The sequence below is a fragment of the Carcharodon carcharias genome, chromosome 1, assembly GCF_017639515.1.
Source record: "Carcharodon carcharias isolate sCarCar2 chromosome 1, sCarCar2.pri, whole genome shotgun sequence".
Classification (NCBI taxonomy): Eukaryota; Metazoa; Chordata; class Chondrichthyes; order Lamniformes; family Lamnidae; genus Carcharodon; species Carcharodon carcharias.
Window position 1 is genome coordinate 154,524,622 of NC_054467.1, and position 144,179 is coordinate 154,668,800.

Consider the following 144,179-nt stretch of genomic DNA (forward strand, 5'->3'; position numbering starts at 1 on the left):
CCTGCACTTCTTAAAGGCAGTCTGGCCCTCTTAAATGGCTCATGCAAAAGAAGCAACTGCAGTTGTTGTTGGAAGGTTTGCTGGCTGGAAAAGCACAGCAGTGGAGCACTAAGTGAGAGAGAAGCTCTCAGGTTTTCAGATGTGACACTGGAGGCCTTTGTGATAGAAATGGAAAAGGGGACAGATGTCATGTTTCTGCCTAGGCCAGGAAACCCTCAAAGCACGCTCTGAGAAGAGAATGGAAATGGATGACCAGGGAGGTTACCTGATGGAATTTGACTTAGGTGGCCTGACAGCAGTGCTGAAAGAAGTTCACTGAGCTCACATGGATAAGTTCAGTGAATGCATCTTCAAGTGACATCTCTTACCCACCACTATGCTCAATGCGCCATATCCCCATCAGCAATCTCTAGAAATCAGGAATCAGGCCCAACTTTCTGATACTCCATTTCATCCTCACACAACTGCCAATGGTGCCAGCTTCCCACTCACTCCTTGCTGTTTCAGCACACCTCCAGCTATTCAGCTTTGTCAGAAACATCACCCAAACACACTGCAACACACTCACTGACATTCTTCCCTCTGTCTTGCAGAACAAGGTGGCACATAGCCACATGGAGCAATAGAAACCAGATTTAGGGGGGTAGGGGTGAGTGGGGGGATGGGGAATAGGCACACTTACATATCCTGAATCCTTTGGCATGGCAAAGATGGTGCTCCACATCATCTTGCCTCTGGCACTGAGCCTGTTGCATCCTGCAGCAAGAGCTTCCAGGATGATGGTATGTTACTGCCTTATACCTCTTCTCAACTCCCACTTCACCCTCATCCTGTTATCTGGCATGAAGTATAAGCTGTAAGTGCTGTGACCATGGACTTCATGCTTTTCACCACACCTCTTCTTCCCTCACCTCAACACTGCCATTCCACATTCCTGCTTTTAGATATCCAAAAACTGAAGCCTGGCAAGCCATAGCAGCCTCATCATGAAGGACAAGAACTAAACCAGGCCACTGATGAAGAAGCTTCGTCACTTAATTTGACAATTGCCTGATTCTTTCCTGGATATGTTGAATTTGTATGAGGCCCAGTTCTGGACACCATACTGGAGGAAGGATGTGAAGGCATTAGAGAGAGTACAGAGGAGATTCACATGAATGATTCCAGGGATAAAGACCTTTGGGTATGAGGATAGATTGGAGAGGTTAGGACTCCTTTCCTTGGAGAAAAGTAGGCTGAGAGGAGACTTGATAGAGATATTCAAGATCCTGAAAGGTATAGCCAGGGTAAATAGTGAGAAACTGCTCCCACTCAAGAGTACATCAAGAACCAGAGGGCACAGATTCAAAATAATTGGCAAGAGGAGTAGAATGTGAGGAAAATTTTTTTCACCCAGAGAATGGCTGGAGCCTGGAACAGACTTCCTGAAAGGGTGGTGGAGGCAGGTTCGATCGAGGTATTCAAAGGGAATTGGATTGCTACCTGAAAAGAGAGATAAGGCAGGGGAGTGGGACTAGGTGGAATGCTCTTTCAGAGAGCCAGTGTAGACTCAATAGGCCAAATAGCCTCCTTCTGTACTGTAAAGATGCTGTGATACTGTGATACCAGTCTTTCCAGAGTGCAAGTTTTTAAAAAATTCTTTCATGGATGTGGATGTCGCTGGCTAGACCAGCATTTATTGCCCATCCCTAATTGCCCTTGAGAAGGTGCTAGAGAGCTGCCTTCTTGAATCATTGCAATCCATGTAGTGTAGGTACAGAAGGGAATTTCAGGATTTTGACCCAGAAACAGTGAAGGAACAGCGATATAGTTCCAAGTCAGGATGTTGCATGGCATGGAGGGGAACCTGCAAGTGATGGTAAAAGCAAAATACTGCGGATGCTAGAAACCTGAAACAAAAACAAAAATTGCTGGAAAAACTCAGCAGGTCTGACCGCATCTATGAATAGGAAGGCAGAGTTAACGTTACCAGTCCGAATGACTCTTTATCAGAAATTATCAGAAAGAGAAATAGAAATGTGATGAAATATAAGCAGTTTAAGGGGATGGGACAGGTGGAGCTGGATAGAGAGCCAGTGATAGGTGGAGGCAAAGGACAGATTGCCAAAGATGTCATAAACAAAAGGTCAAAGGGGTGTTGATGGTGGTGACATTAGTTAAAGGATGTGCTCATGGTGCTAACTTTAACTCTGTCTTCCTCTCCACAGATGCTGTCAGACCTGCTGAGTTTTTCCAGCAATTTTTGTTTTTGTTGCAAGTGGTGGTGTTCCCCTGCATCTGCTGCCCTTGTGCTTCTAGGTGGTAGAGGTCACAGGTTTAGAATGTGTTGTCAAAGGATCCTTGGTGAGTTGCTATAGGTGCATACAGGTACAGAAACAAATTAGCGAAGCTAATGGTGTGTTAGCTTTTATTAAAAAGGAGTTGAAGTATAAGAATGAAGAAGTCTTAATGCAATTTTATAGGGCTTCGGTGAGACCACACAGAGTATTGTGTGCAGTTCTGGTCTTCTTGCCTATGGAAGGATTTTTTGTCTTTGAGGTAGTGCAACAAAGATTCACTGGACTAATTCTTGGGATGAGGGAATTGCCCTATGAGGAGAGATTGAATAGATTTGGCCTACATTCCATAGAGTTTAGAAGAATAAAAGCCTCATGAAACATAAAACAGTCTTGTAGTTCCTTCGTTAGGAAATCTAGAACATTAGGTCACAAACTCAGAATGACGGGTCATTATTTAGGACTGAAATAAGGAGAAATTTCTTCCTGCAAAAGTTTGTGAATCTTTGAAATTCTCTACTCCAGAGAGGCCATGGATGCTCAGTCATTGAATATATCCAACACAGAGCACAATAGATTTTTGGATAAAAAGAGGATTACAGGATATGTGGATAGGCAAGTAAGAAGAGTTGAGGTAGAAGATGGCCTATGATGTTTTTGAGTGCCGGAGCAGCCTCAAAGGGCTCAATGGCCTACTCCTCCTATATTTTATGTTCTTATGCTCTTATGTTGTTTCTGAATGCTTTCACAAAGTTTCTGTGAAGAGTGATCTGAAGGAGTCTCACTCACTCCACCTGACCAATATAGTTAATGCTTTCTGAGGTCACAGGAGTTCCTTTTTCTCATATTTACAATGTCAGAGTCATAGCAGTGATGCATAGTGATATCTTTTATTTCCATTGGGACATTTCTAATTGGAAATACATCCTACACTGCCTTTGGAGGCATGTTAGTCACAACTAACAAATGAATTATGACCATATTTTTATTCAGCAGTAATTCACCAGGTTGGGGTTTGGAGGTGGTGCAGTGCACATTCCATTCATTCAGGATTTACTTGCATTTTAATCTTGTTATCATCCCTCAATAATTAAATATTTATAGAAGATAGTTTTTGCAGCTATTAACTGATAGAAATGGGTGCATTTTGAAAGTTATGAAGTACATTGAGTCTTCCAAAATGTAATTGAGCCAAATAAAAAGTAATTAAAATGTTATGTTAGGAGCTGACTCATATCCTGGCTGTAATTTAATCCAGCTATAATCTCAATGATATATTATGCTTTCCTTTAATTCCTGATGCCTCATATTCAAAGGATTTTCTTTGGTTGAGTATAGATCTGCAGTCTGCCACAAATTAGCTGAGAGGATTTTGTAAGGAACAAATGAAATATTGCTGCATAATGGAAAATGTTTTAAACATTGAAATTTTTTGGTATATCGATATAATAGAAAAAAGTGTTTCTCTGCAAGGCCTTGTAAACTATGGGAAGAATTTTCTCCCTGTCGGGTGGGCCGGTCAGGAGCAGGTGCAGGCGGGCGCAGAGCCGATCGCCACCCGCAATTGGCTGCGGGCCGCCATTTTATGTGGGCGGGCCAATTAAGGCCCGCCCAGCATGACGCGCACCTGGAAGCACTCAGCGCTACCTGTGCAGGCAGGGGGAGGGGGGAAAGTTGGGGCCTGCACTCTTTAAGAGCACAGAAATCTCCCTGAGGCACAGAGCTGTCTCAGGGAGATTAACTTAAGTTTTAAACGTGGAAAAAGAAAATTTTTAAAATTATTCAGACATGTCCCTTCATGTGACAGTGTCACGTGAGCTGGGACATGTTATGAATTTTCATAAAAATTTATATTTAATAAAATCTTCATGAAACCTCATCCCGCCCGTGGATGAGGTTTCATGATAATTGTGAAGGCCGCCTGGGCTCTTCACCTGCTCACCAAACTTAAGTTTGGGGTTTGTGGATTTGATCTGTTCCCAGCGTCTCCCCTTCAGGCGTAAACCTTACTGGGGTGCCCGGTTTTCTTGGGCAGCAGCACAGCCTGGATGTTGGGCAGGACCCCACCCTGGGCTATGGTGACCCCGCCCAGCAGCTTGATGAGCTCCTCGTCGTTGCGGATGGCGAGCTGCAGGTGGCGGGGGATGATGCGGGTCTTCTTGTTGTCCCGGGCCGCGTTGCCGGCCAGCTCGAGGATCTCAGCCATCAGGTACTCGAGGATGGCGGCCAGGTAGACGGGGGCCCCAGCCCCGATCCGCTCGGCATAGTGGCCCTTGAGCAGCAGCCGGTGGATACGGCCAACGGGGAACTGGAGCCCGGCTCTGGAGGAGCGAGTCTTGGTCTTGGCGCGCCCTTTGCCTCCGGTTTTACCGCGACCGGACATTCTGTTCTCGCCCTCGCTGAAGGTCTGGACCAATGTTGGAAAGTTCGGACGGGCAGCTTTCTCAATAGCCTTAATTAGTTCATTAATGGCCTTAATAGGCCTTTGACAGTTTGGCAGGTGTGCAGCCGACTCCAAATGAAATATCAAAATGATGCGCAGTGATGTCGGAACACGTGCCTGACATCACCACGCATCATTTTACACATTTGCGTGTGGGGGCAGGCCCTGCACACCGAACAGAAGATTCTGCCTAATGTGATAATACAACCTGATCACCCAACAGGTTCATATGAAATTCCTCCCTCTTTGAAAGGAATTTCATACAACTCATCAAGTATTTACACCCTACTAGCCCATACTGAGAATTTAACGTTCAAGTTTCTTATTTTCTTGTTAAAAAGAAGCAAATAGCAAATAGAGAGCACAAATAGAGACACATCTACTATCTTCATATGCCATCCCATATCTGTACCATCCTACATTATACTTGTGTAATTTAAGGTACATTGATGAATGATATCTTGTGTCCTGTTGCTGTTTACTGCCTTCCTCAGTGTTTTGCTGTTAGAATCTCGCCACATGGCAAATAAACTTGTTTAAATACAGAAAACAATCTACTTAAAGACACATGAGAGACAAATGTGAAATTTCCCAGGAAAATGGTAGGAAAAAGTAGATATGAAATAACAAGTGAGCAAATCCAGTAGGTAAGTAAAAAATTAACAAATACAACAAAACATCGGTTTCGAGAGTTGCTCTGTGTCTCATTGTTAAAGAGCTCTTCTTTCCTCCCATGTCATGAAGCTATTAATGTATATAATATTTTGGAAAATATTTTTCTTTTAAAATAGAGGTTTAGTTCACGGGTATGTATTAATTAGATTAAAACCAGCTAGTCTAGGTGCTTTGATATGTATTAGTTTTGATATGGAAGAGAGATAGCGTACATTTGCATTTTTTGAATAGAGCATTCAAGAAGTGGGGTGAAAACTTAATACTTTTCTAACAGATACCAAGCAATATGTTTATATTACTAATAAAATTGGTACAATGAAAGGTGTTTCGTTGTTAAAAGGTAAAGTTCTAAGAGGCTGTTGACACAATGAGAATTTGAATTCAATCAGTGGTGGTAGGTATAACTTCAGTAGTTTTCAGGCATGCAGGGCAGAGGCAATGGAAGATCAAAAGGCGGCAGTAAGCCTCCAACTGGTTCCACAGTGAAAAGAACCTCATTTTGAATTTGTAAGGTGAAAATGCTTTGCCTGGTGTTTGGTTGTTGTTACCTTAATGGAGATTAGTTTGGGAATTTGTTAAAAGTCATGATAGTAGTAATTTGTAGCCATGTGTATGTATATTTTAACCTGTGTAAATTAATAAAATGTTCCATTTATTTTGATATAAAACCTTGACAACTAGTAGTCTGCTTCCTGAGTTTAGAGTCGCAACTCAAACATAACACTTAAAATTAAGGCAAAATACTGCAGATGCTGGAAATCTGAAACAAAAACAAAAAATGCTGCAGGCCTGACAGCAACTGTGGAGAGAAAGACAGAGTTAACATAAGAGTCTGTATGACTCTTCAGAGCTAAAGAGAAGGAAAAATGTGATGAAGTATATACTGTTTAAGGGGGGTGGAACAGGAGAAGCTGGATAGAAGGCCAGTGATAGGTGGAGGCAAAGGAGAGATTGCAAAAGATGTCATAAACAAAAGGTCAAAGGGTTGTTAATAGTGGTGGTACTAGCTAAAGGAGGTGCTGATGATGACATTAAGAGTGGAAAGCAGAATGTGATAATGGCCAGACCCAGGTTAAGCACTCTGGAAAGTGACAGGTGGCCCTAGTGGGAGTGGGTTGGAGGGAGGGGATGGTGGTGGGAAAAAAGATCGAAAATAAGCTAGAAGCTGGGGATAAAACAATGAATAAAAATGGAAATAAGTTTAAAAAATAATAACAATGAAAATAAGTGAAAAAATAAATAAAAATTAAAAAAATAAAAATGAGCATAGAAAAAAGGGGGATCAAGAAGAGGTGGGGATGAAGGAGAGAGTTCATAGTCTGAAGTTGTTGAACTCAATGTTAAGTCCAGAAGGCTGTAAAGTGCTTAATTGAAAAATCAGTAATTTCAACATTTAAAATTTCCCTCTGGGTTTCATTAAAAATAACCCAGCTTTTTACCAATTGCATCGGTCATAGCATCCCTCCTATTTCCTGTTGGATCTCACATGCATAATTTCTATCATTTTGCCTTCATTAACCTATTTAATGAGCTGCATTGATAGTCTCAACATGGTTCCCTGGTACTTTTAGGTCTTGAACTCAAGTCTGCACTAAAAAAAACAGAAAATGCTGGAAAATCTCAGCAGGTCTGGCAGCACCTGTACAGAGAGAAACAGAGTTAACGTTTTGACTCCATATGACTCTTCTTCAGAGTTTTTTGGTGTTTTCCCTGGTTGAGACTACAGAGACCAAGATTTATCCTTGAACACTTGGAAATAAAGTTTAATTTACAATACCTGATAGTAATCAGACAGACTAGATCAGTGGACTTGTTCGACACATTTCTGCAGCTACTGAAGTGCTCAACCACATCATCACCTCCACCTTTAATTCCACAGTCATCATTAAAAAACATTTACTCTCTCCCTCACCCTGGCCATTCCCCTAGTACTGCCCTCTAATGGACGTAGACTTGAATAGATATGGTGGACAAATGTTTATCCATTCACTGCCAGATATAGCACTATCGGGTCCTGCACTCGTCTGCTAAAACAGCTCCCAGGATCATCCTGGGATGCAAAGATAACCCCTGGTCTCTTTTCTCTATTGTAATTTGTCTTCTTAAACCTCTTTTCCCTTTCTTCTCCACCCTCACCTCCAACAATGAGTGTGAAGAGATCATGGACTTCTTTCCACAAAGATCAAGACCATTCAATCAACTGCTTCAGCCACATCCTTCCCTTTCACTAGCCCATCTGGCCAAACTTCCTCTAAAGAGCCCACTGCCCCTGCGCTGAACTCACATATTTCTCTAGTCCCCCTCCTGTCTCTCCTCATGTCCTCTCTGAGCTCATCTTGTCCATGATATCCACCTCCAGTTCCCTCAATCCTATTTGTACTAAACTGCTGACCACCCAATTCTCTTCCTGATCCCCATGTTAGCCGATATTGTAAATAGTTCCCTCTCTTCAGGTCTTGCTCCTCTCTTTAAACCTTTAAGTCTTCTATCATCACCTCTCCCCTCAAAAAGCTAACCCTTAACCCCACCATTGTAGCTACCATCCCATCTCCAACCTCCCTTTTCCTCTCAAAAGTCCATGAAAGTGCTGTTGCCTCCAAAATCCATTCCTGTCTTTCCCAGAACTCTGAATTCCTCCATTCAGATCTCTGCCCTGCCACAGTTCTGAAATGACTCTTAGCAAAGTCACAAATGACATTCTAAATGAATGTGACAAAGGCAAACTTTCCCTCTCATCCTTCTCAACCTGTTTACAGCCTTTGACATGAATGACCACACCATCCTCCTCCAATGTCTTTCCACCGTTGTTCAGCTGGGTGGGACTGTAGTCAACTGGACCCATTCTTATTTATCTAATTGTAGCCAGAGAATCACTTGCAATGATTTCTCTTCCCACTCCCGCAGTTACCTCTGGTGTCCCACAAGGATCTATACTCAGACCCTTCCTATTTCTTATCTACATGCTGCCCTTCAGCAACATCACCCAAAAGCACAGTGCTATTTCAAATGTATGCTGATGACACCTAGCTCTATCTAATTATCAACTCTGTTAATTCCTCCAATGCTGTTAAATTTTCAGACTGTTTATTTGATATCAGAATTGGATGATCAGAAAATCTTCCAACTGAATATTGGGAAGATTGAAAACATTGTCCTAGGTCCCTGCTCTAAACTGCTTTCCCCAGTTATCAACTCCTTCCCTCTTTCTGGCAACTGCCTGACTGTTCGAAATCTTGGTGTTGTATTAGACCCTGACATAAGCTTCCGACTACATACCTGCGCCATCATTAAAACTGCTTATGTTGAATTTCATAACATTGCCCGATTTCACCCTGACTCACCTCATGCTCAAACTCTCATTTGTGTCTTTTTTACCTCCAGATTTGACTGCTTCAATTTGCTCCTGGCTGGTCAGCCACATTTTATCCTCCATAAACTTGAGGTCTAAAACTCTGTTGCCCGTTTCTTAACTTGCACCAAATCCGATCTTCCTGCATGATGCTTCTTTAAGCCTGCCTCTTGGACCAAGAGTTTTGCCATTTGCTATAATATCTCCTTATATGGCTTGGCTTCTAATTTTGATTTATCATGCAGTGAAGTGCCTTGAGATATTTTACTACATTAAAGACACCATATAAATGTAAGTTGATCTTGTCACACATTGTAGAAGCCAGGCAATTATCATCCATTAAATTCAATACATTGCAAATCTGGCAGGTTCTAGCATATGTAGGTAATCTGCTCTGCAAGATTACTATAAAGATGATGGAAACAAAAAAATTACCCCTTGCTGCTTTTCCCTTCTTAAACTGATTGTTATTCCTGTCTTTCTTTGATAAAGTCTTGTAAAATTCAATTTTCCTTCTGTACATCTGGAGATTCTTCTTTGTTGGGTCTTTACGGCGACCTGTGCATCCATAAATGTCAAAGCTGGAGAAGTAGAAGCCCCTAAGAAAATTAAAATATTTTATATTATTGGAATATAGAATAGTAAGTTACCAACAAAACCCCATGATAAAGGCAGGAATAACACCATAAGACCATAAGGTCATAAGATGTAGGAGCAGAAGTTGGCCATTCAGCCCATTGAGTATGCTCCATCATCCAATGAGATCATGGCTGATCTGATAATCCGCAACACCATTTCCTTTTTCCCCGTAACCCTTCATTCCATTACTAATTAACAATTTGTCTACCTCAGCCTTGAATATACTTAACAACCAAGCCTCTACAGCCCTCTGCGGTAAGGAATTCCACAGATTCATTGGGCAGAATTTTTCCGTCGGCGAGCTGGGGGCGGGACCTGCTCGCCTATGCGAAAATGAGGCGGGATGATGTCGGAAACCCCCGACGTCACCTCGCCCTATTTAAATATTGATAAATATTGAGGCCATTGACAGGGTAGTTAAACCAATTAAAGGCCCTGTCCATCCAGCCTTAAGGCTGGTGGGCAGGCCAGGAGCCCCGGCGGGCTTCTGAAAAAACATGAAACCTCATCCAATGGCGGGATGAGGTTTCATGTATGTTTTAAAAAGTTTAATAAAGTTTCTGTGATATTTATTAACATGTCCTATCTCATGTGACATTTTCACATGAGGGGGACATGTTAATAATTTGTTTTATTTTTCTATTTTTAAAGTTTCAAACACTGTCAGTGCTCTCCCTGAGGCAGCACTTAGTCTCAGGCAGATGTGCGCTCTTTCATGCACGAAAGAGTGCACTCTGACAGTTGGGGAATCCGGCCTCCCCTGCACAGGAAGCACATAGTGCTTCCCGCTGGGTGGCCCGCTAGGCCCACTTAAAATGGCGACGGGGCCCATTTCGGCGGCAGTGATCAGTTGCCCGCCCGCCGCCAAGCCGGTGGGACCCGCCCACCCGTCAAGGGCAAAATTCTGCCCATTACCCTCTGAGAGAAGAAATTCCTCCTCATCTCTGTCTTAAATGGGTGACCCCTTTCTCTGAGATTATGCCCTCTGGTCCTAGACTCTCCCACAAGGGGAAACAACCTCTCAGCATCCAGCTAATATAGTACCTCCAATACCATGGACTCTTATCTTATTAAACATCCTTATGTGCGGTACCTTATCAAACACCTTTTGGAAATCCAAATATATTACATCGACTGGTTACCCTTTATCTTTCCTACTTGTAACCTCCTCAAAGTATTCTAATAAATTTGTCAGGAATGGTTCCCCTTCATGAAGCCACACTGACTCTGCTTAATTATATTATGTATTTCTAAATGCTCTGCTATTGCATCCTATATAATAGACTTTTACTATTTTAACATTTTCCCAATGACTGATGTTAAGCTAAGTGGCCTATAGTTACCTGTTTTTGTCTCCCTCCCTTTTTGAATAAGGGTGTTACATTGGCGGTTTCCTAATCCTATGGGACTATTCCAGAATCTAGAGATTCTTGGAAGATTACTACCAGTGCATCCACTATTTCTGTAGCTACTTCCTTTAATATCCTAGGATGCAACCCATCAGGTCCAAGGGATTTATCAGCCTTTAGACCCATTAGTTTCCCTAGTAATTTTTGTCCAGTGATAGTTATTGTATTTATTTACTCCCCCGCTTTTGCCTCTTGATCTTTCAGTATTTTTGGAATGTTATTTGTGTCTTCTACCATGAAGACTGATGCAAAGCATTTATTCAACTCCTCTGCCATTTCCTGCTTCCTCATTATTATTTCCCTAGCCTTCATTCTCTAAGGGGCCTATGTTCACTTTGGCCTCTCTCTTCCTTTTTATATATTTAAAGGAGTTCTTACTGTCCATTTTATATTACTTGCTAGTTTACTCTTAAGGTTTATTTTCTCCCTCTTTATTATTTTTTGGTTTTCTTTTGTTAGTTTTTAAAACTTTCCCAATCCTCCGGCTCACCACTAATCTTTGCCACATGGTATGTTTTATCTTTCAATTTGACACTATCCTTAACTTCCTTGGTTAATCATGGTTGGTTTATCCCCTTCCTAGAATCATTTTTTCTCACTGGGATATATCTTTGTTGTGAGTCATGAACTATTTTCTTAAACATCTGTCATTGCAACCGTCTTTTCTGCTAGACTCCTTTCCCAGTCCACTCCAGCCAACTCTGCCCTCATTCCTTTGTAATTACCTTTATTTAAGTTTACCACAGTTGTTTCCTACACAAGTTTCTCACTCTCAAACTGAATGCTAAATTCCATCATGTTATGATCACTGTTTCCTAGGCGATCTTTTACGCTGAGATCATTTATTAAACCTCATTACACACTACCAGATCCAAGATAGCCTGATCATTGGTTGGATCTACAACATATTTTTCTAGGAAACTGTCCCAAATACACTCTAAGAATTCTTGCTCATGGCTACTTCAGCCAATTTGATTTTCCCATTCTACATGAAGATTAAAGTCATTCATTATTAATGTGCTGCCTTTTTTACATGCCGTCGTTATCTCCTGATTTATTCTTTGTCCTGCAGAATAGCTACTGTTAGGGAGCCTATAGACTACTCCCACCAGTATCTTTTTCCCCTTGTTATTTCTTACCTCCACCCATATGGATTCTACATCTTCCGATCCAAGATCCTTTCTTGCTATTGTACTTATTCCATCTCATACTAACAAAGTTACCTCACTGCCCTTTCCTTCCTGCCTGTCCTTTTGAAAAGTCACATACCCTTGAATATTTAGTTCCCAGCTTTGATTTCATATTAACTGCATTTCTGTTAAGACCATATCATCGTACCCATCAAATCCTATTTATGGTCTTAATTCAGTTATTTTGTCGCGAATACTATATGCATTTAAGTAAAGAGCCATTAATTTTGCCTTTTTTTACCATATTTCCCCCTTTGACCCTATTTGCTCCATTTTTTTTATGTTTATATATTCTGTCTCTTCCTGTCAGCCTCTGGGTATGAATACCTAAATAACTGCCCTGCAATATTGCCATAAAAAGAGGACATTCAGTCCATCACAATGGAACTTTTATTTTTTTATTATTCATTCATGGGACATGGTGTCATTGGCAAGGCCAGTATTTATTGCGCATGCCAATGGCCCTAGAGAAGGTGGTGGTGAGCTGCCTTCTTCACCTGCTGCAGTGCATGTGGTGTAGGTACACCCACAGTGCTGTTAGGGAGGGAGTTCCAGGATTTTGACCCAGCGACAATGAAGGAACAATGATCTACTTCCAAGTCAGGATGGTGTATGGCTTAGAGGGGAACTTCCAGGTGGTGGTGTTCCCATGTGACTGTGGCCCTTGTCCTTCTAGATGGTAGTGGTTGTGGGTTTGAAAGGCGCTGTTTAAGGAGCCTTGGTGAGTTCCTGCAGCACATCTTGTAGATGTACACACTGATGCTACTATATGTTGCTGGTGGGGGAAATGAATGTTTGTGGATGGGGTGCCAATAAAGTGGGTTGCTTTGTCCTGGATGGTGTCAAGCTTCTTGAGTGTTGTTGGAACTTCACTCATCCAGGCAAGTGGAGAGTATTGAATCTCACTCCTGACTTATTCCTTGTAGATTTTGGACAGGATTTGGGGAGTCAGGAGGTGAGTTACTCATTGCAAGATTCCTAGCCTCTGACCTGTTCTTGTAGCCACAATATTTATATGGCTAGTCCAGTTCAGTTTCTGGTCAATGGTCACCCCCAGGATGTTGATAGTTGGGGATTCAGCGATGGTAATACCTTTGAATGTCAAGAGGTGAAAGTTAGATTCTCTCTTGTTGGAGATGGTCATAGCCTGACACTTATGTGGCACACATGTTACTTGCCATTTGTCAGTCTAAGCCTAGATATTGACCAGGCCTTGCTGCATTTGGACTTGGACTGCTTCAGTGGCTGAGGAGTCGCAAATGGTGCTGGATATTGTGCAATCATCAGTGAATATCTCCATTTCTGACCTTGTGATGGAAGGAAGGCCATTGATAAAGCAGCTGAAGATGGTTGGGCCGAGGACACTACCCTGAGGAACTCCTGCAGTGATGTCCTCTAACTGAGATGATTGACCTCCAACAACCACAACCATCTTCCTTTGTGCTAGGTATGACTCCAACCAGTGGAGAGTTTTCTCCCTGATTCCCATTGACTCCAGTTTTACTAGGGGTCCTTAATGCCACACTCAGTCAAATGCTGCCTTGATTTCAAGGGCAGTCACTCTCACCTCACTAATGGAGTTCAGCCCTTTTGTCCATGTTTGAACCAAGGCTGAGTGATCCTGGCAGAACCCAAACTGAGCATCAGTGAGCAACAGAATTGTACTCAACCACAATTTGTAACCTCATGGCCCGGCATATCCCCCACTCTACCATTACCACCAAGCCAGGGGATTAATGCTGGTTCAATGAAGAGTGCAGGAAGGCATGCCAGGAGCAACACCAGGCAGACCTAAAAAGAGGTGTCAGCCTGGTGAAGTTACAATTCAGGACTACTTCCATGCCAAAAAGTGCCAAGCCAGTGCCACTTGATAGCACTGTTGATGACCCCCTTCCATCCCTTTACTGATGGTCAAGAGTAGACTGATGGGGCAGTAACTGGCCAGATTGGATTTGTCCTGTTCTTTGTGTACAGGGCATACCTAGGCAATTTTCCACATAGCCAGGTAGATGCCATTGCTGTAGCTGTACTGGAACAGCTTGGCCAGGGCATGGCAAGTCCTGGAGCACAAGTCTTCAGTACTATTGGCGGAATATTATCAGGCCCCATAGCCTTTGCAGCATCCAGTGCCTTCAGCCATTTCTTGATATCACGTGGAGTGAATTGAATTGGCTGAAGACTGGCATCTGTGATGCAGGGGACCACAGGAGGAGGCCGAGATGGATCACCCACTCGACATTTCTGGTTGAAGATTTGTTGCAAATGCTTCAGCCTTATCTTTTGCATTGATGTGCTGGGGTCCCCCATCATTGAGGATGGAGATATTTGTGGAGTCTTCTCCTCTAGTTAGTCCTTTAATTGTCCACTACCATTCACAACCAGATGTGGCAGGAATGCACAGCTTAGATCTGATCCGTTGGTTGTGGGGTCACTTAGCTCTGTGTATTGCATGCTGCTTACACTGTTTGGCATGGAAGTAGTCCTGAATTGTAACTTCACCAGGCTGACACCTCTTTTTAGGTCTGCCTGGTGTTGCTTCTGGCATGCCTTCCTGCACTCTTCATTGAACCAGCATTGATCCCCTGGCTTGGTGGTAATGGTAGAGTGGGGGATATGCCGAGCCATGAGGTTATAAGTTGTGGTTGAGTACAATTCTGTTGCTCTTGATGGCTCACAGAGCCTTATGGATGCCCAGTCTTGAGTTGCTCGATCTGTTCGAAATTTATCCCATTTAGCACAGTGATGGTGCTACATAACATAATGGAGGGTATCCTCAGTGTGAAGACAGGTCTTCATCTCCAGAACGGCTGTGTGGGTGGTCACTCCTACCAATACTGTCATGGTCAGATGCATCTGCAGCAGGCAGATTGGCGAGGATAAGGTCAAGTATGTTTTTCCTTTTTGTTGGTTTCCTCACCACCTGCTGCGAACCCAGTCTAGCAGCTATGATCTTTAGTGCTCAGCCAGCTTGGTCAATGGTGGTGCTTCCAAGCCACTCTTGGTGATGGACATTGAAGTCCCTTAACCAGAGTACATTGTGTGCCCTTGCCACCCTTAGCGCTTCCTCCAACTGGTGTTCAACATGGAGAAGTACTGATTTATCAGCTGACGGTTGGGTGGTATGTGGTAATCAGCAGGAGGCTTCCCTGCCCATGTTTGACCTGATGTCATGAGACTTCATCGGATCTGGATTTCATGTTGAGGACTCCCCAGGCAACTTCCTCCTGACTGTATACCACTGTGCGCCACCTCTGTTGAGTCCATCCTGCCAGTGAGATAGGACATACCCGGGATGGTGACAGTGGTGTCTGGACATTATCTGTAAGGTATGATTTTGTGAGCATGACTATGTCACGCTTGACTAGTCTGTGAAACAGCTCTCCTAATTTTGGCACAATCCCCCAAATGTTAGTAGGGAGGTTTGGATAGGGGCAACAGGGCTGAGTTTGCCATTATCGTTTCTGGTGCCTAAGTTTGTGCCAAATGATCCATCCAGTTTCATTCCTTATTGACCTTATCTTCGACTTCTGAAGAAAATTGTCTGTCTATGATCTTGTTAATGATTTAACAGTGGAAATAATCTTTTGTTATTAATCTCCTCAAAACCTCTCAATTTTGTAAAGAACTATTAAGTCCACCTTCTCCTTCTTTGTTGGTATGGAGAAAGTCCAACATTTTCATGCCTTTCTTCATTACTGTAACCTTTCATTTTTCATATCATTCTTGTGAACTTTCACTGTGCTTTTTCCATTCTACTTTCTATAAGAGAATAAAATATATGTGTATGCAATATATACAATAATTAAAATATTCCAACTGTAGCTTCACAAATGTCTTAACAAATCTTAACAAACATCAGTTGCTCTCTTTTATGTTCAGTGTACCTATTTAAACCCAGGACCCGATTTTCACAGAATCAGAGTCAATTTGTGTTGTTCCAAGGACCTAACGAATAATGTGGGGGTCACAAATTTATGGAGGAGGTGTAAACATTCTTAAAGGTCAGATAAACTTTGTTTAAGTGTCATGATCTATTTAAATCCCCAGGCCTTTGATAATGAAAAACAACCAAGCTGTAGCTTTCAGCTGGAGTAAAAAAGAAGACAACTACTGCTGGATGCATTGATTGACAGGTCACCTGGTGTAGTTTAGAAAAAAACCATTAGCCTGCAATTTCAACAGACTTCACTGTTGAAATTTTCCAAGGGTTGTTATTACAGCTGAGCCCATTATGAATGCTTAGCTGAGGTTAGTAAGCTCCAAAACCACTTATCTCAGTGGGGGCCTGAGTTCACATTTTGAGTATTGAAGTATTAGCAATCTTTGACATGGTTAGTGAATAGAAAATTGCGTTTACAACAGATTGACAACCTGAGGGGTTTTAAAGTCTTTGAATGTGTTTTATCAATGAGATTATTGTTTATTAGCTTCAAGTATGTATGAGTGAGAGCTCAATTAGATTGTCAGAAGTTTATTTTGTTTCATTTCCACATGGCCCCTGAACTCTGCCTCTAATGCATACTATGTGAGTGGCTGTGGAAGTAGTATGGGGGCATTTGAGCTATGAGGGGGCATGGAGGTGACATGGGGTATGGAGTCATGGGGATATGATGGGACATGGAAGTGGCATGGGGTTATGAGGGGTGAGGTCTAGAGGGCTATACAGTCTTTTATACAATTGAAACAAAGTCTCAGAAAACTATGGTGGGCCTTCTATCCCCCTTCAATACTCTCCTACCTCCATGGCTGCCTCAGAACTGCCTCTAGGTTTGACTCCAACCTGCACCCACATCCCCAGAACAAAAAAAAGAAGGTGAGGGCATTTTTAAAGGAGATGTGTCTGCCAAATCAGGAAATTTCCTGACTCAAGCTTCCCGTATCAAGCGCATTGGAGCAAAAGGCAACGAAATCAGGGAAAAGCATGCCAATCATCATCTTGAAATGCTCTCAGCATGGCAGGAAAACCCTGCACAAGAAGGAAGAATGCCCAGAAGGCGATGCAGAGTGCCGCAACTGTGGAAAGTTATGACATTTTAAAATCATCTGCCAATCTAAAATATGCAGGAAATACGCAGTTTGCAGGAAGAAAGAGAAAATAACATGGCCAAGTCAAATCTAAAAAGTGCAAGAGCCTGGAAAAACAAATAACTTTCCTAGAAGAAGTTAACAAAACAAAAAATAATTATTGGAGCATTAAATTAGAAGTTGATGGTCACCCCACTGAATTTAAGCTGGATGCTGGTGCAGATGTTTCATGATTATCTGATGAAGTAAAGTGGCTTAAAAATATCAAGTTACAGCCATCCTCTATTCAGTCGCAAGATCCAGGAGGGACTACACTGAAAGTAATAGACCAACACTTAGCGAGATTAAGATACAAGGATAAAGAGATTATTGAACACCTGTATAATAGACAAAAGCGGGAGTCATCGTTATTGAGCAGAAAAGCCTGTTTGCAGTTTGATGGAATTGCTGATGAGCAGTCCTGAAATGTATTTAGAAATGAATTTCCATCCCTATTTTCAGGCTTAGGAAAACTGAAGACAGAATATCATGTGACGCTAAGGGCAAATGCTAAGTCTATATGTCTCTTCACAGTGTGGATGGTCCCTTACCCACTCTTAGACAAAGTCAAGAGCGAGATTGAATACATTTTACAACAAGAGTCATCTGTCTAGTAACCATTCAAACTAAGTGATGCTCTGGAATGGTCACAGTACCAAAGCCTAATGTTTTAATTGGAATCTGCATGGACCTGACTCAATTAAGCAAGTCAGTAGAGCATATGAGATCCACCCAGTAGCATCAGTGGATGAAAGTTTGCCAAATTTTCAAAAACAGCCCTCTTCACAAAATTGTATGCAAACAAAGGCTTTTGGCAGTTCCCTCTGGACAAAGAATTCAGATTGCTAACTACATTTATCGCCACATTTGGTCATTATTGTTTAAACAGGTTACCATTTGGAATTGCTTCTGCACCTAATATATTCAAAAGAACGATGTCTCAGATCCTGGGAGGCATGGAAGGAGTAATATGCCATACGGATGACATTCTCACATGTGATTCATCGAGTCAAGAATATGACCATTGAGTGGGAGCAGTCCTCAAGGTTCTACAAGAAGCAGGCTTGACATTGAATGACAAATGTGAATTTGCTAAGCCTATGATAAAATTCTTGGGGCAGAATGTGTAAACTTCAGGAATTACTGCCAACCCGCAGAAAACCAAGGTAATTTGAGAGTTCCCATGGCCTAGGACCATCACAGAATTACAAAGATTCTTTGGGATGGTCAGCCAGGTAGGCAAGTTCCTACTAAAGCTGGCAATAATCAATGAGCCATTATGACAGCACTTTTGGTAAAATCAAAAATCTCCTACTTCACCAGAAATTCTAGTGCACTACGATCCAGAATTGCCAACAACTGTAGCAGCGGACACATCATCTACAGGCTTGGGTGCAGTGCTGTTTCAGGTTCAAAAAGATGGACAAAGAAGGTAGTTTATTATGCCTCAATATCTCTCAAGGACACAGAGAAAAAAACATTAGCAGTCATATGGCTTGCGAGAAGCTCTCTAATTACAGATTGAGGTCTAAAATTGAAACCGACCACAAACCTTTGGTTACTAACCTTAACCTAAAGGACATTGCAAAATGCCACCTAGAATTCATGGTTTTGGACTGAGAATCATGCGATACGACTCAGTTACTGAGTATGTTCAAGGGAAGCACCAGACGACAGCAGGTGCACTATCAAAATATCAGTGGAAGGAGTCAAACTGGAAGACTTAAATTTTGTTGAGGAAGTGGATATATAAATGTCATTTATTACTAAACACTTGCCAGCTACAGAAAAGAAATTATAAGAGATTAGACAAGCACAACAACAAGATGACAAATGCATCAAAATAAAAGAGTATTGCGAGAACAAATGACCAGATTACATTCGTAACAACGTAGTCCTTCACCCATACTTTGAACAGAGAAAGCATTTCATAATCATTGATGATTTCTTAGTTTTTAATGACATGCTATTCATCCCTAAAACACTTCAACTCGAAATTCTCCAGAAAATCCACCATGGTCAGTTGGGAATAGTGAAATGCCAAGTTAGAGCTCAGCAGTCAGTCTGGTGGCAAGGCACCAGTCACTCCATTGAAGAGTTAACCACAAATTGCTTTACGTGTGTGGCAAATGGACTGCAGCAGTTCAAGAAAGCATCTTCTCAAGGGCCACTAAGGATGGGCAATAAATGCTGGCCTAGCCAGCGAAGCTCACATTTTGTGAATGAATAAAAAAAATAGCCAACAGCAGAGCAAACCACTGGCACCCTCTACTTTTCCTTCAAGGCCATGGCAACGCCTGAGAAATGGACTTATTTGAGTTTAACGGCAAAGTTTTCATTATCATCATTGATTACGGCGCCAGATGGTTTGAAGTGAGCAGGCTGCACAGCAGCAAGGCGGAGGCATCATTACATCACTAAAACGAGTCTTCATGACACATGGCATCCCGGACATTGTGGTGTCAGATATTGGTCCTCAGTTTGTGAATGAGCTGTTCCATAATTTTGCACAGGAACATGGTTTCATGCATGTGACTAGTTTACCTAGATATCCTCAGTCGAATGGAGAAACAGAAAGATGAGTTCGAACAATCAATGAATTGATTAAAAAGAATTAAGATATTAACTTAGTCCTTCTTAACAATAGAACATCACCACTAAAAAAATGGGTTCCCGCCATCAGAACTATTGATGGGATGATGGGTACAACACAAATACCAGCTCTACAACAAACAGAACAACCTCACGTGACCTCAGAAGATCATGAGGAAGTTAGGCAGCATGAAGGGTAACAAAGAAACAGTTAAGCTCATAATTTCAACTTCAGGCACAGAGTACGAGATTTGAAAGTGCTACAACCTGGATAGTGTGTGTGGATACGAGACCAACAGAAAGAAGGCACTGTTATGGAGAAAGCTCCACAACCGTGAACTAACAGAATTGAGATGGACCAGGGAAATATCAGAAGGAACCGAATAGCCTTGATATCATTGGGAGGAAAACAAATACAACGTTGGACATACTATTTAGATCTGGATGGAGAGAGGGAACCAGAAACAAGCAGAAGCTCTACAACCACCCAGGTGGAAAATACTCCTATCGCATGATGACAGAGTCATCCTCAGTTCATCCTCAACCTCAAAATGAAATCAGGACCAGAGCAGGGAGATTGATCAAGGTACCTCAAAGACTAACCCTGTGAAGTCTGAGACTTTGTGGGGAGATGTGGGAGGATGTATGTGGTTGGGAAAAAGATTTTGGGGGAGATGTAGAATAAAGTGTTAACATCAGGAATACCTCATACTGATGTAACTGCTGATATATGTATGATGCAATGTCACAAGATTAAGTAACTGTGATCTGGTGGGAAGCTCGTGTAGGGTGCTGAGATGTACATAGATCTGTAAATAAACAAAATTGCTTTTTTACAAATAACAGTCTATAATAGCATTTTTAGGGTAACAAGCAAACCCTAAAGAAACTCCACCTAGACCCTGAACCCAAGAAAAACAATTACAGTTTCAAATAGTGTATTTAGGATGCAATGCTCACTCACGTTCTCGCTTAGCTTCCAATCAGCCACAACTTAGCTTTGTTCCCACACATCACTGCAAATTCTGACCTTGCAGATCCCTCAGGCCTCTCATTTTATATCCTGCAAGCCATTCACCATCCTTTAATCACAAAGGTTAAACAGACACATCCTGTTTTGTTATTCTCTTAAGTGCTGGCTGATTTTTCTTTGCTTTGAAAAAGGGTAACCAATTCAAATCAACTGAACAAGAAGATACTGAAGGATGCAAAATTCCATTCTTTCTGATACTACTGTCATGTATACTCCACTGTTGGATCATCCAAGAGCATGTTATTTAAATACTTATTTATTTTGCTCTCCCCTCCTGTAACTTTTAATTTCTTGCTGGAATATGTTTTAATAGGTGTTGATTACCCAAATGGCCATTATTCACATCTACTGTTGAACAATAAGCATTGTCAAGCTATTCCACAAAAGGATGCAACACAGTTGAGCTAGAACACTTTCTTACTTGGCATTTACATGTAATTACAGTGAGGATCATTGAACAAGAATAAGGCTTGGAAACCATGGTTAATTGTCTCCTATCTAACCCAGTTGCTCAAAAGGCAATTGTACTACTGTTGTCATGGTTTGGATCAGACCAATTCATCACAGACCAAGGATCAGTGTTAGCGCTTTCCTGGCATATACAACTTAGTTGCTCAATGGGTTAACCATGGGTTAACTAGTTAGTGGGAGAATGCTCTAAAATAATCTTACCAACCATTGCCCAGAAACTGAATTGGACTAGCCATATAAATACTGTGGCTACAAGAGCAGGTCAGAGGCTGTGAATTATTTGGCGAGTAACTCACCTCCTGGCTCCCCAAAGCCTGTCCACCATCGACAAGGCACAAGTCAGGAGTGTGATGAAATACTTTCCACTTGCCTGGATGAGTGCAGCTCCAACTACGTTCAAGAAGCTTGACACTATCCAAGATAAAGCAGACCACTTGATTGGTACGCATCCACCACAATAAACATTCACTACCTCCACCATCGATGTGTAGTGGCAGTAGTATGTACCAAATTCAAGATGCACTGTAGCAACTCACAAAGGCTCCTTCAACAGCACCTTCCAAACCCACGACCTCTACCACCTAGAAGGACAAGGGCAGCAGATGCATGGGAACATCATGTGGAAGTTCCCTTCCAAGTCACACACCATCCTGACTTGGAAATATATCACCGTTCCTTCACTGTCACTGGGTCAAAATCCTGGAACTCCCTCCCTAGCAGCACTGTGGGTGTACTTACACCACATGTACTGCAGTGGTTGAAGTACTCACCACCACTTTCTCAACGGCAATTTGGGATGGGCAATAAATGCTGGCCTAGCCAAAGTTATCCACATCCTGTGAAAGAACTTAAAAAATCATACAAAGAACCTCTTACTCTGTGGTGATTTTTCTGAGCGCTTTGTTTTTCCTTCCAACAAGCTTTGTATGGATAAGTCCTTCTGGATCATGGTGCATTTCTTTTGCTGTAAACTCTGGGACAAAGCAGTTCCATGTCGATCCATTCTGAAATTTGTCACCACATCACATCGGCCCTGATAAAATATAAACAGCAAATTGATGAACGATGGAAATGTTAAATGTTATAGGAGCATTACGGTGAAAGCTATTGGTGGAAAATTCCTCATGATTTATAGGTACCAGAGGAACTGGTTTGTTAATTAAATCATTCTCATTATAAAAATTGGAGTTGTTTAAACTTTGTATGTCCAATTATTTTTGTGCACTGCTGATCAAGTTCACACTGATTTCCTGTTTTAAGACAAACTCATTAACCAGTTCTAAAATAACACACAGAGGAAATTAAACTGCTTGATTGTCTGGCCCTATGTTAGCCATGTAAGTCAAGTATGGACTGAAAATCTGTATTCCGGGCCCAACCGGGTGTGTGTCTACCAGAAAGGCCTTAAAGTAAGCCAGGATCTGGTTATGTTGGATCTTGACCTTTGTTGAACTTTCTGAACTTTTGGTGGTGTAGCTGTTGTCAATCATAGAGGATGAGGAGCATGGTCAGAGCACTGCATGTACTGAGACCTCTGAGGCCTCGGTCTAGGAGATGGTTGCTGGAAGTCAACCACAGCATCCCTACCCTCTGAGAGGTAGATGTGAGGCCCACCTGGGGTCCAGATTGGAGTTGGAGCTTGGATCCTGACACTCTTCAGCCAAGCTTTCAGTCAGCAAGTCATTTCATTAAAAAGATGTGTAGTAACTGAAAGTATAGCCTCTCCTACTGTCTGTCAGGGGTCTCGTGATTGTTCTTGGAGGCTCCTAAGCGCGGGTAATCCAGGGGGGCGGGGGTTCCTGCCGAGGATCCTGTTCAAGCACATAGCATCTGAAAAGTTCTCTGTAATAAAGTTTACCTGTTTCTTGCTGAGATTTGTCCGATACGTTAAGTCATTACATGTAACAACAAGGGTAAAATATCTCTGACTCTGCACCTCACCTTGTTAACATGAGTAAATCAAATCTTAAGAAAAAAGAAAAGACTACTCACCCAGTCATGCCACTCTTCGGCAGAATCAATCCTTATGATGCAACTATAGAAGACTGGAGCCAGTATGCAAAGCTCCTTGGTTTTTACTTTGTAGCGAACAAAATTACCGCGGAGGAAAAGCAAAAAGCAATCTTTTTGAGAGCAAGACATACAATCTCATCCACAGCCTGACGACCCCAAACGTGCCCAATTCTAAGTCCTTTAATGAATTAGTGGATCTCGTGAAAATGCATTACCAGCTGAAGATATTGGTAATACTACAGAGGTTTAAGTTTAATTCCAGGGTTAGGGCCCCGGGAGAGTTCATCGCAACAATATAGCGAAGTTGAAGCAGTTGACAGAACACTCTGACTTCGGAGGCACACTCAATGATATGCTGTGGGACCGATTAGTTTGTGGAGCTCACGATGACGCCATTCAGTGCCGTTTATTTGCAGAAGTTGACAGCGATTTGAGGCACGCCCTGGAAATAGCACTACCCATGGAAAGTGCTGCGAGAGACTCTCTGGCTTTACAACATGGCGCTTCATGTGGGGCAGGAACTGACCGCCGGGCATGGTATGAAAACCAGAGATAGATGATTTATAGGCAAAGCTAGCTGGAGGCAAATCCTATGCAAAACTGGATATGGGCAATGCTTACCAATAATTAGAGCTGGACAACACGTCTAGAGGATATGTAACCATCAACACACACGAGGGTCTTTATCAATACTTGCCCACCCTTGGAGTACCGTCTGCATGTGCAATCTTCAAAGGACAAGGGAGAGTCTTTTGCAAGGACTTCCCCAAGTGGTAGTGTACCTGGATAATGTTCTGATCACAGGGTCAACTGAAGCTGAACACTTGGCCAACCTGCTAAGAAGAATTTTGGAAGCCAGCATACGATTAAAGAAAGAGAAATGCCTATTCGAAGAGCCAGAAGTTACTTACCTGAGTCACAGGGTGGATGCCATGGGTTTGCATCCAGTAGAAGAAAAAGTTAGGGCAATCAAAGATGCACCCTCTCCGTCCAGTGTAACTGAAGTCAAGTCTTTCCTGGATATGATCAGCTACTATAGCTGCTTCTTGCCAAACTTATCAACTGTGTTAGCCATTACACTTGCTGTTAAAAAAGAATCATCGTTGGTCATGGAGTTCACAACAGGAAGAAGCCTTTGTGAATATAAAACTAATGTATTTGTTGTGTTTATTGTAAGATAACGACCCATCGAAAGAATTGGTATTAACATGTGATGGTTCTCCTTTTGGTGTGGGAGCTATGTTATCATATAGAATGGAAAATTGATCAGAAAGGCCCATTGGCTATGTCTCTAGAGCACTCTCCACATCCGAGAAGGATTATTCCCAGCTAGAAAAGGAAGTGGTATTCAGTGGTATTCAGAGTGAAGAAATTTCACCAGTACCTTCATGGATAACATTTCACCATTTTGTCCGACCATAAACCATTAATGGGTTTATTCAGTGAGGGTAAGGCCATTCCTCCAATAGCAACAGCAAGAATTGAACAGTGGCCTTTGATATTACCTGTACCTTTACACACCGTTCTGGCTTACATGTTGCAAATGTGGAGGCACTCAGTCGTCTCCCGTTACCAGTAGTATGTCCAATGTTCCAGTGCCACAAGAAGTTGTGCTTGTACTGAATTTCTTGTATTCTTTGCCTGTGTGTATGAAACAAATTAGAAATTGGACGAACAGAGATCCAATTTTGTTGAAAGTCAGAGATCTTGTTTTTACAAAGGTGGTCAAATTCACCAGTGTCTGAAGAGATTAAACCATTCCATGCCTGAAAAACAGAGTTAAGCTGTCAAGATGGAATCTTGTTGTGGGGATCAAGTTTCCAGGGAGTATCCACAACTCTTGCATTCTCAGTCAGTCCATAGAGGCTGCAGGATGGCTCCTTGGGGACTGGGGCTACCCACAGAGGCTGTGGCTATTTACAGCTGTGCGGCAGCCTCAGACTGCGACAGAGCAAAGGTATAATGAGGCTAATGCTGCAGCTTGCAACTTAGTGGAGCAGATCATTGGAATGTTGAAGATAAGGTTCCAGTGACTGGACTGGTCTGATGGAGCCCTGCATACAGTCCACAGAGGGCGTTGCACATTGTCGTCATCTGCTGTGCCCTTTACAACCTGACGCTGCAGTGGGGAGATGAGCTGGCTGAGGAGGAGATGGAGGAGCTGGTGGTCTCCTCCAATGAGGAGGATGCCGATGGCAATGAAGGTGAGGAGGTCCTCGAAGGCGATGATGATGGAGATGAGATCCTCGCACTGGCTAGATGAGGCGGACGCATTCCGGAGGCCCTCACAGCTGCTAGATTTGTGGAGGATGATGACAACATGCAGTGAGGTGACCCCATAGATCTTCACATTGCATCTGTGAACGTTTGTCTCCCATCTGGCTTATGGCAGTGCACATACCCTCTGTGATAATGCTCCTGTCATGGAGATGTAGTGGAGGCCCTAATAGCCGTTCGATTGCAGGAGGATGATGCAGTGAGGACACTCCATAGATCTTCACATAGCCTTTGAGAATGTCTCATTCCTGTCTTGCCGAGGGCAGCTCTCTTGCGCTCTGTGATTAGGGTCATGCCATAGAGACTCAGCCATGAAACTTTAAAAGCCCCTGATTCTTTGTCCGCCTTCAGTGCCTGAGCCCTTGAGGAACACAGCATCACTGGTCACAGGTGCTGAAGAGATGGAGACCAGCCCCACCTTAAAGGTGCTGAGAGCACACAGAGAGAATGATGGAACTCTGTGATGCCTGCCCACAACATTCTGGCAGCAATGACAAGCACCATCGAGATGCAGGCATCAGTAAAGTGTCCAGGAAGTGTGAGGCTGGACCATCACTTTGGCCTGAAGGTTGCACAAATCACAGGGAAGAGGCCATGGACTGAAACACCTGCCCTTATCCTGTGCAGAAAGGTTTCACATCTGAGTGACAAGAACACTGCTCATTGGAACAAGGAGCCACAGGCAGGGAGACAGTCATGGGAGTTTATTGACAATAATATATATAATGGTAGTACAAATGATTAACACCCGTGCTCAGGCTATGCAACTAATTCTTCTTAACGTTCCTAACCCTGACACCACACCTTGTTGGTCCCCGGACATCCACAGTGAGGTGGAGGCAGCCTGCTGACTGTGACGCCCTGTCTGTGATGACCTTGGCAGGAATCGTCTGGAGGGCCGAGACATGGAGGGCGCTGGTCTGCTTTTGGGGTCCTGCTGTGTGGCAGTGGCACCCTCCTCAGCCTGTGAAGCTGGAGCTGCTGAGGTCACAGAATAGGGGATTCGGATGGGCTGGACACTCCCGGAGTCACCAGAGTGGATGGTCCCGGGGTGCGTACCTGCTGATCCTCCTCCCTATGGGTGCCCGAGGGCCCCTGGCTGACTCCTTGAGGAGAAGGGGTAGCTGGAGTGAGATCGAGCTGATGGCACCCATCTCAGGTACACAATGTCCTCTTTTGAAGGGCATTGATGGTAACCACGCTGTCACCGCCTCCCAAGCCTGGCGGGTCAGGTCGCTGCCCATCCTACAGCCAAAGAGGGGGTCCAGGACATCCCTGCGGGCCTCCACTGCATTCAAAAGGCATTCCAATGACGCTTGGCTGAACCTGGGGGTTCCTTTCTTTTTGCCTTTTATGGACATCTTCCCTGCGGCAGTCCTGGTTGGAAGTGCGCACGCAGCTGGACTTTTAATACGGCGCTTACGCGATGAAGTGGCGAGATGATGGTGGGTAGGTGAATGAGACCCCGCCCGCCATCAAAACGGTGCTTTTCCTGGGAATGCATAAATAATGTGGCAGGTTTGGGACAATACGACTTGAAAACCCACCATCGACTCCGGCAGGCAAAGCGTCGTTTTTCCAGCCCACTTTCGCACTTAGTGCAAATCTGGGATGATTCCATCCTTAATCTTTAATCACCTGAGCTGTATATGTGTTGTTGGGAATTCAAATGCTCTCTGTAAATACAAACTGTAAAAAAACCAAAGTGGGAGGAAACGTAGTAACTGAAGGTATCACCTCTCCAGCTGCCTAAGCTGTCAAGTGATCATTCTTGGAAGCACTGACCAATGAGCCCTAAGCACGGGTAATCCGGTGGGGGGGGGTAAGGGGGTGGGGCTTCCTGTCGAGGATCCTGTTCAAATATGTAGCATCTAAAATAATCTCTAATAATAATTTCTTGTTGAAACCTGTCCAGTATGTTGAGTAATTACAGTAAAGGTTAGCTTATTTCATACTATTGTTCTGGGAGTTACCTAAGATAGTTACTAACACATAAACACAAAGATTAGTTTCAGAGGAAGATAAAAACAATACTCCTAAAAATTGGAACAATTCAGTCTGTATTCAGTGCAGGCCTGGTATGTTTTGAAGCTGAGGTGTTGTGTTGTCTGAATTGAAGATCTTGAAGTTGTAGAGTTGCTCCTGCTAGAAGTGTACGAGAGTACGCTTCTGGCCAGCAGCATGTCAGAATCCATGAGGAAAGGCATCATCACCCTCATCTACAGGGGGAAAGGGAGGAAATTAGAAATTGGCGACCTATTTCATTGTTGAATGTGGACTATAAGATTCTGTCCAAGGTCATCGCCAATCGGGTCAAGTCCACTCTGGAATTGGTGATCCACCCTGACCAGACCTGCACTGTGCTGGGCAGGAAGATCTCTGACAGCCTCGTGCTGCTCAGGGATACGATTGCCTACATGCAGGACAGGGGTGTGGACACCTGCCTCATCAGCCTGGATCAGGAGAAGGCCTTTGACAGAATATCGCACACCTACATGGTGGATGTGCTCTCCAAAATGGGGTTTGGGGAGGGAATTTGCAATTGGATCCAACTGCTCTACACTAACATCAGTAGCACAGTCTCAATCAATGGGTGGGAATCAGATAGCTTTCCTATTAAATCTGGAGTCAGGCAGGGCTGCCCTCTCTCCCCTGTCCTGTTTGTGTGTTGCATAGAACCCTTTGCTGAGTCCATCAGGAAGGATCCGGGCATAGGAGGAGTGACGATCCCAGGCAGTGAGGGCACTCAGGTCAAAGCCTCCCTGTACATAGATGATGTTGCCATCTTCTGCTCGGATCCGCTGTTATGTGCAGACTGATCCACATCAGTGACCAGTTCGAACTGGCCTCAGGAGCCAAGGTAAATCGTGGGAAAAGCAAGGCCATGTTCTTTGGGAACTGGGCTGACCGATCCTTTGTTGCCTTCACCATCAGGGCTGATGGCCTGAAGGTGCTGGGGATATGATTCGGAGGGACCGGGGCATGCGTTAGAAACTGGAAGGAGCGAGTGTCTATGGTGAAAAGGAAACTGGGTATGTGAGAGCGACGCTCCCTCTCCATTGCAGGTAAGAACCTGGTCATCAGGTGTGAGGCACTCTCACTGTTGCTATACGTGGCACAGGTCTGGCCTATTCCAGACTCCTGCGCGATGGTGATCACCCGAGCCATCTTTCGCTTTATCTGGAGGTCGAAAATGGATTGTGTTCGCAGGGATGTGATGGACAAATCTCTAGATAAAGGGGGAAAAAACGTGCCCAACATCGACCTCATACTGATGGCCACCTTTGTGTGCGGCTGCATCAAGCTGTGCATAGACCCTCAGTACGCAAACACCAAGTGTCACTACATGCTGAGGTTCTACCTGTCCCCAGTGTTGCGAAGGATGGGTCTGGCCACGCTGCCGCAGAACACTCCAAGTAGTTGAACCGTGCCGTACCACCTGTCCCTCGTGGAAAAATTTATGCAGTGAAACACCTTTGACCACATGTCCATCAGGCAGTGGTTGGCACCTAACGTCTTAGAGGCCCTGAGGGAAAAGGAGAGGATGGATCCTGTGGGATGGTCAAAGTCAATTGGCAGAATGCCTCATCGCCAGAACTTTCCAACAAGCACCAAAATGTAGCTTGGCTGGTGGTGAGAAAGGCCCTCCCCGTCAGATCCTTCCTACACGCCAGTAGCCTCACCCCCTCTGCACGTTGCCCTTGAGGCGACTGTGGTGAGGACGAGACCGTTGTTCATCTCCTTGTGGACTGTGCCTTTGCAAAGAAGGTCTGGAGAGAGATGCAGTGGTTTCTGTCGAGGTTCATTCCAAGCAGTTCTGTGACACAGGACTCTGTGCTCTATGGGCTGTTCCCAGGGACACACACCGAGACAAACATCAGCTGCAGCTGGAGGATCATCAACTCAGTCAAAGATGCTCTTTGGTGTGCCCAAAACTTGTTGGCCTTCCAGTGCAAAAAGTTTTCCCCGATCGAGTGTTGCAGATTGGCACATTCCAAAGTCTAGGACTATGTGCTGAGGGACGCACTAAAGCTTGGGGCAGCCACCACAAAGGCACAATGGGGAAGGCTCACTGTCTATGACCTTTCTGCCACAGTGCACCGAGGGGCTGGGAACTGTTGAGAGCCCCTCGGGCTGTACAGCTCAAAATGAATGTATGCAGTGAATACTAATTGTATTATAATTGTATTGAAGCACCTCAGAGTGCAACATGATGTCTGGTGATAACTCCAATACCATTGTCTGATTGTCTGTAATGACCATATTGAAAGGATTGTAATATTCATTGATTGTATTGATGCACCTGTGATCCATGTGTAAAAGTTGAATCTGATTGTACTTTTGTGATGGTGATTTTGAAATGTTTTGGAACGTTCTTCCAGATATTTTATAAATAAAGTATATTTTTCAAAAAAAAATTCACTCTGACTGTCTGTAGTGACCATATTGAAGTGACTGTAATATTCATTGTATTGATGCACCTCATGATCCATGTGTAAAAGTTGAATCTGATTGTACTTTTGTGAGGGCGATTTAGAAATGTTTTGTAATGTTCTTCCAGATATTTTATGAATAAAGTATTTTTTCAACCAAAAAAAAATCACTCCTGCTTAGGTAAAACTTGGAACAAGGAGCTCTTGGAAAGGAGCTTCCTCAGTGCACCATATTATTCAAAGGAACATTAGGTGAATAACAGTTTGGAGCTGTCCTCGATGCAACTTTTGCTGTTGCTCTCTGCCCCCCAATGAGGAGTCCCAACAGCCGATAACTGCCTCAGTCTGAACCTGCCACCATTTGCTGCTCCTCACCTGCCCAATTCCACCTTAAAGAAAAATGTATCATCCGGCTCAAGCAGAATGAATGAGTATGCAAAGGGGACAATAATTGTTGTAAATTGTATCTCCCAGTTTGTGTATTTCCAAACTAGGGGCGGACTCAACCAGATTTGCATGAAGTATAGTAGCAGACAGGAAAAGAACGTTTTACCCGCTGCCTGCAATGGCAGCCTTTCACACCTCATTAATTATGCATTCCCAGGAAATGTGCCATTTCGATGGTGGGCAGGGTCTCCTTCACCTGACACGCCATCATCTTGCTGCTTCATCATGTTAGGTGCCATAGTTAAAGTGCAGCTGCGCGCACACCTCTCAGTGCTTTCAGACAATGACTGCTGCAAAGAAGCCATGGCCCCCAAAGGCAAGAAGACTGCAGCCCTCTGATTTAATGACACATCCCTCCAGTGCCTTTTGGATGATGCGGTGGCCTGCATGATGTCCTGTATCCACGCTCTGGCTGCTGGATGGACAGCAACATCACCAACCTGGCATGGGAGGTGGTGGCAGCGGGGGCCAACATCAATGACCTACAAAAGAGGACAGCCACCCAGTGCCAATAAAGGATGAATGATCTCCTCCATTCCACCAGAATAAGTCACTCTTCTCGTCACTCTCAACGTACACTCTCACAAACCCATCACACATCCACAGGGATCTCACTCACTGCCAGTTCAAGGGACATCATCATTCACTCTCTCACACACACCTTCATTGCCCTCATCCCATCTGTAGGACCACTCAACACACAGACATGCCAGGCATACTTATCATCTGGCCTGCTTATACTTTCTCCACCTCTATTCATGCAGGACAAGCTGGCACGCACAAGAGGGAGAGGCTGCAGACTGGTGGAGGAATGCTGGAAATCAAGGTCCTTAAGGACTTTGAAAACAGAGCCATCCAGCTGGCCAGTGAGGATCTGGACCATTCCTGTGCTGATGGTGAGGTTGGCACTGCTCTATCAAGTGAAGATCCAGCAGTGCAAAATCCATCAGTCAACCAGGCTGTGAGTGATTTCACAGGCCACTGTCATCCAGTAATTATCTCTCCTTGCTTTTGCAGGCACATCTGGGAAACTGCCAAGGGAGTTCATGACCCAGGGCCACCAATCAAACCCTGAACTAAGCTCAGAAGAGGAATCCGCTGAAACGCTCCCTGAAGTCCCATCACAGCGCTCAGCCACACCCTCCACCAGCACAGAGACACACTCCTTGGTGGGACCTAGCTTTAGAGTAGCCTCAGAATCACAATCTGGTGAGTCAACCAAATAAACTAACAGAATCAGGTACAAAGCAAAAGGCTGCCTCTTAAAGGGGAACTGCAAAAGCAAAAGACAAAAGGTGAAGGAAACTTACCAACATTAAACCAAAATGTGATTAAAGCGCTTGATAAAACTCCCCAGTCCCTGTGATGCCCACCGAGCACAGAAGGCTTCGACGGTGCCTGCGGACACCCCACGCACCCTCTCCAGGTACACCCAATTGTGAACATAGCCACAGCAAAATAGAAGGCAGTCATGTTGGACAATCCCCTCGATCACCCGCTGCCTGGACTTTTGAGTCAACCAAGTATACTAAATTAACAAAATTAGGGACAAATTTAAAAAGCAGCCCCTTAAAGGGAAACTGCAAAAACAAAAATGTAAAGGAAATTTACAAACATTAAACCAAAATGTGCTTAAGAGGGTCAATAAAACATCCCAGACCCCGCATTGCCCAGTGAGCATGGAAGGCCTCGACAGTGTCGGCAGACACCACATGCTCCCTCTCTAGAGACACTCAGCCGCGAACAGAGCTGCGGAAAAGAGGCAGACAGTCGGGTTGGATAACCCCCTCGATTACCCGCTGCCTGGACCTTAAGAAGATGTAACTCTTTCAGAGTCAAACAATTAAACTAAATTAACAAAATGAGGGATAAAGTAAACATAGCCCCTAAGTTTGGTTAGCTGTAAAACCAAAGACAAAGTTTAAAGAAAACTTACAAACATCAAATCAAAACGTGATTAAGAGGGTCGATAAAGCACCCCAGCCCCCACAGTGCCCACCGAGCACGGAAGGCCTCGATGGTACCGGCAGACACCATGTGCTCCCTCTCCAGGGACACCCGGCTGCGAACGTAGCCGCGGAAGAGGGCCAAACAGTTGGGTGGGACGACCCCCTCGATCGCCCGCTGCCTGGACCTTAAGAAGATGTAACTCTTTCTTGAGTCAAACAATCCAACTAAATTAACAAAATTGGGATAAATCAAGCACAGCCCCTAATTCAGGTCAGCTGTAAAACCAAGAACAAAGTTTAAAGGAAACTTACAAACTTTAAACCAAAATGTGATTAAAGGGGTCAATAAAACACCCCAGTCCCCGCGGTGCCCACTGAGCATGGAAGGCCTCGAGAGTGCCGGCAGACACCGCGTGCTCCCTCTCCAGAGACACCCGGCTGCGACATAGCCACGGAAGAGGGCCAAACAGTCGGGTGGGACGACCCCCACGATCGCCCGCTGCCTGGACCTTAAGAAGATGTAGTTGCACAGCCTGGGCACAGTTGTTAATTGCTTGTACATACTGTTCACTATTGTCAATAAACTCCCAAAAATGTCTCCCTGCCAATGGCTCCTTGTTCTGATGAGCAGTGTTCTTGTCACTCAGATATGAAACCTTTCTGCACAAGATAAAGGCAAGTGTCTCAGTCCAAGGCCTCTTCCCCGTGCTTTTTCAGCCTTCAGACCAAAGTGCTGATCTGGCCTCCCACTTCTTGGACACAATTGTGATGCCTCAATGGTGCTTGCCAATGCTGCCAGAATGTTGTGGGCAAGCGTCACCGAGTTCCATCATTCTCTCTGTGTGCTCTCAGCACCTTTGAGATGGGGTTGGCCCCATCTCTTTAGCATCTGTGACCAGTGACGCTGTGCTCCTGAAGGGGACAGGTGCTGAAGGTGGACAAAGGATCAGGTGCTTTTAAAGTTTCATGGCTGCGTCTCCATGATATGATCCTGATCACAGAGCGCAAGCGAGCTCCCCTCAGCCAGACAGAAGTCAGACATTCTCAGAGACAATATAAAGATCTATGGAGTGTCCTCTCTGCATGTCATCATCATCCTCCAGGAATCTAGTGATAGGGTCTCCACTACATCTCCATGACAAGGACATTATCACAGAGGTTATGTGTGCTGCCATAAGCCAGACTGGAGTCAAACATTCATAGATGCAATGTGAGGTACTTTTGGCATTTTCTCACTGTATGTCGCCATCATCCTCCATCCATCCAGCAGCTATGAGGGCCACGCAAGCGCCCACCTCATCAGGCTAGAGCAAGGGCCTCATCACTGTCTTCGTCACCTTCGGGCACCTCACGGAGGAGACTTCCAACTCCTGCATCTCTTCCTCAGCCAACCCCTCTCCCCATTGCAGCAGAAGGTTATAAAGGGTACATCAGGCAACAACTATGCGTGGCACCCTCTGGGTACTGTATTGCAGGGCTCCACCAGACTGGTCCAGACACTGGAACCTCATTTTCAGCATCCCGATGGTTTGCTCCACCAAGTTGCAAGTTGCAGCATGAGCCTCATTATATCTTCGCTCTGCTGCAGTCTGAGGCTGCCCCATGGGTGTCATCACCCAAGGCCTCTGTGAGGAACCATCCCTGCAGCTTCTGTGGATCCAGGAAGATGTCAGGGATCTGTGACTGACTGAGAATGTAGGAATCACGCACAGTCCCTGGAAATCGTGCGCACACCTGCAGGTTGTGTTTGTGGTGTTCACACACCAGCTGCACATTCAGCGAATAGGACCCCTTGTGGTTGATGTAGATGGAGATCTGAGCGCCACAGGAGTGTAGCCGATGGCACCCTGCACCTGTGAGAAACCCAAGATCTGGCAAATCCAATTGCTCTCCTTTCCTGGCTCTCTTTGCCCCAGGCGAATTACACAAAGCTGTGTGCCCTTGCAAAGATGGCATCCATGACCTCATGGATGCATTTGTGGGTTGATGCTTGTGATATCCCACAGAGGTCACCTGTAGGGCCCTGAAAGGAGCCACTGGTGTAGAAATTGAGTGCCTTGGTCACTTTCACAGCCACTGGCAGTGGATGCCCTCCATGTCCCCGCGGCGCCAAATCCTGCAGCAGGTGGCAGATGTGACCAACCAGTTCCCTAGACATGCGCAGTCTTCAGCGACACTGGTTCTTGTTCATCTGCAGGAATGAAAGGTGGCATCTATAGACCCTGGGTCTAGCTATATGCCAACCAGCAATGGCTCGCTGTGACTCTTCAGCAGCTTATGTTGGAGCCCCAGCCGCCCCTTCTTCCAGAGGACGCTGTTCCTCCCTCTGCGCAGCCAGGCACCTCAGTCGCTCTCTTCTCCGTCATCTTCACCACGAGGCATACAGCTAGTTCACCAGGTTCCATGATCCTGATGATTCCTGCAGAATGAAAGAGAGAGACATGTGGGCTAGCATGGGTGTACTAAGAACCTGTCTTGTTTAAGTCCGAAGGCCTCTTAACACATCTTGGCGAATGCTGGCCACCAGTTGGATGGCCAGAGTTTTGTACGCTGCATTGCTGACTGAAACTCCACCCACCTCTGCCCTGCTCCGCCCAACCAATTGGCAGTGGCTTTGCCCACTGGACTTCATACTGTGCTCCCAGTTCAGGTGCAGGCATTCCCCTAACCTGCACTGCAAGGCTGCACTGTTAGCTTGAATCATGGGTGAGACTGGTCCAAACCTGAATGATGACATTTCAAGGGGCTGTGAGCGCCTCCACCAGTGACTGCTCCATGGCCAGGTTTAGCAAGGAGATTATAACAGCATGCCTGGTTGTCCAACTGTTTTGCAGTACACTAAGACGCTCATTAGTTCACAGTCTGTGCCCAAAGGGTGAAAAGCTCTGGAACACTTGGTGGCACTTTCAGGTCTCTGCGTTGCTTGAGTGGGCAGATAAGCTAGAGGCCCAACTCCAATTATATCAATGTGGCTGTGCATGGACTGTCTCAACTGCAGAGGAATGGTCACTTTATGCAGCATTTCCTTAATGTATGGCTGCTTCCCTCCCCATTGACCCCACATGTGCTTGTGCACCACCATCAGCCACAGTGTAGCCCTTGCCGCCAACCCCCAACCCCCAAGCTTGCCTCAACCGCAGGGCAGCCTCTGCCTCCCCACCTCAACTTTGAAGTCCAACAGGTGACCCTCGCAAGTGCTGCACAATGTTATTGTGTACTCACCTCCAAGTTCTCCTCGAAGTGCAGCCTGCCAAGTGCAGGCCTTTAATATGATGTTCTGAAACACGTGGGCATGCAATCACGCCGCCATTCTTGGGTGATCCAGTGTGGGGAATGATTTTGGTGGGTTGGGCTTATAATGATGTGTAGGTGTATTACAATGAGGTTCCCAGCATCTAATGGTGGGAAGTGTGTGCCGCCATTGACGGGCTGAGCGGATGATCGCAAACTGGTTTCACGACGTTGTGAAACCAATTTTTGGCCTTCTCACCATATGGTCTGCTCATACCAGCCAACATGCCTGATGCCATCGGGCACAGAAAATTCTGCCTTAGGTTTGTGCCACAGTCGGCAATCCCTAGAAGAAATATATACAGAGCAGCAAAGTATATTTACCATCCCCCTGCTCCTATTCCCTATTACAGGCAGATATGAGCTGACTGATTGACTGTATTGACTCAGTGACATTCCTTCATTCAGCTGGCACAAGGTCTTTTTCTGGAGGGTAGGCTTAAGCCACAATTTGAGCCATTCTTCCTTGAGGCAAACCCTGCAGGACCTACAAACCATCAGCAGAAAAGGGAGCAGTGTTGTCATTGTGATCAATTAGCAAACTTTTCTGCCACCCCCAGAATAGCACCTTCAAGACTGGTTACCTCACTGGATCTGAGTTCCCCAGCCAATTGTTCCATAGGCCAAGCTCTCAGGGCAATGTTTCCTCATGCAAGAAACCTACCTATTAGGAGGAGGGGGTTTATTACAAAATTCAGTTAAGTCCGCTCCATGAGCTGCCAACACAGATGAACCTGTACCACAGGATAACCCCTTTTATCCCTGATTCAAAAAGTTGGGGTCACAAAATCAGGCATCACAACATCAATGCTCACATGTCTCCCCAAATGTGCAATGTGGCCTCTATTAAGAAATGTAATTAAGTCAAAGGTGTTTTTTTCTTGGTGAAAGGGTAACATCGGATCGACATTCATTGTCAGTTTTTGTGATCCATCTTTGTCCCTGCACATTGAGGTAGAGCATTGATCCAGCTTACAGTTGCATCACTTCAAACTTTTAATGCAAAACTTTAATTTAATGGATATAAACAAACTTGAGCCCTGATCAGAAAGTGTCATACAGTAAAATACAACTGTCATTAAAAAGGCAAAGCCATATTTTATTTTCTGGATAAAACAATACATATCAAACAATTTTGGTTATCTTCAAAACCTAATAATTTTGCCTGATGTGATATCATCGATTATATAACATATAATGCTAAAAGATTGTAAAAAATAACATACTCACTGATTTGACAACCACTATAAAAGAAGAGCTGTAACTTTCTGGAATGACTGCTGCTCCTGACCTGTGACAAAAACCAGAAATGTCATTGCATGAGCTGTGCAGAAAATAGAGACTTAATTATCAAATATCCTACAAGCAAAATTGTTGCTAGGGACCATTGCTTCTCTATTATCAGCTCTGCGAAAGATGAGTCCCCCAGATAAATTGATTAGTCCACTCCCTCCCTGCAGCGTCATTGCAGCCCAGCCAATTCCACCTGAGGAGCATCTCACAGGGCTCAGCCAATTCATGTCCTTGGAGCCACAAGGCACTCAGTCCAAGCAGCCAGAGTTCACCCCCTGGGCCAGTCCCTCCCTCATTGACATTTGGCACACACACTCCTCTGAGGTCCATGGGGGATGGGAAGCTCTTAACTGTTCTGCAGATCGCAATATCGCATCACAATCTCAAATCCCACTCTGTTTTATGGGGCAGACTTTTACCCTTGGCGTGCGGGATCGGTGGGGGCAGGCTGGGGTGGTCAGGAATCCAATCAGCAGCACTCCGCGATTTTATGTGGGCGGGCCAATTAAGGCCCACCCAACTTGATATATGGCTTTGGATGTGCGCGAGGTGGCGGGCGGGTGCAGGGGCATGTTGTCTGCCAAGTCCAATAGCAACCCGGCAGCCGATTCAAATGCAGCCCCTGGAAGGCTGCCACCGAGGGACGTGGGAGTGCTGCCAATGGAGACCGTAGCAGGTGGACACCACAGGTGGGAGGGCAGGTCAGCGGGGTAGTCGGCCCCGTGTATTTTGGATGGGTGCCTGGCAGCCCTCCTGGAGAAAGTGGCAGCGAGGGCAGGAACCCTTGTCCCCAGGGACGGGAGGAAGAGGCCACTCCACCTCACCAAAAAGGCCTGAAAGAAGGTGGCATCCAGGTCAGCAGCCACAACATGGTGAGGCATACATGGATCCAGTGCCATAAGCGCTTCAACAATCTGCTGTGATTGCGAAGGGTGAGTACCGTGTTGGCATAGGTCACTCTGCAGAACAGTTAAGAACTTCCCATCCCCCATGGACCTCAGAGGTTTTAGAGTATGTGTGCCAAATGTCAATGAGGGAGGGACTGGCCCAGGGGGTGAGCTCTGGCTGCTTGGACTGAGTGCCTTGTGGCTCCAGGGTCATGAATTGGCTGAGCCCTGTGAGATGCTCCTCAGGTGGAATTGGCTGGGCTGCAATGATGCTGCAGGGAGAGAGTGGACTAATCAATGTTCCTCCATCCTTCCAGGAGAAAACATCCCATAACAATGCAGAGGTCGCGGACTGGCGGGGGACCCCCACACCTCAAAATCATCTTCTGATACGAGCAGGAGGCCCTGGAGCTGGAAAGGCTCCATGCACCTCGGTCAAGTGGCTGCAGTGAGGCTGGGGTGCCAGAGGGAGGGTAAAGGTGCAGTGCACTGAGGTGAGAATGTTGGTTATTGCTACCATTCCAATGTTGTCTCTATATCGATGTGAGCCTGGAGCCCCCATTGATAATCGAAAGACGAGGGCACCGTGATGCATATCTCTGTCTCATCAAGGTGCCAGGCATGCAGTGACAGTTTCATGACTTAAACTAATGACATGTCCTCCTTCTCCCTTTTAGGCTCACCAGCAGTTTGTTATGAGGAGCCTGAAGGCCCATTCCTGATCCCTGAGGACCGCCATGCTCACCATTCACCTGCGTCACACCCTCTCTGTCAAGCTGGCACCAGCACAGATACCAGCACCTCGGTGGGCATAACATCACCGTGTAGTCAATCGGTGCACATTGGTGAGGGCACTTCACACTTACTCAAGGTGCAGGTGAAGGCAGAGAGACCCCAGGGTGCCGGCAGTCAGAGGACTGTTGGGGACAAGGAACATTCTCAGTCAGTGGCTGATGATGGGCCTCTGGACTCGTCACTGAGGCAGCAGATGCTGGAAGTGCAGCAGGATGTGCAGGAGGATATGTCGGAGATACATAAGGGAATGTGTGCCATGGTGTCCGTTGTGGAGGAGTCCCTGCAGAGCATGCCCACTGTGTTGACCCACATGGCTGAGCACACTGCCTCCTCCATGGAGAAAGTGGCAACTCTGATGGAGAGGCTGCTCCAGGGACTCAATCAGGGGTTCCTGCGGATGCACTCGGACCTGTAGCCCTTACACCGGCAATGACCTCAACTGGTCCGTGTCAGTGTGGGAGGTGGAGTATCCCAGCTAGGTGCCCATCCATCAATGGTGAGCCAGGAGGCTCAAAGCGACCTCACGTTGGCGCACAAGCTCCCTGTCATCTCTGTGGGCTCCTCTCTGATGATGACAGCAGCTCTTCTGCCTCTCTCCCAGTGACCGTCATATCTGATGAGGCTGCGGCGACTGGGGAGATGCCAGCCGTGGCATTGGCCACTCTCTCTCAGGCGGGGCCAGCACAGGCTCCACAGGCCAGAGGATGCCCACCAAGGTCATCAAGGCCAACAGGACAGCAGAGTGGGCAGGCTGCCTCCAATGCTGGTGCCAGCGAGAGGGGAGTACCTAGACGTAGCACTCGCAAGCGTAAACGTAAAGCACCTTCAGCACAACATGGGCTTATCACGGGTGATAGTTGGTTCCCCTATTTTTCTTCATTTTTTAATGGTGCGATGGAAAACACTGGTTCATGTTCATTTCTGCTACTTTTAACATTCACAAGTAAATTTGTTAATTTGTGCAACATTTGCTTCTTTTGTTCTGTTGGTGTAGGGTAGGCCATGATGTTATGATGGGCACGTGTCTCCTGAAACTTTATTGCAAAGGCACATAATTTATGTTGTTGACCAAGGAACAGGTCATGGCAGGATCGAGTATGGAGCCTGCAGCCCTGGCATGTGGTGGTGGTTCTTATTTGGCAGGCTAGCTAAAGGAGCATTGGATCAAAGTGTCCAGGGTGTCCCTGCCTCCCTGTAGGTTACTCAGGTCTGCGTCTCTGCCCTCAGTGTTCTCCTCACCGTGCTCGTCCTCAGACTCTACTGGACTCATCATCTGTTGCCTGTGCAGCTGCATCAAGATTTTCTTCCTCCACGGCGTCCCCCCTCTTTCCAGTGCCAGATTGTGGAGAGCGCAGCATGCAACCACAACACATGATCGGGGAGTACTGGAGATCGCCCCCTGAACGGTCCAAGCATCGGAAGCATTTCTTGAGAAGTCTTAAGGTTCTCTCTACCACAGCCCTTGTGGCGCCGTGGCTCCTATTGTACCGCTGCTCGACCTTTGTTCTTGGGTGGCGGAGAGGCGTTATGAGCCACCTTTTGAGGGGCTAGCCCTTATATCCCAGCAGCCATCCATCCAGTGGGGCTGGAGCACTGAAGAGTCCCGGCATCTGGGATTGTCTCAGGATGTAGGCTTCATGGGAGCTGCCTGGGTACCTTGCACAGACTTGTAGAATCAGCATCCTGTGATCACACACTATCTGCACGTTCATGGAGTGGAAGCCCTTCCTGTTGACAAAGGTACCCGGCTGACCCGCTGGTGCCTTGATGGCCACATGTGGGCAGTCTATTACACCCTGGATGTGGGGGAACCCAGCGATTGCTGCAAAGCCTCTGCCTCGCTCTGCCTGGCTGGCCTCATCTGTATAGTAATGAAGGAAAGTCAATGCACGCCTGAACAGAGCGTCTATCACCAGTTTGATGCAACAATGGACAGCTGATTGGGAGACTCCACAAAGATCACCCACCAACCTCTGGAAAGAGCCGGAGGAATAGAAGTTGAGGCTAACCGTGACCTTCAGCACCACTGGTATGGGGTGTCCACCCACACAGTTGGAGCTGATCTCAGGGCCAATCCTCTGACAAATGGAGGTCAATGTCTGCCATGAGAGGCGGACCCTCCTTCGTCATTACATCTCAGACATATTGAGTAACTGCATCGCCACCTGTAAACCCTGGCAGCAGGATAATGGCATCTTCTGTGGCCCCTTCTGCCTTGGACTTCTTGTTGGCCCTGTGGCCCTTGTGAGTGCGCCTCTCCTCCCACAAGTCGCTCCCCTTGTGACTGATCAGGGACACCTGGCCTCCCCCCGCCCCCCAGCCCTCTCTTCCTTCTCAAAGGAGGTGCCTCCAGCGGAGATCACAATCCCCATTCCCAGGTTAAGGGAAGGCTCCCTGATACCTGGAAGGCCCCATGCGATGTGAACTCTCCGGGGGCCTGGAAAACAAAAGCTGAGTCCGGAACTTAAGCCCCTAAGATATCTGAATGAAGCTCTGAAGCAAAATGAAGCTGTCCTGTTTACAGAAGCAACCAACAGCAAGTGGTATCCTGAGCTCCTCACTAATTACTTTGATAAGGCCACCGACCCCTCTTATCCCGCCCGTGGAAGAGGTTTTGCAAATTGTGGCCTGCCCTCCTGCCCGTTTTGCCCATGCGATGGACTAACAATTGGGCTGCATAAAGTAAAGACAATTGGGGTCTCAAGGGCCTTAACTGGCCACTTAATTAATGGTTGGTGCACCTCTGTCTCCATCGCACGCTCGCCTAGCGAAATATCGCGAGAGTGCGCATTGACATCGGCATGCTCAGTCGACATCAACGCGCTTTATTTAACGCTTGAGTAGTCCAGGCATGCGCTGTCCACCAAGCTAAAATTTCCGCCCATGCTCCTTCACTTATATGAGGTACTCACTCAAAACAAAATGTCTTATTTTCTCCACTTAGATTGAGTGTTAGATACTATAAGAGGATTCTCCTTAGTCGCCACAAATAATTTTGGTAAAAAAAGAGAATTGTTCAAAAAAATGCTTGTTTTGCCCTGATATACCCTCCATATTGAGAATGTTATGGTATTTCTCATTACCAGGCCAAGGATTTTTACCAACTTAAAAATTGAAGTCTGTTGATCACAAACTGACACCAGCAGATCCTAAGGCAAAGTAAGAAAATAAAATCAACAGACTTGCAATTAAAAAACATGTTTCATAGCCTGAGGTTGGCCCAAAGCAATTTAGAGCCAATATAGTATTTTTGAAGTGTAGTCACTCTTGTAATATAGCAAACACAGCAGCCAATTTCAGCACAAAAACATCCCACAAACAGCAATTTTTAATGACCAGCTCATTGTTTCAGAGATGTTGGTTGAGGGATAAATATTGTCCAGGAGACTCACTGTTTGGATTCACAGATGAAGGAGAGCAACTTGGGTGATGTGCCAGAGACTTGGTGCTGCCAGTGGTCTTATCTCAGCATCCCAATGTCATAAAGAAAAATGGTGATAACATTTGAAAGAAAAGCGTCATTCACTTCGCCTTATAGTCATGACTATTGATCACCTGAGAATTTACATGCTTTTTTTAAACCAAAATTTACTTTGATTGTCTTTCATGCAGAAATTACCTAGCAATTAATTATTTCACTCATCGGAGTCAATTTTGACTCTTGCAGTGATGTAAAACAGGTGATACCAGTTCAACTTCCTTTACACAGATCTCCTAAATTTAATTTCCATTTAAGTCATGCAACTTCAAAATTAACCCCATAACATTGAAGAATTGCAATTATGTGCTGTTCAGTAATCCCTGTTGGAACTTGTGTGTGCCTGGTGAGGGTAGGTTCCGGCCTTGCTGAGTTCACTATGGTGGAACAGCATATCAATGCCCACTGTCCAAGGTCACATATCAGGAGTAAGCAGGTTGGTGAAATATTGAAGGGTTAACAATGCCTGTCAAGACTCACAACAGCAGGTGACACTACCCTCAGAAAGGAGGGGGCAAACAGGAAGAAGGTAAAAATAAAAGAATTTTATTTTGACCAGCATATTTTGCAGGAAAACCAAGAAGGAAATAATATTGTCCTCAATAAAGAAAACAGAGGGATGGATAACCAAGGAATTCCATTTAATTACTCATTTATCCAAAAATGGCATTGCTGTGAAACTGTTTATGAAGTTAGCAATCTATCGATACACATGTTTTCCAATAAATTACAAAGTAACATTCATGCTGATTTTAAAAGGGGCTTTTGTATTTTTTTTCACAACAAAGCAGCAAAACACATTTCCAACCTGGAATATCGTAGCAGGGAACTGTGGGAAAGCAGTGTCAGCTTTTCAGGTGTCCAAGATGTGAATATTGGAAGTGACCTACCAAAAATATAAACAGTAACAAGACATAACTAAATACTGATATTTACACAAAGGCAATCTTTTAGATGCTGAGAATATATTTTGCAGGATATATGATTTTTAGTTCCATTGATTATCCAGCAATTATCTCTGCCTGCCTAGTCATCTTTGTATTCGTGTACACAAGTGACAGAAATTATTCTGATTACAGTAGGATCCACTTTTTAAGGGACAAAATCATGATCTACACTAAAGTCTGAATAGTTAGAGCTATTACATAACTACTGCATCAAAGAGTCAACCCAAATTGCAGAAAATTCCAGTTAAAATACATTGAATGTGTTCAAAGTAAACAGCTTTGCTTTTAATTATTTGAGGTTTTGCAGTAAGGTTCTGTTTTGGCTACAGAATAAGATTCCAGGACTTTTCAGCTTGTCTCTTTCCTAAACATTTCCTTTTTCTTGGACACTAAACTGAGCCCTGCTATAATAGGGACCACACTCCCAGCACAGTCGTCACAGGGCACAATTTGAATTCTGGGGTACACCTTTGATCATGGCTCTGAGGTGCTGAATGCTGCACAGTTTCACCTTACTGCAACATCTCCTTATGAAGGCCACAGAAGTGAAAGCCACCCAGGATAGCTGGATTTGCCAAAAGAAATTTCAAAGGACAGCCTGTCACCAGTTGCATTCATGCCAATCTGATGCAAGAATTCAGCACATGCAATGTCTTGGCTATATCTTCCTACTTCTTGCCACAAAGATGCCATCATCTCGCCAGTCACCTGTGCATCAATTCACACAGTTCTTGTGATTGCCATCACATCAAAACCAGCGTCAGCATGCACAATATCTTAGGTGCAATGAAGTACATTGCAGGAAGTCTCAGATGTAGAAGATTGATATGCTGTCCGTTAAAAATTAATCGATCAAAAATCCTAGGTTGCACACCCACCATTTCTTGCCATTTACTTCTTGTGAATATTGTTACCCACTGGTTATGAAGGAGCGTGGAATCAACTCTCTAAAGTTTCCTTCCTCCTAGCCTGCCAATGATGAAAGTGTATGATGTTTGACTTCTTAAAGCTAATCAAGTGCTCCTTGTTAACTGTTACCTAAGTGGCTGGAGCTACGTAGCTTACATTCCTTACTGAGATCTTTAGACTTGCTTCAACTCCGAAGTGCAATTTGTGTTATTGTGCATTTGGTATTGACTTCCCTGGATTACCTTCTTCAACTGTGCCTGGTCAATACGTTTTAAAGGAGTTCTCAATTCAGTTACAAATAATGGCTCCTTCCTCTGATATATTTTGACAGCTGCATTTCCACTGCAACCTGTAAAAACATGGGGGCTGGGATTTTCAATTTGGAGTTTGGAACCAGCCGTTGGTTTACTTCTGGGTCTTGATCCCTCACAGCGTGCTCCAGAGATACCCATCCGATTTTTAAAGGGCCAAGAAAATTAATGCCAATTAAGGATGGTGGGTGGGCTCCTGAGGTTTGATGGTGAATAGGAGGCCATCCAGCACTGACACATTGGCAACTCCACTGGCTCAGGTGGGAGCTATGGATTCCAAATGGAGAGAGAGAGAATGCCTCAACATAGAGGCACTCTCTGAAGAAGATGTTAGTTTTTTTTTGTAATTTAATGTAGCCATTGCTGTCTGGCATTGATATCGGAGGGCCAACCCCTCCACAGTATGGCCAGTGGCCACTATCATGTTTTTATAATGATATAAAGGCACCAATCATTCGTAAAGGATCAGGTAAACATCTTGTTGGCTCATTTATTGAGATTAGGCAGATGAGAACAGATATATACATGGACAGAAAGCTTGAAGACACCAGCATCAGAGCTGTCTGTCTTGTGCTTTGCTCAAAAGCAAAACTGAAACTACAATTGGTTCACATGACACACTTCCCTTCTAGTGATGTCATGCTGCAATTCATTAAAGGCATATTCCAAAATTGTAGTGCTGGCCCAGCAGCCGTTGTGGTTCAGGAGGTGTCCCTCACATGATCCATCATCATGCAGAATCCCCCCAACCCCTTGCCCTGAGTCCACTATGTTGGCCAGGTGCAGTTCAACGTGGGCCACACACTGCCAACTGAAAATCTCAGTTAGCATGGGAACGGGGACTTAATAAGTCCAGTGATTAACATTGATTGGCCTGAATTAACTGCCTGCTAGGAATCAGCGAGCAGCCAATTCGATTCCATGCTGTCCTTATTGAAAAGGGCTCAGGGTCAGGATGGTGGCAGGGAGTCAACATGGAGGCTGGTGGTCCAAATTTGTGCACCTGCCCACTTCCGATCTGTCCTGACCCATTTGGAAATCAGGCCCGGAGATCTGAAGTCCAGCAGGCCTCTCAGGCATTCTGCAATGACTTGCAATGCTGCTTTTAATTCAGTAATGATGTTCAATCCTTTAAGGCGCACAAATGTTTAAATCGGTTAACCATTTCCCACCTCCAAATGGGTAATGTATGAATCACTGAATTTACAAAGCCACAAGCCTGCCCTGACTCTTCAAAATTGGCTGACTTCAGAAAAAGTGGCAGGGTCAGCATTAGGTCAATTAGGCACAAATGTCATACACCCTCCCCTTCCCCCCACATGCTGATTAAAGCACAAAGAAAAATTCTCTATGTTTGATTGCAAGATAATCACCAGAAGTAAATTGCAATTGATTTTATTTTGCAGATAATTGACAGGTGCACCTTTTTGAACAAACTCCAAACAGCTCTTTTTTATTTATTCGTTCATGGAATGTGGGCGTCTCTAACTAGGCCAGCATTTATCCCTAATTATCCTTGAGGAGGTGGTGGTGAGCCATCTTCTTGAATCCTGCAGTCCATGTGGTATAAGTACATGCACAGTACTGTGAGGGAAGGAATTTCAGGATTTTGACCCAGCAACAGTGAAGGAACAGCAATATAGTTCCAAGTCAGGATGGTGTGTGGCTTGGAGGGGAACTTCCAGGTGGTGATGCTCCCATGAGTCTGCTGCCCTTGTCCTTTTGGTAGAGGTTGCAGGAAGGTGCTGTCGAAGGAGCCTTGCTGAGTTGTTGCTGTGCAGCTTGCAGATGGCGCACATTGCTGACACTCTGCGATGAAATGGTGGAGGGAATGAATATTGAAGATAGTGGATGGAGTGCCAATCAACCTGGCTGGTTTGCCCTGGATGATGTAAAGCTTCTTGAGTGTTGTTGGAGCTGCACTCATCCAAGAAATTGGAGAGTATTCCATCAAACTCCTGGTTTGTGCCTTTTAGATGGTGGACAGACTTTGGGGAGTCAAGAGGTGAGTTACTCAACATAGAATTCCCAACCCCTGAGCTGCTCTTGTAGCCAACAGACCTTATATAGCTAGTCCAGTTCAGTTTCTGGTCATAAATGGGAATTCAGCAACAGTAATGCCATTGAATGTCAAGGGGAGATCATAAGATTTTCTCTTTTTGGAGATGGTCATTGCCTAGCACTTGTGTAGCACAAATGTCACTCGCCACTTATCAGCCCAGGCTGAATGTTGTTCAGCTGTTGCTGCATATGGCCTTGGACTAATTCAGTATCTGAACAGTCACAAATGGTGCTGAACATAATGCAATCATGAGCGAACATCCTACTTCTGGACTTATGATGGAGGGAAGGTCAGTAATGAGGCAGCTAAAGATTGTTGGGCCTAGGACAGAACCCTGACAAACTCCTGCAGTGATGTCCTGGGACTGAGATGACTGACCCCCAACAACCACAGCTACTTTACTTTGTGCTAGGTATGACTCCAACCAGTGGAGAATTTTCCCCCTGATTCCCATTGACTCCAATTTTGCTAGGGCTTCTTGATGCCACACTCAGTCAAATGTGGCCTTGATGTCAAGAGCATTCACTCTCACTTCACCTCTTGAGTTGAGCTCATTTGCCCATGCCTGAACCAAAGCTGTAATAAAATCAGAAGCTGAGTGGCCCTGGCGGAACCAAAATCGCACAGCAGTGAGCAGGTTATTACTGAATAATACCGCTTGCCGCTGAATTACTGAAGGATGCCACTTGATTGCACTGTCGCAATACCTCCCATCACTTTGCTGATGACCGAGAATCAACTGATAGGGTTGTAATTGATCGGGTTGTACTTATCCTGCTTTATGTGTGCAGGGTCTAATTTGGCAATTTTCCACATTGCCAGGTAGATACCAGTGTTGTAGCAGTGCCGGTTCTTCTGGACCAAATGTATTTAGTACTATTCTCGGAATGTTTTCAGGGTCCATAGCTTTTGCAGTACCCAATGCCTTCATCTGCTTCTTGATATCACGTGGAGTGAATCAATTGGCTGATGACTGGAATCTGTGACGCTGGGGACGTCCGGAGGAAGTCGAGATGGATCATCCACTCAGCAGTTCTGGCTGAAGATGGTTGCAAAGGCTTCGGCCTTGCCTTTTGTGCTGATGTGCTGGGCTCTCCCATCATTGAGGATGGGGATATTTGTGGAGCCTCCTCCTCCAGTGAGTTGTTTAATTGTCCACCACCATTCACAACTGGATGTGGCAGAGCTTAGATCTAATCCGTTGGTTGTGCGATTTATTAGCCCTGTCTATCACTCGCTGCTTCTGCTGTTTAACATGCAAGTAGCCCTGTGTTGTAGCTTCACCTGGTTGACACCTCATTTTTAGATATAAGCAAAAATAAAAGCAAAATACTGCGGATGCTGGAAATCTGAAACAAGAACAAAAATTGCTGGAAAAACTCAGCAGGTCCGACAGCATCTGTGAAGAGAAAAACAGAGTCAAAGCTTCGAGTCCAGTCATGTAGACTCAAAAGCATTGTCTCTGTCTTTCTCTCCACAGATGCTGTCGGACTTGTTGTGTTTTTCCAGCAATTTTTGTTTTTGTTTCATTTTTAGGTATGCCTGGTGCTGCTCCTGGCATGCCCTCCTGCACTCTTCATTGAACCAGGGTTGATCCCCTGGCTTGGTGGTAATGGTGGAGTGGGGGATATGCTGGGCCATGAGGGTACATATTGTGATTGTATGCAATTCTGCTGCTGCTGATGGCCCACAGAGCCTCATGGATGTCCAGTTTTGAGTTGCTAGATTTGTTCAAAACCTATCCCATTTAGCACAGTGGTAGTGGCACACAATACGATGGTGGGCATCCTCAATGCAAAGATAGGACTTCTTCTCCACAAGGACTATACGGTGGTGACTCCTAACGAAACTACCATGGACAGGTGCACCTGCGACCACTAGATTGGTGAGGATGATGTCCAGTATGTATTTCCCTCTTTTCGGTTCCCTCACCACCTGACGCAGTCCCAGTTTAGCAACTACGTCCTTTAGAACTCACCAGTTCAGTCAGTAGTGGTGCTACTTAGCCATTCTTGGTGATGGACATAGAAGTTTTTTTTTATTCATTCATGGGATGTGGGCTTTGCTGGTTTGGCTGGCATTTATTGCCCATCCCTAGTTACCCTTGAGAAGGTTGTGGTGAGATGCCTTCTTGAACCGCTGCAATCCATGTGGTGTAGGTACACCCATAGTGCTGTTAGGGAGTTCTAGGATTTTGACCCAGCAACAGTGAAGGAACGGCGATATATTTCCAAATCAAGATTGTGAGTGACTTGGAGGGGAACTTCCAGGTGGTGGTGTTCCCATCTATCTGCTGCCCTTGTCCTTCTAGATGTAGAGGTCGTGGGTTTGGAAGGTGCTGTTGAAGGAGCCTTGGTGAGTTCCTGCAGTGTATCTTGTAGATGGTACACACTGCTGCTACTGTGCATTGATGGTGGACGGAGTAAATGTTTGTGGATGTGGTGCCAATCAAGCGGGCTGCTTTTTCCTGGACGGTGTCGAGCTTCTTGAATGTTGTGGGAGCTGCACTCATCAAGTGGAGAGTGTTCCATCTCACTCCTGACTTGTGCCTTGTAGATGGTGGGGAGTCAAGAGTTGAGTTACACGTTGCACTATTCCGAGCCTCTAACCTGCTCTTGTAGCCACGTTATTTATATGGCTAGTCCAGTTCATTTTCTAGCCAATGGTAACCCCCAGGATGTTGATGGTGGGGGATTCAGTGATGGTAATGCTATTGAACATCAAGAGGCGATGGTTGGATTCTCTCTTGTTGGAGATGGTAATTGCCTGGCACTTGTGTGGCGCTAATGTCACTTGCCACTTGTAAGCCCAAGCCTGGATATTGTCCAGGTCTTGCTGCATTTGTGGACTTGGACTGCTTCAGTGCCTGAGGAGTCGCAAATGGTGCTGAACATTGTGCAATCATCAGCGAACATCCCCACTTCTGACCTTATGTTGGAAGGAAGGTCATGAATGAAGCAGCTGAAGATGGTTGGGCCGATGACATTACCCTGATGAACTCCTGCAGTGATGTCCTGAAGCTGAAATGAGTGACCTCCAAAAACCACAACCATCTTCCTTTGTTCTGGGTATGACTCCAACCAGTGGAGAGTTTTTCCCCGATTCCCATTGATTCCAGTTTTGCTTGTCCCCCACCCCGAGTACATTCTGTGCCCTTGCCAAACTCAGTGTTTCCTCCAAGTTCAACATGGAGGAGTACTGATTCATCAGCTGAGGGGCAGTAGGTGTTAATCAGCAGGAATTTCCCTTGCCAATGTTTGGCCAGATGCTATGATACATCATGGGGTCCAGGGTCAATGCTGAGAACTCCCAGAGCATCTCCTTCCAGACTGTATATTATTGTGCCACCACCTCTGGTGGGACTGTCCTATCAGTAGGACCAGACCTACCCAGGGATGGTGGTGGTGGTGTCAGGAACATTATCTGCAAGGTATGATTGTGTAAGTATGAACATGTCAGATTGTTGCTTGACTAGGCTCTGGGACAGCTTTCCCAATTTTGGCACAAGCCCCCAGAAATTATTAAGGAGGAATTTGCAGGGGGGACAGGGCTGGGTTTGCTGTTGTCATTTCTGGTGCCTACGTCAATGCCAGGTGATCCATCATTATTGACTTTTGTAAAGAGAATATTGTTTTTTCCAGTATTACTGTGGGATACTGTGGAGCAGGCTCATTTGGAGTTGTGTGTCTGTGTTTGGAGGGTACTAATTTAATTGAACTGAAGACAGTCAGACTGCAAGGTTTAAAACATCAAAGGAATTAGGCGTAAAAGCAGGCGTTTTGAAGTGGAAATGAACAAGCTAAGATGGGATACAAGCAGATACAAAAGTATAGGAATTTACATTAAGAGATATATAAGGAGTTGAATTTTTAGTTATTGAATTTCAAAAAGGGAGATAAAAGGAAGTTTTACAACTGGCAAAGAACATAAATAAATAAAGCAAAGTTATTCAGTTTATTTTTCCTGAAAGTGGTGGCCATAATGACAGCATGAAAGATTTTAGATTCTGGGCAAGGTAACTTTCAAAAGACAGTTAAAAACAATGGCTTTAAAGATGAAAGGGAAAAATGTACTTAAGGAAAGATTGAAATATGTATGAGGTGTATGGCCATGTGGTCTTCAAGAGTGTGCTATGTGAGCACAGTCTTTTGAAGGAAGCAGCTTCTAGCCACCACAGAGAAGTGTCTGGTTATACCAGAAAGCAAAGCTTTGTTACAAGCCTTGGTTTCCATTGTCAAGTGAGAGGGAGAAAGAAGCTTATAAAATACATCCCTTATAGCAACAGTGGACATCTTGCAGTAATATTACTGGATGTTTTATAAATTAAGAGTCTATGGGGACTGTTGCCAGAAAAAGGGTGTTTATTTGTGAGTCTAGCTAAATCAAAATCTTTTGGGAAATGTTATAAAACTAAATTTAACAGTGTAACTGCAATCTTATGCATTTACATTTTCTCTACTTTTGTTAATAAATGTTTTAATTTAAAATTTCCAAAAGTGGTAGTGAAGTCTTTACTTCTGACTTCAGCACACAAGTCTTCTTGTAATAAATACAAATTGCAGTGATGGCCTGACTAAGTTTCCCTTTTGGAGTTGGCCAGCTTGGCAAATACCACCTGCCATATCACAACACTTTTCTGTTGCAGTTTAATGCAATTGAGACTATTTCAGAGTCAACCACATTGTTGGGGGCCTAGAATCACCCATCACACAGGTAAGCTGATTTACTTCCCTGAATGGCATTAGTGAACCAGATGAGTTTTTATGTTAATTGCTTCCTGGTATTAATTCCAGATATCATTAACCAAATTTAAATTCCACCAGCTGCCATGGTGGGATTTGAACCCACATCCCCAGAGTATTATCTTAGGTCTCTGGATTACTAAACCAATGATGTTACCACAACACTACTGATCTTCAGCCATGAAAGTATTTAGCACCATCTGGTGGATTGTTAAAGCTATGTCAACCTTTCCTGTGTGTGCCAGAAAATAACTTTTAATTTCCAGTTTGAATGTGAAGAAATATACTTGTTAATTTCAATACTTGAAAGGATAATAATTCAAAACTCCAGCCATTCAATTTATATTTAATCTCATGGATTGTTAATCTCAGATTTAATTCCCGACATCCACTCCTGAATTCTGCATGTGGAATGCCATATCATAAATTTGACCCAAAAAAAAGAAACACAAATTGTGTAAATCTGAAGATAAAATTAGAAAATGGTGGAAATGTCTGAAAGGAAAAGGAACAGGTTCACATTGTTACAAGCCCATAAAGACTGATAACTTTCAGAAAAGATATATGAATTTCCCAGTGACTGATGAAAAGAATCACACAATAAGATTTCACCTTTTAAGGCTTTTACTTTAACAAGCAAATTAAAATCAACACATGCTAAACATAATTTTATACCAACTAATGTATCAAGCTACAGAAAAGGTATTTTCCCCAATAATCAACTAACACAACCAAAAACCCCATGCCATATACATATGTTATGGCATACTCTTAGCAAGTATGTAGCCTTGTAGATAAAGTCCAAAACTCCTCCTGGCTATTCAACAAACTCTCTTCTCTATGCCACACCAAGGCGAACCTCCCAGTATCCCCTTGAAAGCCCCTCTACTCAATCATCTGAATATCATTGAGATGATTTTAGTAGCTGTTATGATCCCAGCTGATGTTACTACTGGACAAGTCAGATTGCAGGGTGAAACCCGACTTGGTAGATCCATGGAGAGTGGCTACTGAAGAGTCATAGAAGTCAGCTGATGAACTTCTAACAAAAGAATAAAACCTTTATTAAACAAGAAAAGATTAACTATATTACAATACTCCTTCATCCACACCTGTACCTTTACAGATGTATACAGATTTGTAAGGATAACACAAGTTACAAAAGCTATCTTATACTCTCATGTTCGCAGTAAGTACATAGTCCATGTAAACCAATAGGCGACCTGTGGTCAGACAAACCACACTCTGAAACCAAGTGACAGATGCCACTCCAAAGAGATACAATGGATCTCTCATCAAATCCCTCCCCAGGCTCTTGTCAAATGAGCCAACCGGCCTCACTGAACTTCACCTTTCACATGAGGGTTTTCAATCTCCACTCTCAAAGAACTTGCTTCAGAATCTTCTCTCCAACGATGCTTTCTCTCAGGTGCCTTCCACAAGGGCCCACCTCCAGGGTTTTGAACTCTCCTTCCAATGTTCCTCTCCCCTGGATCGCCACATGCATTCAAGCTTTACTTTCCACACACTCTCTCTCAAATGCTCAACCAAACACCACTGCTCTCCCATGCCCATAGTAAAGAGTTACAGACCTTCGGCTGTCTCCTTGATCTTCTGGCTTCTCGCAAGCCTATTTTATGTTAAGTCTGCACCCTACAGCTTTCTTCCTTTAAGCTTGGAGCCTTTCCCTCAGCCCCTTACTTTCACTTCCACTGAACAGAATCTTGTTCCAAATTCCTGTCCTTGTCCTTTGACTTAACTTAAAGGGCTTCTTGGCTTTTCCCTTTTTCCTTTAGGACCTGCTCCTTGCAGTAAACTCTCCCAATAGATTGCTGACAACTTGGTATCTCCCTTGAGATCCAGAACTCACTTGAAATTCACTGTTAGTTCAATTTTAGCGCAACTCATCTAAGATTCTTAGACTTACTTTCCTCAGCAATCTGCTAGTGTGTCAGCTAGAGATAGACTTAAACTGTTCCATTTGCCTTCAAGGATAATGAACAACTGAACGCAAACTGCTTTTAGTTTCTTTGTGTCTTTGGGGCTTCTCTCTCTGGACCCCTCTTGCTAGGCAATAGCATTTTTTTCTACCTTGTATTTGTTTTAACTACCCTTCAAGAGTTGTAAACCTCATTAAAATGCAGGCATCTTTTAAAGTGAAATTAAAACTCAAGTTCTCCTTAACACACAAATACAGAAATACAAATTAAACTTAAAACTAAAGCTAAAACTCATTTCTAACACCCACAAATACAAATATAACTTACTTAAACTATTTCTAGTTCCTAACAGTAGCAAGGGACTTGAGTTTCTATGGGTTTCAACCTGGCCCTCTTTCCCCATGACAACCGAATCATGTGGGCCTTTCTCAAGGCAGGGTGCATTATGCTTTTTCCATCCCCCATTCCAGGACATTCTGTTTTATCTTAAGGGATACAGTTTAAAACATAACTGCCTTATAAAATGTGAGTTCAAGTAAATACTAGCTGTAACGTTTTGGCTTGTGTTTTTCTTTCCTTTGATGACTAAGCCACACTTTCTGGTTTTATTTAAGTTGCTCTATCTTGATAATTTTACAAGTCTGGTCAGAAAATCACCCAAATTTTCAACCTGCCCTAGTAGTGAGTGACACTCCATGTCATTGCATGGACATGTAGAATGATTTTCTATGTGTTCGTGTTATGATAATAGACATTGAAAGGTGATAATTGGCATTACCAACACCAGGTACACCCACATATATGTATATTGGTCACCTGCTGTAAATAGCGCTCTGCTCCCTGGAGTGAATCCTCCGAGGCCCAACATCTCAGTGGAAGCAAGATTGATTGGTTCTGAAGAAAGGGTTAGTTTGCTACTGACCAACAATGACACCATTTCTATTAGCTCATTACCATCTTTGTTACATTAGTTCAGGTGAACCATTACTTTCTATGATAATAATGCAGCAGATTACACCTATTGCTTCTTGTGACACAGTTTGGTAAACTATAGTCCTTGCTCAATGCTTCATATTTTCAGTGCAAATATCCTTTTTCGAGCTGATTCCATTAATTGTTGCTCCTCTCCTGCCACCTCCATTTGCTCCACCTCGTTGGTGCTGTGCGCTTTACCAGGCTGTGCCTCCTAATCTTGAATCCCCTGATATAGATATATCTCAGTTGGTACCTGTGGGCAGGATGTGTGTGAGATGGGTGTCCAAGAGATAAGCATCACCATTACTGAGATTAACTGTGTAACATTGGACAACACCTGTAAGTGAAGCATGTACTTGAATAGATGAGGCTGAGGACATATTTTTCAACATAAATGCATCACATGTCATGCTATTGTTGTGAAGAATGGGTTACCTTTGAAGAAGTAAGATGATATAATAAAGAGGGCAAAGATAAAAGCAAAAAACTGCGGATGCTGGAAATCTAAAACAAAAACAAAAATAAAAATACCTGGAAAAACTCAGCAGGTCTGACAGCATCTGCGGAGAGGAACACAGAAAATGTTTTGAGTCCGTATGACTCTTCAATAGAACTAAGGAAAAATAGAAGAGAGGTGAAATATAAGTTGGTTTAAGGGGGACAAGTAGAGCTGGATAGAGGGCCAGTGATAGGTGGAGTTTGCCACAAGATGTCATAGACAAAAGGACAAAGAGGTGTTGACGGTGGTGATAGTAGCTAAGAAGTGTGCTAATAGGTGACATTAAGGGTAGAAAGCAGACCAGCAAGGTACAGATAGCTCAAATGGGGGTTGGGTGGGGGGAAGGGATTGAAATAGGCTAAAAGGTAGCGATAAAATAATTGTTGGAAATACATTTAAAAATAATGGAAATAGGTGGGAAAAGAAAAATCTATATAAATTATTGGAAAAAAGTGGAATCAGAAAGGGGGTGGGGATGGAGGAGAGAGTTCATGATCAAAAATTGTTGAACTCAATATTCAGTAGGCTGTAAAGTGCCTAGTCGGAACTTGAGGTGCTGTTCTTCAAGTTGGCGTTGAGTTTCACTGGAACATTGCAGCAGGCCAAGGATGGACATGTGGGCATAAGAGCAGGGTGGAGTGTTGAAATGGCAAGCGACAGGGAGGTCTAGGTCACGCTTGCAGACAGACCGAAGGTGTTCCGCAAAGCGTTCACCCAGTCTGCGTTTGGTCTCTCCAATGTAGAGGAAACCCCACTGGGAGCAGCGAATGCAGTAGACTAAATTGAGGGAAGTGCAAGTGAAATGCTGCTTCACTTGAAAGGAGTGTTTGCGCCCTTGGACAGTGAGGAGATGATTTATTAATTTTGCTTCCAATTTCCACCCCTCCATCATTTTCACATGGTCCATCTCTGACACTTCCCTTCGCTTCCTTGACCTCTCTGTCTCAATTTCTGGTGATAGACTGTCCACCAATATTCATTACAAGCCTACCGACTCCCACAGCTACAGCTCCTCACACCCCGCTTCCTGTAAGGACTCCATCCCATTGTCTCAGTTCCTTCACCTCCGTCACATCTGTTCTGATGATGCCACTTCCAAAAACAGTTCCTCTGACATGTCTTCCTTCTTCCTTAACCGAGGTTTTCCCACCCATGGTGGTTGACAGGGCCCTCAACAGTGCCTGGCCCATGTCCCGCGCATCCGCCCTCACACCTTCCTCTCCCTCCTAGAACCATAATAGGGTCCCCCTTGTCCTCACTTATCACCCCACCAGCCTCCGCATTCAAAGGACTATCCTCTGCCATTTCTGCCAACTCCAGCATGATGCCACCACCAAACACATCTTCCCTTCACCCCCCCAGTAGCATTCCAGGACACCCTGGTCCACTTCTCCATCACCCTCTACACCTCAACTCCCTCCCACGGCACCTTCCCATGCAACCGCAGAAGGTGCAACACCTGCCCTTTTACTTCCCTTCTCCTCACCGTCCAAGGGCCCAAACACTCCTTTCAAGTGAAGCAGCATTTCACTTGCACTTCCCTCAATTTAGTCTACTGCATTCGCTGCTCCCAATGCGGGTTCCTCTACATTGAAGAGACGAAACGCAAACTGGGTGACTGCTTTGCAGAACACCTTCGGTCTGTCCGCAAGCATGACCTAGACCTCCTTGTCACTTGCCATTTCAACACTCCACCCTGTTCTCATGCCCACATGTCCGTCCTTGGCCTGCTGCAATGTTCCAGTGATGCTCAACGCAAACTGGAGGAACAGCACCTCATCTTCCAATTAGCCTTCCAGGCTGAATATTGAGTTCAACAATTTTAGATCATGAACTCTCCCCTCCATCCCCACCCCCTTTCTGATTCCCCTTTTTTTCAATAATTTATATAGATTTTTCTTTTCCCACCTATTTCCACTATTTTTAAATGTATTTCCATCCATTGTTTTATCTCTAGCTTTTAGTCTATTTCGATCCCTTCCCCCCACCCCACCCCCACTAGGGCTATCTGTACCTTGCTCGTCCTGCTTTCTACCCTTAATGTCACCTATTAGCACATTTCTTAGCTAATATCACCACCTTCAACACCTCTTTGTCCTTTTGCCTATGACATCTTTTGGCAAACTCCACCTATCACTGACCTTCTATCCAGCTCTACTTGTCCCACCCATCCCCCTTAAACCAGCTTATATTTCACCTCTTTTCTATTTTTCCTTAGTTCTATTGAAGAGTCATACGGGCTCGAAATGTTAACTCTGTTCCTCTCTGCAGACGCTGTCAGAGCTGCTTTTTCCAGGTATTTTTATTTTTGTTTTTGTTTGTAATAAGGAGGGCAATAGCTTTCCAAAGCTGACACAATGTCACCATACTTACTTGACCCACAGCCTCATTTGATCCCACTCCAAATAATTCAGATTAAAAGTTCATATTAATGTTGTCTCCCCCTTGGAAATCAACAGATCATGCAAAGGGACAGCCAAATAGATTCCCATGCTCACCTTCCATTTCTGACCTTGGAGATTTCTTGCAGCCAGAAATTGCTTTAAGTTGCATGTCACCTTAAGAGCGACTAATCCTCAGATATCCCATCTGCACCAGCCATAGTACTCCCTCTACTCATGAGAGAAAACAAGTTGACCTCACTCAGTTGCGTAAGTCCTGCTGGCCTTTGTAATGTCACAAAAACCCACAGGAATGATACCTTCCAGGAACCTCTCCACCTAAGATCATTGAATTGGTCTTTAAATCTCCCGTGAAAAGGTCAGAACACTGATAGAAACATTACAATAATATCTCCACATAAGATCATTGAATTGGTCTTTAAATCTCCCATGAAAAGGTCAGAACACTGATAGAAACGTTACAATAATATCTCCACATAAGATCATTGAATTGGTCTTTAAATCTCCCATGAAAAGGTCAGAACACTGATAGAAACATTACAATAATATCTCCACATAAGATCATTGAATTGGTCTTTAAATCTCCCGTGAAAAGGTCAGAACACTGGTAGAAACGTTACAATAATATCTCCACCTAAGATCATTGAATTGTTCTTTACATCTCCTGTGAAAAGATCAGAACACTGATAGAAACATGACAATAATATCAATATAAAGTATTTTAACAAAATCACTCAACAAAAACAAATGTTTTAAAATATTGGCATTACATTGTACTTGAGTGTCATCTAGTGGTGATAAATAAATTGTCTCTATTGGCTTGTGAATACTATGGCTGAAATTCCATGGCTGTTCCAGCAGACACCCATAAGAACTCCAAGAAAGGTTTTAAATAAAGCTGCAACTTGGATATGCCAGGCCCCAACCTGCATTCTCAACAGGGCCACTGGGGTGTCAGAGTTGGTCTTGGAGGGAGGAAGGATCCCCACTGCTAGGAGTCCCAGCAGCCTTAGCCTCACACAAAGACAGGCATCTTCAGAGGACAGCAGGCCAAAAATGGGGATGTTTACAGACTCAGGAGATGGGTAGCCCAAATACAGATGCAGAAATTTCTTTTCAAACTGCTTTATCAGTTCCCAGTACAGAAAGGGTCAACAGGTATGAGTTCCTCTTTCCTCCTGGATAGACACCATCCTCACCACAACCCCACAAAAACCCCCATCCTTGGTCATCACACACCCCACAGGTGCTTGACTTTTAGGGTTCATGGTTAGCTGAGACACATCTCTTGTCATGCACACACCCGCCATAGGTGCCTAAATTATGGCACCTCTCACTGACCCCTCAAATTTTGCCAAGATCAGTGTTGGAATTCCAGGAATGGTCTCCAAGAATTCCCACAGCTCTAGGCAGAGTGTATAGGGAGAAACCGTTTTCATTTGTGGAAGATTCAAAAGTCTTTAGATAAGCTCGTGAAGAGAAAAAAAGATTCAGGGCTATGGGGAAAGAACAGGGGAGAGGGAGCAGTTGAATTGTTCTTGCAGAGTCCTAGCATAGAGACGGTGGGCTGAATGGCCCCCGTCAGTACTGTAAGCATTCTAATATTCTTTCACTCATTGTTTCTGCTTTTCTTGGAGTAAGAAAGTAGCCAGGAGCCATTCTTCTGGGTCTATCTTAATATTAGTAGTGATGTGGCTATGAGATGATTAGCTAGGAACTCAAAGTAAGTGCTCCATTATTCATTCATTAAAACATCCAGCAATTTCTAATGTCAGACTGATATGCCTTGAGTTCCAATTCTTTGCAAACTGCTGGAAATTTATGTCACTCTGCTGTTAACCTTGAAGTCAATAAATTTATCTTTTCACCATAAGCCTCCCGATTGAAGTTAATCCCAGTATTATGAAATTGCTAGATTCACGATGGTAGTGGTGGCAGCCTTCTTTCTCATGAGATGAAAGTTGGCGCCGTGGTAGTCAACTCTGTGTTAAGCATCCCCTGGTGTGGCTCAGGAGCCCCGCTCTGGCATGGCAATCCCTGCCACATTTGCTGCAGAGGAAAACATCCTAGACATGACATTGCCTTTCTGATGCTAATGATCAAAGCAAATTCTTTACAAGGGTGAAAGAGTCTGCCCATTCACCGCTGAAGGTGTTCCTCAATATGGAATGTAAGTGCAGCATCATCAGCATATAGCAACCTTCTGATGAGGACTTGGCGCTCCTTTGCCTTGGATCTCAGGTGGGCAAGGCTGAGCAGCTTTCTATCAAGTCCAGTATTTAAGTAGACACCCTCTGTAAATGACATGAAGACATATGACAGCAGCAAAGAGAAGAGCCAAAGAGTGTCGATGCCAGAACACAACCCTGTTTGACTCCACTGCGGGAGTGCCATTATAGCTGACTTCACTATCATGTTGTCATGGAAATAGATCACTTTGTGCAGCTTCAGCAGGCAGACAAGTTTCTCCCACAGGTTAAATAGACAGCCTCTGCTCACAAGATCATATGCCTTGGTGAGATCGATGAAGGGAGTATGTAGTGTTCTCCTTTGTTCACGGCATTTCTCTTGCAGTTGCTGGATAAGAAGATCAGGTCAATTGCAGATCTTCCAGTTCTGAAACCATGCAGGGATTCGGGGTTCAGCCAGGATCTGCAGCCTGGCAAGGGCAACACGGGCAAATACTTTTCCCATGATACTCAGCAGGGAGATGCCTTGATAGTTGATGCAGTCGCTGTGGTCACCCTTGTTCTTGTACAGGATCACAAGCTTTGCATCATGAAAATCCTTTTACAATGTTAATACATTTAATTCCTGCTGCAGACATTTAGTAAAAGTTGAAGGACCCTGTTAAAGATATGATTTATGATCCTGACATGAGCTTCAACCTTGGGGACCCCGAAGACTGCAATGAAGCGGTGGAGTGTCCTTTCGGTTAGTGAATTGTCCCTGGAAGCTTTTTAAACATTTCATCTGTCTTAGCAGCACTTTTGCATCAGTTTCTTGCCATCAATCATCAGCAATAATTTTCAGAACAGAAAGCTGTTCTGACATTTACAAATGCAAATTAAATAGATTTCTTTCACAAAATAACATTTTGAGGTACAGTAATGAATAATTTGAGACATGATATAGCAATGTAGCAGGAGGAAAAAGATGAGCTTGGACCTCTGTTTCCCCAAGCTCTTCACCATTGGGTTTTCCACATGTCACTGTCTTTTGTAGATCAGTTGCTAGAGATCAATAGGTTTGATTCGTACAACAGCTCATTGTGTTACATAACTGCTAGGATGGTGTCAGGTGAAGTAAATAGATCTTTTCTCATCTTTTCACATCTAGCAATTCCTATGCCCCAATGAAAGTAGTGCAATAGTGTAACCACTGGTGCAATAGTGTAATAGTGTTCTATTGTTCCTGATCCTGATGGGCTTTGTTGGTTTGATACTTCATGAATCAAGAATGTAATGACATTGCAGACCTGTTCACTCAGTAACTTTTCAAGAACCAATACAATTCCCAAATCCAACTGAGTTACATTGTCCTCTTCTGCTTTTTATTTTTCCTTTCTGTCTTTTTTTCTCTCTTAATTCACTCTCTTACTTCCCCTCTCTTTATTTCTCTTTTAGTCTATAATTTGATGACATCCTATTTCCTTCTCCATCTTGCGCAATATTTAGGTCAGTGGGCATGAGCGGGAGTCGGCAGCGTGCCCACCGACAATTAACAGGCCTATTAAGGCCATCAGATATGACACTGAATTAAATTTTTCACTGCCCGTTCTTACCGTTGGCAGGGAGGCGAAAAGGCCAAGCAGTCTTTGGATTTTTTGCAAAACTTCATCAACGGGGGTGGGGGGGAATGAGGTTTTGATCCATCGTTAAAAAACCATTTTCTAACATGTCCCTGCTCATGCGACAGTCACATGAGGGAACATGTTTTTAATATTTTAAATTCTTTCTTTTTTATTTTTCAAAATCTTCATTTCCCTGAGGCAGCTCTGTGCCTCAGGGAGCTTTTCCTGCGTGCACCTGCGCCAAGTTCCCCGCTCACCTTCCTCCCTAACATCCACACAGGCAGCGCTAAGCGCTGCAGCGCACGTTTCACACGGGCTGATTGCGTGAAATCGCGATCGACGCCCGACCGCAGGTGGCGGACGGCTTCCCAGTCACTCCCACTTGCACCTGCTGAGCCCTCCTGTCGAGGGCAAAATCCTGGCCTCCATTTCTTTCTCTATCCTGTCTTTCATTGTGTTAGAAGGAAATTAAAAATGCTAAAAGAGAATACAGTAAGAATTTACTGAAAAACCCCTAAAATCTCCAGGCAGCATGGCTGCTAAACATATTAAGAGTTGAAGATTACCAGATGAACATTGCACAGACTTTTGTCTCCAGTCTGACTTTCAAGGATCACATAAATTAGGTTAAGTGTACTCCTCTCTCAGATGGGGAAGGGGCATATGGTTTTAACTTAGATATGGGAAGATGAACAATGGACAAAGAGGGGGCTTTGATGAAACACAAACAGTCTTGAGTTGTAAGAACCAAGGTCTTTGCATACGTGTTGGAATTCTGATTGGATAATATAATTATGTATACATCCTTTAGAATAATTGGTTAGCAAAATCACATGTTTATGTACTCAATAGGATAAAATTAGTATGGAACTGGTGTGTCGGTTACCGATTGGACGTATTCAAATGTACTCAAATGTGTTATGTTAAGAAGAGGTACAATAGCAGTGAAATGGAATCAGTCATGGAGCTGGGTCTTCATTCTTAGGAATGATTGCAGCTCCCTTGCATATTCTTGAATAAAACCGGTTAAAAGGAAGCCTGAGTTTCTGTGGTCATTGCAGCATCGGAGAGTGTAACATCTCCTCTTCAATTGGTTAAGGAGATGAGTCATTGGGAACAATGTCCATGAGGTCCCAATTGTAATGTTGGATCACTGCACCATTTCCTATTGACATTCCAGCAGTTTATGGCACAAGTATAGTAGAATGAGCATATAAGTCTAATAACTATCATTCACCTCAAGATTTGTCATTTCTGACCCAATTGCATAACATTTTATTGAATTAAAATTTTACAGTACCTCAGTAAATCAGTGACTGCACTATAGCGCTGCTGGAGAAATCTGGCCAATATAGATTCAAAATCCTGAGAATTGAGAATAAAGAATAATGAAAAAGGGGTATTTCGTAAATGTTAATATGGTTTAACTTCTATTCGTACTATTAATCTCATAGTAGTCTTATGGACTAGCTGTGGTCCTTTAGGATTCTTAATGCAGTCTGTTTGGTTGTTGTATACTTTTCTTTGATTGTTCACTTTTGGCTGTTATTTTCAATTCTACATCATGGTGTCTTAATGTACTTTGATAATAGATTCAAATATGCTGCATTTAGAGAATCTCACAAATCTAAAGTGGAAATTGTACAAATATAGCAAGCAATTAGTATCAATGACCAATCAAGCAAATCCAAGCATCACTTTCATCAGATTGGAAACTAGAACTGCTGCACCTTCTTTGGAATTTGAAATCCAGAGTAAGCAAGTATAAGAAGATGGCCCCCACGTTACAGGATGGTTTTGTGGCAGTGATTATATGCTGCCAAACTAGATTATCACTTTTCTAAAGATTTGGCCAATCTGGAGTACAAGTTATTGGAATCATATACTAAGGAAGGATTTCCATGGACCTTCTCCTGTGCTGCCACTTCAATTTTATCAAAAGTGTGTCCCAAATCCCATTTCAGTCTGTATACGGCATTTCCATTGTATTTCCACCAACATTATGGCCATGGAGCAGGTAAAGCTCAGAGAATTGTTATCCTTTATGTACCTACATAAATAGAATGGGAAAATATTTTCTTGTAATCCTGCACCTCTGACATTAGCTATTTATTGTTCTTCATGGCATTCTTACTGAAGGATTAATATTTGCAAGATCATTGGTGCATGTTTAGTTGAGAAATAATTTGTAGTTGGCATTAAAAAATTCCAGTCATTATACCTTATAAAAATAGACGCTGTGGATAACACACAGGTTTCTTTAAAGACTGATGTGTGTGTTATTTTTAGTCAATAATTATTTATGTTTGTTGTTAGAGGTCTCTAGGAAACCAGAATATATCTCCTGTCTAATGAGCTACAAGAACATCAGATATCTTTATGGTTAGCTTCAGGTATGGAGCATACTTTTAGTTGCAAATGCTTCAATAGCTCAATAAGATTCGATACTGACAGTGATATAATGTTTTTACATCGTTGCCAGGCCTTGGTAACTATAGCTCACCAATTCTAGCACACACCTCCTTGTTTATCAGCAAGAGTTCTGCATTAGTCTCACATAAAATAGTAGCAGGCCGTTTTGTGTTGGTTAAAAGTGCAGCATCCTGAAAAATAAAAAATTTACAAAAGGTCTAAACCTTCAGCTATGACATTGATAAGTTTTAAACTGTTCTTGTTTTTAACAAAAAACACAACAGGTTGAGTATCCTTTATCTGCAAATCCAGAAACTGAACATATCCAAAAACCTCACTTTTTTTGGAACTCATCAACCTTTAGTGGGGGAAGCCTGTGACCCAAGCTGACACAACCCTCGCAAATCACACCCAACATTTCTTTTCAGTTGTACATCTTAATTTTCTAGCCACTTTATTTACTTTAGACAATAGCTAGCCTAGGTTTAAGCCATTGTAATGTAAATAGGCCTTGGCCTACATATAGTGTCCGAAAACCAAAATTTTCTGAAATCCAAAATGCAATCAGCCCCGAGGGTTTTGGATAAAGGGTACTCGACCTGCAGTTGATTTTTCCATGGTAGTGCACGTAGTGATTCAAGACAAAGCGAGGAATTTCATTCTTCCCCAGAGACGGGCGGGGGGGCAGGGGGTGCTGTTTAATTTGGCAGGAACATGCAGGGTGGACACCCCATCACCTTCTCAACTCACCCTGATTAAGACCATGGCAGGAAGGTTCAAGGATTGCCTTTCCACTTAAGGGCCACTTAAGGGCCTCATCCCACCACTACTGCTTTTTGACCTGGTAAATCCTGGCAGGTGTCCTGTGTGTCCAGAATGTGTGCCCCTTTTACTTGGTCAGCCCATGCCCAACTGAGATACCTGCCAGAGGTATGGGCGGCCCACATATAAAGACCCCTGCCTGCCCTAAATACATTCCCCCTCCCCCATCTTGCCGGGGTAGACAGGGAGGCCCTGATGAACCTGGCCCATTAACCTTACTCCTGGGGCTCCAACAATAATCCTCTGCTCACGCCTACTGCAGTGCCAACAGTGGCCACCACTCCCAGTGGTACTGCAAGTACTGGAGAGTACTGCCAGTGCTGCCTCAGATTGGCCAACAGCTCCCGGGGTGGGAAAATCCTCCTGTGCAAGGATTCCAACTCTGACCAGGAAAGTGCCTTAGTGGCACTAAATCAGGTCAGGGGTGCGGAATAGCTGTGGCAGCATTGCTACTGGCTCTCCAGCCGATGAATGGGCCCACTGCCACAAGCATTAACTTCCACCCAAAGTGAAAACTTCATCTCGAGTGGGATTAGAGGTCAGAGAATAATTAGACCAGACAATGCAAAAATAACACAGGGCCCATTTTAAATTCATGTATTTTGCCCTTTTTAATGTTCCTTTTATAAATTCCTATTCCACATTTATAATGGAAACTATCCACTTCAAGTTTTCCCATTGTAATTACATAACTCATTATAAATTTTACATTAATGAAGCTTATGGTTTTGCAAAATTATTCGAAGCAAAGCCCCTGAGTGTTAGAAGTTAAAGAACAATATTCTAGCAGTACAACTAACAAACACGTTTTGCTGCATTTTGGCAAGATATTTATGTTGCACATGCTTAGTTAGCAAATCCAAGTTTAGAGCAAAAATACCAAGCCTAAGCACTGAGGTCTTCAACTAAGACCTTTAATTAAACATTGAAATACACAAAATAAATGTAAGTTAATGTCATCAATTTATTTTAAATAAGTACTTCCTTGACTTTTACAATTTGTTTAGCCTTTATTTTGGATTAATTCCAATTACTGAAGAACAGTTGTGTGAAAATGCCTTCAGAAAACCTTCACACTGACTTGGTAGAGCTTAGTGACCAGATTGTGCAATTGAGTAGTATGTTTACACAGGCAAAATCAATTATAAGTGTGAACTTTTAAATTCATAGTGGGAAAGAATTGGCACAGAAATTGTGACAAAAACATGGCAACAGTAGTGCAGACATACCATTTTTCATAAGACACAGGTAGGTGTTCAGCGCAAAGAATCTTACCCCAAACAAATCGCCCTCCTGAATTTCATTCAGAACTTCAGTGAGGTGATTTTCATTTTCTGAACAGTAATCACTCGATGTAGCGACTAGTTTACCAGTGAGTACAAAATAACATGCTTCAGGTTGGTGGCCTTTACGCACTACCATTGTTTTGGCTTCATATCTAAAGAGAATAGAAAGCATTCATTAAATACTTCAATTACATGTTTGAGTCTCAGCCCCTTTGCCTCTCCAAGGATAGGTTGGGAACAATAAAGAAAAACATAGCATTTTACTGTGTCCATAGACGCTAAAATAAACCTGGAGAAGAATTTTTGGGTTGGCGAGCGGGGGCTTGCCGAAGCATAAATTGACGCACGGTGACATCGGGCAGGAGTCCCAATGTCACCGCATGTTATTTAGATTTTCAGTGCGGCGGGCGCACAGACGAGTCAGCTGCATGCCCACCAAACTGTCAAAAGCCATTAAGAAAGTAATTAAAGTGGTTAAGAATGCTGCCCGTCCAACCTTAAGGTTGGTGGGCAGGCAAAGAGCCCAGGCGGCCTTCGCGTTTTTCATGAAACCTCATCCATGGGCAGGATGAGGTTCCATGAAGGGTTTAGTAATTAAATTTTAAAATTTCAAACATTTGATAAACATGTCCCAGCTCATGTGATGCTGTCATATGAGGGGACACGTCTAAATAATTTTTCTCTGTCCTTAATAAAAACTTTCATTCCGAAATTAATCTCCCTGAAGCAGCCCCAACTCAGGGAATCCACCCCCCACCCCCCTCCACACCCGCACAGGGAGCGCTCAGCGCTTCCGGGTGTGCGTCATGCTGGGCGGGCCTTAATTGGCTTGCCTATGTAAAATGGTGGCGCTGCTCCGATCAGGTGCGCCATTCAGGTTCGCACCCGCCCCGCCCAGCCCCGCATAACCCGCCAAAGGGGGAAAATTCCGCCCCTGCAATTTGACCAGTCTCATGATTTAGCCGACATCAAATAACCCAACCCACCTAAACCCTCAGCAGGGCATAATTCATTCTAAAACTCCATCGGATAAAGGAAACTCTAAAAGTCAGTTGGAGGGAGATAGTGGCTAAAGTACATACAGGCCATGATGTAGTACAGAAGCATGGTTCTGACATTGATGGTTTGCCAAATGCATAGACTTTTCCAGCCATAACCCCTTTACTACCACCTGCAATAAATCAAGATATTCTTATGAAGGAAAGCCATAAAATAGATGGAGGAAGAGGGTCCAAGACCTTGTGTGTTTACGCCAGTATTATTACTCAACCTTTCATAATAATAATATGACTGTATATAATATGTGGCAAAGATGTTACAGTTATGTATAGTGGAACATTAAGGTCAACTTATGACTACAATCTGGGAGCAGTGACTGGATTATAGATTTGAAATCCCTCCACAGCTATCAGTCATCTTCTGGTGCCTCACTCAAATGGTCAATATTTAGAAGAACTGTGGGTGTGAATATTGGCAATCTATTCATCATTTTTTAGGGGATTAGGCAACAGCTAAGACTATCAACCAAGTTTCAAATTGGGCTTATTGGATGGCCATCAGGAGTGGGAGCCTGGCCACCTCACCCTCCCAAGCCAGTTTACTGAAACCCTAAATGATGTTAGCTAATTTAGCCCAAACATAGCTGGAACTCTCCTAGTCACTATGGCTGAGCTGGTGGATAAAATCCCTCAGCCATCAGAGGGACAATTGACAATTCTGAGATAAATGTTGCAGATTTTTTGACAAATAATTTGCAGGCAATTAGTGTGAAATTCTCCACTCCTTAAGCTTGTTGAAAGCCTCTCATAGAATGCCAACTGGTCACATGTCATTCTTGGCTGTTATACCCATTTTTAAACTTCGCTCTCACAAAAAAATTGATTTCAAAGGAGTAAATACATCATTAAAATTGATAAATACATTATTAAATATGCTCTGTTGTGTCTCTACAAACTTGCCACTTACTGTTGATAGACTGCAGCTTGGCAAACCTCCAATTGCACAATGTGGGGCATGATTTGAAATGCTTGATTCTTACGTAGAAGCGATTGTATCTTCAATCCAAATGATGTAAAAAATAAGTCATATTTTGATTACATTGTGCAATGTTATCCTTACATTGTGCCGTCTCATTAACACTATGATATATGCAGTTGATACTATTTATGACAATTCTCTTTTCCTTCCCCTTTCAATTTCTTATCGCTTTCTCTAGTGAAGGTGGTTGAAGGGGGATCTTCAGCCAGAATTGTTTTTTCAGTAAAACCCTCTGAGTTAGAAAGTAGGGTCTTTGTGAATATACTTCCGATTTTACTGCAGAATGGCAAAGGTATGGGGTGACCAATCCGCTGGCAGCCCAAGTAGTGACCCAAAAACTTCATAACCTAATTATGTGGCATTAGGGTTCCCATTTGGGGTGAATTTTGCATTCTGAAGACTAAGTCCAGTGACAGGGGGGAAAGTCAGTGTGATTCCCGCTGGGCAGAGGGGCAAATGAACAGACGTGATCTTCTGCTTTCAGCTCATTAATTATGCATCCACGAGGAACTCAGTGAATCTTGTGGTGAGGGGAGAGGGGGGGGTGCAGGAATTCACTCACACCAACAACACCCCCCACTACCCCCCGCCTGCCATTACCTTATGGGGTCACCTTAAACCTGAACAGACACTAACTCACTGCAGGTCAGGAGATCCACATTACTCCTCCAGAGTCCTTGCAGCTGCAGCTCATACTGGAGAAGCTCACAGATGTGAGCAACCACATCCCGGGACATATGAGGACACCCCAGCAATGCCTTTCGCTCATCTCTAGATAAGAGCACCTCTGACAATACACCCATGGTTGGACCAAAGCTCACTGTTGCAGTGGTCCATGTTCACCAGCATCTTGACCTTATAGAGGCCCCGTTGCCTCATGCTGCTCAGGCCCTTGCTCCTCATGGCCCTGTGCTGACTGGCAATAGACACTCCTTCTCCCCATCTGAATAAGAGGCATTACCAAGACAGGGTTGCCTGCAGCCTGCATCACTGACATGTGAACAAATTGAAGTAATACTTTAAGTGAGCATATCCTTTATAGGTTTCCCTCCATCTCAAAGCCAGAAGGCCAGTGCTGTATCCTTCACCTGGCCTCCATCTAGACTTGGCATCCCCACTCACCTCACCCCTTTCAGTTAAAGAACATCCTGGAGGACCAGAGATGGTGTTCCTCCTGTTCATACATGAATGCGTATGGAGACATTGCTCTTTGGCCAGGGTCATGAGAGCCATGTGGAAGAAGCATCATGCAGACACTTTTCCATTTGTCTCCACCACCCTCTAGACTCTATAGAGTGACCATTGCCATGGCAGCATAGAAAGACTAGCCACATGATCCCTTGACAGCCATGACCATTCATCGGAAGGTTGGAGGTTGAGTCATGAGTTGATTGCCCTTCACCAGCTGTGCCCCTTGGATACATCCACTCCCTCCCTCCCTTCATTCCTGCCTCTGACTGCAGCCAAAGGCAAATGGCACAGAATGACCAACAGCTCCACACCTTGTTGGGATCTTGATGTTATGAGAATCATGAATTGGGAACAAACCTGCTGCTGTGTGGGCTTCACCATAGAGAGGAGAACATATTGACCATCTTTGACAGCCAGTTGTCTCATAATTATTAGGGTCTCCCTTTAGTCGACCACTTGTGCTGACCTTGAATTCCACCCACCCAAAAGGACCCCCTTCCTACTCCAAGAATCTCACTTCCTGACTGACTGTGTGGTCAAGGTCAGTTTTGAAAAATGGCGCACATCACCTTTCAAACCCGCTCCACTGTCTTCTACCCTCTCCCTGTTGCCCAGCAACTTCTCCCCATCACCATAAACCCACCCAATATCACCATTCCTCTCCCCTCCATCACTCTTGAACCTCTTCCCATTACCCTAGAGCCTATTATGATTCACCTCCACATGCCTTTCCTCCCTGCACAGTTGGCACCCATTACCATCCCCATGCCTACCCTGATCCTCCCGTACCCAAGCCATCTGTCTTGACCCACTCTGTGACACACCCAATGAGACCCTCACCTATCAGACGTTCACCCTGGACCTGCCACACTATGGCAACCCACTCTTTCCTCTGACTGTGACTGTTGCCTCCTATCACCAGTACCCTGAGTTCACTCCCCAGGACCCCACTGTCCTTGCCCTCTTAGACACTCTCCCCCATTCCCATTTCCCTGGACACTCTTCCCCCACCCTTACCCTGTAAGCCTGCCTTCCCCGTCCAGCCTTCGCTCCACCCTTCCACCCTACCCACTTCCCCCTTCTAGTCTTTGCCTGTCTCCCTTGTCCAGCCTCAGTGCAGTTTTTGCTAGCTAACAGCACTCGATATGAGTGAAGTTATGCGAGGTCCCCAAAAAGGAGAAAGCAACATCTGTGGACTTCAAAGTCATGGAAGAGGTGAAATGTGCCAGGTGTACGCCAGTTATATACAGTCAAAAAACTGGACATTCTAAATTCTCGCTCAGAATTCTCTGGCAGGGAAATTTAATTTGGAGGGTGAACTTAATTCCGGTGAGGTGGCCTTTTAATGAGCATGCACAAGATGCTAATGCATGCAAATACAGACCCCGAAAGTGTTTTAGCCAGGAAGCTCAACCCACTTTTAACCCACCTTTACAGTCAGAAGAACAAAATTCCATCTGTTTATTCTGCCGTTGGGAAACAGATCTTTTTGCCTCCCACCAAATTAAGTGCCCCTGCCCACCACAATTCCTACAGCTGGCAGGAGCATAAAATTCTGCCCTAGGAATCTGGGCTTACTCACTCAGCTTATACTCTCCTGTCTTTCCCCCTCTGTCGACATTTAGCTGCTTTGTACTTGAATGTTAAACATTAAATTCACAATCTAATTGTGTCCTCGAAGAAATTACAGACTAGCCTTCTGACTCATGATTTCCTATGTTTTGCACTTCTTGAACACTGTTCACATTACTAAACTTCTTTTACCAAATGTGGAATCCCAGTAACAGCCTCTGTTACAGTTACAGACCTTTGCTCAATGTGGCACTCTCACCTCTGAAACAGTACATCATGGTTCCAAACTCGAGCCCAGACAGTTGAGCACATAATCTAGGCATAGTGTTGAGGGAGTACTGCACTGTTGGAAGTGACATCCTTTGGATGAGACTAAACCAAAGCCCCATCTGCCTTCTCGAGTGGATGTAAAGATCTCTTAACATTATTCAGTAAAGAGTGCGAAAAGTCTTCTGATATCCTGGCCAATATTTCTCCTCAAGCCAACATTACTAACAGGTTATTTGGTCATTTATCTCATTGTTATTTGTGGGAGCTTTCTGTCCACAAATTGGCTGTTGCATTTCCCTAAATTATAGTAATTACTACATTACAAAAATAATTTATTGGACGTAAAGTGTTTTGGGATGTCATGAGGGTGTGAAATATGCAATATAAATTCTTTATTTTCTTTTGTAGGATTAGTGCCACTTCCTAATGTCTTGATGAGACATTAAACCTAGGTCCCCATCTGCCCTCTCAGGTGGATGTAAGAGATCCCATAATGCTATTTGAAGAGAGGGGGAGTTCCCCCAGCATTCTAACACTTATCCTTCAATCAATATCGTGAGGCAGAATATCTGGCCATTATCTCATTGCTGTTCATGGAATCTTTCCATGAGCAAATTAGCTGTAGCATTTCCTACATTAAAACAGGGACCACACTTCCAAAAATACTTCATCTGCTGTAAAGCACCACCAGACACCCTTAAGACATGAAAGGTGCTTTATCAATGCAAGCTTATCTTTTCTTTCTTCCACATTTATTTTGGCTTACTTTTTCCATTTTATTGTGCTGCGCTATTGGCCCTGAGCCTATTGCCCTTCAGAAGGTCAGCTTCAACAAAAGTTGTAAGAAGCTTTGTCAAAGCAACAGTTTTGAGAGCCTTAAAGGAGGAGAGGGATGTGTAGAGGAGAGGCAGAGAGGTTTAGTGAGATAATTCCAGGGCTTGGCTGGCAGTCGAGACAAAATGAATGTGGGAAATGCAAAAGGCCAGATTTGGAGAAATGCAGAATTCTAAGAGAGATATAGACTGGAGACCAAAAGACGTAGGAGCAGAACTAGGCCATTTGGTCCATCGAATCTGCTCCACTATTCAATGAGATCATGGCTGATCTGATAATCCTCAATTCCACTTTCTTGCCTTTTCCCCATAACCCTTGATTCCCTTACTGATTAAAAATCTGTTTATCTCAGGCTTGAATATACTTAACAACCCAGCCCTCTGTGGTAAAGAATTTTACAGATTGACTACCCTCTGAGAGAAGAAATTCCTCCTCATCTCTGTTTTAAATGGGTGCCCCCTTATTCTGAGATTATGCCCTCTGGTCTTAGACTTTCCCACAAGGAGAAACAATCTCTCAGCGTCTAACCGGTCAAGCCCCCTAAGAATCTTGTATATTTCAGTAAGGTTGCCTCTCATTCTTCTAAACTCCAATGAGTACAGGCCCAACCTATTCAACCTCTCCTCATAAGAAAATCCCTCCATACCCAGTATCAACTTCGTGAACCTTCTCTGGACTACCTCCAATGCCAGTACATCTTTCGTTAGATAAGGAGACCAAAACTGTTCACAATATTCTAGGTGTGGTCTAACCAGAGCCTTCTTTGGTTTTAGCAAGACTCCCCTATTGTTATACTTCATTCCTTTTGAAATAAAGGCCCACTTTCCATTTGCCTTCCCTATTACCTGTTGAACTTGTATGTTAATCTTTTGGGATTCATGGATAAGGACTCTTGTTATACTTGGAGTTTATTTTTATGTAAAGCTCAAAGGCCCATCACATCGTTCAATCACAGGCATCAAATATTAATCACTTATTAAACATTTTGTGCCCTCTGAGTATTAAGTTTACACAAAGATTGAAAGAACTTGCTAAGAGTTGCAAAACTTTCATATTCATCTCAATCATAGTGTTTGAAATGTGAACTTCAATAGGTTTATAGTTCATTAGCAATTAGAATTCTGTCAATGTCACATTATGCTATTACCATTGCAGTCTCATGTGTGCTTCGTAAATGAGGAAGAACAGAAAGCAGACACTTCAGTTTTGCAGAATCTCTCTCCTACAATAAAATGAAAGATGGACAGGTGTATCAGCTCAAACTCAAAATGTTGAAGGTACATTTGTAACCTGTAACAGAAGGCATAGCTACATTAAATAAGCACACTTTCACTAAACAATATTTGGTCTGCAATTAGCACTGGAATTAGCACAATGGGGTGACGGTGGTGGTAATGTCACTGGACTAGTAATCCAGAGGCCCAGGCTAATGCTCTGAGGACACAAGTTCAAATCCCACCAAGGCAGCTGATAGAATTTAAATACAATTAATGAATATAGAATTAAAAGCTAGTCCAATGATGACCATATAACAATTGTTGATTGTTGTAAAAATCCATCTGGTTCATTGATGCCCCTTTTGGGAAGGAAATCTGCCATCCTTACCTGGCCTGGCCTACATGTAACTCCAGACCCACAGCAATGCAATTAACTCTTAAATGCCATCTTGCTAGTGCAAGCAACCATATCAAACCACTACAAAGCCTAAAAGGAATGAAAGTGGATAGACCAACTGGCATGGAACTCGCCAGAAATGGTAATGGTGCAACCAGCCCTGTTGACCCTGCAAAGTCCCCCTTACTAACATCTGGGGACTTGTGCAAAATTGGGAGAGCTGTCCCATAGATTAGTCAAGCTACAACCTGACATAGTCATACTCAGGGAATCATACCTTACAGACAATGTCCCAGACATCACCATCACCATCCCTGGGAATGTCCTGTCCCACCCTCAAGACAGACCCACCAGATGTAGTGCTACAGTGGTATACAATCGGAGGGAGTTGCCTTGGGAATCCTCAACAATGACGCCAGGCTCCATGAAGTCTCATGGTCAAACATGGTCAAGGAAAACCCCCTGCTGGTTACCACTCACCGTCCCCCTTCAACTGATGTATCAGTACTCTTCCATGTTGAATACCATTTGGAAGCACTAAGGGTGGTGAAGGCACATAATGTACTTAAGAGTGGCTCAGTAGCACCACTACTGACCGGGCTGGCCAAGACCTAAAGGACATAGCTGCGAGACTGGGTCTGCAGCACATCATGAGGAGACCAACATGAGGGAAAAACACACTTGACCTCATCCTCACTAATCTTTCTGTCACAGATGCATCTGCCCATGACAATAGTGGCAGGAGTGACCACCACACAGTCCTTGTGGAGATGAAGTCTCTCCTTCACATTGAGGATACCCTGCATCATATTGAGTGGTGCTACAAATATGCTAAGTGGGTTAGATTTCAAACAGATCTAGCAACTCAAAACTGAGCACCCAAAAGACACTGTGGACCATTGGCAGCAGCAGAATTGTATACAACCAAATTTTGGAATCTCATGGCCCGACATATCCCCCACTCTACCATTACCATCAAGCCGGGGGACCAATCCTGGCTCAACGAAGAGTGCAGGAGGGCATGCCAGGAGCAGCATCAGACATACCTAAAAATGAGGTGTCAACCTGGTGAAGCTACAACACAGGGCTACTTCTATGCTAAACAGCAGAAGAAGCATGCGCTAAACAGGGCTACATGATCCCACAACCAACAGGTCAGTTCTAAGCTCTGCAGTCCTGTCACACCCAGTTGTGAATGGTAGTGGACAGTTAAACAACTCACTGGAGGAGATGTCTCCACAAATATTCCCATCCTCAATTACAGGGGAACCCAACACATCTCTGCAAAAGACAACGCTGAAGCATTTGCAGCCATCTTCAGCCAGAAGTGCCAAGTGGGTGATCCATCTCCGAAGGTCCCCCACATCAAGGCAGTATTCGACCAAGGAGCCATTGTGAAACTGGAGTCAATTGGAATCAAGGGGAAATCTCTCCACTGGTTGGAGTCATATGAGCAAAAACGAAGATGGTTGTGATGGTTGTGGTTATTGGCGGTCACTCATCTCAGTCCCTGGACATTGCTGCAGTCGTTCCTCAGGCTTGTGTCCTAGGCCCAACCATCTTCAGCTGCTTTATCAATGACCTTCCTTCCATCATAAGGTCAGAAGTGGGGATGTTCACTGATAATTGCACAATGTTCAGCACTATTCATGATTCCTCAGATACTGAAGCAGTCTGTGATCATATGTAGCAAGCCAGGACAACATTCAGGCTTGGACTGATAAGTTGCAAGTAACATTCACACCACTCAAGAACCAAGCAATGACGATCTCTAACAAGAGAGAATCTAACCATCTTGCCTAGACATTCAATGGCATTACCATCACTAAATCCCCACTATTAACATCCTGGGGTTACTATCAAGCCAGGAGACCAACACTGACCAGAAACTGAACTGGATCAACCATATAAATACTGTGAATACAATTGCAGGTCAGAGGCTGGGAATTCTGTGGAGACGAACTCTTAACCTCCACTTGCCTGGGTGAGTGCTGCTCCAACAACACTCAAGGAGCTCAACACCATCTAAGACAAAGCAGTCATTTGATTGGCACCCCACCCACCACAATAAACCTTGACTCCCACCACCACAGATGCACAATGACAAAGTATGTAGCATCTACAAGATGCATTGCAGCAAATCACCAAGGCTCCTTCAACAGCACCTTCCAAACCTATGGCCTCGACCACCTAGAAGGACAACAGCAGCAGATGCATGGGAACACCACTACCTGGAAGTTTCCCTCCAAGTCACACGCTATCCTGACTTGGAAATATATTGCTGTTCCTTCATTGTTGCTGGGTCAAAATCCTGGAACTCCTTTCCTAACAGCACTGTGCATGTACCTGCATAGGTACACCAAATGGACTGCAGCGGTTCAAGAATGCAGCTCACCATCACCTTCTCAAGGGCAACTAGAGGTGCACAATAAATGCTGGCCTGGCAAGTGATGCCCACATCCTCTTACAGAACAAATTTAAAAAATCAAAACCTATTTTTGTACCTAAAGAAGGGCCCTGTGTTAGTTATTGAGACACAACCCTTGTTTTTATTTCTGTACACATGCAAATGTGTCTGCAGCTCTGGGCATGTTGGTGACTGTTTTTCCCAACTGATCAGATTTTTTCCCATTACCTGATTATTTTGGGATTTATGTTTTAGAAAATTATCCACTGGAAATGAATGTTCCATTCTGAAGAAGATTCATATTTGACTTGAAATATTAACTCCGTTTCTCTCTCCACAGATGCTGACAGACCGGCTGAGTTTTTCCAATACTTTCTGTTTTTATTTCAGATCTCCAGTATCTGCAATATTTTGCTTTTATTTCAGCTCATCCTTGTCCAGGGACAGGGACCACTCTCATTGGAAATGTTTGCCTTTCTGAACTTGCAGTCGCAGGAGCAGGCTCAGAAGATATTATGTCTAGGAGGGCCTGGTGTAGGAGGTCACCAAATGGGAGCAGTGGGCCTCTCATCTGGAGGATCAGGGCAGGATTATAGCCTAGAGACCCAAAGAATTGTTTGTTTTTTATTTTAAGTTAACAGCTCAGAGGCATATGATAGATGTCAGGTTGATAATACTAAAGAGAACCAGACTGAATATAGGCAGCTCAGGGGGAAAATGAAGAAGAAAATAAAAGAGGCAAAGAGTAAGAATGAGAAGACCTTGACAGCTAACATGAAAGAGAATCCAAAAGTCTTCTATAGGCATACAAATACTAAAAGAGTAGTAAGAAGAGGACTGGGGCCAAATAAGGACTAAAAATGGAACAGATGCATGCAAGCTGAGGCATTAAATGTACAGTTTGCATCTGTCTTTACCAAAGATAAAAATACTATCAAATTCATAGTAAAGAGGAAGTAGCTAAGATACTGGATGGTTGGCAATTGATAAAGAGGAGTTATTAGAACGATGTCTGTACTTAAATTTTACAAGTGACCAGGGCCAGATGGAATGCATCTGAGGATGTTCAGGCAAGTAATGATGGAAATTGCAGAGGCACTGACCATGAACTTCTAATCCTAAGAATTACAAATGGCACCATATTGAAAAAAGAGTGTAAGGATAAACCCCTCAATTACATGTCAATCAGTTTAAATTTGATGGTGGGAAATATTTTACGAACGATAAGCTGGGACAAAATTACAATCACTTGGAAAACACTTGATTAATTGAGGAAAACCATAATGGATTTGTTAAAGGCAAATTGTGTTTATCCTGCTTGATTGAATTTTTTGATGAGGTAGTGAAGGCTGATGAGAGTCACCACCACATTTGATGTGGTGTACATGGACTTCCAAAAGGCATTTGATTAAGAGCAATATAATGCGTTTGTTAGCAAAGTTGAAGCCCATGGAACAAAAGTGAAAGTGGCACCATGGATACGAAATTGGCTGAATGACAGGAAACAGAACATGGTGGTGAATGTTTGTTTTTCAGACTGGAGGATGGTATACAGTGGGGCTCCCCAGAGGTTGACACTGGGACCACTATTTTTCTTTAGATATGTTATATTGTATATATATCCCACTCCTCAATGATGGAGGAGCCCAGCACATCAGCGCAAAATATAAGGCTGAAGCATTTGCTACAATCTTCAGCCAGAAGCGCCGAGCGGATCATCCATCTCGGCCTCCTCCGGAAGTCCCCAGCATCAAAGATGCCAGTCTTTCAGCCAATTCAATTCACTCCACATGATATCAAGAAATGGCTGAAGGTACTGGATAGTGCAAAGGCTATGGGCCCTGACAATATACCAGCAATAGTACTGAAGACATGTGCTTCAGAACTTGCTGCACCCCTAGCCAAGGTGTTCCAGTACAGCTACAACACTGGTACCACCTGATTAGTCTACTTTCGATCATTGCAAAAATAATGGAAGGGCTCATCAACAGTGCTATCAAGTGGCACTTGCTTAGCAATAACCTGCTCACTGATGCCCAGTTTGGGTTTTGCCAAGGCCACTTAGCTCCTAAAGTCATTACAGCCCTGGTTCAAACATGGATAAAAGGGCTGATTTCCTGAGGTGAGGTGAGAGTAACTGCCCTTGACATCAAGGCCACATTTGACCGAGTGTGACATCAAGGAGCCCCAGCAAAACTGGCATCAATGGGAATAAGGGCAAAACTCTCCACTGGTTGGAGTCATGCCTAGCACTAAGGAAGATGGTTGTGGTTGTTGGAGGTCAGTCATCTCAGCTCCAGGACATCACTGCAGGCGTTCCTCAGGGTGGCGTCCTCGGCCCAACTATCTTCAGATGCTTCATCAATGACCTTCCTTCCATCATAAGGTCAGAGTGGGGATGTTCGCTGATGATTGTACAATTTTCAGCACCATTCGCGACTCCTCAGATACTGAAGCAGCCCATGTCCAAATGCAGCAAGACCTGGACAATATCCAGGCTTGGGCTGACAAGTGGCAAGTAACATTCGCATCACACAAGTGCCAGGCAATGACCATCTCCAACAAGAGAGAATCTAACCATTGCCCCTTGATGTTCAATGATTTTACCAACTCTGAATTCCCCACTATCAACATCCTGGGGATTACCATTGACCAGAAACTGAACTGGACTAGCCATATAACTACTGTGGCTACAAGAGCAGGTCAGAAGCTAGGAATCCTGCGATGAGTAACTCACCCCCTGACCACCCCAAAGCCTGTCCACCATCTACAAGGCAAAAGTCAGGAGTGTGATAGAATACTCCCCACTTGCCTGGATGAGTGCAGCTCCCACAATACTCAAAAAGCTTGATACTGACCAGGACAAAGTAGCCCGCTTGATTAGTACCACATCCACTAACATTCACTCCCTCCACCACCGATGCACAGTGGTAGTAGTGTATACCATCTATAAGATGCACTGTAGGAATTCATCAAGGCTCCTTAGATAGCACCTTCCATACCCATGACCACTGCCATCTAGAAGGACAAGGGCAGCAGAAAGATGGGAACCATCACCAAGAAGTTCCCCTCCAAGTCACACGCTATCCTGACTTGGAAATATATTGCCGTTCACTGTTGCTGGGTCAAAATCCTGGAACTCCTTTCCTAACAGCACTGTGGGTGTACCTACATAGGTACACCACATGGACTGCAGCGATTCAAGAATGCAGCTCACCACCACCTTCTCAAAGGCAACTAGGGGTGGACAATAAATGCTGGCCTGGCCAGTGATGCCCACATCCTGTTAAAGAACAAATTTTAAAAAATCAAAACCTATTTTTGTACCTAAAGAAGGGCCTTGTGTTAGTTATTGAGACACAACCCTTGTTTTTATTTCTGTACACATGCAAATGCCTCTGCAGCATGTTGGTTACTGTTTTTCCGAACTGATCAGATTTTTTTCCATTACCTGATTATTTTGGGATTTTTGTTTTAGAAAATTATCCACTGGAAATGAGTGTTCCATTCTGAAGAAGATTCATATTTGACTTGAAATATTAACTCCGTTTCTCTCTCCACAGATGCTGACAGACCGGCTGTTGCTGGGTCAAAATACTGGAACTCCCTTCCTAACAGCACTGTGGGTGTACCTACACCACACTGCAGCAGTTCAAGAAGGCAGCTCACCACCACCTTCTCAAGGACCACTAGGGGTGGGCAATAAATGCTGGCCTAATCCGAAAGGCCAACATCCAATGAATGAATAATAAAAATAAAATTACCTAAATGGTTGTCTACAGGGCATAATTTCAAAACTTGGAAGTATTGGAAACTGAGGAGGCTAATGATAGACTTCAAAAAGACATAGATAGGCTGGTGGAATGTGCAGACAAGTGACAGGTAAAATTTAATGCAGAGAAATGTGAAGTGATTCATTTTGGTAGGAAGAACAGAGAGAGGCAATATAAAATACAGGGTATAATTCTCAAGTGAGACGCAAGAACAGAAAGACTAGGGTCTACATGTCCACAAATTGGGTTCTTAGTATACTATCATAACAACTAACTATCATACCTGGTGATTTACTAGCCAGTAGCCCAAAAAGGCCAGCTCACCAGCCTGTGAAGATAAAGGCGTCCAGAATATACCTGCTTGGCATTCAGGCAGGCCTCCATCTCATAAGATGATAGTTGCACCATGGTGGTCAACTCTATGTTAAGCATCACCCAATGTGGCTCAGGGGCCCCACTCTGGAATGTCACTCTCTGCAGCATTTGCTGCATAGCAAGACAGTGGACTGAGGAGGGGCAGGATTCACTGGCCTCTGTTTTCTCTGAGCCTTCTTCTTGACCAGCTGAGATTTTCATTTCTGCTCACCTCTTCCAAAGCCCTTCAAAACAGTCAGCCTCCAGACGTCACAGCCATCAGCGACTGCCTCCCCATTGTCCGTGTCAATGTCTGGCATCTTCATATCCTACTTGCATGTGCTCTTGTAGCAGAAATTTGAACGTCCATGTGATCATGACCCAGTAACCAGCTCACCGTATGGAAGGTCTTAGATATGCAGCCATCATTTATCCAATTAACAAGGTCTAGCCAACACATACGTTGTTGGCTTAGCAATGATGGAGTTAGCACACTCCAGGGCCTCTGAGTTGGTGATTTTGTCCTGGCAAGAGATGCCGAGGATACATCTGAGACAGCGAAGATGGAAACCGTTTAACCATTTCTCCTGCCTAGCATATGTTGTCCAGGTCTCACCACTACCGAGGAGTGCACTGATGATGCAGGCCTGGTAAACTTGAAGTTTGGTGTTCTCAGTCAGGTTGTTGTTGTTCTACACTCTCTTACCCAGCTTGGACATAACAGCTGCAGCTTTTGCGATGCATGTGTTGATTTTAGCATCAAGTGACAATTGCTGGTGATTGTGGAGCCTAAATATGTGAAGCTATCAATAATCTTCACAGTCACATTGTCCATGCTAATGGATGGCAGTATGGCAACATCTTGGACCATGACATTTGTCTTCCTCGTGCTGATGGTCAAACCAAACTCTTTACAATGTGAGAGAGTCTTTCCATCTGTGACTGAAGATGTTCCTCAGTATGGAATGCTGGTGCGGCACTGTCAGCTTAAAGCAAATGTCTGATGAGGACTTAATGCACCTTGTTTTGGATCTTAGGTTGAACAATTTTCCATCAGTTCCAGTATGTAATAGATACTTTCTGTAGATGGATTGAAGGCATATGACAGCAGCAAAGAGAAGAATAAGCCAAAGAGTGTTGATGCAAAAACACAAGCTTTTTGAGCCCACTGTGGATCTCAAAGGGTTCCAATGTTACCCAGTCATAGCTGACCTTACTCATCATATTGTCATGGTAAAGGAGAGCAGCTTTGGCAGACAGCCAACTTTGTCCAGCAGCTTAAAGAGACCACCTCTGCTCACATGGTCAAATGCCTTTGGTGAGATCCACATAAAGTTGATCTTCTGGCTCTCTAGTTGAGTACAGCATTGGAGCATAGATACTCATGAGGTTAACTGGTTTGAGTTGATGAGTGGATGGAGAGGACACATTCTGAAGCATTTGTGGGAGGCGAGGCAGTTCTATCATCGAGAGCACTGAAGCCAGCACCTCACTCACATGTTTCCTCTGAACTCTTCCCCTGCCAGATGAATGCATAATGTTTTCCTTTCACTGATCTGCTCTCGATAAACCTGTTCTCTTGTAGAGAAGCCATGTCAATGTTCAGCCTATCAAGATCCATGTTGATCACAGCGGTCTTACATGTCTTATCGGCCAGCTGCAAGTCATCTAACAATCACATAGACATGGTCCTGACATTCTAGCTTGCCAATCCAAGAGTTGGCATCTTCCTTCTTTTTGTTTGCTTTGTTTGTTCACCGGTGCAATAGATTCAGTACACTATGTTGAGCATACACTCAAAGTTCCAAGCACCCATTGAAGCAAATAGACCATGGTGGGTCAGCATCTTACTAGCCGGGCACTACGCAACCTGAAGTGGACAGTGGCTGACCAGTGGGACACAATGGTCCCTCTCTCCATCAGAAACAGTCTGTAATGCATGTTCTTTACGCCAATTGAGTTAGGCTTATCACCAGTAACTGCTGTTTCCCATTTGTGTTAGCACTCTGCAGCAAAACTCGAATGTTCTCAGGCACAAGTCTGAGCAAAGTCTAAGGAAACCTAAGGCTGCGAAAATATTAGCTTCCCCCTCTTGACCTCCCCGATTGAGTACCAAAGAATACAAGGCACTACGTTTAGCACCAGTTTGGTTGCAGAGGAAGTTGATGGAAAGATGACATCTTTAGACATCAGTCTACCTTTAGGATCCACTCCAGAATTCCTCGCCAGGGTTTACTCCCTGAGCCTTCAACTCTCCTGCCGTAATCATAAGGCAGTGGAGCTATCCGTCCATAGCTGGAAATTTGGTTCATGAGTGCTGAAGCATGCCCACATTCCCGTGGGCCTGCACACTGCATGTATAGGGACCAAACCTCCTCCAAGTTCCTCTGAAGCTTTATCCTGGGGCCACAAGGGACCCAGTTTCTGTGCATTGCCACAAGGAGACACAACTGAGGACCTGCCAATGAGGAGGCTGTCTACTGAAAATAGAAGAAAGCTAGCACACAGAAGCAGAAAGCATGCTAACTCTCTTCACCCTCACACCAGACGCATCACATCAACCTGCCGGACACACAAGTTTCCAATGGGGGATGTCATTAAGGTTTAATGAGGCAAAGGTTGGGGTAATGATGGTGGCGCAACCAGCTGCAGCAGCCCAAATATTCCTTGTGAGTTCCAGAGGAGCACCACTGCTCCACATGACTCCACAAAAATAGGTTTTAAATTTGCAGGGCGTCCGCTGGGTGTCCACCAGGTTTTACTGTGACAGGTGTTCCACTGAGTAGATAGTTAAAATTATATTGCCATCCTAATGGTGTTACAGTGCAAGTTTTTATATTTGTTCATGAACATCCTGATTCAGTTAGGTATCCTAGAACACAGAGGCATTAAAATTGGATTTTACCTCCTGTTTCCTGGTTTCTGGTTACCTGGTTTCCACTGAGCAGAGGGAGTTAAAATTTTGCCTAGCAAGTCTCAGCCTGCACCATGTAATCTGTATTTAAAGATCTTATTGAAGAGCAGGTTAAACAAATGATACCACTAACACTTTTGTTCTTTGTAAAGTTGTGAATGTTGAACAACAGTTCCTTGTTGAGATCTAATTGTCTTGTCAGGTGATATGTCATCCATTGGATCACTTTGGCTTTTTGAACGTACCTGAAAAACAAAGAAATAATTCAGTAGAGTGAGTATAAGTGAAGTATTTTAAATTTTTGTACAAAATTGAGTTTTATGTTCTTGTTGCAGCAGGTTACAGTTATAGCTACAGTGTTAGGTCCATTGTTAATCTTTGAATAACTCCATTGTTGTAGTATCAATGTTTACTATAGTGCCACTGTACATAGGCCTGAATTTCACACTCCCCACCATGGGCAGGTTTTTAGGCATGGGGCGGAGTGTGAAATTGAAGGAACGGGATTCCCCCTGGGTTCCTGCCTGCCCAGGCCACATAGCGATTCTACGCTGGAGCAAGCAAGGCCTCAGACAGGATAGCCGCCTTTGCCCCATTTGAGGCCCTTAAGTGGCTTTTTGACAGTGGGCCTTCCCTATATTCCCCAACCTGGGACCCCTTAAACCTACCTTCACCTCTGGTCCCGGGACTTAGAACCATAGAACCATAGAAAAGTTACAGCACAGAAGGAGACCATTCAGCCCATCTTGTCCATGCCAGCCCGAGGACACCCAAGTGCCCTTTCTAATCCTACCTTCCTGCACTCGGCCCATAGCCCTTTAAGGTCCAGTGGCTGCTGGACCTCCCTTCAACTCCCACTCACTGACCTCTCCCCCGACACCTCAATTGCCCCTTTTGCACTCCACCCAAGCCTTCCCTACATTCCCCATCCTGGGACCCCTTAAACCTACCTTCACCTCTGGTCCCGGGACTTAGAACCATAGAACCATAGAAAAGTTACAGCACAGAAGGAGACCATTCGGCCCATCTTGTCCATGCCAGCCCGAGGACACCCAGGTGCCCTTTCTAATCCTACCTTCCTGTACCCGGCTCATAGCCCTGCAGCTTACAGCACTTAAGGTGCAGATCCAGGTACTTTTTAAAAGAGTTTAGAGTTTCTGCCTCTACCACCAACTTGGACAGCAAATTCCAGACACCCACTACCCGCTACATAAAAAAGTTCTTCCTCATGTCCCCCCTACACCTTCTGTCAATTATCTTGAATCTATGCCCCCGGTTCTAGAATTCTCCACCAAGGGAAACAATTTTATCCTGTCCACTCTATCTATTCCCCTCATAATTTTGTACACCTCAATCAAGTCTCCTCTCAGCCTTCTTTGTTCTAAGGAAAATAACCCCAACCTATCCAATCTCTCCTCGTAGCTACATTTTTCTGACTCTGGCAACATTCTTGTAAACCTCCTCTGCACTCTCTCCAGAGCTATTACATCCTTCCTGTAATGTGGCGACCAGAACTGCACACATTATTCCAGTTGTGGCCTCATCAGTGTTTTATACAGTTCCAACATTATATCCTTACTTTTATATTCTATACCTCTGCCAGTGAAGGAGAGCATTCCATGTGCCTTCTTTACAACCTGTCTACTTGAACTGATGCCTTCAGGGACCTGTGTACTTGCACGCCAAGATCTCTCACTTCATCTACCCTTCTTAGTATATTCCCCTTTATTGTGTAATCCCTGTAACTGTTTGACCTCCCTAAATGTACGACCTCACATTTCTCTATGTTAAAATCCATCTGCCACTTTACCGCCCACTCCACCAACCCATCTATATCGTTTTGGAGATTATTGCTATCTTCTACACTATCCACTACTTGGCCAATCTTTGTGTCGTCTGCACATTTCCCAATCGTGCCCCCCCTCCCCGCACCCCCACCCCCCACACTGTTCACGTCCAAATCATTAATATATAACACAAACAGCAAGGGTCCCAACCCCGAGCCCTGTGGAACACCATTTGAGACAACTTTCTATTCGCAAGGGCATCCATCAACCATTACCCTTTGTTTCCTGTTACAAAGCCAGTTTGCCACATTACCCTGAACATTCAACTAGGTTCAGGCATCTTGCTGAAGTTCCTCTTCAGTCCCAATGCAGCTCTTGTTGATGCAGGGGCTGGAGAGCTGCTGGCCAATCAGATTGACTGGCAGCTCTCTAATGTGGGGCTTCCTTCTGAGCGAGGGGTGGAAGTCCCACCTGCAGTCATTTGATGCTCATTCAAGTGTGAAATGGCTGCACGGCACTCTCGGAAGGGAAACCCCACCATCCAAAAAATTTAGGCCATAAACTCAAAACAAACACAATGGTGAGGACTTTAACTGCCAAGGGAAGGTGGGTTTGGTTGTGTGCAGGGACTTAAATCCCCTGAAAGTGACATTGGGTCACGATTATCATGCATACTTCCATGTTTCATTGGGGCAGGTTTGCGAATGAGCGGGGATCCCAACCTACCAGTAGAACTGTCAAGTTAGTAATTGTAATATGTAACTAGGTCATTGACTGCTGCTTTAACAGACCATTCTGGGTTTACACCAACTCCTGAGCTGTCAGCAACCCACCAATATCAACCAGGCGAGTACGCAGCAGGAAGAGCTTCTTCAATGAAACTGACAGGTTGGGAAGCTTTTGATCAGTGAAACTGAATAGCTGTTCATGGCATTTCTTCTGAGTATATGCCTTCATTGCTTAACAGGTGATTTCCAGCTGATCTGTCTTGCACTTCACTCATCTATCGTGTGCAGTTTTGGTCTCCTTACCTAAGAAAGGATATACTTGCCACAGAGGGAGTGTAGTGACTGATTCCTGGGATGGCAGGATTTTCACATGAGGAGAGATTGGGCCAACTAGGCCTGTATTCACTGGAGACTAGAAGAATGAAAAGGGATCTTATCTGAAGGGTTCTCAAAATTCCCACATTTTTCATTTCATCAACAAGGATATGACATGTGAACTTTTACCTGAAACCAGACAACGAGAGGAGACAGAATACGCATTCTTCCCTTTAAACAATCAACACGAAACGAAAGCCCATCAAAATCTTGCATAAATAATCGCTACTAACTACAGGGACAGGAAGACCACAATCAATGCAATTATGCGAACCCATCAATACTCCACACATACAATGGCTTTCAGTTCAAGACTAATTATGGGGGCAGGAGACAATGATAAACATCATGCGAGCCCATTAAAAACAACGAGACAACAATCACCTGGGGAAGCCCACCAAAATCAAACAAAGAACTAACCTTGATTTGGATTGAGATAAGAAATTTAAAAAAAAACAGTTTAACTGGACCAGGAGATCTGAAGTGAGCAGTTTTGAAAGCTGACACAGAGCAGTGAGCAGTTGGAAGCAGTTGAAGCTGAGTTTAAGCAGGGAGCTGAGCCAAGTGGAGGAAGGAGATCTGGAGGTTTGCAGGCCCGCAGGCAACATCATGGTGAGGGGCACGGGGTGACAGGCTCAACCGAAGACAAGGCCACAACCGCAGCCCTCCACGAAGATCGACCACCTACAACCGCACCCTCCTGAAGAACCTTTGAAGATTCTACATACCAGGACCATGTGGGGACAGCAGGCCCCAGAGGACACAAAGAGCATACCCCAAAACTGCAACTGGCTTACCTGGCTGGATTTTGAACTGTCAAGGAACCCTCATTGGTGAGCATAATCCCTGACCTCTCCTAGTTCAATTTAGTTAGGTTTTGGGGGTGGGACAAGAGTAAGGGGATTAGTAGCTTGATTCTCCCTCATTATGCCGTGTGTTCCCCATTCTTAACTAAGTGTACTTTGTAAGTCTGTATAATCTCAGTGTAATCCTAATGTTATAAGTTCATTTGTGACTTCAATAAACATAGCCTTTTTCTTGCACCAAAACCAGTTGTCTGCTGCTTTTTGTCACAACCCCCAAATAAGTTCAAGGTCTAGAACACAGGGAATGGGAGCGATTCGAACCGCTCAGAAGTCAGAGGTGACGCTGACACACACCACCACCCCCTACAATCGAAACATATAAAATTGTGATAGGGCTGGACAGACTGGGTGCCGGGATGATGTTTCCTCTGGCTGGGGGTCCAAAACAAGAGGTCACAGTCTCAAGATACAGGGTAGGCCAATTTTTAAAAAAATATTCATTCATGGGTTGGGGGCTTCGCTGGCTGGGCCAGCATTTATTGCCCATCCCTAATTGCTCTCGAGAAGGTGGTGGTGAGCTGCCTTCTTGAACCACTACAGTCCATGTGGTGTTGGTACATCCACAGTGCTGTTAAGGAAGGAGTTCAGGATTTTGACCCAGCAACAGTGAGGGAATGGCAATATATTTCCAAGTCAGGATGGTGAGTGGCTTGGAGGGGAACTTCCAGGTGGTGGTGTTCCCTTGTGTCTACTGCCCTTGTCCTTCTAAATGGTAGTGATCGTGGGTTTGGATGGTGCTGTCTAAGGAGCCTTAGTGAATTCCTGCAATACATCTTGTGGATTGTACACACTGCTGCTACTGTGTTTCGGTGGCAGAGGGAGTGAATGTTTGTGGATGGGATGCCAATCAAGCAGGCTGCTTTGTCCTGGATGGTATCAGGCTTCTTCAGTGCTGTTGAAGCTGCACTCATCCAGGCAAGTGAAGCATTCTCCATCTCACTCCTGATTTGTGCTTTGTAGATGGTGGTCAGGCTTTAGAGAATCAGGAAGCGAATTACTCATGGCAGGAATCCTAGCATCTGACCTGCTCTTGTAGCCACAGCATTTATATGGCTGGTCCAGTTCAGTTTCTGGTCAATGGTCACCCCCAGGATGTTGATATTGAGGGATTCAGTGATGGTAATGCCATTGAACATCAAGGGGCGATGGTTAGATTCTCTCTTGTTGGAGAAGGTCATTGCCTCACACTTGTGAGTGTGGCGCGAATGTTACTTGCCACTTGTCAGCCCAAGCCTGAATGTTGTTCAGGTCTTGCTGCATTTGGACATGGACGGCTTCAGTATCTGAGGAGTTGCAAATTGTGCTGAACATCATCAGCAAATATCCCCACTTCTGACCTTATGATGGAAGGAAGGTCATTGATGAAGCAGCTGTAGATTGTTGGGCCCAGGACATTACCTTGACAAACTCCAGCAGTAATGTCCTGGAGCTAAGATGACCAACCTCCAACAACCACAACAACCTTCCTTTGTACAAGGTATGACTCCAACCAGCAGAGTGTTTTCCCCCTTATTCCCATTTACTCCAATTTTACTAGGGCTCCTTGATGCCACTCTCGGTCAAATGCGGCCTTGATGTCAAGAGCAGTCACTCTCACCTCACCTCTGGAGCTCAGCTCTTTTGTCCATGTTTGAACCAAGGATGTAATGAGGCCAGAAGCTGAGTGGCCCTGGCCAAACACAAGCTGAGCATCAGTGAGCAGGTTATTGATAAGCAACTGCCACTAGATAGCATTGTTGATGAGTCCTTCGGTCACTTTATTGATGATGGAGAGTTTTACTGATGGGGTAGTAATTGGCTGGGTTGGATTTGTCCTGCTTTTTGTGTATAGGACATACCTGGGCAATTTTCCACATAGCCGGGTAGATGCCAGTGTTGTAGCTGTACTGGAACAGCTTGGCTAGGGGCGTGGTAAGTTCTGGAGCACAAGTCTTCAGTCCTCTTGCCAAAATACTGTCAGGGCCCATATCCTTTGCAATATCCAGTGCCTTCAGCCATTTCTTGGTATCACATGGAGTGAATCAAATTGGCTGAAGACAGGCATTTGTGATGCTGGGGACCTCTGGCATTTCTGGCTGAAGATTTTAGCAAGTGCTTCAGCCTTATCTTTCGCACTGATGTGCTAGGCTCCCCCATCATTTAGGACTGAGATGAGGAGAAATCTCTTTGCTCAGAGGGTGGTGAACCTATGGAATTCTCCATTACAGAGGGCTATGGATGCCAAGTCACTGAATATATTTAAGAAGAAAATAGATTTCCAGATTCTTAAGGTGTCAAGAGTTATGGGGAGAGAGCAGGAGTATGGCGTTGAGATAGAGAATCAGCCATGTTCATATTGAAAGGCAGAGCAGGCTCAAGGAGCCGAATGGCCTACTCCGGCTCCTATTTTCCATGCTTCTATATTTCTATCTTGAGCTGCACTTCCCTGACACCAGCCTTCAATGTGGCATGGGAACAATTCATGCAACTCCATCGTACACCTCTGATAAGGAACAAAAGGAACAGTAACACCAACAGCACCAGCAGCAGCACGAAAATCAGTGGCACCAGCTGCCTTCTCCTCACTCATATGCTGCTCCACAGGGCAGAGAAGATGGGGCACAGTGATTCTGCTCCAAGGAGGTGAGACCCTCCCATCCCCCACCCACCCCCAACACATGGTCTACAGGCAGAGGTTCAGCTCTCTTGACATGTTTGTGCACCAGGGTCTCACAAGTTTCTAGCTTTCAAGGCAGATTGTTGCTGATATCTTCAGCCTCTGGAACAGAGGCCTCCTTCCCAGTGGACTAGGTGGGCATGTATTTACAGCAGTCATCACTGGAGTGCCACCCTCATCCCCCAACATTTGTGAAGGGTAACTGTGAGACATGAATGTTAGGGAGCAAAAGGATGAGGGTAAGTTTTGGCTGTCCAGATGGGGAGAGAGGAATGAGTAGGACTCCAAGGGGTGTTGACCGTACGATTGCTGTACAGCAGAACACTGGGAAAGGCAGAATTTGGGATTAGCACCAGAAAGTGTCATGCCAATCACCTCCTTGGCCTCCTGAGCCCTGGATCCTCTTGGTGCGCTATCTCTAGGCTGGAGTGACTAGAAATCCTTTTTTTGACAGTTTTGGTCTGTCATCTTGCCTGTGCTCTCTGATTGGTTGGGAAATCCAGAAGCGGGATGCTGTTAAAATGTTCAGGATACAGAGCCCGCTGCAGATTCCAATGGGTTTCCAACCCACGGAAAGTCCCACCATTTCAGCTGACATGATTGTTTCAAAATTCTCCCCAATAGGTCAACATACAGAAATAGGAATTTCCCTGAACCTTCTGATCGTTGAAGTGTTAAAATAATATTTGAAGACTATATTATCATTTTTGTCTTGTTCAGTAGCTTGGATTTTTACAAGTTATCCGGTCAGCAGCACATGTAGATTATTTAGCGGTCTGATCAGGACATATCTCCAAGACTTGTAATATTAATGGTGCCAGAATACATTAACACTTCGGAGAAATTAATGACTGCATAGCAAATGATCACTGATCACACCAAAAATTAGCATTCGTTAAACAGAAGATTGCATTTCATCAGATATGATCAGAGATTATTTTCAGTGAAAAATTGTCCATGATTAAGAATTGTATCCAATTTCACAAAACATTCCATAAGTTGGCAAAGTATTTTACAATGTCTGACTGGAATTTCTGCAACTTATCTCACAATATCTCACTGTAACTTCAGCAGAAGGTTGCTGTAAACCCAACAAAAATAGTTAAATCAGTTGTTAATGCTGTTTCTGGAGGATTTCCACTAATCATATGCCAAAGTTATGTCAGAAATTGTATCCCTCAATCTTTAAAAATACACCATGAGGAAATCTTTTCTCTGACTGATGTGTGTTAGCCACACTATACATAAGAATCCTAGAATTATACAGCACAGAAGGAGCTCATCATACCTGTGACAGCTCTTTGAAAATGCTACACCATCCCCAGCTAAATTGGATAACTCTGACAAAGGGCCGGCACAATCATGTTGGAATGAATTACCTACTTTTGTGTTGTCGGAGTCTTTCTAAAAGACAGCAGCTCAGACAATGCAGCAACTCCCTCAGTAATGCCTGAATGATGTGCTCAAGTCGCTGGAGAGGGACTGCAGCCCACAACTTTCTGACTCGGAAACAAGAACGAACCCACTAAGCCACTGCTAAGACTAATAAAAAGACCTATTCTGATTACCATTTCTAATGGATTACTAATACATTATTTTTAAAATGATGCTCCAGAGCTAGCCGTTCTCCCAGCCAAGCTCTTCCAGTTACAACACTGGCATCTACCCGGCAATGTGGAAAATTGCCCAGGTATGTCCTGATCATAATAAAAAATGCCAGAGAAATCCAACCTGACCAATCAACATCCCATCAGTCTGCTCTCAATGGTCAATGAAGTGATGGAAGAGGTCGTCAACAGTGCTATCAAGCAGCACTTACTCAGCAAAAATGTGCTCACTAATGCTCAGTTTGGGGTCCACCAGGGCCACTCAACTCTTGACCTCATTACAGCCTTAGTCCAAATTTGGACAAACAAGCTGAACTCCAGAGGTGAGGTGAGAGTGACTGTCCTTGGCTTCAAGGCATCATTTGACTGAATGTGGCATCAAGGAACTGGCAAGACGGGAGTCAATCGGAATGAGGAGGGAAACTTTACATTGGCTGCAGTCATACCTAGCACAAAGGAAGATGGTTGTGGTTGTTGGCAGTCAATCATCTCAGCCCCGGGACATTGCTGTAGGAGTTCCTCAGGATAATGTCCTAGGCCCAACCATCGTCTGTTTCATCAATTACCTTCCCTTCATCATAAGGTCATAAGTGGAGATTTTCGCTGATGATTGCGCAATGTTCAGCACCATTCATGACTCCTCAGATACTGCAGAAGTCCATGTAAAAATGCAGCAAGACCTGGACAACATTCAGGCTTGGACTGATAAGTGGAAAGTAACATGCAATGACCATCTTCAACATGAAAGAATCAACCATCTCCCCTCGGCATTCAATGGCATTACCATCACTGAATCCCGAACAATCAACATCCTGGGGATTATCATACACCAGAAGCTAAACTGGACCATCCATATAAATACAGTAGCTATAAGAACATGTCAGAGGCTGAGAATTCTGCAGAAAGTAACTCACGTCTTAATTCCCCAAAGCCTGATTCCACCATCTACAAGGTTCAAATTAGGAGTGTGATGGAACGCTCTTCATTTGCTTGGATGAGTGCAACTCCAACAACACACAAGAAGCTTGACACCACCCAGGGCAAAGCAGCCCACTTGATTGGCACCCCACCCACAACCTTAAACATTCATTCCCTCCACCACCGATGCAAAGTGGCAGCAGTGTGTACCATCTACAAGATGCACTGTAGCAATTCATCAAGGCTCCTTTGACAGCTCCTTCCAAACCCGCAAACTCTAACATGTTGAAGGACAAGGGCAGCAAATGCTTGGGAACCCCACTACCTGCAAATTCCCCTTCAAGCCACTCACCATCCTAACTTGGAAATATATCGCCGTTCCTGCGGCTGGGTCAAAATCCTAAGCCAACCCCCTACCAGAACTGTGGGTGTACCCGCACCACATGGACTGCAGCAGTTCAAGAAGATGGCTCACCAACATCTTCCAAAGAGCAATTAGGGATGGGTAATAAAAATAATAGCCTAGCCAGCGATGCCTACATCCTGTGACAGAATCAAAAAACAAGTTCACTGGTGTAAAAGCAATTAAACAGCTTGACAGAATATGCACAGGCAAAGTTAGGTCCTCTGGTTTTAGTTGAAGTAATTGGTGAAGAACTGCCAATTTTAACATTGATCTATACAGCTTCTGTTCTTTTTATATCAAGTTTGTGCCTCCAATTTGTTAATTTTATGATAATTGTGTTTAATTGTACACAGGTACTAGGCATTAATTGTGGATTCATTTGTGCCCCTAGACAGAAGCATTGACTTAAACTGTGGTTGGTGGGTTAGAAGGTGCTTGCTTGTAATCTGTAACCATATAAATGAATGCTTATGAAAATGCGTAAAGATTGGTTTCAGTTGTATCCTTCACAAACTTGTTTTCTGGAATATAACACTTAATAATTTGCACTTCTGACTGAAGAAATGCCAAGCCAGTATACAGATTGCTGCAAATAGTTGTGTTTTTAATCCTGTCGGTTGTGCACATATGCAAGCACCTTTACAAAGGAGGTTCAATTTCTGGGTTTTAAGTTCCATTTATGGGAAACTATCATACAAACATATGAATTAGGAGTAGGAGTAGGCCACTCAGCCCTTTGAACCTGCTCCACCATTCAATAGGTTCATGGCTGATCTGATTATAAACTCAACTCCACATTTGCGCCTACCCCCAATAACAAGACTCCCGTCTTGCTTATCAAAAATCTACCTCTGCCTTAAAAATATTCAAAGACTCTGTTTCCACCACCATTGAGGAAGAGAGTTCCAAAGCCTCACAACACTCTGAGAGGAAAAACTTCTCCTCATCTCTGTCCTAAATGAGCAACCCCTTAATTTTAAACAGTGACCCCAATACTAGATTCTCCCACAAGAGGAAACATCCTCTCCACATCGACCCTGTCAAGGATCCTCAGGATCTTCTATGTTTCAAATAAGTCTACTCGTACTCTTCTAAACTCCAATGGATATAAGCCTAGCCTGTCCAACCTTTCTTCTAAGACACCCTACCCAATCAGGCATTAGTTTAGTAAACGAAAACAAAAATTGCTGGAAAAACTCAGCAGGTCTGGCAGCACCTGTGGAGAGAAAGAAAGAGTTAACGTTTCAAGTACTTATGACTCTTCCCCAGAAGCAGAAGTGTCATTAGTTTAGTAAACATTCTTTGAAGTGCTTCCAATGCATTTACATCCTTCCATAAATAGGGAGACCAATACTGTATATAGTATTCCAGATGTGGTCTCATCAATGCCCTGTATAACTGAAACATAACCTCCCTACTTTTGTATTCAATTCCCCTCACAATAAGTGAAAGCTTAGCTTTCTTAATTACCTGCTGTACCTACCTACTAACCTTCTGTGATTCATGCACTAGGACACCCAGATCCCTCCGAATCTGAGAGCTCTACAAAACCATTTAGATAATATGCTTCTTTTTTATTTTTCCTGCCAAAATGGACAATTTCACACTTTCCCACATTATACTCCATTTGTCAGGTCTTTGCCCACTCACTTAACCTATCTATATCTATAGCCTCCATGTGTCCTCTTCACATCTTACTATCCTACCTATCTTTATGTCATCAGCAAATTTAGCAACCAGGCCTTCAGTCCCTTCATTCAAATCATTTACATAAATCGTAAAGAGATCCCTGTGGCACACCACTTGTTACATCTTACCAACCAAAAAATGACTCATTTATGCCTACCTTCTGTTTCCTGTTAACTAGCCAATCTTCTATTGATGTCAATATGTTACCCCCTATACCATGAGCTTTTATTTTTCTAATAACCTTTGATGTGGCATCTTATTAAATGCCTGCTGGAAATTTAAATGCAGTATATCCACTGGTTCCCCTTTATCCACAGCATATGTTACTTCTTCAAATAAATTGGTTAAACATGATCGCCTTTTCACAAAATCACGTCTGCTTGGTTACCTTGAATTTTTCCAAGCGCCCTGCCATAACATTTTTAATAATAGCTTCTAACATTTTCCCTATGGCAAATGTTAAGCTAACTGGCTTGTAGTTTCCTAATTTCTGTCTCCCTCCTTTTTGAATAAAGGGGTTACATTTGCTATTTCCAAACTATTGGAACCTTCTCCGAATCTAGGGAATTTTAGAAAATTAAAACAATGCATCAACTACCTCACTAGCCAATTCTTTTAAGAACCTAGGATGAAGTACATCAGGATCCAGGGATTTGTCAGCCTGCAGCTCCAACAATTTACTCAGTACCACTTCTCTGGTGATTGTAATTTTCCTGATCTCCTCCCTCCCTTCCATTTCCTGATTTACAGCTATTTCTGGGATGTTACTTGAGTCCTCTATAGTGAAGACTAATGCAAAATACCTGTTTAATTCATCTGCCTTCTTATTTTCCATTATTAATTCCCCAGACTCACTTTCTACAGGGCCAATGCTCACTTTGTTAACTCTTCGTTTCTAAATATCTGTAAAAACCACAAAGAAAATGTAAAATCTCAAATATACCACAGTCTGGAAATTTGTGCACAAGTTGACTAAATGGTGTATTGTAACTATGTCTCATAACAGTACTCATATGGCCATTTACCTCATAATTCAGAATTAGCATATTTAGTTTGTTCAGTGTAACCTCCCATCCAAACAGCAGGTACCTCATCCCTACATACACAAGGTATAAAGTTGAGGCTCATTTTAAAAGACTCCAGAAACTATTCTTACATTCTCACCTGCAACACAAGAGAAATGGTTTTGACCTGGAAAATTCCTGTACCATTGGAGGATTCCTGACTACATTTCAGCGGATTTAGTGATAGTGCACTGCAACTCAAGCTGCAGAAAGCAAGGTGAAGGAGCACAGAAACAACTAATGCAACAAGACCAAAAAGCAGAAGATGTCAAAGCTGAAGAAAGCTAGCAAGGTAAAGCTACTGAAACATTTTCTATGCCAAGTGGTTTCCCCAACTATACATGTTGTAAAGTGTTTCCTCATAATCCGTTCCTTTTTCTGCTACTGCATCCTAAGCGTTCATAAATCTTACGCCATGCATATTGCAATACAACACAAACTGTATCTTGTTGAAGATGCTAACTATATGACCTCTGATGCTCCTTATAGCTTCATTGGCCTGGTTTCATCTCCGCTTTTTTTGTATCTATGGATATTGTAATAGTATCATTATCCAAGGCTGAAAATGATTGCTTCCATTGCTTTCCAATCTCCCTTGCCTTCGGGTAAGCCTGACAGAGATACTTGTCTTCAAATGAAAATATTGTGACTCCTTCCTAAGAAACTGCCATTGATTTGTGTGATTGTATTTATTGGCAGTTGTATAATGATGAAGTTACATCCCTTTCTATTTGTGGTGGCCACTGGTGAGTGCCTAGTGACTTAGATGGCTACATGAATGTCAGGATTATCATGCTGTTTGGTAAAATTGGAGAGTCTCTCTTTGTGCCATTGCTATTAAATGAGAAAGGAAAAAACAATGTTGATCCTCCTGAATAATGCATCAGACACCTTTTCAGTAAATCTGTGGACAGAAGAGTTTGAGAATATTGCAGATGTTTGCTAAGTTGCCTGGAAAGATAATGAGGTTTAAAAGTTGTGCCCTTGGCTGGTGGGCCACTTCAGTAGTGGGCAAGATTCTGGAAACAATTATTCGGGATAAAGTTAGTAGTCACATGGAAAAATATGGGTTGATAAGGAAGAGCCAGCATGGATATCTAAAGGGGAAATCGTGCTTAACTAACTTGCTGGAGTTTTTTGAAGAGGTAACAGAAAAGGTCGATGAGGGTAATGCTGTTGATGTGGTGTACATGGACTTAGTAAAGGCATTTGACACAGTGCCACACAACAGACTTGTGAGCAAAGTTATTACTCATGGAATAAAAGGGATAGTAGCAACATGCATACAAAATTGGCTGAAAAATAGGAAGCAGAAAGTAATGGTCAATGGATATTTTTCGGGCTGCAAAGAGGTATGTAGTGGAGTTCCCCAGGGGTCAGTATTGGGACCATTGCTTTTTCTGATATATATTAATGACCTAGATCTTGGTGTGCAGGGGAAAATTTCAAAGTTTGTGGATGTTACAAAGCTTGGGAATGTTGTAAACTGCAAGGAGGATAGTGTAGAACTTCAAAAGGACATAGACAAGTTGGTGGTGTGGGCAGATGGGTGGCAGATGAAGTTCAAGACGGAGAAGTGTGAAGTGATGCATCTTGGTAGGAAGAACATGGACATGAGCGGGTCATATTTTATAACATTTTTCATTTTTTTTTTTTAAACTCTTCAACTCCCTGAGGCAATTCTGTGCCTCAGGGAGATTATCAAGCATGCACTCATGCGGATGCACGAAGTTCACACTCGTCCCGCTCGCCCTCTTCCCCCCAACCACACAGACAGCTCTGAGCTCTGCCACACGCGTTTCATGCTGGGCGAGCCTTAATTAGCCCACCAGCGTGAAATCGCCTTCCGGCCTCAATTGCAGGTGGCAGTCGGCTTCCCAAGCGCCCCCGCCTGCCCCCACCAAGCCTGCCCGACAAGGGCAAAATTCTGCCCCTGAGTGCATATGTGTATAGATCATTGAAGGTGGCAGGCCAGGTGCAGAAAACAGTTAATGAAGCATATAGTATCCTGGGCATTATTAATAGGGGCATAGAGTACCACAGCAAGGAGGTTTTGCTGAATTTATATTAAACACTCGTTAGACCTCAGCTGGAATATTGTGTACAGTTCTGGGCACCACATTATAGGAAGGATGTGAACACATTGGAGAGAGTGCAGAAGACATTTACAAGAATGGTTCCAGGGATAAGAAACTTCAGTTACGATGATAGATTGGAGAGGTTGGGACTGTTTCCATGGAGAGAAGGGGACTGAGAGATTTGATAGAGATGTTCAAAATCATGAGGAAGCTGGACAGAGTAGGTAAGGAGGAGCTGTTCCTGCTCTTAAAAGGATCAAGAAAGATAGGTTACAGATTTAAAGTGATTTGAAAAAGAAGCAAATGTGATGTGAGAAAAAACTTATTCAAACAACAAGTGGTTTGGGTCTGGAATATACTGCCTGGAAGAGGCAGGTTCAATTGGAGCATTCAAGGGGGCATTAGATGATTGTTTGAATAGAAACAATGTGCAGGGGTATGAGGAAAAGGCAGAGCAATGGCACTAGGTCATAATGCTCATTTGGAGAGCTGGTGTAGACAAGATGGACCAAATGGCCTCCTTCTGTGCCATTAAAATTCTGTGATTCTGTGACTGCCATTGGCAGTGCAATCCTGAAGGTGGAGATTATCTGTAGGTTTTCTTGAGTTGATCTGTTATCATCATTGTGGGTCTTAGATGGGGTTGTTCATGATCCAGACTTGCAGATAACGCTGGAGGCAAGACTGTTGGTAAACACCTTTTTTTGAACATTATACTAATTATATACAATATAGACACAGCGCGAGGCTCTACATAGAATAATCTCTCGCCATGCTCCGTTGTCATGTGACCTTACATCATTGATGATGTAGACTATATATTTACATATATAACATTAACCCTTTATACTACATCTCCACCCAAGTCTTTAACTCTCATAAATACATTATTTATATTATCCTACATCACCCCACACCCACCCCAGCTCTGAAGGATCTCAAGTCAGGACTCTTAGTGTGAAAAACCTCTCATCATAAATTAGGAAGTCATCCACAACACTGAGATGTTTGCATTGCCCGAAGTATTGTTTCAAGATGAGACTGGAACATATTCTGGCCATCCATATTGGCAGTATTGTCTAATTTTAACACATTTTTTAGCTGCTTTTTGTGCTTGGCGGATTTTATTCAACCTCTGTGTTGTTGGGCTGGTAAGAATTTTGTAGTCATTGAGGTAGATGACTCTACATCCTTAACAAAAACTACGTCCTTCTGTTCTAGCTTCTCAACAGGAATCCTTGATAATGCATCTGCTGTTGTTTGTTGTTTGCCTTGGTCATATTTGTCCAACAGCTTCACCTGCTGCTGCTGGGAAATTTTCTGTCGCATTTGCTCAAGGTTTTCCAATTCATCACCTTTGTAGATGCATTGTAGATCTGTGCAAGATTTTCAACTTAACAGTGAACATCCTTGGTTGCAGATCATGTACAAAGTTTCTGTGATTTCTTTTCCTTTGTACTGAAGTTTAGTAGGCAACGGTCCCTTAAACTTCAGTTGAATGCCTCCTGGATTGTGTCAGCTTATGGTCAATGGCTGGGGCAAGTCTAGTTTTAACCACTGTTGTGTCTGAAAGAATTGAAACTCCTGCTCCTGTGTTTAATTTGAAGTTTGTTTTATGTCCATTGATCATAATATCTGCGCTCCAATAGTTCCCATTTGATCCTGTAATTTCTCCCAAGAATATCACTTCATTCTCTTTATCGTCTTCAATCTCTTGGATGGTATGTGATCTTAGTTGTTTCCCCTTTAATTTTTGTGTTGGGAGCTTTTTGCTGCAGCATATCAATGTAAAATGGCCTTTTCTTGCGGAAAAGGCACTCCATTTTTGGTGGGGCATTCTTTATGCCGATGCAACCTTCTCTCACCACAACGAGAACACTGAATAATGGCAGCTACTGTGCTCTTTTCACTTTTTCCTTGTTTTGGCTTAGGTGAGCTGCTACTTCCATGTGCTACAAACTGCAGTGTATTAGCCATTTTTCTCCAGCAGATTTCTTTCTCGCCTCGAATAAAAATCTGATTTTGCTTTCTCATTTCTGCCTGCCTTGTTAACTGCACAGCCTTCGATTGGGACAAATCTTCCCTTGACAGTAAAAAAAAACCAGATAAAGTCTCCTCTAAGACTCCTACAACAATGTGATCCCAAAATAATTTGTCTTTCAGACTCCATATTCGCAATATATAAATCATTGATGAAGGAATCAATGCTTCCTCCAGGCCTTTGGGTGTGCCTATTGAATTTCACTCTCTCAATAATGGTATTTCTTCAAAGGCTAAGTATCAAAGGTTTTGATAACTTCTTCATATGTCGCCATCTCTACACTTAAGCCCTGTCTGACCATTACATCATCTGCAATACTGCCTATGGTTAAAGGTACCGACTTGTTCCTTGCTGGCCTTCTCTGCTAGTCTCAAAGCTGTTTTGTAACCAGTAAACCTGCAAGCCAGTTATTCCATTCCTTGGCTTGATCTAGACATTCCACTTGGCCGAAACATTCTGGTAAAGGTAGAATTTTCTCCATGGCTCCCTTTCACTGTTGCCTTTTCTGGAGTTCCGCTGAAGGTTTTTCCATGTTGTCTTTTTCCTGTAGTCGTTTCTCTTGCTGTTTCTTCCAGTCACTGGGCTATTCACTGGTTGCTTCTTTTATTGTGTTTTCTGCTGCTACCATCTGTTATCATTAATGTGGGTCTTAGATGGAGTTGGTCAGATCCAGACTTAAGTTAATGCTGGAGGCAAGGCTGTTGGTAAACTCTACCTTTCTATTGAACATTATACTAACTATGTACAATACAGATCCAGCTCAAGGCTCTGCATAGATCCATCTCTCTCCATGCTTTGTCATCATGTGATCTTACATTACTGATGATGTAGACTATATATTTACATATTTAACATTAACCCTTTATACAACACTAGATGGCACAGCTCTCTAATTGTCTCACTGCTAAACCTTTTTTTTTGCTTCTAGTGTAATCTACAATACCTGGCATCCACTCTTTGTTCTTTGTTATTCTCTTCTATTAAACCCAGTACGAGGAAAGGTGAAAGAAGTTAGAATCATAGAATGATACAGCACAGAAGGTGATCATTCAGCCCATCATTCCTGTGCCACATCCATCAAAGATCTATTCATTAATCCCATTCCCTTTCTCTTTTCCCATAGCCCTGTATTTTTTTTTCCTTTTCAAGTGATTATCCAATTCATTTTTGAAAGCTTTTATTGAATCTGCTTTCACTCTTTCAGGTAGTACATTCCAGACTTGCTATTTTTTTCCCCTCATGTTATCTCTGGTTCTTCTACCAAGCTTAGATCTGTGTCCTCCCACTACCAATCCTTCTGCCATTGGAAACTGTTCTTCCTTATTTAGTATCAAAGTTTTTGAACACATCTATTAAATCTCCACTTAACTTTCTCTGCTTTAAAGCAGAACACCACCAGTTTCTATTGTTTCTCCACATAACTGGCGTCCTTCATCCCTGGTACCATTCTAGTACATCTGCATAGTCTCTAAGGCCTTGAATTCCTTCCTAAGTGTAGTGCTTAGCATTGGTCACAATATTCTAGCTTGGACCTAACCATGTTTTTTAAAGGCTTAACATGCAAAAACCTTCCTTTTGTATTCTATGCCTCTAATTATAAAATTATGGATCTCATATACCTTTTAAGTATTTTCAATTTACCCAATACGTTGTGTCATCTAATTTTTCAAAGATTAGTCAACAAACCTGCTAACCTTTCAAATTGCATCAGTGATTTAAGTTGAGGCTATACCACAGATATTGGTCTCAAATCAGGAACTGAATACTATATAACACAGCTGGCACACTTGAGTAATACTGCTGACTGCACTTCGTTCCGGATCACATTGAGTTCAGTAACAATACGGCATTAAAGGCACTTACAGACTCCTTGGGTAGCTTATTTTTAATTTTAAAAGTGTATGAGCAGAGACAATACACAACATTAGAAGGAGTCAAAAGTGAGCTTAAGAAAGGTCAAGGAGGTCCCACAAACAGCCGTTTTTAAAATTCTGCTTTGCACTGGCTGGAGTTATACTATGAGTAACGTAAAGTTTAAATGGTGTGAGGAGTCCCACTGGTTTTGTTTGAATGCACTGAGGAGTCAGATTGCTGACCTCATTCCCAAGTAATTTTGCCACATTTATATCAGTTGTAAGGTATCATATTGTATTGGAAAAAAGGCATTTCCAAAGGGAATCCCTATATTCTTATCCTATAAAGAAGGATAGGAACATATAAGATGCTAGTAAGGAGCCTCTGAGTCAGTGTCATGTCCAGCACCATCACGTCATATTCTGAACTTCAAACTCATTTTATATTTTAATAAAAAGTACTTTCAGTCAGTAATAAAATGGTGGCATCTAACTGACATTGTGGAAAACAGTATGTTCTGTCCACAATATGCAAGACAAATCCAAGCTGGCAACTTATCACCCCACAAGCCTTCTCTCATCAACAAAGTGATGGAAGAAAACTTCAGCAATGCTATCAAGCCACACCTACTCACCAAAAACCTGTTCATCGATGCTCAGTTTGTGTTCCATCAGGACCAGTCAGCTCCAGACCATATTACAGCCTTGGTCCAAACATGGACAAAAGAGCGAATTCCAGAGAAAAGATGAGACTGACTGCCCTTGACACCGAGGCAGTATTTGTCTGACAGTGGCCTCAAGCAGCACTTGCAAAATTGAAGTCAATGAAAATAAGGTGAAAAATTCTTCACTGGCTAGAGTCATATCCAGCAAAAGGAAGATGCTTGTGGTTGTTAGAGGCTAATTATCTCAGCCCCAGGAGATCACTGCAAGAGTTTCTCAAGGTAGTGCCCTAGGTCCAATCATCTTGAACAGTTTTATCAATGACCTTCCCTCCACCATACGATCAGAAGTGGGGATGTTCACTGATGATTGTACAATGTTCACTTCCATTCTCAACTCTTCAGATACTGAAGCATTCTGTAACCACATGCAGCAAGACCTGGACAACATTTAGGCTTGGGCTGATAAGTGGTAAGTAACATTCATGCCACATGAGTGCCAGGCAATGACTATCTCCAACAAGTGAGAATCTACACATCTCCCCATGACATTCAACAACATTGCCATTGTGGAAAACCCCACCATCTGCATCCTGGGGGGTTACCATTGACCAGAAACTTAACTGGAGCAGGCACATAAATACTGTGGCTACAACAAGTCAGAGACTGGGAATTCTGTGGCAAGTAATTCACCTCCTGATTCCCTGTCCACTATCTAAAAGGCACAAGTCAGGTGTGTGATGGAATATTCTCCACTTGCCTGGATGAGTGCAGCTCCAACAACACTCAAGAAGCCCAATGCCATCCAGGACAAATCAACCTTCATGATTGCGACCCCATTTACCTCTTAAATATTCACTCTCTTCATCAGTGACTGCAGTGTGTATCATGTACAAGATCCACTTCAGAAACTCGCCAGGGTTCTTTCTACAGCACCTTCCAAACCCACAACCTCTACCACCTAGAATGACAAGGACTGCAGATGCACGTTAACACCAACACCCTCTGAGACACTATAAGACTATAAGACATAGGAGCAAAAGTAGGCTATGCATCCCACCGAGTCTGCTCTGTCATTTGATGAAATCATGGCTGATCTGATAATTCTCAATTCCACTTTCCTGCCTTTTCCCAATAACCTTTTATTGCCTTACTGATTAAAAATGCGTCTCGCTCAGCCTTAAGTATAATTAACAACCCAGCTTCTACTGGCCTCTGCAGTAAAGAATTCCACAGATTAACTACCCTCTGAGAGAAGAAATTCCTCCTCATCTCTGTTATAAATGGGCGCCCCCTTATTCGGAGATTATGCCCCCGGTCCTAGACTCTCCCACAAAGAGAAACAACCTCTCAGTATCTACCCTGTTAAGCCCCCAAATAATCTTTTATATTTCAATAAGGTTGCCTCTCATTCCTCTAAACTCCAATAAGTACAGGCCCAACGTACTCAACCTCTCCTCATAAGAAAATCCCTCCATACCCAGGATCAACCTAGCGAACCTTCTGTGGAATTCTTCCAATGCCAATATACCTTTCTTTAGATAAGGGGGGCAAAACTGTTCACAGTATTCTAGGTGTGGTCTAACTAGTGCTTTGTGTAGTTTTAGGAAGACTTCCCTATTTTTATCACAAACAAAAACAGAAAATGCTGGGAAAACTCAGTAGGTCTAACAGCACCTGTAGAGAGAAAAACAGAGTTAGCGCTTCGAGCTCTTTTTCAGAGCTAAAGAGGAGTAAAAATGTGATGAAGTATATACTGTTTAAGGGGGTTGGAGCAGGTGAAACTGGATAGAAGGCCAGCGATAAGTTGGGGCTAAGGAGAGATTGACAAAGATGTCATGAGCAAAAGCACAAAGGGGGCTTGGTAATGTAAGGGCTAAAGGAGGTGCTGACAGTGGCATTAAGGTAAGAAAGCAGAATGTGATAATATCAGGACAGGGGTAAGCACTCTAAAAAGAACAACATGAACAAGTGACAGATGAGATGGCCCTTGTGGGGTCGGGTGTGGGGAGGGGACGTTGGTGGGGAAAAAGAATCAAAAATAGTATAAAAGGCAGGGATAAAACTGAATAAATGAATAAAAATGAAAATAAATAAAAATAAAAATAAGCGGATAAAAAATAAAAAATAAAAATGAAGATGGAAAAAGGGATTAAAAAAGGGATGCGGATAGAGGAGAGAGTTGATGGTCTGAAGTTGTTGAACTCGATGTTAAGTCCGTAAGGCTGTAAAGTGCCTAATCAGAAGATGAGGTGCTGTTCCTCCAGTTTGCATTGAACTTCACTGGAACATTGCAGCAGGCCAAGGACAGACATGTGGGCATGAGAGCAGGGTGGTGTGTTGAAATGGCAAGCGACAGGGAGGTCTGGGTCATGCTTGCGGACAGACCGAAGGTGGTCTGCAAAGCGGTTGCCCAGTCTGTGTTTGGTCTCTCCAATGTAGAGGAGACTGCATTGGGAGCAACAAATGCAGTAGACCAAATTGAAGGAGGTGAAAATGAAGCACTGTTTCACCTGAAAAGAGTGTTTGAGCCCTTAAACAGTGAGGAGGGAGGAGGTAAAGGGGCAGTTGTTGCACCTTCTGTGATTGTATGGGAAGGTGGGAGAGGAATGAGGTGTTGGGGGTGATAGAGGAATGGGCCAGGGTGACCCCCGATGAAATGGTCCCTATGTAATGCCGATAGGGGGGAGAGGGGAAGATGTGTTTGGTGGTGGCATCATGCTGGAGCTGATGGAAATGGTAGACGATGATCCTTTGAACAACGAGGTTGGTGGGGTGTAATGTGAGGACAAGGGGGACCCTATCATGGTTCTAGGAGGGAGAGGAAGATGTGAGGGCAGAGGCGCAGGAGATGAGTCGGACACAGTTGAGGGCCCTGTCAACTACAGTGGGTGGGAAACCTCGGTTAAGGAAGGAGGAAGATTTGTCAGAAGTGCCATTTTGGAAAGTGGCATCATCAGAACAGATGCAATGGAGGCAAAGAAACTGAGAGAAAGGGATGGAGTGCTTACAGGAAACAGGGTGTGAGGAGCTGTAGCCGAGGTAGCTGCGGGAGTCGGTGGGCTTGTAATGAATATTGATGGACAGTCTACCACCAGAAATTGAGAGAGAGAAGCCAAGGAAAGGAAGGGAAGTGTCGGAGATGAACCATGTGAAGGTGATGGAGGGGTGGAAATTGGAAGTAAAATTGATAAAGTTTTCCAGGTCCAAACAAGAGCATGAAGCGGCACTGGAACAGTCATCGATGTAATGAGAAAGAGTTGTGGGAGTGACCCTGAGTAGGACTGGAACAAGGAATGTTCCACATACCCCATAAAGAGACAGGCATAACTGGGGCCCATGCAGGTACCCATAGCCACACCTTTTATTTGGAGAAAGTGAAACAAGTTTCAGGAGAATTTGTTCTGTGAGAGAACAAGTTCAGCCAGACAGAGAGTGGTGGTGGATGGGGATTGCCCAGGCCTCTGTTCAAGGAAGAAATTGAACTGGACAGGAGAGAGAGAACAGAGTCAAGATAGGAAGAAATGGGCTCCGTGGGGCAGGAACAGGCTGACACGATTGGTCTACCAGGACAGTTTTTGCCCTGTTCACTTTAATTGCTTCCTATTTCCCTCCAACGCCTATCCAGCATTCACCACCCCTTCCCATCACCTGCCTCCAGTATTCTCCCTCCTCCTGGACCCCTCCCCCTAGCCTCTTACCTGTTCTGGATATTTTCATTGAGAACTGTCGGCGTGACATCACCTGTCTCAATTTCTCTGCTCCTCTCACCCACTCTAAACTGTCTCATTCTGAACTTGCCGCATTCCGTTCTCTTAGGCCCAACCCTGACTTTGTTATCAAACTTGCCAATAAGGGGGTGTTGTTGTTGTCTGGCGCACAGACCTCCACCTCGCAGAGACTGAGCACCAACTCTCAGACACTTCCTCTTATCTCCCCCTGGACCACAACCCCATAACCAAATGCCAATGTTTCCAGGACTGTCACTGACCTCATCTCCTCTGGAGATCTTCCCTCCACAGCTTCCAACCTCATAGTCTCCCAGCCCCAGACAGCCTGCTTCTACCTCCTCCCCAAAATCTACAAACTGAGTTGTCCTGGTAGACCAATCATGTCAGCTTGTTCCTGCCCCACGGAACTCATTTCTTCCTATCTTGACTCCGTTCTCTCTCTCCTGTCCAGTCTCTTCCCACCTACATCCACGATTCCTCTGATGCCCTACGACATATCAACAATTTCCAGTTCCCTGGCCCTAATCACCTCCTCATCACCATGGATGTCCAATCCATCTACACCTCCATCCCCCACCAGGATAGTCTGAGGGCTCTCCACTTCTTCCTTGAACAGAGGCCCAAACAATGCCCATCCACCACCACTCTCCTCTGTCTGGCTGACATGTTCTCTCACTGAACAGTTTCTCCTTAAACTTGTCTCACTTCCTCCAAATAAAAGGTGTGGCTATGGGTACCCGCATGGGCCCCAGTTATGCCTGTCTCTTTATGGGGTATGTGGAACATTCCTTGTCCCAGTCCTACTCAAGTCCCTTCCCACAATTCTTTTCTCAGTACATCAATGACTGTTTCAGTGTCGCCTCATGTTTTTGGACCTGGAAAAATTTATCAATTTTGCCTCCAGTTTCCACCCTTCCATCACCTTTACATGGTCCACCTCCAACAATTCCCTTCCCTTCCTTGACCTCTCTGTCTCAATTTCTGGTGATAGACTGTCCACCAATATTCATTACAAACCAACCGACTCCCACAGCTACCTTGACTACAGCTTCTCACACCCTGCTTCCTCTAAGGACTCCATCCCTTTTTCTCAGTTCCTTCGCCTCTGTCGCATCTGTTCCGATGATGCCACTTTCCAAAACAGCGCTTCTGACATGTCCTCCTTCTTCCTTAACCGAGGTTTCCCACACACTGTAGTTGACAGGGTCCTCCACCCTGTCCAACCCATCTCCCGTGCCTCTGTCCTCACACCTTCTTCTCCCTCCCAGAACCATGATAGGTCTCCTCACTTTTCACCCCACCAGTCTCCGCATTCAAAGGATCATCCTCCGCCATTTCTGCCAACTCCAGCATGATGCCACCACCAAACACCACCCCCCCACTCCCCCCACCCCCACCCCCAACTGCGTCAGCATTCTGTAGGCTCTGTTCCCTCCAGGACACCGTGGTTCACTCCTCCATCACCCCCAACACCTCATCCCCCTCCTACCTTCCAATGCAATTGCAGAAGTTGTAACACCTGCCCCTTTACCTCCTCCCTCACCAAGGGCCCAAACATTCTTTTCAGGTGAAGCAGTGCTTCACTTGCACTTCCTTCAATTTGGTCTACTGCATTCACTGCTCCCAATGCGGTCTCCTCTGCATTAGAGAGACCAAACGCAGACTGGATGATCACTTTGCAGAACACCTTTGGTCTGCCCGCAAGCATGACCCAGACTTCCTGTTGCTTGCCATTCCAACACACTATCCGGCTCTCATGCCCACATGTCCATCCTTAGCCTGTTGCAATGTTCCAGTGAAGTCCAACGCAAACTGGAGGAACAGCACCTCATCTTCCGATTAGGCACTTTACAGTCTTCTGGACTTAATATCGAATTCAACAGCTTCAGCTCATGAACTCTCTATTCTATCCTCACCCCTTTTTATCCCTTTTTCCATATTAATTTATATTTTTTATTTTTTATCCAGTTATTTTTATTTCTATTTATTTTCATTTTTATTCATTTATTTATTGTTCTATTCCCACCTTTTATCCTATTTTCGATCTTTTTCCCCGCCACTGTCCACTCCCCCCACCCCACCCCCACAAGCGCCATCTCATCTGTCACCTGTTCATGTTGTTCTTTTCAGACTGCTTACCCTTGTCCTGATATCATCACATTCTGCTTTCTGACCTTAATGTCACTATTAGCACCTCCTTTAGCCAGTACCACTACCATTAATACTCACTTTGTCCTTTTGTTCATTACATCTTTGTCAATCTCTCCTCTGTTCCTATCACTGGCCTTCTATCCAGCTTCACCTGCTCCCCCCAGCTTAAACAGTATAAATTTCATTACAATTTTACTTCTCTTTAGCTCCAAAGAGGAGTCATATGGACTCAAAATGTGAACTCCGTTTTTCTCTCCACAGATGGTGTTAGACCTGCTGAGTTTTTCCAGCATTTCTTGTTTTTGTTTCAGATTTCCAGCATCCGCAGTATTTTGCTTTCTTTCCCCATTTTTATACTCCCCATTCTCTCTGAAATGAAGGCCAACATTACATTTGCCTTCCCTATTACCTGTTGAACTTGTATGTTAGCTTTTTGTGATTCATGCAGAAGGAATCCCAAATCCCTCTGTGCTGCAGACTTCAGCTGTCTTTCCCCATTTAAATAATATTCGGCTCCTCTATTCTTCCTGCCAAAGTGCATAACCTCGCATTTTCCCACATAATATTCCATCTGCCAAGTTTTTGCCCATTCACTTAACCTGTCTATTTCCCCCTGTAGGCTGTTTTTGTCATCCTCACCACTTTCCTTCCTAACTATTTTTATGTCATCCGCAACTTGGCGATAGTACATTCACTCCCCTCATCCAAGTCATTTCAGAGTGAATGTACTATCGCCAAGTTGCGGATGACATAAAAATAGTTAGGAAGGAAAGTGGTGAGGATGACAAAAACAGCCTACAGGGGGAAATAGACAGGTTAAGTGAATGGGCAAAAACTTGGCAGATGGAATATTATGTGGGAAAATGCGAGGTTATGCACTTTGGCAGGAGTGCAAGTCGTTTCAGATTTCCAGCATCCGCAGTATTTTGCTTTCTTTCCCCATTTTTATACTCCCCATTCTCTCTGAAATGAAGGCCAACATTACATTTGCCTTCCCTATTACCTGTTGAACTTGTATGTTAGCTTTTTGTGATTCATGCAGAAGGAATCCCAAATCCCTCTGTACTGCAGACTTCAGCTGTCTTTCCCCATTTAAATAATATTCGGCTCCTCTATTCTTCCTGCCAAAGTGCATAACCTCGCATTTTCCCACATAATATTCCATCTGCCAAGTTTTTGCCCATTCACTTAACCTGTCTATTTCCCCCTGTAGGCTGTTTTTGTCATCCTCACCACTTTCCTTCCTAACTATTTTTATGTCATCCGCAACTTGGCGATAGTACATTCACTCCCCTCATCCAAGTCATTTATATATATTGTAAACAATTGAGGCCTCAGCACTGTTCCCTGTGGCACTCCACTAGTTACAGCTTGCCATACCAAAAACAAAAATGCCCCCTTTATCCCTACTCTCTGTCTTCTATTGGTTAGCCAATCCTCTATCCATGCTAATATACTACCCCCAATACCATGGGCTCTTATCTTATTAAGTAGCCTTATGTGAGGTACTTTATTGAATGCCTTTTGGAAATACAAATATATTACATAGACTGGTTCCCCTTTATCTATCCTGCTTGTTATCTCCTCAAAGAATTCTAATAAATTTGTTAAGTATGATTTCCCCTTCATGAAGCCATGCTGACTCTGCTTGATTAGATTGTACATTTCTAAATGCTCTGCTATTACATCCTTTATAATAGACTCTAACATTTTCCCAATGACAGATATTAAGCTAACTGGCCTTTGGTTACCTGTTTTTTGTCTCTCTCCATTTTTGAATAAGGGTGTTACATTGGCCTTTCTCCAATCCTCAGGGACTTTTCCAGAACCTAAGGATTCTTGGAAGTTTACTACCTGCGCGTCCAATATCTCTGTAGCTACTTCCTTTAATATCCTAGGATGCAACCCATCGGCCTTTAGCCCCATGAGTTTCCCTAGTGATAGCTATTATATTTATTTTCTCACCCCCCAACCTTTTGCCCCTTGATTATTTAGTATTTTTGGAATGCTGTTAGTATCTTCTACCATGAAGACTGAAGCAAGTATTTATTCAACTCCTCTGCCATTTCCCGGTTCCCCATTATTATTTCCCCAGCCTTATTCTCTAAGGGGCTTATGTTCACTTTGGCCTTTCTCTTCCTTTTAATATATTTAAAGAAGCTCTTACCACTAGTTACAGCTTGCCATACCAAAAACAAAAATGCCCCCTTTATCCCTACTCTCTGTCTTCTATTGGTTAGCCAATCCTCTATCCATGCTAATATACTACCCCCAATACCATGGGATCTTATCTTATTAAGTAGCCTTATGTGCGGTACTTTTATTTTCTCCATCTTTATGATTTTTTTGGTCACCTTCTGTTGGTTTTTAAAACTTTCCCAATACTCTAGCTTACCATTAATCTTTGCCACATTGTATGTTTTTTCTCTCAATTTGATACTATCCTTAACTTACTTGGTTAACAAGAGTTGGTTTATCCCCTTCCTGGAATCCTTCTTCCTCACTGAGAGATATCTTTGTTGAGAGTCATGAACTATTTCCTTAAACATCTGCCATTGTTCATCAACCGTCTTTTCCGCTAAACTGTTTTCCAGTCCACTCCAGCCAACTCTGCCCTCATTCCATTGTAATTACCCTTATTTAAGTTTTGGACAGTTGTTTCTGACCCAAGTTTCTCACTCTCAAACTGAATGCTAATTTTTATCATACTAGGTCACTGTTTCCTAGGGGATCATTTACTCTGAAACTTGGAAACATCTCACTATTCCTTCAGTCACTGGGTCATAATCCCTCCCCAAAAGTACTGAGGGTGTATGTACATGACATGGACTGCAGCAAGAATGTGGCTCACCACCATTTTCACAAGAGCAACTAGCAATGGGGAATAAATGCTGGGCTGGCCAGCAATGCACACATCCCATGAACAAATGTAAAAAACTCACCAATAAATGTCATTGCACAGAAACAAATTATTACAGCTCATTTTGAGAAGAATGGAATCCAAAAGTAGGATGGTAACATTAAATCCATATCAAACCTTAGAGTACTGTATGCAAACCTGGTCTCCATATTACAAAAATAATTTATTAGCACTGGAGAAAGTGCATAAAGGATTTATAAGAACGTTGCCAGTACTGAGCAGATGCAACTATTAAGACAGAACAGGTTGGGCCACTTTCCTCCAGAAAATTTAAGGTTGAGGGGTGACGTAATGACAGTCTCTAAAATTATAAAGTTATTTGAAAAAGTAAAGGAGGAACTAATGTGTGCAAGTGAGAGAATTCAAAACCAGGTCAATAAATCTAATAGCGAAGCTAGGAGAAACCTCTTAACCCAAAGAGAGGTAAGAATGTGGAACTTGCCATGACAAGTGAAGGAGATGGTGGTGTAGTGGTAATGTTACTGGCTTAGTAATCCAGTAGTCCAGGCTAATTATTCTGGATGCTTGGGCTCAAATCCCACCATGAACTGGTGGAATTTGAAGCTTGCTCAGTCATGGTTACCAACCATCAATTGATGAGTTTTAGGGAAGAAAATCTGCTGCCCTTACCTGGTCTGGCCTACTTATGACTCCAGATCCACAGTGATGTAATTGACTCTTACCTCTCTGAAATGGTCTAGAAAGTCATTCAATTCAAGGACGTTTAGATGGGCAACAAATGCTGGTCTTGCCAGTGATGCTCACATCTCGTGAAAGAATAAAGGAAAAAAAAAGTTGAGGCAAATAGCTTAACTGCATTTAAGGGAAAACTAGATAAACACATAAGAGAGAATAGAATAGAGGATAGTCTTGAGATGTCATTAAAAATGTTCCTGAAAAATGTGACAGTTTTTGGAGCGGTGGAGATTCACAAATGCACACAGGTTTACAAACAAAGATTCGGAGCCTGTAGTAGAGTCATAAATTGGACACAACGGATTAACTCTGTTTCTCTCTCCACAGATGCTGCCAGACCTGCTGAGTTTTTCCAGCACTTTGAGTCATAGAGTTATACAGCACAGAAACAGGCCCTTCGGCCCATTGTGTCCATGCCATTCATCAAGCACCCATCTATTCTCATCCCATTTTCCAGCACTTGGCCTATGGCATTTCAAGTGCTCATCTAAGTACTTCTTAAATGTTGTGAGTGTTCCTGCCTCTACCATCCCCTCAGGCTGTGTGTTCCAGATTCCAATCACCCTCTGGGTGAAAACAATTTTCCTCAAATCCCCTCTAAACCTCCTGCCCCTTACCTTAAATCTATGCTCCCTGGTTATTGACACTTCCACTAAGAAGAAAAGTTTCTTCCTATCTACCCTATCCATGCCCCACATAATTTTCTATAACTCTATCATGTCCCCCCTCAGCCTTCTCTGCTCTAAGGAAAAGAACCCTAGCCTATCCAGTCTCTTTTCATAGCTGAAACACTCCACGCCAGGCAACATCCTGGTGAATCTCCTCTGCACCTCTCCAGTGCAATTACACCCTTCCCATAATGTGGCGACCAGAACTGCACACAGTACTCCAGCTGTGGCCTAACTAGCATTTTATACACCTTCAACCTAACCTCCTTGCTCTTATATTCCATGCCTCGGCTAATAAAAGCAAGTATCCCATATGCCTTCTTAACCACCTTATATACCTGTGTTGCTGCCTTCAGGGACTTATGGACATGTACACCAAGCTCCCTTTGATCCTCTGTACTTCCTAGGGTCCTACCATTCATTGTATCTTCCCTTGCCATGTTAGTTCCCCCAAAATGCATCACCTTACACTTCTCAGGATTAAATTCCATTTGCCACTGTTCTACCCATCTTGCCAGCCCATCTATATCATCCTGTATTCTAAGGCTTTCCTCCTCACTTTTCATGTCATTTGCCAACCTATTGATCATACCTCCTATATTCAGGTTTAAATCATTAATATACACTACAAATACCAAGGGCCCCAGCACCAATCCCTGCGGTACACCACTCATCACAGGCTTCCAATCACAAAAACAACCTTAAACCATCACGCTCTGCCTCCTGCCACTAAGCCAATTTTGCCAATTTGTCCTGGATCCCATGGGCTCTTACCCTCTTGACCATTCTTCCACACGGGACCTTGTCAAAAGCATTACTAAAGTCCAGGTAGCCTACATCAACTGCACTACCGTTATGTACACAAGTAGTCACCTCCTCAAAAAATTCAATCAGTTTTGTTAGACATGATCTCCCCCTCACAAAGCCATGCTGACTATCCCTAATTAATCCTTGCCTCTCCATTTGGAGATTAATCCTGTCCCTCAGAAGTTTTTCCAAAAGTTTCCCTACTACTGATGTTAGACTCACTGGTCTATAATTACCTGGTTTATCCCTACTATCCTTCTTGAATAATGGTGCAACATCCGCTGTCCTCCAGTCCTCTGACACCTCTCCTGTGGCCAGAGAGGATTTGAAAATTAGTGTCATAGCCCCTGCAATCTCCTCGCTTGCCTCACATAGCAGCCTGGAATACATCTCATCTGGGCCTGGGGATTTATCCACTTTTAACCCCACTAAAACCGTTAATACCTCCTCCCTTTCAATGCTAATTTGTTCAAGTACATCAAAGTCCCCCCTCCCTGATTTTTACACCTACATCATCCTTCTCCATAGTGAACACAGGTGAAAAGTAATCATTCAAAACCTCACCGACATCCTCCGGCTCTATGCACAGATTGCCACCTTGCTCCCTAATAGGCCCTACTCTTTCCCCATTTGTCCTCCTGTGCTTAATATATTTATAAAATGCCTTGGGATTTTCCTTCATCTTGCCCGTCAGTGTTTTTTCATGCCCCCTCTTCGCTCTCCTAATTACTTTTTTAAGTACCCCCCTACACTTTCCATTCTCCTCTAGGGCTTCTGCTGTTTTCGGCCTTCTGTATCTGCCATAAGCCTCATTTCTTTCCCTTAACCAAACCTCTATATCCCTTGACATCCAGGGTTCCTGGGTGCACTTTAAGAATTCCGCCCCCTCTAAGCCTTTCACACTAAAACTATCCCAGTTAATATTGGGGAAATTGAAATCCCTTACCTTTGTTACCCTATTATTGTTACACTTTCCTGAGATTTGCCTATCTGGTCCTCTGTCTCCCCCAGATTGGAGGCCTATAGTACACTCCCAGCAAAGTGATTGCCCCCCTTTTTGTTTTTAAGTTCTACCCATATGACCTCATTTGAGGAACATTCTAAGATACCATCCCTTCTTACTGCAGTAATTGATTCCTTGATCAATAGTGCAATGCCACCTCCTCTTTTACACCACCAACCCCAACCCCCCTAGTCACACCTGAAGATTCTGTACCCTGGAATATTTAGCTGCCAGTCCTGCCCTTCCCTCAACCATGTCTCTAATAGCAATAATATCATATTCCCATGTGTTAACCAAGGCCCTCAATTCATTTGCCTTACTTGTAAGACTCTTTGCATTAAAATAGATGCAATCCAGCCTTATTCCCTTGTGCTTTAACAGATCTATATTTGCTCTGCCTTCCAGACTGACTTAGTTTCTCTTCTATATTTGGCTGTGCATCACCCCTTACTGTACCTCCACTGTATTCCATCCCCCTGCCAAAGTAGTTTAAACCCCCCTCCCCCACCAACAGCACTAGCAAACCTCCCCACAAGGATGTTGGTTCCATTCCGGTTCAGGTGCAACCCAACTTGTACAAGCCCCACCTTTGCCAGAAATAGACCCAGTGATCCAGGAAACTAAAGCCCTTCCCCCTGTATCATCTCTCCAGCCACACATTCACACTCTCTATCCTCCTATTCCTATACTCACTAGCACGTGGCACAGGGAGTAAACCAGAGATTACATCTTTGAGGTTCTGTTTTTTAATCTGCTACCTAGCTCCCTAAATTCTTGTTGCAGGACCTCATCCCTCTTTCTACCTATGTTGTTGGTACCAATGTGAACCACGGCCTCTGACTGTTTGCCCTCCCCTTTCAGAATGCCCTACAGCTGTTCTGTGACATTGTTGGCCCTGGCACCAGGGACGCAACACACCATCCTGGGAGTCAGGTCTACAGCCTCAGAAGCACCTGTCTGCACCCCTCACTTTTGAGCTTCCTACCACTATTGCTCTTGCACTCTTACTTCTCCCACCTTGTGCAGCTGAGTCGCCCACAGTGCCATGAACTTGGCTCTGGCTGCACTCTCTAGAGGAACATTCACCCTCACCATTTTCCAACACAGAGAAACAGTTCTTGAGTGAGATGCACTCTGGGACTTTCCTGATTACCTGCCTGCCTCTCCTCTTCTGACTGGTGGCCACCCATTCCCTCTCTGATTGCATTTCCTTATGTTGCAGAGTGAACACATCTAAAAACACTATCCACTTAACACTCAGCCTCGCGGATGCCCACTGTGTCTCCAGCTGACGTTCAAGCTCCGGAACCCATTGCTCAAGCTGGTCAAGCCAGTGGCACTTCCTGCACATGAGGTCATCCAGACCACAAGGAGTGTCAAAAAATTACACACGGGACTGAACTCCCCTGCCATTCTTTTTGTTTGTTTTTAATTAAAAGGCTATTTCATTAAATTTAAGACTTGCTCTGCTCACCAAAGTCTCGCTCTTTACAGCCTCCTTTTGTTCTTTACAGTCCCCCTCCCCCTTTGTTTTTATTTCAGATCTCCAACATCTGCAGTACTTAGCTTTGACTTTGAGATTCCTCTGTGTGTGTGTGTATACTGATAGCCTCATCCGTAAACCCAAACTCCCACCAACACGCAAAAGTGCACCCACACGCATACATAAGTTTAAACACAGACACAAAAGCTCATCCAATCACCGGCTCACATCTACCCACACGCAGCTCACATCTACCAATACACAAGTTCACATCAAACCACACACGCTGACACAGACAAGTTCCCGCACACACAAGCTCACGTCTACCCGCACAGGTTCAAACACAAGGACTAACAGAGACACTGCTGTTCGCCTTGCTCCGAAATGGCCTTACTGTATTTTCCATTTACACACGGCAACAGTTAGTTAGCCAGTCTTCACTTGCAGCAGAGATTGGGCACTCCCTCAGGACACTCCGTTAATCTACATTTCGTTTGGTATCCTATGTAATCTGCCCCAACCACTATATAATGCCATGGATATTTCACAGGAACTATCACATTCTGCTGGTTTTCTCCAATGATCAGTGGGATCGGGAAGCACCATTTCTAATATGGAGAGGAGCCTTCAGTTTTCATCGGTCGGTGCTCAGTACATGGCAAGTACAGCAAGAGACGGAGTTTGTCTTATTCGGTGTTGGATACATCAGTATCGTTTCTGACTCACCCTTTTAAAACCAGGTTGATCCCGCAAATAGTTTTCACAATCTTGGCAACTCGTTGGAACTCCTGGTACCCTCGCTATAAGCAACAAAACAGCACGGAATTAATTATAAGTAATGTTTGACTTCTCGAACGCTGCAGTGCATTTAAGTGTATGAAGAAGCCGGATATTCAGTTCTAACCTTACTCCTGTCCAGGTACATGTTTCAGAGACCTGGGAGACCAACTTTCCTCAAATCTCGGTCAGTAAGGTGTGGAATATGCTGCTATCCATCCCTTCCGCATTTTTCATGCAAGTGGAAATACTTTGGTGCGACAGTCTGTCTAATAATTTTAAACCATTCAAGCTGGGGTAATTCAGTCTAACGAGTCCGGTTTCTCAAAGGCTGCCGAGTGTTCCAGCGCATATCATTTGGAACAATGTCAACCTGACCAAGCCAATTGCAACATAAGGTGCGCCTGCTTCTGAGGGAGCTGGAACACTCGAATCTCGCCAAATGCCAATCAACCACATGCCCCATTTAACTGCTTGCTCACTTATTTTACGAGCATTCTTTCGATATTTGACAGCAATACATGGCATCTAGAGTTAAAACGAAACTGCAAGTTCTGATAAGACATGCAAGCCCCAAGCCTTAACTTCATTTTATTTCCCATCGATTGCTGGTCAAACCACGTGTATATTTCCAGCATTTTCTGTTTGAATTCTAGAGCATTAGGATTGTAAATTCTCAACTTATGTTTAAAACATTACCTTAGCCGTATTTCTGATATCAAACAGCTGCTTGCTCCAACCGTATAAGGCATGTGCGTCCATCTTACAGCCGTTAGTACAATTGCCCGGGAGTGTAAAAGCTGGCAGCAAACTGTTATCCAAATATTAAGGGTTTTAACACCCACTTGTCAGCTCAGTGACTTTCTAGCGACTGTCCTTCCTGTGGAGGGAGAAGATAAGCCTTTGTTCCCAAGTTGGATCCAAGACTACAACCGTGATCAAGGAAGTAAAAGCAAAATACTGCCGATGCTGAAGATCTGAAATAAAAACAAAGTGCTGGAAAAGCTCAGCAGATTTGGCAGCACCTGCAGACAGAAACAGAGTTATACACTATAGGGTCCTGAGAAAGGGTCATACGGACTCGAAACGTTAACTGTATTTCTCTCTCCCCAGATGCTGCCAGACGTGCTGAGTTTTTCCAGGTATTTTTGTTTTTGTTAAACCATCATCCCCTGGTTTAGTTTATTCTGCTTTTTGAAAACAAAAATCACTTTTGCTGTGAACTAGTCCTCTGGCACTATTCTTTTTCTGGCGGTATATCGATAGATATATACACAAGTGCCTCTGTGATTTCCTCCCTAGTTTCTTTTGGTATGCAGGGGTGCAATCCATCCAGGTGCAGGGTTTTATCCTCCTGAGGTATTGTTAGTTAGTCAACTATCTCCTCTCTTTCTACCATAACTAATGTAATATCCCTCTTGACATCTTCAATTGGTATAATTTACTCTTTATTATTCCCTTCAGTGCAAACTGAAGCAAAGTCTCAATTCAATATCTTTGCCATTTCAGGGTCAACTCCTAAAATAATCTTGTTCATCCCTTAATGGCTCCAACCCTATGATAACCTTTCTTTTGATAATTATAAGCCTATAGAATACAATACTGTTTCTTTTTATATCCTTTGATATTTTCATTTCTTGTTTTCTTTTTGCCTTCCTATTTGTCTTTTTAATATATTTCCTAAGCTCATTGTATCTCCCTGTGCCAACCCCAGTTTTGTTGCTTGTGTACTTTGCATATGCCCTTTTCAGTTCAGTTTTATCCTCACCTCTTCAGTTATCCATGTCATCTCATGTTTGGCTAATTTCTTATTATTTTTAGTGAGATATATTTATCCTGAATTCTATTGATCTCTGGTTTAATTATCTGTTGTTCTATGTCTTTGTCTCTCAATATTTGTCTTCAGTTGCCATCCTAAACCAAATTAATATTGCCACTATATGTTTGTTTCCCTGGGGAGATTCTGTCGGCACCTTTACTGCTATTTTTATTCAACTTTGAATAAGGTACAGTTTTGGACTGGAGACATGGACTTTCCAATGTGAAACCCTCCATTCCAGTGTATTCCAGATCATAATAACTCGCTGTGTTTAAAAAGAGAATAATTTCCCAGGTAGCTTTTTTAACCAATGACCTGTCTCTTCTGGTTGCAAGCCCTCCAGCCAGTGGAAACAGTTTCTCCCTATCTACTCTATCAAATTTTTCATAATTTTGAATATCTCTATTAAATCTACTCCAACCTTCTAGGCTCTAAGGAAAACATTCCCAGATTCTCCAGTGAATCCTCTAACCCTCTAAGGACTTAACACCCTTCTTTTTTTATTCATTCATGGGGTGTGGGTGTTTCTGGCTAGGCCAGCATTTATTTCCCATCCCTAATTACCCTAATTAAGGTGTTGGTGAGCTGCTTTCTTAAGCCACTGCAGTCCCTGTGGTGTAGGAACACCCACAGTGTAGTTTGGAAGGGAGTTCCAGGATTTTGACCCAGCGACAGTGAAGAAACAGCAATATAGTTCCAAGTCAGGATGGTGTGTTACTTGGAGGGGAACTTGCATGTGGAATTGTTCCCAAGCATCTGCTGCCATTGTCCTTCTAGGTGGTGGAGGCTCCAGGCTTGGAAGATGCTTTCGAAGGAGACTTGATGAGTTGCTGCAATGCATCTTGTAGATAATACATACTGTTGCCACTGTGCGTCAGTGGTGGAGGGAATGATTGTTTATTGTGGTGGAGGGGTGTGATTCAAACGGTTGCTTTATCCTGGATGGTGTTGAGTTTTTGAGTGTTTTGGAGCAGCATTCATCCAGGCAAGTGGAGATTAAGAGTTACTCTTCACAGAATTCCCAGCTTCTGAACTGCTTTTGTATCCATAGTATTTATCTGGCATGTCCAGCCCAGTTTCTGGTCAATGGTAACACCCAGGATGTTGATAGTGGGGGATTTAGCGATGGTAATGCCATTGAATATCTAAGCAAGATGGTTAGCTTCTCTCTTGTTGAAGATGGTCTTTGCCTGGCACTTGAGTGGCACTAATATTGCTTGCCACTTATCAGCCAAAGCCTGAATATCATCCAGGTCTTGCTGCATATGATCACAGACTGCTTCAGTATCTGAGGAATTGTGAATGGTGCTGAGCATTGCACAATCATCAGCGAACATCGCCACTTCTGACCTCATGATAGAAAGAAGGTCATTGATGAAGCAGCTAAAGATGGTTGTGCCTAGGACACTATACAGAGGAACTCCTGCAGCAATGTCCTGCACTGAGATGAGTGACCTTCAACAACCACAATCATCTCCCTTTGTGCTCCTATGACTCCAACTAGTGGAGAGTTTTCCCTCTTTTTCCCTATAAGGGAGGAAGTTCCAGGATTTTCACCCAACAATAGTGAAGGAACCACAATATAATTCCAAGTCAGGATGGTGAAAGATCTGGAAGTGATGGTGTTCCCATGTGTCTGCTGCCCTTGTCCTTTGAGATGGTAGAAGTCGTGGGCTTGGAAGGTGCTGTCAAAGAAGCCTTGCTGAGTTTCTGCAGTGCATCTTGTAGATGATACACACTACTGCCACTATGCATCAGTGATGGAGGGAGTGAATGTTTGTGGATGGAATGCTAATCAAGTGGGCTGTTTTGTCCTGGATAGTGTTGAGCTTCTTGAGCGTTGTGGGACCTGCACTCATCCAGGCAAGTGGAGAGTATTCCATCACACTCCTGACTTGTGCCTTGTAGATGCTGGACAGGCTTTGGGAGTCTGGAGGTGAGTTACTTGCCATGAGATTCCTAGCCTCTGACCTGTTCTTGTAGCCATAATATTTATATGGCTAGTCCAGTTCAGTTTCTGGTCAATGGTAACCCCCAGGATGTTGACAGTGGGAGGTTCAGCAATGGTAATATCATTGAATGTCAAAGGGCAATAGTTAGATTCTCTCTTGCTGGAGATGGTCATTGCCTGGCACTTGTGTGGCGTAAATGTTATTTATCAATTGTGACTCCAAGCCCCGTTATTGTTCAGGTCTTGCTGCATTTGGACATGAACTTCTTCAGTATCTGAGGAATCATGAATGGTGCTGAATATTGAGCAATCATCAGCAAACATTTCCACTTCTAACCTTATGATGGAGGGATGGGCATTGATGAAGCAGCTGAAGACGGTTGGGCCAAGGACACTACACTGAGGAACTCCTGCAGTGATGTTCTGGAACTGAGATGATTGACCTCCAGCACCTACAACCATCTTCCTTTGTACTAGATATGACTCCAACCAGCAGAGAGTTTTCCCCCTGATTCCCATTGACTCCAGTTTTGCTAGGGCTCCTTGTGCCACACTCAGTCAAATGCTGCCTTGATGTCAAAGGCAGTCACTCTCACTTCACTTCTGGAGTTTAGCTCTTTTGTCCATGTTTGAACCAAGTCTGTAATTAGGACAGAAGCTGAGTGGCCCTGGCAGAACCCAAGTTGAACGTCAGGGGGCAATTTATCGCTATGCACTGTTGAGTACTCCTTCCATCACTTTACTTTCTTGATTACCTTCTAAATATATGGTGCCTAGAATAGAACACACTACTCCAGATACAGCCTAACTGATTATATATAAAGGTTTACCATAACTCTCTTGCTTTTGTACTATATACCTTTATCTCTAAAACCAAGCATCCTCTATGCTGTTTTAACGGACTTATCAACTATATATAAATATAATATTTATTTATGTGAATTCCCACATCTCTCTGTTCCTGAATCCCATTTAGACCTGCTGCATTTATTTTATATTGCTTCTCCTCATTTTTGCTTCTAAAATGCATCATAAATGTTACAAAAGGATATGCAAGGCTTCAAAGACTTCCTGGAGGTGAATAGGGAAATATGTGAACTACAGGCTGTTGAACTACATCTCACTTCCACCAGGAGAACAGTGCTATTTGCACCAATCAAAGTCACCTCACTCATGTATTTTTTGCAATTAGATCCATCCAGGCAGTATCTGGTGATGTTTGTCACACTAGTTAGATAGCAGCACAGCATTTTATAAAGGTTACTTCTATGGGATGCTGCCTTAATGAGACAAGGTTGAGTAGTGGGTGCAGGAGTGTGAGCCCATGCTGGCCATGTTTCGCAATATCTGGGGCTCTTTGTGGGATCAGCACACAAAGAATTAAAACTGCTTTCAGTTTGGATGAACAGGGATACTCTGTGAAGCAACCCTAAGGCAAGGTTGAGGGGCTGAAGGAACTGGAAGGATCAGTAAGGGATTGGCAAGATAGCACCACAGTAACGATAGAGAGATGACATAAATATTAATTAATTATTTTGCTTCAGTATTTACCAGGGAGACGAATAATGAGAGAAGTTAATGAAGAGGTAGCAGAGGCATTGCTACTCGTTTTTACTAATTTGTTAGAAAAACATGTAGTACCAGAGGACTGGCAGATAGCAAATGTAATTCCTATATTTAAGAAGGAGGACAAAACATGGCCATGGGATTATAAATCATGTTAACATCAGTGGTAGGAAAAAATTGAAATCCCTACTCAAGGACAGATTAGAAAAACATTCAGAAAAGAAAAATACAATAATGAATAGTCAGCATGGATTTCAAAAGGGAAAGTCTTGCTTAACTAGCCTTATTGAACTTTTTGAACAGGTAACTGAGAAACTAGTCAATGGTAATGAAGTAGAAGTAATTAATCTGGATTTTCAAAAGGCCCCTGATAAGCTGTGTCATAATAGACTAATGATTGTCAGAGAATGCAGAATCAGGAGACAAGTGGCAGAATAGATTTCCAGTTGCCTTCAAGCCAGAAAGAAGAAAGTGGTAGTAAAGGGTAGTTATTCGGAATGGCAGAAGGTAGGAAGTGATGTTCCGCAGGGATCAGTGCTCATCCTTGCCAACCTGCCTGCCGCAGATGCATCTGTCCATGACAGGATCGGTAGGAGTGACCACCGCACAGTTATTTTGGAGACAAAGTCCCACCTTCACATTGAGGATATCGTCCATTGTGTTGTGTGGCACTACCACTGTGCTAAATGGGATAGATTTCAAACAGATCTAGACTGGACATCCATGAGGCGCTGTGGGCCATCAGCAGCAGCAGAATTGTACTCGAACACACTGAAACCTCATGGCCCAGCATATCCCCCACATTACCATTATCATCAAGCAAGGGGATCAACCTTGATTCAATGAAGAGTGCAGGAGGGCATGCCAGGAGCAGCACCAGGCATACCTAAAAATGAGGTGTCAACCTGGTGAAGCTATAACATTTGCGTGCCAAACAGCATAAGCAGCAAGTGATAGACAGAGCTAAGCGATCCCATAACCAACGGATCAGATCTAAGCTCTGCAGTTCTGCCACATCCAGTCGTGAATGGTGGTGGACAATTAAACAACTCATTGGAGGAGGAGGCTCCACAAATATCCCCATCCTCAATGATGGAGGATCCCAGCACAGCAGTGCAAAAGATAAAGCTGAAGCATTCGCAACAATCTTCAGCCAGAAGTGCTGAGTGGATGATCCATCTCGACCTCCTCCAGAGGTGCCCAGCATCACAGGTGCCAGTCTTCAGCCAATTCAATTCAGTCCACGTGATATCGAGAAATGGCTGAAGGCACTGGATAGTGCAAAGGCCAATCAAGGCCCTGACAATATTCCAGCAACAGTAATGAAGACTTGTGCTCTAGAGCTTGCAGCACCCCTAGCCAAGCTTTTTCAGTACAGCTACAACACTGGCATCTACCCATCTATGTGGAAAATTGCCCAGGTATACCCTGTACACAAAAAGCAGGACAAATCCAGCCCGGTCAATTACCGCCCCCATCAGTCTACTCTTGATCATCAGTAAAGTAATGGAAGGGGTCATCAACAGTGCTATCAAGTGGCACTTGCTGAGCAATAACCTCCCACTGACGTTCAGCTTGGGTTCAGCTCCAGGACATCACTGCAGGAGTTCCTCAGGGTAATGTCCTAGACCCTGCTTCATCAATGACCTTCCTTCCATCATAAGATCAGAAGTGGGAATGTTCCAGCAAGAGAGAATCCAACTGATTCTCATGAGAATCATGATGTTCAATGGCATTACCATCACTAAACCCCCCACTATCAACATCCTGGGGGTTACCATTGACCAGAAACTGAACTAGACTGGCCATATAAATACTATGGCTACAATGGAAAGTTAGAGGCTAGGAATCATGCGATGAGTAACTCACCTCCTGATCCCTCAAAGCCTGCCCACCCTATACAAGGCACAAGTCAGGAATGTGACGGAGTACTTGCCTGGATGAGTGCAGCTCCTACAACACTGAAGAAGCTGGATACCATCCAGGACAAAGCAGTCTGCTTGATTGGCACCACATCCACAAACATTCACTCCCTCCACCACCGACGCACAATAGCAGCACTATAAGATGCACTGCGGGAATTCACCAAGGCTCCTTAGACAGCACCTTCCAAACCCACAGCCGCTACTACTTAGAAGGACAAAGGCAGCAGATAGATGGGGACACCACCACCTGGAAGTCCCCTCCAAGTCACTCACCATCCTGACTTGGAAATATATCACCATTCCTTCACTATCACTGAGTCAAAATCCTGGAACTTACTACCTAACAGCACTGTGGGGGTATCTACACCACATGGAGCGCAGCAGTTCAAGAAGGCAGCTCCCCACCACCTTCTCAAGGGCAACTAGGGATGGGCAATAAATGCTGGCCTAGCCAGCGAAGCCCACATCCCATGAATGAATTTTTAAAAACTACTGCTGTTCACAATTTACATTAACAATTTGAGCTTTGGAATCAAAAACACGATTTCCGAATTTGTAGATGACACCAAATTGGAAGGGGTGGAATGGTCAATACTGTGGAGGACTGCAACATACAAACCTAGGAGCAGCTGTAGGTCATTCAGCACCGCTGTTCAATAAGATCATAGCTGAACTAATTGTGGAATCAATGCCATGTGCCCACCTACCTCCAACAAATGGGCTTGGCCTAAATAGCCAAGTGGTTATGGTACTGGGTTTGTAACCCCAAGATCAAGAGTTCAAATCTCACAATGGCAAACTATGAAACAATGTAACTTCATCTGATTAGGAACAGATGGAAACGTGTTTGTACTCATAAGAGTTACCTCTAATAAATGGGCTTGGCCTAAATAGCCAAGTGGTTATGGTACTGGGTTTGTAACCCTGAGATCAAGAGTTCAAATCTCACAATGGCAAACTGTGAAACATGTAACTTCATCTGAAACAGATGGAAACAGGTTTGTACTCGAAAGAGTATCAAGAGTTCAAATCTCACAATGGCAAACTATGAAACAATGTAACTTCATCTGAAACAGATGGAAATAGGTTTGTACTTGAAAGAGTTACCTACAACAAATGGGGAGAAAATTCAGAAATCTGGAGTGCAAAGGGACTTGGGAGTCCTAGTCCAGGATTCTCTTAAAGTTAACTTGCAGTTTGAGTTGGTAGTTAAGAAGGCAAATGCAATGTTGGCATTTATTTTGAGAGGACTAGAATATAAAAGCAGGGATGTGTTGCTGAGGCTTTATAAGTCTCTGGTCAGACCACATTTAGAATATTGTGAGCAATTTTGGGCCCCATATCTCAGGAAGGATGTTCTGGCCCTGGAGAGGGTCCAGAGGAGGTTCACGAGAACGATCCCAGGAATGAGAGGCTTAACATATGCGGAACATTTGAGGACTCTGGGCCTATACTCGATGGAGTTTAGAAGGATGAGGGGGATCTCATTGAAACTTAGAGAATACTGAAAGGCCTGGATAGAGTGGACGTGGGGAAGATGTTTCCATTAGTAGGAGAGACTTGGACCCGAGAGCACAGCCTCAGAGTAAAGGGAAAACCTTTTAGAACAGAGATGAGGAGAAACTTCTTTAGCCAGAGAGTGGTGAATCTATGGAATTCATTGCCACAGAAGGCTGTGGAGGCCTGGTCATTGAGTGTATTTAAGACCGAGATAGATAGGTTCTTGATTGGTAAGAGGATCAAAGGTTATGGGGAGAAGGCGGGAGAATGGGGTTGAGAAACTTATTAGCCATGATTGAATGGTGGAGCAGACTCGATGGGCCGAATGGCTTAATTTCTGCTCCTATGTCTTATGGTCTTTCGGTCTAACACTCTTGTACTCCTTTGTTAGTCAAGAATCTATCTATGATAAAAGCAAAAAACTGCGGATGCTGGAAATCCAAAACAAAAACAAAAATAAAAATACCTGGAAAAACTCAGTAGGTCTGACAGCATCTGCGGAGAGGAACACAGTTAACGTTTTGAGTCTGTATGACTCTTCAACAGAACTAAGGAAAAATAGAAGAGAGGTGAAATATAAGCTGGTTTAAGTGGGGGGGTGGGGGTGGTGGGGTGGGACAAGTAGAGCTGGATAGAAGACCAGTGATAGCTGGAGATTGCCAAAAGACATCTTAGACAAAAGGACAAAGAGATGTTGACGGTGGTGATATTAGCTAAGGAATGTGCTATTAGGTGACATTAAGGGTAGAAAGCAGGACGAGCAAGGGACAGATAGCCCTACTGGGGGTGGAGTGGGGGGAAGGGATCAAAATAGGCTAAAAGGTAGAGATAAAACAATGGATGGAAATACATTTAAAAATAACGGAAATAGTTATGAAAAGAAAAATCTATATAAATTATTGGGAAAAAGGGATCGGAAAGGGGAAGGGATGGAGGAGAGAGTTCATGGTCTGAAGTTGTTGAACACAATGTTAAGTCCGGAAGGCTGTAAAGTGCCTAGTCGGAAGATGAGATGATGCTCTTCCAGTTTGCATTGTGCTTCACTGGAACATTGCAGCAGGCCAAGGACGGACATGTGGGCATGAGAGCAGGGTGGAGTGCCTTAAAAATATTCAACGATCCTGCCTCTGCCACTCTCTGGGGAAGAGAGTTCCACAGACACACGACCCTTTGAGAGAAAAAATTCTCGTCATCTCTGTCTTAAATGGGAGACGCTTTATTCTTAAACTGTGTCCCTAGTACTGGGTCGCTCTCACAAGGAGAAACATCTTTCCAGCATCCACTCTGTCAAGTCCCCTCAGGATCTTAAATTCGTAAATTATAAGATTATCTCTCATGCTTCTAAATTCCAATGGACATAGGCCCAACCTGTCTAACTGTTCCTTATAAGATAACTCCCTCATCCCAGGAATCAGCTGAGTGAACATTCTCTGAACTACTCCTGATGCAATTATGTCCTTTCTTAAATAAGGCGACCAAAACTGCCCTCAGTACTCTAGATCTGGTCTCACCAATGTCCAGTACAACTGTAACAAAATATCCCTACTTTTATATTCCATTCTCCTTGCAATAAATGACAACATTCCATTTGCCTTCCTAATCACTTGTTGTACCTGCATACCAATCTTCTGTGATTCATGTACCAGGACACCCAGTTCCCTCTGCACCTCAGAATTCTGCAATGTCTCTTCATTTGCATAATATGCTGCTTTTCTATTCTTCCTGCCAAAGTGGACAAGTTCACATTTTCCCACATTATACTCCATCTGCCAAATATGTCCACACTCACTTAACCTATCCACATCCCTTTAAAACAGCAAGAGGAGAGCCAGGATTTTTATAGTTTAAAACAGTGAGAGGAGAGCCGGGATTTTTACAGTTTAAAACAATAAGAGGAGAGCCAGGATTCTTACAGTTTAAGACAGCGAGAGGAGAGCCTGGAGTTTTACAGTTTAAAACAGCGAGAGGAGAGCTGGGGTTTTCACAATTTAAAACAGCAAGACGAGAGCCATGAGCACACACAGTGCAGATCTGCCTGAGAAGGGCAGCAGCAGCGGGAGATAAAAATCAGCAGCAGAGAGCCCCTTCAACCTGTTTCTACCTGTGAGAGCCTAAGGGTGATGGCAAACAAAACCAGGTAGGTGATTGGTGGGTATCTCTTCCATTGGCCAAGTAGTTTAAATCAGGAGACGTTATTATAGCTGAAGAGTGCAGTCAAGAAATTCACTTTTAAAATATTTAACATCCAAATTAACTAATTAAATAGAATAGAGATGGTGGGGCAGGCAATGTATTACAGCTGTAATATGTGGAGCTGGTGGATACCGGTGTGATCCACAGTAACCACATCTGCAGCAAATGTTGACTGCTAGAAGAACTCAGAGTTCAGAGTTAATGAGCTGGAGTCAGAGCTGTGGACACTGCGACACATCAGGGAGGGGGAGAGTTACCGAAACGCTGTGTTTCAGGAGGCAGTAACACCCCTTAGATTAATTACATCAAATTTAGTCCATGGTCAGGGACAGGGGGTTGTGACTGTGAGTGAGGCAGATATGGGGACCCAGAATTTAGCGATGGAGCAGCCTCAGCCAGTGCTCTTGTCCAATAGGTACGAGGTTCTTGCTTCTGGTGTGGACGAGGGAATAGACTGCAGGGAGGATGAGTGAGCTGACCACAGCACCATGGTACAGACCGTCATTCAAGTTGGAAGAGAAAAGAGAAATGTAGTAGTAATAGGGGATAGCATAGTTAGAAGAATAGTTAGGTTAGATACTGTTCTCTGCAGCAAAGACAGAGAGTCCCAAAGGCTGTGTTGCCTACCTGGTGCCAAGGTTAAGGGCATCTCTTCTGGGCTGGAGAGGAACTTGGAGTGGGAGAGAAAGGATCCAGTTGCCATGGTCCATGTAGGTACCAATGACATAGGTAGGACTAGGAAAGATGTTCTGCTGAGGGACTACGAGCAGCTCGGGGCTAAATTATAAAGCAGAATGACAAAGGTAATCATTTCTGGACTACCTAAGCCACGTGCAAATTGGCGTAGGGTGAAAAAAATTTGAGAGGTAATTGCGAGGCTCAAATATTGGTGTGGGGGAAATAGGTTCCGATTCATGGGGCACTAGCACCAGTGCTGGGGAAGAAGAGAGCTGTTCCGTTGGGATGGGCTTTATTTGAACCATGCTGGGACAAGTGTCCTGGCGAATTGTATAACTAGGGTTGTAGATAGGGCTTTAAACTAATTAGGGGGAGGAGGGTTCAACTGAAGGGAAGTTTGGAAAATCAAAAAGAAACAAGAGAGCAGAGGTGCAGGGTAGTGAAGATAATCAAAGCGTGAGAGGAAGGGACAGAAAATATAAGCAGAAGAGTGGAGCAGAAATTAGAACCAGAATGAATAATATTGGTAAAATGTCAAAGCTTAAGGCTCTTTACCTGAATGCATGTAGCATTTGTAAAAGATAGATGAGTTGACGGCACAAATAGAAATAAATGAATATGACTTGATAGCTATTACAGAGACGTGGTTGCAGGGTGACAAGACTGGGAACTCAATATTCAAGGGTATTTGACATTCCTGAAAAACATGCAAAAAGGAAAAGGAGGTGGGGTAGCTTTGTTAATAAAGGAAGGTATCAGTGTGGTGGCGAGTAGTGACCTAGGTGCAATAGATCATGATGTAGAATCAGTTTGGGTGGAAATAAGGAATAGCAAGGGGAAGTAGTCATGGGTGGGAGTCATCTATAGCCCCTAAAACTGCAGCAGGGCAGTTGAGACTCATGTCACAACTCAGACTTTGATGGACCAAATGATAGGCATTTTAAAAATGAGGTTCTGGTGCCTCAACAGGTATGCTGGAGCACTGCAGTATAGTGCCCAGAGGGTGTTGCACATCATCAACACTTGCTGCGTGCTCGGCAACCTAGCACTCTAAATGGAGGTAGACCTGGCTGAATAGGAGATGGAAGAGTTGGATGTATCCTCTGATGAGGAGGATGTCAAAGGGTTTGACGGTGATGCAATTCTCGAAGGCAATGATGCCAGCGATGCATTGCACTGGCCAGACGAGGCAAATGCTCACGGGAGGCCCTCAAAGCTGCAAGATTTAGGAGGATGGTGATGAAATGCAGTGAGGGCACTCCTGACATCCTCATCTTGCATCTGTGAATGTTTGACTCCTGTGTGGTTGATGGCAGTGCACATACCTTCAGTGCTCAGGATCAAGTCATGGGGACACAGTGGAGTCCCTAATAGTTGCTAGATTCCAGGAGGATGATGAGGACATGCAGTGAGGACACTGCATAGATCTTCACATAGCCTCTGTGAATGTCTGACTCCTATCTGGCTGAGGGCAGATTATTTGCGCTTTGTGATCAGAGTCATATCATGGAGACGCAGCCATGAAACTTCCACTGCAGCTGATCCTTTGTCAGCCTTCAGCACCTGACCCCTTCAGGAGCACAGTGTCACCGGTCACTGATGCTGAAGAGATGGGGGGACAGTTCGAGGCCAATTATGGCATCAGCGATGGAGTTCAGCCTGCGCAGCAGTGCAGGATCGATGTCCTGGGCCAAGATCTCTATGGCGGCTGCCATCCTACCAGCGTTGACCTTGGTGCATTGGCATGCCGGTGCTATCACCTCAGACTGAAGGCAGGCAGACTCCTTCATTGTGCAATTTGAGGAGTGCAGCGGACATCCCTTCCTGCTGTTCCCAAGCTTACTTTTGCAGCTCTGATTCACAGTATGGTGTCTGATGGATGTTGCATTGCTGCAGCCTCACTTGGTTGAGCAGCACCAACCTCACCGTCAGCACAGGAACGGTCCAGATCCTCGCCAGCCAGCTGCATGACTCTATTTTCAAAGTCCATGAGGACTTGATTTCAGTCATTCCTCCACCAGTTTGAGACCTCTCCCTTTTGTTGTGTGCCAGCTTGTCCTGCATGAAGACAGATGGATAGAGTGTAGGCAGGATGCTTGCCAGGCCAAATGAGAAGGATTCCTGGCTTGTGAGGGTGGTGAGTGGTGCCATGGATGGGATGAGGACATGATCCACAGGGCAGATGAAGGTATGTGTGAGACAGTGAATAATGATGTCCCTTGAACTGGCAGTGAGTGAGATCCCTCTGTGGATGTGTGGTGAGTTTGTGAGTGTGTGAGTTGAAAGTGATGAGAAAAGTGAGTTACCATGGCAGAATAGAGGAGATCATTTATCCTCTTTCAGCACTGAGTGGCTGTTCTCTTTTGTGGGGTGTTGGCGCTGACCACCTCTGCCACCACCTCCCATGCTAGATTGGTGACCTTGCTTGCTGGTCTTTGCCCAGGCTGGGGAAAGAGGACTTCACAGCAGGCCTCCACTGCATCCAGTAGGCACCCAAGGGTGACGTTGCTAAATTTGTAGGCAACATGTTTTCTCCCTTTGGCAGCCATGACCTTGCAGCAGCTTCCAATCCCTTAGAGAGAGGTTGCTCTGTGCAGGAGCACCCTTTAAATATGGTGCCAAGATTACTGAAGGCCTGAGGTGAAGGCTGGGCGGGTGAATCAGAGGCCAACCCATCAGCGACCCAGCGTGTTTCCCGGGAATGCATCCTTAATGAGGTGGGACGCGCTGGAAATGGGACAACACGGCGTGAAAACCTTCCATTGCAGCCTGCGGATAAAACGTCCTTTTTCTCGCCTGCTCCTGACTTTGTGCAAATCTGGGATGATTCCACCCCTGGTTTCTGTTTCCCTTCTTTCGAATAGAGGGGCTACATTTGCTATTTTCCAATCTGATGGGACCTTTCCAGAATCTGGGGAATTTTGAAAATCAAAATCAATGCATTTCTTTTAAGACCCAAGGATGAAGTCCATCAGTACCTGGGGAATTGCCAGCTTTGAGTTCTAATAATTTTCTCAGTACCCTTTCCCTGGTGATTTAAATTGTTTTAAATTCCACCCTACCTTTCACCTTGTGATTCATAATTATTTATAGTATGTTATTTGTATCCTCCACAGTGAAGACAGATGCAAAATATATATTCAGTTTATTTGCGATTTCTTTATTCTCCATTCTTAATTCTCCTGACTCACTCTCTAAAGGACCAATGCTTCTTGAGCTATTCTTTTCCTCTTTAAGTACCTGTAGAAACTCTTAATATCTGACTTTTATTTCTAGCTAGCTTTTGCTCATACTCTAATTTCTCTCTCATTATTCTTTCAGCCATTCTATGCTGTTTTTTATCTCCTATCCAATCTTCTGACCTACTACTAATCTTCACAGAATTGTATGCTTTTTCTTTCAATTTGATACTATTTTTGTTGTAGGGTTTTGGATACCATTCGGTAGGTCTTAATGAAGCCTTCATAGTCTTAAGTAGGTTAACTGTATGTATTTATTAACTACAGGAACTATGTACATACATACCATAATGGATTCAAGCTAGGAACTATTTCTATGCTTACTTGTGCACACAGCTCTGTCCAACATTAGACTGACCCCTAGGTGCAGGTCAAGTGTTCTCTTGCCTCACTGTGTGGATGGTACCATAATCAGTCCCATGTTAACCCTATATGTGCCAGACCCTGATACTTCAATTTTTAACTTCCTTAATTAGCCATGATGGTGCATCCTTCCCTTAAAGTCTTTCTTTTTCACTGGAATGTATCTTTGCTGAGTGTTACGAAATATCTCCTTAAATGTCTGCCACTATATTTCTACTGACCTGTTCCTTAACCTAATTTTCCAGTTCACTTTAACCAGCTCTGTCTTCCCACCCTTATGATTACCCTTATTTAAGTTTAAGATACTAGTCTTAGACCCACTCATCTCACCCCCAAACAGAACAAATTAGAGGAGGACATTAATAAACTTACAGAATGGGAAAATAATGTCAAATGAAGTTCAATACAGATAAATGTGAAGTAGTACATTTTGGCAGGAAGAATAGGTAGGTAACATATTATTTGGAAAGTGTGAATTTAACTGAATTACAGAAACAAAGGGATCTCAGAGTACAAGTACATCAATCACTAAAATTAGCACCACAGGTTAACAAGACCATAAAAAAGGCTGGGTGTTATTTCTAGAGTGATAGAATTGAAAAATAGAGAAGTTATGCTGAACTTCTTTCGAACCTGTAGGCTTTACTCTGGCAGAAGTGAGTTCCTAGTTACTTGTGTTACTGATTTCATTATCCTGTTCTGTTCTGCCAAGTGATCTTCCCTCAGCCCGGAAAAACTCAAAAACTTTTAAGTGGACCATTTATTCTACACATTGAATATGATGCCTTTCTGAGTTTGTCTTAATTTAACTAATGCCAAATTGTAAGAATAAACCTTGAACAGAGTTTAGAAATGGCATCTCAACATAATTTTACCTGTGTTAAATTTAGAGCCAACTTGGAATCTGATTTTATACAGTTCCATTTACCCGCTTTCCTACCATATCTGATAGAAACTATCTGTGCTTATTTTAGTTGGTTTTCTATCCTTTTAGTTCATCTACCGTAGTGTGGGTGTATATCTGTGTGTGTGTGTTCATGATAGGTGAAAATAAGATGGACTTAGCTGAGATACTTTCCCCCACCCCATAATTAAATCAACTACTGACATTTAATGTATATCACACATGAACAATGGCCACTTCGGGACGTACTTTATCATTACAGCTGGTATGAAACTAAACAACCTGCACGTCAGTAATTTTAGTATAGAAAGGGAGAAATCTGGAGAAAGAATAGTTCTCTCATACATGTATATAAATTCTCAATTTACTTATTATAAAACTCACAGACGTGAATATAAATTGCACATGACCTAAACCAGCAACATGTAAAAAATAAGAGTTTACAAAAAACAATAACAGGATAGATGGTATTTGATCATGATCATAGGTTGATTGGTGTTTAGACACATAAAGAAAAACATTAATTTACATAAAGGCAGTAAGAGGCTAGATATTGAAAGCGATGTCATCATGGCCCACTGATTGAAGAATCAGTGATATGGTTACTACAATGGAGAAAAAATAAACTTGTCACTCAGCATTGAAGCTGCTTTATTAGAGAAATTAGTGTGCAAGAAAAATTTAATATTTCATATGATTGTTACAGCAAATCTAATGACAAAGACAAATTTCATGAACTGTGACACTATTTTAACTTTGAAATATATTTTATTTCTGTCTTATACAGCGAGTTTCCTAATGGAAAATACCATTAAATCAATATCTCAAGTAATGACTATAATGGAATCTATATGGATTGCAAATGACTATAGACGTTTCTCTGGGGAACAATCCAGCTGGAATATTGATTGAAACTGCAATCCAATCATGTTTTGTGTGTCATAGTGTTTAAATCCATAGAAAAATCAATTTGTTCTCGTTATGCAGATTGTATACAATGATAGCTTCTGATTTGTGTTCAGGTACAGTGAGTGAAGTAAGTTTGCCAAATTTGCACATCCGAGAGTCTGGTAACAGAAATGGCAGCATTACTCAGAAAAGCACTAAAGAAGGAGATATTTCATCCAAATGGAGATCGTTTATTTGCTGTGATTGAAGTAATGACAGCTATCCAGGAAGATGAAAGGTATTACCTTTGCAGTTCAGGTAACTTCAGTACTTATGTACAATACCATATTATTCTCATTATCTCTGAAAACTGTAAATATATTTTGGGCAAACTATAAGGAAATAAATGCTAATTTAACACAATCACAAAAGAACTTGTTTAAAGAAATAGAGCATGATGAAATTATCAAATTCATATATATAAAGAAGCTAGTGGTTTAGCGTTTGGAAGTTAAGCAAAGAATCCTTTATTTAAATAAGTTGTTTAATTCCTAATTCATCATCTGCTTTTTAATTGTTATGGCTGCAGCTGCTCCCAAACCGTTTGGATCACTGAATTTTCTGGTTTTGTTATGTTTGTGTTTTGTTTCCTATTATTTAATTTATAACTTTCTTGAACTGATGGGTCTTTATTATTTGTATCATTGGGATGGTGGCTTACTTTTTCTATTAGTTGTCACTTTTCTGTAGCCTGCAGCAATAACATTTCAATATTGTTTGGGCGCAGCTAATATTCCAGCAGAATTCTCTCAGCAACCACCAGAAAATATTTTGTGTGATATCTGGCATTGTTCTAATTGCCTCTGACCAAATTTTTTGCTGTTCTACAATAGACAATAAGTGCATTTTAAGAAATGTCTTTCATAATTAAAGGTGTTTGAACTTGGGTTGTTGGTTTTCAGTTAGCTGATCACAGCTATGGTAGGGGTAGAAGCACGTCACATTTTGCCATTATGGTTGTATCACCACAGAAGGATTTCAGTGTAACTTAAGTTAAAAATACAACCATTAAGTTGAATGCAGCTTTTTACTTCTACTTGTTGTGACTTAGTGGTAGGTAGCTGACTTTGGAATCAGAAGTTTGTAGGCTCAAGGCCCACTCCAGAGACTTGAACACAAAATCTAGGCTGGCACCTTAATGCAGCACTGTTGGAAGTGCATCTTTTGGATAAGAGGTCTGCCCTCTCAGGTGGATGTAAAAGGTCCCATAGAACTGTTTTGAAGAAGAACATAAGAAACAGGAGCAGGAGTAGACCATCCAGCCCCTCGAGCCTGCTCCGCCATTCAATACGATCATGGCTGATCTTCTTGTGTTTCGAGTTTCACATTGCCATCTACCCCCAATAACCTTTGATCCCCTAGCCTAACAAGAATCTGTCTAACTCTGCCTTAAAAATATTCAATGACCCTAACTCTACCACCTTCTGAGGCTGAGAGTTCCAAAGTCACACAACCCTCTGAGAGAAAAAAATTCTCCTCATCTCTGTCCTAAAAGGGTGAGCCCTAATTTTAAAACAGTGCCAATTAGAGAGTTCCGCTGCTATCAACATCAGTAAAGCTCATTACTGCTTGTGGGGTCTTCTTGTGCACCAATTGGCAGCTCTGCTTCCTATATTAGTGCAGTGACTACATTTCAAAAATTACTTAAATAGTCGTGAAGTGCTTTGGGAGATCCTGAGCTCATAAAAGGTATTATGCAGAGACAAGTCTTTCCTTTTTACTCAAAGCATTTGGAAAAGAGAAACAACAGCACTCCGATTTTAAAACTGGATATGGCAAGATCTAGGTTGCATGCCTGGAGCTAGAAATAATACCAAAAACAAGTAAGTCAGCCCTTACAGGATACAGGGCCCTTGATTTATGAATGGCCCAGATTTTGTGATCAGCAACGCTGTGGCAGTGCCCACCATTGACATCAAATAAACCTCCCCACAAACCTAGTGCAATCCTGATAGCAAGAATTTCAGCTGCTTTGAGGGACGATTCCCTCCCCTGTGAGTTGCAGAGAGACCCAGCAGCAGAGCTGGGTTGGGCAAAAACAGTATGCAATTGTGGCTCACTGCACCACAAAATCTGGAAAAAAATGGCTGCCACAGTAAAACGGCATTGGAAAATTGTATTTTCAGTAAACATAATTAATTCTATAAAATTAAAAGTGTAAAAATATTTTTTAAAAGTGAAATAATTTTGAGTGAGTACATCAATAAGGTAGATAAGGAAAAGCTGTTCCCAGTAGCTGATGGTACCAGGACTAAAGGGTACATAGATTTAAGGTTTTTGGTAAAAGGTGCAGGGGGATGGATGTGAGGGAAAACTTTTTAATGCAGTGAGCGGTAATGACCTGGAAATCGCTGCCCATGAGGGTGGTGGAAGCAGTGATGATCAATTATGCAAAAGGAAACTGGATGGACATTTGAAGGAAATAAACTTGCAGTGCTACCAGGGAATGGGACCGACTGGATTGTTAAGTTGCAATTGAGAGAGCTGAATGGCATTCTTCTGTGCTGTAAATTACGCTATGACACTATGGCCGAAATTGTCAGTCCCACTGGCATGGCCATCATGGCAGACGGGGGGAGGGGGGTACAATTCAGCGGGAGAGGCAGAACTCAGTTTCACACTGGCGTGAAAGCACAGTGGGATCTTTTGATGGTGTCCACCATGGTGGAACACGAATCCCATTGGAGGTCAGCATGAACCCGATTTGCATCCCACTAATCACAGAATCACACAGAATCACAGAATCACAGTGCAGAAGAGGCCCTTCAGCCCATCAAGTCTGCACCGACACATGAGAAACACTTGACCTACCTACCTAATCCCATTTACCAGCAGTTGGCCCATAGCCTTGAATGTTATGACATGCCAAGTGCTCATCCAGGTACTTTTTAAAGGATGTGAGGCAACCCGCCTCCACCATCCTTCCAGGCAGTGCATTTAAAACCATCACCACCATCTGGGTAAAAAAGTTTTTCCTCACATCCCCCCTAAACTTCCTGCCCCTCACCTTGAACTTATGCCCCCTTGTGACTAATCCTTCAACTAAGGGGAACAACTGCTCCCTATCCACTCTATCCATGCCCCTCATAATCTTGTACACCTCGATCAGGTCACCCCTCGGTCTTCTCTGCTCCAACGAAAACAACCCAAGTCTATCCAACCTCTCTTCATAACTTAAATGTTTCATCCCAGGCAACACCCTGGTGAATCTCCTCTGCACCCCCTCCAGTGCAATCACATCCTTCCGATAATGTGGCAACCAGAACTGCACACAGTACTCCAGCTGTGGCCTCACCAAGGTTCTATACAACTCCAACATGACGTCCCTACTTTTGTAATCTATGCCTCGATTGATAAAGGCAAGTGTCCCATATGCTTTTTTCACCACCTCACTAACGTGCCCCTCTGCCTTCAGAGATCTATGGACACACACGCCAAGGTCCCTTTGTTCCTCAGAACTTCCTAGTGCCACGCCGTTCATTGAATACTTCCTTGTCAAATTACTCCTTCCAAAATGTATCACCTCACACTTTTCAGGGTTAAATTCCATCTGCCACTTATCTGCCCATTTGACCATCCTCTCTTTATCTTCCTGTAGCCCAAGACACTCAACCTCACTGTTAACCACCCAGCCAATCCTTATGTCATCCGCAAACTTACTAATCCTAACCCCCACATAGTCATCTATGTCATTTATATAAATGACAAATAATAGGGAACCCAGCACAGATCCCTGTGGTATGCCACTGGACACTGGCTTCTAGTCACTAAAGCATCCTTCTGTCATCACCCTCTGCCTCCTACAACTAAGCCAGTTTTGAATCCACCTTATCAAATTACCCTGTATCCCATGTGCCATTGCCTTCTTTATAAGTCTCCCATGTGGGACCTTATCAAGGGCTTTGCTGAAATCCATATAAACTACATCAACTGCACTACCCTCTTCTACACACCTGGTCACCTCCTCAAAAAATTCAATCAAATTTGTTAAGCATGACCTCCCTCTGAGAAAGCCATGCTGACTATCCTTGATCAAATCTTGCCTCTCCAAGTGGAGATAGATACTCTCCTTCAGAATTTTCTCCAATAGTTTCTCTACCGCTGATATGAGACTCACTGGCCTGTAGTTCCCTGGCTTATCTCTACAACCCTTCTTAAATAGCGAAACCACATTAACTGTTCTCTAGTCCTCTGACACCTCCCCCGTGGCCAGAGAGGAATTAAAAATTTAGGTCAGAGCCCCTAACTAATGTTAGGGCCTTGCTCAGATCGTGGAAATCTGAGGAGAAGATGATGCTGGAGGCCTACAGCTACCATGCCTTGGAGGAACACGTGCATCACATGCTGGATGGATTTTCATATGCATGGCTCTGCCGCAGAGCAGCTCACAGAAAGTGGGGGGTCTCTGTTGATGCTTTGGGTCTGCTCCGGAACATCATGGTCTTCGCCATGGGCTGCTATGAATTATCAGCGAGGGTAAGGGGGGAGAGGGAGGTCCATTTGAGAAAGAGAGAGAGAGGGGAAGGTGCACTGGGGGTGGGGGGGAGGTGAGTTGGGGGGGAGTATGGGGAGAGGATGGTGTAACGGGGGAGAATGCAGCAAGTGGGGAGGAAGGTGTGAGCAGGGAAAAAGGTGTAAGGGAGGGAGTTGGAGCAGGGGAATGTGTCCAGGGGAAGGAAGAAGTTCGGAGGAGGGAAAGTGTCTGGGGGAGGTGGGAGTTCAGAGAGGGGAAGATGTCCCGGAGGAGGGAGTTCGGAGGAGGGGTAAATGTCCGGAGGGAGGAGGGAGTTCGGAGGGGGGAAGCTGCCGGGGGAGGGGTTGTCCAGGTGAACGTGCAAGGGAGGGGTCTGTGTCGTCAATGACTGCCTCCTGGGGGACAAACTGAGGGTGGGCGTGGTAGGAGGGGATGGTGAGTATGAGAGGGGGTGGAGAGCCGGTGGGTGGGAGGGTGAGGGTGTGTTGGTAGCAGTAGAAGGGATGGCGGGGGTTGCTGTTGATGACTCGGAGACAGACACGACCCTGAGGGTGGGAGGAAGGAGGTCAGGGAGGTTAACGTGGATGGAGGTGGGATTTTCAGGAAGGTAGGGAACATGTATGTTTGCCTGGACATCCTGAAAAGACAAAGGTTCGGGTTGGTAGGTGACAGTGGGGAGGTGGAAGGTGATGCTGGAAGGTTGACAGTGATAGCAGAAAGGACATTGGTGACTGGAGGGAGGGGAAGGGACAGGGGAGCTGACAGTATACTTCACTGCTACCATGGTTGTCGAAATCGAAAGTGAGTGGAGCCTCATGTTGGACGGGCACAGGTGCAGCATGGGAATGTAGTCAGTGGGTGGGCGGAGATGCAACTCAGCTCAGATGGACAACTGAAAGTGAACCCCAGCAGGCAGCACTGACCGTGAGATGTGTGTGGTGGATGAAGGCTCCACATGCATGGGAGAGTGCTTGCACGAGGCTCCGGAAGGTCCTGCCACACACACAGTTCTCCCTCCAGAATCACTCATGGCCCGGCCGTGTGCATCTGAACTGCTAGTGAGGGGGATGCAGTGCAAGGATGCAAGAAGCCTGTCAATGAATCTAAAAAACAACATTACACATTATTCAGTGAAAGTGAACATATTTTCAGATTGTAAAGTGACAAAATGTGTTCACCCGTGCAACCACTTGTGATCAGAACTTTTCCAGGCGTACCACTTCTTCTAGGTGCTGCCCTCACATCTGCAGCAGAGGTGGAGACAGCCTGTGCAATGGTTGGCCCTGTTGCTGCTGGTGACTTTAGCGTGCTTCCTCTGGAGAGCCGAGGCTTTGGGGGGCCCAGCTTGCTCTGGCTGTCCTCCTTTGGGCAGCTACTCCCTCTGTGGTGAGCGAGGATGAGGCTGAGGGAGTCACAGGCAAAGGGGACTCAGAGGGAATGGACAGCCTCTGAGATCCCTGATTGGATTACCAAGGGTTACTCAGCTGCTGCTTCTCCTCCCTTTGGGTGTCTAAGGGCCCCGGCCTGACTCCTTGAGGGGAAGGGGCACCTGGAGGGGCATTGAGGTACCCCATTTTCCCCTCACATTTCCACTGCAGGAACTCATCAATGGCTACCGCGATGGAGTGCAGGTCTGCGCACATATTCACCTTCTGCTGGACCAAATCTTCATGGCATCCACCATCCTTCCCATGGAGACTTCCATACACACACATATGGGCACCACTTCATCAGAGAGCAAGTGGATGCAGTCCTCCAAGTCACAAGCCACTCTGTTGAAGGTCTCTAACAGCTCTGTGTGATGTTCCTCCACCTTCTGCAGACTCTCTACAATGAATTAGAAGGATGAATCCAGAGGCTCACCATCGGACCTCACAGATGCCTGATCCCCAGCAATCCTCCAAGTGCTGGGGAGCTTGGCTAAACCTGCCTCCTCCTGCTTCGGACAAGTATCAGTGTGATGACCACCAGATTGTGAACCCGAGCCTGCTTTTGATCGAGGTCCCACCGAGGTGTGTGTCTCTGTGCTGGTGCAGGGTGTGCATAAGCATGTACAGGTCCTCCAGGCTGCTTATTTCCAGCTCTTCAATGGAGGAGGTGTCTTCTTGGCTGGAGGTGAGGACATGGATGGAGCTGAGGGACTGGCTGGCTGAAGGTGTTGGTTGCTTGGCAGAGCTCCCTGTGAACCGAAGTAGAGATAATTGGTGCATGGCAGCAGAGTCAAAAGCAGGGGAGAGAGCACTCACAGCTGTATTGAGAGAGGGATGATGTGGTGCAGGATCCTTACGTGAGTGCTCACCACCCACCTCACCGTTGCCATAGGCACAGTCCATGTCCTCACCAGTCAGTGTGATGGCATGTTCCTCAAAGTGAGTGAGGGGCCTAATGTGGGCCACTCCAAACCCAGTCTGGGACCTCTCCCAGCTGATATGAGCCAACTTCTCCTGCATGACAACACATGGAGAGAGTGTGAGCAGGATGCATGGCTCTGAGTGGAATGTTTGTGTGGTGAGTGGAGCCATGGACGGGATGAGGACACGAGCTCCATAGGATATGAGCTTGATGGAGATGTGAGGGTGTGTGTGAGAGTTAGTGGTGTTGTCCCTCGAGGTGTAAGAACCCTGTGGATGTGTCATGGATTTGAGAGTATGTGCTGAGAGTGATGAAGTGGTTGACTTACGCTGGCGGAACAGATGAGAACATTCATCCTCTACCTGCACTGGATGGCCAACCTCCTCTGTGCCCCAGTGGCACTGACTGCTGCCGCCACAGCCTCCTAGGCCAGGTTGGTGACTTTGGTGGCTCTCCTTTGGCCAGAGTGGGGGTAGAGGACATTGCAGTGGCCTTCCACTCCGTCCAGCAGGTGCCCCAGAGAGGCATCACTAAATTTGGAGGCTTTTCATCTTCTTTGCTTTTGGGGCCATCTATTGTCTGGAGCAGCCCTGGTCTGCAGTCAGGAAGCAGGCTGCACTCTGATGCGCTTTATGTATGACACCCGGAGTGAGGAACTGCTGAGGTTATGGCATGGCACACAAATTGGAGCCTGCCCTCTAGCAATCTGGCATGTTTCCCATGAATGCATCATTAATGAGGCAGTATGTGTCAGGAAGGAGACAATACAGCGTGAAAACCCGCCATTGCGGTCAGTAGGATAGATTATTTTTTTCATGCCCGCTACCACACTTAGCCCAAATCTGGGACAAATCTGTGCTTTGACTCTAAATCATTTAAAAAAGTGAGCTTTAAAAAGCCTGAAAAATCATGCTAAAAAGCCATAGATTGGTCAGATTTTTAAAGGTTCATGTTAAGCTATGTTAAAAATATCAATACAATTTAACTTTTAAAATGTGCGGCCCTCCTCATTAAGTATTTGTGAATTGAGAGGAGTCTGGCCTTATGCCTGAAACTACAGGTGTAAAATTTATAAGTGTAATTAATTCAGAATTAGTGCTGATTCTGTACTTGCTATTTGAACTTAGGTTGACTGACTGCAACTTGTGGATTAGCACACGATTGTGCGCATCACACTCTGGATGTTACAGGGTCACTCTATAGTTCCAAAAGCAGCAAATGTCATCGCTGCTGGCAATGCAAAATTTCTTTTTCACTTTTTGAGGAGACATGTGTTTGAGTGAAGAATTAAGATTTGTTTTAAGTATCAATATCTGTATGTTCTGTTACTGTCTGTAAAATAAAGCAGATTAATGGCTCACATTAGATCTCATCCTTCTAAAGTATTGATCAATTCGTCTAATGAAAGATTGGATAACCGCATATGAAAGTGTGGATGAAACACACCATATCTATTTCAGTTCACAGTGGAGTTGTTGTTACACCTAGGATTACGTCTTTGTAGAATCAGATATTGTGCATTAATGTCATGCTCATGAATGTAAGGTTCTCAGACAGTTCATGGGAGTAACCAACACTGCAAAAAAACCCTGAGGAGTCAATGGCATAGTGGTATTGTTGCTGGACTAATAATCCAGAGACCCAAAGTGGAGACCTGGGCTCAAATCTATGGTGGGATTTGAATTCAATAAAAATCTGGAATTAAAAGTCTAATGATAACCATGAAACCATCTGGTTCACTAATGCCACTTTAGGGAAGGAAAACTGCTGTCCTTACCTGGTCTCACCTACATGTGATACCAGACCGACAGTAATGGTGGTGCTTTGTTTGAAGTTTTAGGTCCACTTTAAAGCAGTTGAAGATGCCTGGGCCCTACCCTGAGGAACCACTGAACATGGGAAATAAATGCTGACCTAATCAGTGATGCCTGCATCCCCGGAATGAAAATGTGGACCTGAATCTTCCAGCAAAGCACCACCATTGACCCACTTCACTGCCTGTGCAGGTGAAAAAAAAATCAGCTTCAAGCTTTCCTACCGACAGTAATATTGTGAGGTAGCACAAGGCAGAATTTCACCCAGTGTGGCATCTAGTAAAATGGGAATCAGGGGGAAAACTCTCCGCTGGTTGAAGTCATATTCTGATTGTGTTTGTTGGAGGTCAATCCTCTCAGTTCTAGGGCATCTGCAGGAGTTCCTCAGATTAGTGCCCCATGCCCAACCATCTTCAACTACTTCATCAATGACCTCGGTCAGAAGTGGGGATGATTGCTCAATCATCAGCACCATTTGTGGCTCCTCAGATACTAAAGCAGTCCATATCCAGATGTAGCAAAACCTGAACAACATCTACGCTTGGCAAGTAACATTCTTGCCAGGCAGTGACCATCTCCAACAAGAGACAACCCAACCATCACTGAATCCTCCACTGTCAACATCCTTGGGGTTAACATTGACCAGCCACATAAATACTGTGGCTATAAGAGCAGGATACACTGCAAGTACTCACCAAGCCTTCTTAGACAGCATCTCACAAACCCACGACCGCTACCATCTTGAAGGACAAGGCAGCAGACAGATGGGAACACCACCACCTGGAAGTCCCCCTCCAATTTACTTACCACCCTGACTTGGAAATATATTGCCATTCATTCACTGTCACTGAGTCAAAATCCTGGAACTCCCTCCCTAACAGCTCTGTGGGTGTATCTACACCTGGGGGACGGCAGCGATTCAAGAAGGCAGCTCACCACCACCTTCAAGGGCAATTAGGGATGGGGCAATAATTGCAGGCTTAGCCAGCAACACCCACATCCCGTGAATGAATTTTTAAAAATTAAATGCAGCAATTCCACTAATTCACAAAACAAAAAAAATTATACCAATGTTGTTCTTGTATGTACAAAACTCAACATAACTATTTGTTTCCATTTGTGATTATTGATGGACCGCTTTGACCTTTCCATACATTCATGTGTTTTGGGTACTGATTTATGTTTATTGTCTGGATGTAAATAATTGTCAGTAAGAAGTAGGGACAGGTCACAAGCCCATAATAAATACCAAATGGAAAGAAAATCAGGCAAGCTCCATCACGGACAAGTTAAGCCTCGACATCCGCTTTTCCATTCTGTTCTGACAACAGCACGGTGCCCGATTTATGTGCTGAAAGTTCATCACCCACTATATAAAGATCAAAAAATCAGCACTCAGTTCCCACACCTGAAATGGGCATTAGGCCTTTGCATATGCAAATACAGGCCTTAATACCTGCTTGAGATCCTCTCTGCAAGAATGATTTGCCCTGAGTTAGCGAACGCCAACTGAACTCAGGAAAACTAGGTCTATATGTGACCTAGCATGTAGTCCTTAAAGGTACTGTCTGTTATCACAAGATAAGATCTTAAGATACACTGAACTGAATGTGGAGATGTAAGGAGCTGGCTGCTGCTGGCCAATGTTTCTACCACATGCCCCCTCCCCACAATCACTGCTCCCCCATGGTCACCATTACCTTCCCTGATGCCACTGTTACCTCCACTTCCTGTCCAAAATGACATTTGATAGGATGCCACATAAAAGGTGGCATGGATAGAGGACTGGTAAACTAATAAAAGAGCTGGAACAAATGAATCATTTTCAGATAAACTCTAACTAGTGGAATGCTGCAGGGATCAATGCTAGGACCTCAACGACTTATGATCTAATCAATGACTTGAATGAAGGGCCGGCTGTATTGAAGCCAAATTTGCTGATAATGCAAAGAAAGCAAGTTGTGAGGATGATACAAAGGTCACGATTTTCGCAGTAGGAGATTCAGCAGCCCGTCAAAAGTCCATTGACTGTCGGCGGAACTGGACAATCCCAACGGCAGGTGGGGCCAACAAATGAGTGGGGTTAAGTGAGTGGGTAAAAATTTGGCAGGTGGAGTATAATATACGTGAGATCCCAGACATACCTGGGATTTGAAACATCCATGGTTGCTCTTCCTCCCGCGTCTCCTGCAGTACCGACAATGGCCAACATTCTTGGTGTTGTTTCTAGGCCTACCGCTTCTTTTAGGTGCTGCCCTCACATCTGCAGCAGGGGTGGAGACAGCCTGTGCAATGTTGGCACTGTTGCCTCTGATGACCTTAGCGTGCCTCCTCTGGAGAACCAAGGCTTTGGGGGCCCCAGCTGGCTCTGGCTGTCCTCCTTTGGGCCAGCTGCTCCCTCTGGGGTGACAGAGGAGGAGGTTGAGGGGGTCACAGGCAAAGGGGACTCAGAAGGAGCGAATAGCCTCTGAGATTCCTGAGTGGATGACCCTGAGTTGTCCATCTGCCACTTCCCCTTCCTTAAGGTGCCCGAGGGCCTCAGCCTGGCTCCTTGAGGGGAAGGAACACCTGGAGGGACGTTGAGGTCCTCTGTTTCCCTCTCACGTTGCCACGGCAAGAAGTCACACATGGCTACCAATGATGGAGTGTGCAGGTCTACACACATCTCCACATTCTGCTGGACCAGGGTCTCCATGGGGTCTGTCATCCTTCACATGGAGACCTCCATGTGTGCACATGTGGACGCACTTCTCCAAGTTGCGTGCCACTCTTTTGAGGGCTTCCAACAGTTCTGAGTGATGTTTCCCCGCCTTCTGCTGTCTCTCCATGAAGAATTGGAAGGCCGAATCCAAAGGCTTGTCAGATGACTCGACCCTCACAGATGTCTGATCCCCAGCTGTCCCCCAATTGCAGGGGAGCTGGCTGAATTTGCCTCCTCCTGCAGCAGACATATATCCGTGTGGTGACCACCAGATTGTGAACCTGAGCCTGCTCTAGATTTAGGACCCACCAAGGTGTGTGTCTCTGCACTGCTGGGGGGTGTGGGTAAGCGCTGTGATGAGTCATCTAGGCTGCTTATTTCCGGCTCTTCAATGGAGGAGGTGTTGAATTTGCTGGCAGTGAGGATGAAGCAGAGGGATTGGCTGGCTAAGGATGTCAGTCACTTGGCAGAGCTCCCTGTGAACTAAAGTAGAGATAATTAGTGCATGGCAGCAAAGTAGGAAGTCCCATTTCTTAAAGATGCTGACCAATCAGAGATTGGCAGCTCTGCAGTAAAAAATTCTGATCACAAGTGGTTGCATGGGTGAACACATTTTGTCACTTTATAATCTGAAAATATATTCACTTTCACTGAATAATGTGTAATGATGTCTTTCAGCTTCATTGACAGACTTCGCCAGTCCTCCTACTGCCTCC

At 44.0% G+C, this 144,179-nt stretch overlaps 2 protein-coding genes across 2 annotated transcripts; both read right to left on the reverse strand.

The window, feature by feature from the left end:
* Window positions 1–4,269: 4,269 nt before the first annotated feature.
* Window positions 4,270–4,659, reverse strand: LOC121275527 (histone H2A-like). The gene has a single exon (XM_041183075.1). The coding sequence runs from the start codon at window positions 4,657–4,659 to the stop codon at window positions 4,270–4,272; it is 390 nt and encodes a 129-aa protein (XP_041039009.1).
* Window positions 4,660–20,646: 15,987 nt separating this feature from the next.
* Window positions 20,647–115,351, reverse strand: LOC121284562 (cyclic nucleotide-binding domain-containing protein 2-like). The gene is made up of 12 exons (XM_041200041.1): window positions 115,164–115,351; window positions 114,986–115,059; window positions 82,204–82,315; window positions 72,156–72,230; window positions 67,070–67,158; window positions 65,094–65,256; window positions 63,104–63,187; window positions 61,885–61,949; window positions 42,813–42,890; window positions 36,782–36,842; window positions 22,018–22,174; window positions 20,647–20,719 (listed from the first exon to the last, which is right to left on the reverse strand). Exons 1-12 carry the CDS (start codon window positions 115,182–115,184, stop codon window positions 20,712–20,714), a joined length of 987 nt encoding a protein of 328 aa, XP_041055975.1. The 5' UTR covers window positions 115,185–115,351; the 3' UTR covers window positions 20,647–20,711.
* Between the last annotated feature and the right edge of the window lie 28,828 nt (window positions 115,352–144,179).

What these genes read in the sequence shown, in the direction of transcription:
- LOC121275527 (XM_041183075.1), bottom strand. Translation starts at nt 4,659, where the DNA reads ATGTCCGGTCGCGGTAAAACCGGAGGCAAAGGGCGCGCCAAGACCAAG.
- LOC121284562 (XM_041200041.1), bottom strand. Translation starts at nt 115,184, where the DNA reads ATGTACCTGGACAGGAGTAAG. An exon ending in TGTACCTGGACAGGAGTAAG is followed by an intron (nt 115,060 to 115,163) that starts GTTAGAACTGAA and finishes TGTTGCTTATAG; the next exon opens with CGAGGGTACCAGGAGTTCCA. An exon ending in GCAGTCACTGATTTACTGAG is followed by an intron (nt 42,891 to 61,884) that starts GTACTGTAAAAT and finishes TATTTTTGGTAG; the next exon opens with GTCACTTCCAATATTCACAT.